Consider the following 144,179-nt stretch of genomic DNA (forward strand, 5'->3'; position numbering starts at 1 on the left):
GTCCTTACCTTCAGCCCTTTTGCAGAGGAGTCCCCTCTGGTCCCAGGGCTCCAGTACAAATGTTCTTGCATTCTCCATTGCTATATGCCTGTATCAGTAGATTTGAAACAGGGAACTTGAACTGTGTGAGTTGTATCTCAGCTTTTACTGCTCCCTAGCATCTGTCAAGACTCATTATGTCTGTAGTGCTAGATGGCTTGACCTAGCAGCTCTTGCTTAAACATTCTCGTTAATACTAATTGGGTAGTCCTTTTTATATTACCAGATTGTGTTGCATCCCTTTTAATGATGCCAGAGTTACACATCTGAGTCTGAAGAAAAAGGTAGGGATCTAGCATAGGCTTTTACCTCTCCATGAGTGTGCACTGAATAAGTGCAGGTTGTTAAGGCTAGTGATGGACAGGCTGCCTTTCAGGTGGTTATGTCTTCATGCTGCAGTGACAAATGGAGCATGAAAGATCATCTCAGGATTGGTGGCACAAAGTCTTTGATTTCTGTGGTTCACTGTGAAAGAGGATGCTATTTAGGATGGAGTTGTATGTCTCTGTGGGAAAGAACCTGATTTTTTTTTTTCACTCCCTGATTTCCCTGGAGAGGTAGGCAGAAAAACAGAGCAAGAGACAGCACTGGAATTCATGTTCTGTCCAGAAGATGAAGGGAATGCCCTCAAAAGCTCCTTTTTATTCCTTTATATTTCTAGTCCAAAGAAGCAGAAAAGGCTTAAAGAAAAACATCATTTGGGTGTTTGTGTGATCTATATGCAGATGCTACTCTGTTTTTATAGAGGAGGGTATTCTTTCCAGGACAAAACTACTGAATCTGAGGGGTTATGGTCTTTAAAAAGCATGTGTGACATGATATGTGTACTTTTTAACCTCCTTCCAAGGCCTGTAAGCAAACAGGAACTAGGTCTCAGTGAGATCCCAGGTAGACTGCAGGGAATTTTTTGTATTGCAACCACACTATCCAGTGACAAAACAAACTACCCAAGATTTTTATCTTTTTCTCCCCTACACATAGCCTTTATTGTGATGGGACAAACAGCCAAGCTCCCTCAGGACCATGTGAACCTGGCTACTTCTGTACAGGAGGTGCCAAAAGTGCTCTTCAGCAGATGGTCATGGAGGGGCATTATTCCTTAACAGGAGCTTTCAGGCCAGAGCCATGTCCCCTTGGCAGCTTCCAGCCTGTAAGTACGTTAGAATTCACTGTAAGATGCTTGTGGGGTCATCACAGCCATTGGCAACTGTACGAGTGTGTAAATAGTCATTTGTGGAGCGTCTGTAAGCAGACAGCTTAAAAAAAGAGGAACTTGGGTTTTCTAGTAAGCAGAGTAATCACCGCCACTGTCTTTGCTTCTGCCCTGCAGGGGAAGAACTCTTGGCAAAACTAGAAAGGTTTGGGACAGGATACCAGATCTATCAGTCTGGCACTCCGCTGTTGCTAATCTGGCAGTTTTCCCTAAATTTTGCATGGTGCACATTTATTAGTGGCCTGAGGAGGCTTTAGCCTAGCACAGGTGAATTAATTGTGCAGCAACACTGCGCATCTGCCAAGTTCTTTGTTATGTCCCTTTTTTAGGGCCGTGGGCAGGCTGTTTACAGGGACTGTCCAGCAGGTACATTCTGCAATGAGACCAGCCTGGCTGAAGCCCAGCCTTGTCCCAAAGGGCATTTCTGCTTGGCTGGAAGTTCCCTGCCTCTCCCATGTCCAGTGGTAAGAATCCTTTACGGCTCTGTTTTTCAAGTAGCACTTTTCAGTAGTTTCCAGTCCCTTGGTGAAGGGCATTCACTACTTCTCTGTCTTTGTGCAGGGAATATACACGGATGTACCCCGGGCCGGTTCATGCAAGCCCTGCCCAGCAGGCACGTACTGCAGCATGGCTGGGCTGACCGAGCCAGAAGGACGTTGCCAGCCAGGACATTTCTGCACTCAGGGGTCCAACAGCTCCTCACCAGTGAGTACTGAACATTGTGCATTGCTGCAGCCCATTCAGCACTACAAAAGCTTTCATAAACCATACTCATCTTATTTCCCTTACTTCAGGTGGGGCTCTCCTTTGGAGATCTTTGCCCACCAGGACATTATTGCCCTGCTGGCACAACGCACCCAAAAGAGATGCCGTGCCCTGCTGGCACCTGGAATGGACAGAGGGGAGCCCAGGATGCCACTTGGTGTCTTCCTTGTGTCCCTGGATTTTTCTGCAGTACGTCTGGCCAAGATGCTCCTGGAGGACCTTGTGCACAAGGTGAGACAAAACCAGAAGTTCTTTAGCTGCTCAGAAATGTCTTTTTTTTGCATGACACAGAGGACCCAAATGCTTTCTGCTTTAAGGCTATTACTGCACGGGAAGGACAAAGACTGCAAAGCCAGAGGATGGTGTCACTGGAAATATCTGTCCTCAAGGACATTTCTGCCCTGCAGGCTCTGCAGCACCTTCTCCCTGCCCCAGTGGAGAATACAGTAATGCAACAGGTCAGGAACTGGATCTCTGCAGCTTCAGTGTGACTTGGGAAAGCTAGATGTGGATTGTATCTCCTGTCTATGTCCAATAATGTCTCAATAGCTGCTGACTGCTATGAGTTGCTCAGTATTTTGCTTGGGACAAAGAAGGGGTTTTCTTTTTTTGTTTTCTTTTGATTTTTTGTTTGTTTGGTTGGTTTTGTTTTCATACTTTTTTGTGTTTTTTGCTTTGTTTTGTTTTTCCTGATGTCACATGGTGGGGGGAAAGGGATTCTTTCACCCCTGCAGCAGGTCAAATAGTAGGATTGCAGCAGTGACAGTGCACAGAAAGCTAGTAAGCAGTTAACCTCATTTCCTTACAGTTCTTCCTGCCACCTACCGGTGAGATGTGGAGGTTACTGTGACTCTGAGTTTGGAGTGGGTTTGTGAAGCTTACTGAATCAGATGCTCTTGGGAGAATGTACATATTTGAAGACCAGTCATTCCAGGAGGGCTTGCAGAATAACTTTATTTCCTCTCCAAGTGGTCCCTGCTGGCCAGGATTCTTCTGCACAGCAGGTATTGAATGGAGCATTCACAAGGACAGAAGAGAAGTGGAAAAGTAGAAAGCTGTGGTCTCGAGGATTTTCTTATACATTCTCTGTGCAGTCTCTCCCTGGATTTTACTGGAGGGTGTGCCAGGATAGCCCCGAGGAATGAAGCTCTGTAATAAGATTATACTTGGTCACAATAGTTTTTTTTCTAGTCAAAACATGCTTTCTGAGGCCAGTAGAAGGACTTAAGAAAATACACAAAAAGTGGACTCAAGGAGTCCTGCTGTGTTCTTCCAATATCAGCTATCAGCAATTCAAGAACATTTTGAGCTAGAGTTTGGATCTAGGACCACCGTGTATAATAGTTGAGTTTTCTTTCAGGTTCTTACCAGTTTCTGTGCTCTCTGCATGGCAGATGTCCTGAATGCTGTAATGAGAACAAGTGCAAATTTAAGATACCATTGGATGCAGTCCAATTTAAAGGAAATGCTTCCAGGCAACTTTTTGTTGTTTGCCACACCTGTGCAGGCAGAACTTGCATTAAAAAGAGGCCTTTTTGTTTCTAACTTTCTGTTTGCCAACTAACACATAAGCCTGGAGACTGCTCTGAAACAGACCTATCAAGTGTGCTGTGATCTGCACTGAGACCCATGCTTGGCAGTGTGGACAACAGCTCTTTGAAATAACTTCATGCTTGCTCTGCATATTCTCACATAAAAAAGCTTCCTGATATAGAAATTACTCTTTAGGCATGGGAGGATGACAGACTGTCCTATATCATTAAGGAAACCTTTGGTCTTTCTTCCTGGTGTAGGAGCAAGTGTCCCAAACCCTAATGGAGCCACAAACATGAGCACTGGTGGCCCATGCCCACCTGGCCACTTCTGCCCAGCTGGCTCAGCAGTGCCCTGTGGGCACTTACTCAGACAGGTGAGCTTCTTGGTTCTGATGGTGCTAATCTGTATTTTCCTTTCCTTTTTATCTTTCTCTTCTACTTCTATCTACTACCTCCTTTGCTTCCCTACAACGTCCTTAAGCTGCAGCCCAGTATGGCTCATTAGACACATCTCTGGATTTATTATAAAAGCCTCATGGTTGTTTGCCCTTGGCCAGGGGTGTAGGCATCAGGGACCTCCTGCTGAACTTGCACACTCGCCAACAGAAAGCTTGCTTCTGTCTCTCTACAGGCTGTACATCGGGCAGGAGTCCAGCTGCACAGCGTGCCCATCTGGCTGTTACTGCCGCTCTGCTGGCCTCACGGCACCCTCAGGACCCTGCTCAGCTGGGTACTACTGCCTCTCTGGAGCTTCCTTGCCATCGCCACCTGGTGAGCTGCCCTGGGTGAATGTCAGTGCCTCCACTTGGTTGTGTCTGATAATTAAGGGTCTTGACAACAGAGAGCTTTGAAAAATGACAATTCTTCCCCCAGTCCTCCTGTCCCTGCCTCTTCTCAGTCGTTTAAATTTTAATATAATTAAACCCTGTATTAATTTTCTTTGGGGTATTCATACGTCTGCATACATAACAAGGATGAAAAAGCAGGCAGTCCCCTATCTGTGTTACTGAATGAGACGCTTGCACTGAACACTAGAAAGTTGTGAGTACCAGCCTGTAATGGAAGTAGCCTGATTCCCCCTTATCATTTTACTGTGTACCAGAAAGAATAACTTCCAGGGGAGAATTCCTGTGGTCATTTAAATATTCTCCAAAATTCTTGTTACATATGAAGCAGAGTATTTAGAAAGCTGATAGGAGAAAAACATGTTCAGTGTGGCTTTGCCTGTGAAGCTAGGAGGAAAAAGACACGGTGACATGGTGTTGAATAACTCCAAAGCTGAGACGATAGTCGTTTTAGATACTGTGTTGTGCCTCCTCATGACCTGTCTTCTGGGATCCCAGAAAACATAATTAAGAAGAGATCCTCATCAGTTCACTCCCTTTGTGGGCACTGACCCTCCCTCATAAGCTGCCTTTGTTGGCTTTGTCTTCTGCTTTTTGTGTCCTAGGTGTGTGGGAAAAAGGAGGCCCTTGTCCTGTGAGCCACTTCTGTCACGAAGGAACCAGCTTTCCCTTAGCGTGCCTTGCAGGGACTTACAACAACCTCACCAGACAAGCTGCATGCTTTTTGCAGACAAGCTGCAAGCTGTCATCTGCTACCAATTCGCCACTTCCCCACGGTTACAAGCAACTTCTCCACTTGATGGCCATCATTTATTTCTAGACCAGCAGTGGCTCTGCACCACGCTATAACAAATGATTGTATTTCAGTATGTATGCTGAAACCTCTATCTTCATGCCTATTTTTTTAATACAGTTGTGTGCTTTTTGTATGTTGTTCTGTTTTATAGGAGACTGTGCTGAGGGATTCTGGTGCAAAAGTGGTGCCCGAGTAAGAAATCCTCAAGATGGAGAATCAGGACTTCCTTGTCCACCTGGTCGTTACTGTCCAAAAGGTAGGGTGCTTTGCTAAAGCACATTTTTTCTTATTTCATGTAAAGCACAAGGTGGCATTTCCTCCCTCTGGTGCCATTCATTTTCCCAGGTGCATCACTTCCCCTAGAGTGCCCTCCTGGCACTTGGTCTGGCAGTGAAGGCAGCAGCAGTTTGCAGCAATGCCTGCCTTGCCCTGGGGGATACTACTGCAATAGCTCTGGACAGAGGGCTCCCACAGGACCCTGCAGCCCAGGGTAAGAGAAGATTGAACACATTTATGTACTCTTTATAAGGAAAGGTGTTCTCCAAGTGGTCTTCTTCACCATCTTGATATAATGACAGTATGCTCCTATACTCGCTGCTGCAGGTATTACTGTGTCACCAGGGCCCGGACCCCAGCACCCACAGACGGCCTCTCGGGAGCTCCATGTCCAGTCAATCACTTTTGTCCTCTTGGATCCAGGAGTCCAACACCATGTCCTGCTGGCTCCTACATGCCACAGACCCATGGAGAGAAGTGCCATGCTTGCCCAGAGGGTGAATACTGTGCCCCTGGGGAGAAGCCAGAGCCATGTCCCCAGGGTGAGTTAGGATTCCCCTTACACGCCTGGTTTGCTGTAGATTTTCTGAAGACTGCTAATGCTGACCTGCTCTTTCTTTTCCAGGGCATTTCTGTCCCAAGGGCACAGCTCTTCCAGTGGCTTGTCCAGCAGGGTCATATAACCCCTCACAAAGGCAATCCAGCTGCCTCCCCTGTCCTGAAGGGTAAGAGTGAGTCCGTGACCTGAGTGTTCCATATACGAGTAAAGGACTATGGGAAATAATGGTTTATCACACCACCTTGGAGCACTGTGCAGTGGAAAAATGACTGACCTTACCACTGGAAAGCACTTAGATCTGACAGGAAGCAGGACAACTATTGAATGCTGTTAACAACACTAGAAAATTGATTGTGGCACCAGGCAAAGTCCTAAACCCAGGTACAACTACTGTGGAAGAGGATTTAGATCAGAAGTCTATTTAAAGCAAGGGAACTATTGGCACCATAAACCTCTTTCATGTCTGAAGTAATAAATGGTTCCCTTGGCAACAGGCTGGCATAGCTGTGATACAGGGGAAGAAGGTCTTGTGTATCACCTGATGCTGAGGCTGGCATTCCCTTAGGGGATTCATCTCCAATTACTAACTGGATTTGACCTTGATTAACTTTTACAAGTTGATGATTCGCAGCCTAGATGTGTTATGACTCAAGTTAAGAAAATTATGTCTCTGTGGCTTTTGCAATTATGCCATCAATTTGGCATACGAGGAAACAACTAAGAATGTGGCAATATACCTAAGTAGGATTCTTTTGTGGTCAGTACAGCACAGTGCAGCAGCCATATTAGACTACCTTCTGCCACCATTAACTCATTATTCAGGTGTCTGTGGATAGAATAGTGCTAGAAATTCCTCCCCTTCCCTCCTTTTTTTAATTGGACCTCCTTTTTTTTTTTTTTTTTTTGCCTCTTTGGACTAGGTTCTTCTGACCCAAAAATTCCTCTTCATTTTTGGAGAATGAGTGTTCAGCTGGCCAATACTGCCCTATCGGTACTGCCGCTGCCACTCAGTTTCTATGTCCCCAGGGAACTTACAACCCACAAAATAGAAGCAGCCTGCTGTCTCACTGTACCCCCTGTGACCCAGGTAAAAGGCGTGTAAACGTATCTCAGGGTAGGACAACTTACAAAAATTTATTTTGTATGTTCTTGAGCTTCACTGGTAGCATTTCCATGGTCCAGTGGATGAATGACAGGCTACAGTGTCTCACACCCAGTGTGTTATGTGGAAATGAAGACAGAGAAATATTCAGCTGCCTGTTGATCCTTAGGGGTTCTAAAGGCATACGCTGAACTGGAGTTGGAAACACTTGGCAATTGTCTTGCTTTTTTCCTTGGTATGACTGGAGTCAAGCACTTCAGAGAACAAGCGGAAAATGAGTTACTCCTTGAATCTAAAATGTACCTTAAAGAGATGTTATATGGAAAAATGTGGGAGAAAAGTACTTGTCCAGGAGACTGTCATCCCCATGTTTCCACAGGTACCTTATGTAATGCTTTATAAACTTAAATAAGGTGATCTGTGGAAAAGAAACCTAGAAGGCAAAATTTCACACTGTGCAGATATACTCAAGTGAGATGAAAACCAGAAGCAATATGACCACAACGTCATGCCCTGCTAAGAATTAGCTTAAATTACCTTGGGCAAAAGATCTTATAAATTGATTATACTATCTGCAGCCTTTGAGACAGTGTTTGTATGCAGCACTGTATTGTTCAATGCAAATACGATTTTAGCATGAGATTTTTTGCCACTTTTAAGTTGGGAATCGAGGTGAATCCCATCAGGTAGGCCATCTGGTCAGGCGAAAAGAGAAAGAGGTCGGATTATTCTTCTAGTATAGACATCTGATTGACGAGGAGGCGATTAATTTAGGCTGCATGCCAAACTTAGAGGTACAAAAAAAAGGAAGAAATACCCTAGTTTTCATTAACCCTGCTGTCGCTAGACATGACCTGCTGGTTGGTTTGTTTTCCTGAATCATGGAAATGAATATCCTTTTGCACTTCACTGTACATGTTTTCATGTTTGTGTAGGCATGTAGCTTGTTCTCTGCAGCAGCTTTCTGATGTTTTCTGCCAGTACTGATGCCAGTGCGTTGCTTTCTCAGGGCACTACTGTGCACTGCCGGGGCAGTCACACGTTACAGGAGCCTGCTGGGCTGGGCTCTACTGCAGTGGAAACGCTTCTAGTCCAACACCTACGGATGGTCTCCTGGGGAACACATGCCCCAAGGGAGCTTACTGCCCTGCGGGCACTGCCTTTCCACAGCCATGTCCTCCTGGTTACTACAGCAACTCAGCTGGGAATACTGGGATCGAGGACTGTCTCCTGTGCGATGCAGGTACAATACTGAAAGGACTAATGAGGTTCCAGCATTTCTAGGGCTCCTGAGAAGCTTTGTGACTGTAGAGCAGGTAATCGTGAACAACAGTGGTCTTGGTGAGAGATGTTAAGTAGAGTATAGAAAGGCTGAATCTGCCACTTTCCTATGTAAGAGGATACTTGCAGTGAGGTGCAAACTTCTGCTATGATCTTCATTTTCCACTCTTTCTCTACATGCTGTCATACGCTGAGATGATGCAGAGTGCAGTTTGTTCAGGCATGTAAACTCTGAACTGCATCTGTTCTCAGTGAAAGTATCTTCAGGAGAACAGAAGTGGGTGACATCAAACATGATGGCTGAGTGATTGTTTCCTAGTTACATACTTGCTGTCGTCTCTCTTGCCTGGCCAATGTCATTATGGTGCTTTTGGGTCCCTTTTTCAGGGTATTTCTGCAATGGGACTGGACTTTTATCTCCAAATGGATTATGCAAAGCTGGATTCTACTATAGTGGAGGAACCATTTCTCCTAAACCTCCCAGGGTAAGCTGTGCTCGTGAAAGGAAAAAGTGGTGCCAGTTTCTAAATAGGCAACCCAACAAGATTTGTTGTGTGCAAAATTCTGATCCGTTGACTTGGAAAAGGATAAGTGTGCAGCCATAAAGACTAAGCGATGAATGCAGACCTTCACATTATTTGAATCCGACATAGTTATTTTGCAAAGCTGTCCTCCGAGTTTGTAAATGGTATGGATTTTTTTTCTTTGTAACAATGGCATTTTTTCTTCAAAGATAACAATCAGTGGAGAAACGTGTCCACCTGGACATTACTGCATGGTGGGGAGCAGCAGAGCCCAGCCTTGCACTGCAGGAAGTTATAACCCATCCTGGAGTATGGCACAATGTTTGGAGTGCCCAGAAGGTTTTTACTGTAAGACTGCTTCCACAAACTACACAGATTGCCCTGCAGGTGGGTCTGATTGCACCTACCCACTCATTCAGAGAAATTTCATTTAAAGGATTAACAGATGCTCTAATAGCGGATTTGTCATTGGACCATGTTGCATGGATCATGAGTCTCTTCCAATGGACAAATCAATGACCTTGGCCAAAACTTACAACCTCTTCATGGTTCAGTTCCTGTGTCTGAATGTGAAAAAAAGAAGTATAACATAAGTATAACATAGCAGAGAGTTTTGGCAGTAGATATTTATAACATACTTCGAGATGTTATTAAAAAACTGGTTGCTGTTAAAACTGTTGCTAATTATCAGCACCGATCAGCTTCATTTTATGGTGCTGATGTGATGAAGGCGTCACCCAGTTATGATAAATTGCGAGATGGCCCCACCATCATAGCTTGGTTTCAGTCCTTCTCAGAAAGAAATGGAGAAAGCTGTGTGTACAAGCTGGGGGTCCTTTCCAGGCTATTACCAGCATCTGTCAGCTTTTATGAAACCCAACTTTTCTTTCCTAGGTCACTACTGCCCCAGGAATACAGAATTTGCCTCGCAGTATCCTTGTCCTCCTGGAACCTACAGCGAAGCTTTAAATATCTGGGATGCTTCCAAGTGCCAGCTGTGTCCTCCTGGAAGGGTCTGTTCCAAGCCAGGCCTACAGAGACCAGATGGACTGTGCACACCTGGATGGTTTTGTCCACCTGGATCCAGTCAAGCAAGACGATGTTTCCTGGAAATCACTCTGGTATGAAGGTCATCCTGAAATGGGCGGGTTCTTTAAGTGATTCTGTAGTATCACCACCTCAATAATAATCATCAAGTGTCGTCGAGGTCACTTCTGTCCTGCAGGAAGTTCCTTTACATCTCCGTGTCCCCCAGGTAGGTCTGCCAGCAGCTGCTGCATACCAGCATTTCTCTTCCCAGTGCTGGGTGAGCTGCTGAGCTCATCTGAGGCTGTGCCATTGTTTTGCAGCCCCTTGTTATTTTGCACTGAAGCATGCCTTTATGTTGCCCAAGGGGCAGCTTCTGTCAGCACGAGAGCTTAGCCTCTAATCCGGTGCTGTTGTATTGGAAGCATCAGCCCTAAATGTGCATTCAGACAGTAATTACACAACAGCCTCAGTCTGTGGCCTTAAGTGCTGCTGTGCAGCGGTGGGGGGGAAGCTCATTCCTGAGCCATCCTGAAGGAAAGGTCACAGAGCCACGGTGAGCTGAGCACATGTAAGTCTCTGCTGCTCTCCCTGCACAGTGAGAGCTGTCCTCCAGCATCACCTTTAATGAGACTGCCAATTAAATTGAATGAGAAAGACTTAGATGTTTGTTTCTTCCTTGGTTAAATCTACAGTTATATTAAGCAAGTGACTGTTCTGCTGTGCCTGGACCAGAAATAAATGGGAGTTGACCTCAGCCAGCACCCATGACCAACCTCTCACAGCCTTTTCTCATAGGAACACCGCCATCTACCTACAGCTGTACACCGTTGCCTTATCTCTTATGGGAGTGCAGGATGATTAGATTTCCTTCCTAGCCAGCATCTTTTTGGCATCTTACATGAGAGGTGGCTGGGGCTAGTGTAGCTGGAAAGCTGATGCATGAAGAACCTGTACTTCTCGCCATAGCCACTTACACCGAGCAGCAGCAAGCCAAAGCCGTGTCCCACTGGCACGTTTCTGCCTCTGTCTGGAATGGTTTACCCTAACGCCTGCCTGCCCTGCCCTGGGGGGAAGTTCTGCCGAGGAGAGGGCCTGACCAGTGTTTCTGGTGTGTATCACGTGTACCTAACACCATTTTGGTTTTAATATTATGCTTAACCCTAATGCTGAATCTTTGCTTTCTTGCAGGATTGTGTTATGCTGGCCATTTCTGTGATACTGGGTCCACACAGCCGGATCATAAGCAGTGCCCCCCGGCTCCTACTGTCCTGAAAGCTCTGAATCCCCAGTCCCTTGCAGCCCTGGGCACTTCAACGCTGACAGTGGAAAATGGCAGTCAAGAGACTGCCAGCTCTGCCCTGCTGGGTATTTCTGTAGTGGTGAGTGTCTGCTGGTGTATTTAAGACCTGGGGTTACACAACGTAGTGAGATGAGTTAAGTACCCACTACAAATTTATCGCCTACAATATTTTCTCAGGTTAATGAAGGTTTCTGCAGGACGTGCACCAGGTATAAATGCCCTAAACCATTCTCTTACAACTTTTCTGTTGGATTCTCCATAGCAGTCGCAGGTCACCCAGACCACTTTGTGCTATTTTACACCTTCTTTGTTCCTTGGCTCAGACACCCTTCCTAGATGTCTTATATATACTCATCCCCTCAGGGAAAGAAAATAACCAGGCAGGCAGGTCCTTGGTACTGGCTAACAGCCAGGGGCTCTGCTCTGAGACAGCTGCTCCTTCTCAGAGGTTCTCCCAATCTGTCTGTGCAATATGTTTATTTGAGGTCACTCTGGTAGTTTAAGTTCACCTGCCCCTTCCATGAGACAGAGAGGCTTTTCCTTTTTCAGGTGGGAAGCAAAAGCAATAGAGAGGAAATGGCTCAACCGAGCTTATACAAGTTTATAGCAGAGCTGGAACCACAACTGAGATTTCCAAAATTAAGATTGAGCATTTTAACTGGAAGCCCATGTTTCCTGCAGGCATATAATTTCCTGCAGGCATATAAATCAGAATTGACTTTCCTGTCTGCTAAGATGTTCTTTGTCTGAGGCTGAACTTCAGAGAATTCTTGCTTTCTGATGCCTGTTAAGGGTATATGCTGAAGGAGCTTGTTCTCTCAGGAGATGAAGGTTTCCTGTTGTCTTTGATCAGTAAAGGATGGTTAAAGACTTTGCTTTTCTGGTTGTAGGACTAGGAAAAATCACTTCCAAATGACCATATTCTGTGGGCTACTACCGTCCACCTGGCTACTAATTCCATTCCCCGTTGCTGCCCATGAGACTTTTATTGTCCCACAACATCTGCCTTTCCTGTACCATGTGGCCACAGGTTCAATCAGTTGCAGGAGAGGGGAAGGACTTGCACAAACTCTACCCAGCTGGACTCTTCTGTGAACAGCCTAACAAATGTGAGGGGGCTGTGTGTTGCGATAAAAAGGGATCCCATGGCACTAAGGGCTGAGTCTTCCTGTGAGACTTAATGGGACAAAAAGGATTTTGAGTGCCATAGCTTCCTTACTTCTGTTAAGGTTCTGCTGAGTGTTAGGTGGATTGGACTGGGCAGGCAGATACATCAGATTCTGCCAAGGACGGAAGCCAAAACAGATTTCTAAGACTCTGAGGCTGTTGTTGAAAGAGTAAGCTGAAGCCAAATCCTTCTCTTCTCTGTGGGGAGAGAAACTCAGTGCCCAGGAAAATACAATGAAGCTATTCCTGTCTGGCAGCTCAAGCATGCAACAAAAAACACAAGAAATATAACTGCACGGGCATGGTTCTACCCCCTAGATGGGATTACTCCAATAAAACTTAAGACCGCTCCTTTGTAGACATCTGAATCTGAGCTAGATTTTTGTCCTCCCTCTGTAGTCAGTGAAAAGAAAGAGGCACATCTGGGGTGCAATTCATCCTTCTTATTTTAGATGTCTGCCTTAGGGTGAGATGAATCGCACTTGAAGCGCAGTTCCTCTGTAAGTGCTGTTTCTCTCCAATTACCGCAACAGGAATCTGAACAACTGCATCAGAATACACATGATGAATCCCATGTCCTGGGCCTGGCTGTACTAAGATAGGAGGAGGAAGACTGAATATGTTGATAGAGAACGACATTGCCTGTCATGTCTTGTAATATTTCCTGAGCAAGATGCTCTCCTTTGTGTCATAGGTTCTGGAGCACGTGCTCCTGAGCTGTGCCCTGCTGGGTACTTCTGTCTGCCAGGTACCAACTTCAGTGCACAGCATCCGTGTCCGAAGGGAACCTTTGGCCCCAGGGCTGGTGCCACTAGTACCTCTGACTGCAAGCCCTGCCCAGCAGGTAAGCAGGGACATGGGAAGAGAAACTCAGGGGGCATACATGGAATACATGGAATAGTTCAGTAAAGTGTGTCTTCTCCCTTCATGTTAATGACTCCTCCACCAGTTTTCTGTGCAGGCCATCTCATGGAGATTGCCTTTGTGTTCGTTTTAGGCATGTATTGCTCAGCACCAGGTCTGTCCCAGCCTTCTGGATTGTGCTACTCGGGTTATCACTGTGCCAGTGGAGCCACCAGCCCAGCGCCCTTCAAACACAGGGTGAGTGAGTGCTGGGCAGCAGCAGAGTAAGCCTAGCTTCCTGGGGACAAGGACTGGACTGTCACAATCTCATAGCTTCTAGTGTAATGTTTTCCAAGTATTACTGCTCTCTAGAGTTACTCTTGCCTGCTACTGCTGCCCTTGAGAGCTCCCCAGGTAGCCTAATGCTCTTAACATCTGCTGGAACGTGGAGCTGCCTGCTAACAACTTCTGGCCAGACCTCCATTTCTGTAGATTGTACTGGAGTGTGCAAAGGTCTCTTCCAAACGATGGCATCAGTGATCAGATAGCCATGGCTCAGCAGCCAACACTTTGAGAGACCTTTTTATGCCAGCTGTGTCTTCAGGAAGTTTCAATGGCAGAAAGCTTGCAGGACTCAGCTCATACACAACCTTTCCAGAACCTATCTCTGTAGTACTTGGTGCCAATTTTAGTTTCAATAATATTCTTTCTTTCTTTCTCTGTTTTCTCTTTTTTTTTTTTTCTTACACAGGTAGAATCTGCTGGCCTAGGTGTGCCTAGTAATGACATCTGTCCTGTTGGGCATTTCTGCCCCAGTGGTACAGGGTATCCCCTGCCCTGTCCTCCTGGATCCTTCTCTGCTGTCACAGGCCTGGAGGCAGAAGAGCAGTGCCAGCCCTGCCCAGCAGGACGGTATTGCAGTGGGGCAGGATTGTTTGATCTGGCTCAGACGTCGCTGTGTAACGCAGGGTGCGGTGAGAAAGTCCCTTGTTAGTGGGAAAATGCAGCTGATGGCGTTACTGTAGGATACAGCAGTCTCTTGTGTGCAAATATTTATACTCAAGATTAATTAACTGCGAAGACTTTGTTCTTAGCCCTCCAGGTTGGCCATACAGCATCTGCTTGTGATCTCACTGAATGGCTTCAAAGCTATTCCTTCTCCCTCTACGTTTGCCTCACATTCTGTCCCAGCCTTACACATGGTCTTTTACTGTTTTTCCCATAGGTTCAGTTTATTACGAAACCCTTATTTAGCCTCATAATTACACTCAATGAGCATTTGAGCTGGGCATCCTTTTCCCTGTTCTGTGTTTTCTCTCTTTTCCCACGAGGTGGTGCAATAACCATTGACAAGCCAGCAGTCCTGGCCTGCATAAGGCAAGCAGAAAAGTGCTGTTAGCAACATTTGTCCATCTCACCAGTACGCCTTGGAGCAGGGGGCTGCAGAAGCTCGGTTCATTTAATCTGCGAAAGAGAAGCTTAGAAATGATTTCAGCGTGGTGTAACGGGATTTAGTAGGAAAAGGTTTGTGATAGCAGACAGCCCTTCGATCTACTAGAGAAAATCATAACGCAGTTTTAATGTAGCTAGAAGCTGAAACTGAACTCAGATTAGAAGTAAGGGCTGCATTTGGAAGAACTGAAATAATTAGCCACAGGAACAAACTTCCTGGGAAAAAGTGGTGTTTACCACATCCTAGTTAAATTTTAAGCCTTCCTGGGAATTCCTTTAACTTCAGGAAGATGTCACCTCCTGGCTGCAACAGTACTGGGGAAGGTTTTCTGGCCTGGGTTATAATGAACATTAAGTGATTACAAACGACCTTTGGCTTACAAAATCTTTGAAGCTCTTGTCCGCCAAGTGGGTACAATTTGTGTTTTGTTCAGGCCTCTTTCCAACACATCATGTAGAGTCCATCAGCTCTCATAGCCTGCTCCTCAGTCTAGTGGGTCTTGCTTGTGGGGAAACAACTGACAGGCAGCTCTGCTGTTCTGCTTAACGCTGTTCCTTTTACACTCAGTCATTGTCTTAAGGACTAGGAATTGTTTCTTCTTTAGAAATTGCATCTGCAGCATACAGTAGGACCATGGCTCTCATTTTCTTGTAGCTTAACTTCTGGAAGCCATAATATTTTTAAAATATTTCCTCATCTTTACTTATTGTGAGCATGTGGCAGAGGAGGGGTAAAGGGAAGAGTCAATGCAGAAATAGATGACATCAAGGCAGAGACCTACAAGAAGATCAAAGATAAGAGGACACTAAGGAAAAACAGCGAGAACTGAACACCTGGGCCCTGTGTTTTGAAATAAAGTAGAAACCTTGATTTTTAAAGTCTTTTTCTTCCAGAATGAGAAGACTTTCCAGACAGCTTAGAAAGAAAACCAAAACCAACCAACCAAACAAAACCTTTTTACTAGGCTTTTCAGGTGGGCAGTAAATTCCAGCTGCAGGGTTGGGGTAGGGGAGGAACAGTTGTTAGCCAAACTGAAATAAAATGTATTTTTAAAGGGATGTTTCTTAGCATTGCAGACCCTTGGTTTCTGGTTAGTGCCTCCCACATCTATGATCTATGAGCAGGGCTGTGAGGCCATTGTTTCAGGACTGAATTCTCTCCTTGTAGGTATGTTTGCCTGGAAGGAAGCTCTGCTCCCTGCCCTTTGGATGGGATTCATGGATACAGATGTCCCAGTGGCTTCTACTGCCCTGTGAGCCTGGCTCGTTCCGCCCTATGCCTGGGGCGAGTGTCTGCCTCCCCTGCCCAGCTGGTATGGCCTGCAGCAGTGCTGCCACCGTGGAACCACTCAGCTGCCCCAGAGGTAAGCAGTGCACGAGTGCAGCAAAACCCCTCTTGTGCAGTCGGAACAATCATGCAAATGGTTAGGGTGCCAAGGTTAGGGTTACAGTTAGGGTTAGGTTTTTAGGGTTAGGGTTAGGGGTTAAGGTTAGGATTGGTGTTAGGGTTGGGGTTAGGGTTAGAGTTATGGTTATGGTTGGGGTAGGGTTAGGGGATTGGGTTAGGTGAATATTTAGAGTTACATATAGGGTTGTTTGGAAAGAGTAAATGTACAGATCCCATGTGCATGTGCGGTTACATAAAGGCTGCCCGAGAGAGTCCAGGTCTAACCAAAGGCTTCTGTTGGGAGGCCTTTTTGATGGGAGAACGTGGCTCTGTACGTGTTTTCTTAGGTCCTACTTAAAATTCATCTCAGTGTTCCAGTAGGGTTACGTTTACGGTTGTTCAGAAAGTGCGAACACAGAGTCCAGTTGCGTGTGGGGTTGCATAAAGTCTCCCCTGGGGAATTAAGGTGTACCCAAAGGCTTCCACTGGGGGCATTTATTTGATGGGAGGAAGTGTCGCCGTACGTGTTTTCTAGGGTCCCACTTGGGGTTTGGCTCATTTCTCTGGGTAGGGTTACGTTTAGGGTTGTTCAGAAAGAGCAAAGACAGAGTCCAGTCGCATGTGCAGTTGCGTAAAGGCTGCCCAGGAGAGTTCAGGTGGGACATTTCTGTAAGGCAGGGTGAGGACATTTGGTTCCAGAGGAGGTTGTGTCCCCTCTGAGGGATATTAAAGGGGCTGGGCCAAAATTTGGCACCTGCAACAATGACATTCAGCTTCAAAGCGCTTTGTGCCCAAAGGTGGATCGCAGCCCCCTCCCACCTCCCGAAATACAATTTAAAGGTGTTGTGTTAGCAAGCTTGTGGGGAGAGACTTCAATTTTTTCTTTGTCTTTGACCCCCATTAAAGCAAATTTATGATCTCACTGCGAGGAGGCAGGTTTGGGACAGCTAATTTATGATCCCTATTAAAAGAATGAAATCTTGTGGCTTGCAACCTCGTGGGTAAAGGGTCAAACCACACGCTGCTGGCCTGCCACGGCTGTATTCCCTGCCTCCAGCTGCCTCGGACAGGGAGGAGAGCTGCAGCCAGACCTGCTGGGTGGCACATCTGCGTTGTGCAGGCAGTCGTGGTTTGATTTTTCGCACCTTTGTCTTTTTCTGTGCTGGGACAAAGGGCTTTTTGTGGTGGCAAAGTAAAATCGAGGTGGATTTCTGCACTGCTTCTGGTGTCTGACACTGACACTGGCTGGGGAGTCCCCGAGGAAGGCAGCAGTGAGGCAGACTGACGCTCAGAAACAGGCCAAGGGAAGTCACGATTCACCACACAACTATTTTTTTCCCCTGCCTGTCTCCTGCAGCAGGATTTAAGGTCTGTTTCAGCTTTGCTCCTGCTTTTTCTGCCTGTTCTGGGGGTTCAGCTGCAAACAGCTCCAAGGGCAGGCAGCCATGGAAGCTGCTCACATCCAGCTAGGGCCCTGCCACATCAGAAGAGGGCACTCCTGCACTTCAACATGATGCTGAGCTGGTTCAAAGCAAATTTACTGGTTTTTTTTTGAAAGGAAATCCAAAAGGACAACGCATCTCCACAGAGGTGATGCTTAAACTTTCCTTGGCTGGGGACTTTTTTCTTGTTCAAAGCTTCCTGTCTTCTTTCCATAGGAAGATGATGTGAAATACTGTGCTCCCAGAGCTGTGGGGCTGTGTCTGGGTGAAGAAGTAGGGGCGAAGGCTGCATGGCACTGCCAGCACACAGGACGTTTCTGTAAGGCAGTGTGAGGATATTTGGTTCCAGAGCAGGCTGTGTCCCCTCTGAGGGATATTGAAGGGACAGGAACAAAATTTGGCACCTGCAACAGTGACAATCAGCTTCAAATGCTAATTGCCCTTCTTGCCCCTTACTTCCTTGCCTTGTCTCTAGTGAACCTGATGCTTCTTTGCTGAGGCCCAGCTGGTAAAAGCTCTTTCCTTTTTACCTGGACTAAGTTCAGAAGTAAGGACAGGCTTGGTATTCAAGCCTAGCTCACATCCAACAGGAGGTATTGACCTGTAGGTTGTGCGTTTGTTTTGTTGCACTACAACCTGGGCTCTGCTCGGTGCTGCTGCGTGCGAGAAACTAAAGGTGGAAGCATGAGGGACAGCCATCAGTGTCCTCAGCTTCTTACCTTGCTTCAGGACAGGCTGTGTGGTTGGCTTTCCCTGGGAGGAGACTTTGGAGCTTGTTTTCCACAGCCCACCCTGCCCCTGCTTCCCAGGAACATGCTCAGGGGACATTCAGGAGCTTTCCAGCAGCTTTATGCAACGCCGTCTGAATCACACAATAAGCAAGTCCAAACCCTATTATTAGACTTTGGAAAATGCTGCCTTAGAGACAGGTTTGCTTATAAATACCCATTATTTTCTCACCGGCTCTTTGCTAGGGAAGCTGGCAAGAAAAAGGGGAGCTTGGCTTCTCCAGAGTCTGCCTGCCCCTGCTGTTGTTGCTCCTTCCTACCTGAGCTCATCCTCCTTCCTGTTCCAGCCTCCCAGGCTCTGTCTGTGCTGAGGGGAGCTCGTACCCCAAAGTGGGATCCAAGTTGGGTTTCAGGGCTGAGCTTGATGGTGGGATGCTCAGGTCACGCTGCGAGGGGTGCAGGAGGGCTCGTGGCTGGAGCTGGCTCCTTCCCTCTGCATCCTTGGTCTCGTCTCCCTCAGGTCAGTGCTTCAGCACTGAAATCTGCCATCGGTGGAGAAGTTTGGAGCACGTGTGTGAGTGTGGGAGGTGGAGGTGCTGTGAATGGGCAGGGAGTGAGGAAATTCTTGATGCTGCCACACCGTGCCGAGAGCTTTCCTGCTCAGGGACTGACGATCATCCCTTTACTTCCTTGCACAAGAGATGCGAAGCAGACCCAGGGCCTTCTGGCAAAGCGAGGCTCTCTATTCCTACAGCAACCCAGGAAGCTGTCCTGCCTAATTGGGATTATTTCTGGATCACAGTTTCCCTAGAGAGTTTACGCACATTGACAGGCAATCCGTGTCGGTAAGGAAAATGAATGATTAATTGCTTCCTTTCAGTTAGGCTCCCTGTCCTCTATCTTGTAGAATTTGCTGACGAACCCATTCTTTCTGGGGGTCCAAAACAAACAGTGAGCCTTGTACAGGGCTGGTGCAGGATCCAAGGCTGTCCTGGTCTTTCCCAGCAAGAGCAGGCCTGGAGGTGGGAGCCCCTGGGCGGGAAGAAGTACAGTCCTCATCCACTTTTGGGGCCATTTCTTGGGGTGCTGTAGGCAGGGATGTGGGCAATCGGATTTCTACATTCTGTGAGGATGGGGAGAGCAAGGCAGAGCTGCTAGCTGGAGGGCTTTTCATTTATTTACTTCTTTTTTTCTTTTTTTTTTTTTTGACATCATGGAAACTCCCTGGGATTTTGGCCACAGCCTATATTTCATAGTACTTGGGCAGGGAGGTATTTTCTTCTGAACACAGGCAAAGAAAAGAAGACAAGGTGTGTGCCAATGGGCTGAGCGTTAATAGGGCTGCCTCTTAAATGTCAGCTGTGGTCTGACATGCCTGCTGCATGTATGATTTATGGGAATAGCAGCGTGTGTGTGTCTGAGCTTTCAGTGTCAGAGCAACTCTGATGTCTGTGAGAGTGGGATGGCACTAGAGCTGTGTTACAACCCCAAAAAGCCACCTTTTTACTCGGTTTCTCTGACAGTCACACCGTAGGGCACTCCAGTTACACCAGTAAAAGGCTGTGCATTTCAGTGTAGCTTGCTGGTGGGCTCACAGATGTGTTTCTGTGGGCTTTGTACCTAGCAGAGGGCTGATGAAAATCACTGATGTGTGTTTGCGCTTGGTCTTCACGCCCCAAATAGCTTTGGGCAGTTCTCCATCAGCTGGCTGAGATGGTGGTGGTGCTCGGGCAGTAACTACCGCCGTGGGAAGCTGGTGCAGGCAAAAACAGAGTGGTTGAACCTCTTGAAGGAAGGAACTCCTTGCAGAAGAAGGCAGACCAGTGGCCAGCGTCTTGCTGGAGGAGCTGGGTTCAGTTTGCAGCTCAGCTGGGGCACTTGCAGCTTCTGGCCTTCTGCTCAAATCCTGCAGCCACCCTTGTTGGCTGGGGCAGCGAGGTGTGCAGGGAACCCAGCCCTCTTAATCCTGATGAATTGCCTGAATGTTTTAGCTTACCCTTTAGAAGTTGCAGACAGTCTTTGGGATGCTTTTGGTCATGAGCAGAGCCCTCGAGCAGCTCAGATCTCCAGCAGCACCTTCCAAAAACATGTGTTACAAAAGGTCTTGCAGTATTTAGTCAGCCCTCTGTGCCTGCTGGCTTTTGAGGGCACCTCCTCTGTGCCAGATCCGCCTCCAGCAACAGGGAGAATGCGCCGACTTTTCCCAGTCAACCAGTCAATATTTGTTCTTCCACACAAGCTGTTAAAACGTTGCTGCTCTCTTGTTTTGGTGTTTGTTTCTCCTGTCTTGCTGGAATACTGCCCCAGAGTCTCCCACGTTGGCAGCCTGTTCGTGTAGCAGTGACACGTGGGCGTTCGTGGGAGGCGAGGCTGGGGGAGCTCCCAGCGGCTGCCAGGTCACGTTGTCATTTTCTGTCGTGTAAGGAGAGTGTCTCAGCCCATCTGCTTCAAGAAAGGCTGGAGTTTGGGAAGAGAAAGCCACAGGAGCATTTATTCAGCCCTAAGGTGAAGTCTTGGTTCCAGTAAGATTCATGCGAAGACTCCTCGTGTCTCTCATGAGTTTCTTTGCACCCTGTGTTCCCAGGATAAGGGCATCCCAGCCTCCTGGGGCCATCATCACCTCCCCAGGTTCCCGTCTGCCTTTCTGTGCTCCATCCCTGCGTCCTACGCCTGCAGTCCTGGTGTTCCCTGTGCCTCCAGGGAAGCGCCCTGTAACAGTAAGTGGACGTACAAGAAAAAGTGAGACGGCATCTGGAGAAAACGTGGGCTCAGCCGGTGTCAGGGGCACCCGGCAGCCTGGTCACCTCTGCCCTTTGCTTCCAGGGATGCTGGAATGTGAGCGGCTTGCACCCTGGGGTGCAGTTTGCTGAGACAGAGGGGTCAGGGCAAATCAGGACCAGGCAGCTCGGCACGTGTACAACGGGGGCACTTCTGGCTGCGTTGCTCTGTCCTCTGCATGTGCAGGGCTCTGGTGAGGACAATCCATGCCTGCATTACGTACTTGCAGCGTAAAGGCATCAATGATGCTCTCTAGCAATAGCTTTTGGGGAATCCTGATAGAAAACCTTGCCCAAAGCCCAGTCCTCATTGATTTTGTGTGTGCATCACTTGGATACAGCTTGCATGTAACGTAAGCTGGAGCTTTGCCACTGCAAGTCCTTGGCCTAGCAGTCCTCTCTCTTTATTTTCAATTATTTCAGTTTCCTCATTATTACAATTTCCTATAATACCAAGCATTTTTTTTTTAAAAGAAGGATGACTTTTGCTGCCATACCTCTCTGTACACTTGCTGTTGCTTTTCTGGTTCTCTAACAAGAAGCCCAAAGATCTTCACTGTGCAAATTACTTTGTCAAAGCATTTGGCTCCATTAAGAAACTTCTCTCCTCTGCTAGCAGGGGAAGGCAGCACGGTCCTTAATTGCGTTCTGCAATGTAGCCAAGTGAAATCTATCTTTATGCCCTCGGAGCTGAAGCCAAAACCATACCCCCACTGGTCCCTCGTGCTTTGCAGCTCCTGACCGAGTGAGCCTGCTTCCAAGAGCTCGTCCCTCCTGGGATTTATAACCAGGGGGTGGTTGGCTCGAGGGGGAACATTTAAAGCTCTTGTTTGTCAGCCCCGCATTGGGTTGAAAGGTGATTTGCGCTGGTTCTCTTGGTTTAGAGTCCAGGCAGGCAAGACTGGAAAGGGAGAAGGGAAGCCTCTACCCTGGGCTGTTCTCCAAACTGTCTCTTGCTGGCCTGCACGTCCATGGAGTTGGCTACGTACAGGTCCCTGGCTTGTGATTAAAGGCAGCGAGCTCACTCAGGTCTAGAGCTTATGATGTGACTTTCCTCCTGTGATACTGGTTTTAAGTATCAACATCATTGCCTTCCTTTTGTCTGGAGCCCCCAGGTTTCTGCCAACCTCCAGGAGCTCCTTGTCCTTTGCCCAGCCTTGTTATCGGTCCCCAGCCACGGTCCCTGGCCTCAGAGCATGAGCTTGGGATGGCTGTGCCTTAATTTGGGGCTTCCAGTCCCGGGGTGGCCCTGCCCCAGTCCTGGGAAAGAAGGAATTCATGGCAAAGGTGTTCACCTGCTGGATTAGTCTCTCTTGGTGGTGGTCATTTGCTCCATTCACACTAGTTTGATTTAGCTGGCCTCTGCTCTTCTCTTCTTTCCACCTGTAACCATTGTGAGAAGTTTATTCAAAATCCCAGTTTGATAATTATTAGAGCACGGAGCCTTTTCAGGTACTGTTTACTCCCTTGCAGGGGAGAGAGGGGCTTAAAGCTCATCCGTCCCCAGAGACAGGCTGTCTTTGGTCTCTCAGTAGAGAAATGGGGAATATCTTTCCCTAAACCCGTCAGGATATTATGGCCCCAGTTAGCCTGAATTTTCAGAACTGGAGGAGGAACATTTGCAGCAGCTATGGGGCAAAGTGAAACAGCCATTGCTGGGGCAGCTGCGGAGTACACAGCTCTCCTCTTGCACAACCACTGCTGCTTTGAATCCTTTATTCCGGAGAGCTTCTATAACACAGCACCAGGAACAGTTTCACAAGTTAGAAAATCAACTTCCAAAGCTTGCTTCCCCAGCAACATGGGGCAGATTGGTTTGGTTGCAGGGGAATGGATTCTCCAGCTCTTGCAGGTGTACAGCGTAAGGCAGAAAGTCACAAACATGGCAGGTTTTGCTTTGGGGTGGTTGCATTCCTTTGGCTGACAGTTTACAAGGAGTACGTGGAATTTTTCAGGTGATTTTTGGCTGACGTGTGGTTAATGAGCAGTTGTGAGCACATAGAAATAATAGCAGAAATAATATAGTATGTATAGATGCTATAATTAAAAACTCTCGGAGTATCTATTCATTTTAAATTACAAATGGCAAAGGTTGCTATGTCATTCTTTGGGACTTGGCTGATATTCCTGGCGGGGAGCAGATCTGGTTAGTAAGTGCAGGCTGTCCAGTGTGGGGTGTTTTATTCAGGCTCTGTGAATTCAGGTTGTTTGTTCTTTTAGCTCCAGGTGGAGAGAAGAGCTCAGGAACTTTTAACCCTGCTAAATTGCTCACTTCATGTGCCAGAAAGGATGGGGCTTGCACTTAGACCCGTGTCTTTGCATCTCATGATCTTGTTCCAAATCCTATTGCTGACAGAAGTGGGAGAGCCGTGTCAAACGGAGGAAATGCTCCCTTTGCAAGGAAGGGTGAAGTAGGATTTGTTCTTGTTTGCAGAGCTCTTTGCGCTGTCAGCTAGAGAGCAGGGGTTCAGTTTCTACCACCAGCTCCTTTTCAGAGGTGGTTTCCAGCACGCTGCCTGGAGGGGAGGCATCTGCTACTTCAACATCAGCAGAAAAACACAGCTCAGATGGGGCCAAATCAGAGTAAATGGAGCCGGGCTTTGTGAGATCTGCCCCCAAATGCTGGCGTGTACCTACTGAGAGCTCCTGGCAGCTCCTGCCTCTGGGAGCCCCGCCAGCAGCGCACTTTGTACGAGACGCAGCACCGGAGACGTGCAGAGGAGCAGCTTTCAGCCAGGTGCTTCCTTCAGCAGCTGGGCCCCCCCAGACACTTAAAAACTTGTTACGGATAAAAGCAGCAGGTAATTGCCTAATCCAGAGGGGAGAACGGGTCAGGAACCAGCGTGAGGAGAGGCTGACGCTGGCTGGAGGAGGGAAGCTGAGCCATGAAAGGCTGCAGCCTCCAGGAAAGGTAGTGGCAAAGCTGAGAAATCAAGTGCAGTCTCCTGAGCCCCAGCTCGGGGCTTTCTTGGACGAGGCCACGGTGAATCCTGCCTTGCAGACGAGTGGCAGCAAGGGGGCTGAGAGCTTGCTCAGGAGTCACCTTCCTGACCCCACCAGCTTAGGTGCCAGGCTGTGTTTGTACGGTGTGCTGCGATCAGGGCAGCAGCACTACAAAGGGCTGGGTGCCAGCAATGATAGGAGTGCCCAGGGGTCAGCACTGGGGCCAGTCTTACCGAACATTTTCATTACCAGTGTCTTTGGTGGTGGTGTTTTACTGCAGCAATAACTTACCCAACAGCAGCCTCTCAGCCAGGGAAGTTACCAGGGGTAAGGGCAGAGCAAGCCGGCTCCCTGCTGTAAGGAAAGGCTGCTGTGTTCAGTAACCACAGTCCACAAAGTAACACAGCAAACATGCTGCTGGGCCCCATCAGATGTTCCTCGGACTTTTTTTCCAGCTTTTTATAGTCAAAAATTACATTCTGAAGGATTAGGCAAGCAAGCAGGGAAGGGAGGGTGAGTGACTGGCATGTTTTCTCTCTTCCCTCGCAAAGCAGCTCCCAAAGTTGACTTAAAGGTCGATGTATGAGTTTGCAAGGAATGGCAAACTCATTCCTGAGGAATCTGACGGCATGAAGGACCAGGCTGAACCAGCCAAAACATGATTCTGGTGGTGCCCTGGTAGCACTGGGCCTGCCCCACAGCTCCCGGGAGGTTTTCTGTTTGCTCTAGTGCATCCTCCCTTAATTTGCTGGGGAGAGAAATGAAAAAGGTGCTTATTTGATTACTGTTACTGCCACATGAGGAATTATTATAGGGCAGATGTTCGGGTTTTGCATACTATGAGGGAAAACTGTTTGGGAAAGACCTAGCCTGGAAGAGGTGCCCGCAGGATTTGCAGACGCCAGCAGGGTGATGTAAACCTCCCAGCAGTGCTTACCGTGACCTGCTTACACAAGTGAAAAGGGCAGCAGCTCTACCTCCAGCAGCAGTTCTGCATGCTTTCAAGGACGCTTCCTCTAACGAGAAGTAACATCAGGGAAAGACTGTGCTGATGAAACAGCTCTGCTTCCAAAGTGTGTACTTCCCTGAAGACAAAGCACAAAATCCTTGAAAACTGCAGCGAAACGGCCTGGCTTCAGTGGACTGCTCCACTGCTGAGGGCTTGAGCTTTTGTTCTGCCTCTTGAGCTGCTGTGATCGCTGATTTAGATGAGAATTTGTATTAGGCACTCAGAGATTTGTACCTGGAAGGTACAACAGGCACAGGTTGGTCAGTGTGAAGGGGAAACGCAGCGGGGTTGTTACAGAGCTGCCGTCGGTGAGTGCTGTTGGCACTGACATCATTCACCCAGCAAGTGCTGCTGAAACAAGGATGGGAACGGACATTCCTTGCAAGCAATACGTTAAAATGAAATTAATCGTGGCTGAAAAATTGTAAGCTTCTCCCTGTCTTTGGGCAGAGCAGGCAGGGAACTTGCTTTCCAGAACTGGAGAATGTGGCTTAGAAGGGTTATCCTTTTGGGTTGCCTGACTCTAGTGATCCTACAGCTCCCTTTTGCAGGTGGGACAATGCTTTTAGACCACTGCAGAGAGGAAACCGTGGTTCAGCAAGCCAAAAGGTATCACCTGTGTGCCCAGGGAAGGCTGGAGTCCCAAGATAATTCTCAAGTGAGCCATTCAGCGTGGGGTACAGCAGCTTCCCGAAATCCCCAGCAGGTGATGTGCCTTCAGCTAGCAGCAGCTTCTGCAGGGAGCTGAGTTCATCCTTCACGGCCCCAGCAGCAGCCCCACAGAGCTGGATCACTGCTAGAGCCAGCGTGGCCAACTACGTGGCTCTCCCTGCTCCGTCTGACCTTCACCTTGCTTCTCCAATAAACGGGGCGACTGCTGGACCTGCTCCAGGGGAACCCTCAGAGATGTGTGGGTACGTCACAGCGAGGTGCTGTGCAGCACCGGGGATCTGACTCGGCTAAATTTACCCACAGGCTCACTTGCTGGGTATTTTTGGGTGACCTTGGAAATACCCGTTGTGCCTGGTGGTAAGCTCGTTGCTAACAACTAATGCCTTATCTTCACGATCTGGTTAGAAAAGTCAGATTATTCCCACTTGGATTTTTAAAACCACTCAAGAGCCGGTGCTAATTTTTTTGGATATTCTGTGTTATAAAATAGGGAGTGTCACTTTTGTCTTAAAAAAAAATTACCTTCCTGAGCCTTTCTAACCCTTGCAGACAGCGGACTTGGTAGCACTGTTTCCAAAATCCCCTCTGACAAGACAAATCCCTCCCAGCAAATGTTTTAGCCTCGCCTGCCGTGTGACTGAGACCTACTTCGGAAAGAGGGAGAAGGGCACAACTGACAACAAAGCGCAGCAGCTGATCCTGGCTGCAACCCCCCCGGGTGCCTGAACTGCCTGTTGGCAGCAGGAGATCAGATGCTACTGGCGTCAGCTGCCTCTCCTCTTAAGAAATGTTTTGGCCATTCTCCTTTCTGTTTAGATACAGCCCGAATTGGTGTGCTGCTCCCTTAACCCCTCACCTGCTGCCTCCCCTCCTGCCCCAGCTCCGTGTTCCTGGAAGGTAGAGGGGGATGCTCTGCACTGCGGGTGGGTGACACCCGGCAGGAGCCAGCTCCTGGGCTCCTTGCTGGTATGGGAAGGTCCCTGCCTAGGATCAGCACCTGTGAGGGCAACACCCTGATGTGTTTCTCTTTTGTGAACCAAACCCTAGATGCCAGCAAGAGCATCCCCACCAAGGGATGCTCGCCACAGACTAGGATATTTGGTCATAAGAGAGAGCCCTTTATGTGCATTACAGCAGCTCGTCCTGCAGCTTTGTGCCTTCCAGAGGTGACATTTGGATCACATCAGCCTCACACCAGTGGTTTTTGCACCGTGAAGCCCGTTAGGACACACACCTCAGGGCAGAAGTGTAGCAGCCAGAGCATGCACAGTCCCCAGACACAGTTCCCTGCCCTGTGGGGCATCACAGCACCAGCTCTGTGCTCCTGGAGCTCCTCTGCCTACTGGGCTGCTGCAAGGAGCCCTGATTGCCACCACCTGGGTGCCAGGAGGGCACTCAAATTGCCACCACCTGGGTGCCACCAAAGACACTCAAATTGCCACCACCTGGGTGCCACTGAGGGCACTCAAAGCTTCTCTGTAGTCCTTCCTAAGGCAGGCAGGGTGTGCGGAGCTCGTGGATAGCTGGAGGTAAGACTGGAGGAGTGAGGGGGGCTTGGAAGTGGGGTGGCACCACACTGGTGGCTCTGTGCAACCCCAGACTGGGGCTCTGGTGCTGTGTTCCTGTGTCCTCTCTATAGCCATCTCTATCGGGCACTGCACTGGTTGTGGGGTCCCTGCCCTCAGTGGCTTCCAGTCTGTCCTAGCACGTAATTCCTGGTCAGCCACCATAGCCACTGCTCCATGCTCAGGGCAGACAGGCTGCCCTTGTTCATGCGTATGGTTGGATTTCAGAGGTGAGGGTTGCTGTGGAAAAGGAGCTGCTAAATATGGTCCTTCTGGTGGCCATTGGCATGGTGTAGCTCTTCCCCTTTGCTCTGAATCTCCATGTCCGAGCTGCTCTGTGACCACAGGAGGTCCCTTGGCTCGCCTCAGAGGTTTCCCCCATCCCCCAGTGACCCAGCTGGGAACAATGGAGGCCACACGGCACCAAAACTGCTGCAATAAAGCTGCCAGGAGCTGACGTTGCTTTCCCCTCTGAGTTTTTCCAGGCTTATTTTTAGGCAATTTACAATTAATTCTCTTGCAGGGAAAAAAAAAAAATGCTGTTGTGGTTTCTAAGAAACTGTTGATATAAAAATCAGCCCTTTTAAAGACTGGTATTCTGGGACAAATACCCCAGGGAAAGACAAAAAATCTGGGTATGTCGTGCCAAGGCTCTAGGCAACGTGTTCAAAATAAAGCAAAAATGCCTGGGTAGGCCTTACACTGGCTGGGGTTTTGTTACCAAAGTCAGGCCCCAGTTCTGAGGTGGGGTGACAACAGATCAGTGAGGTGCTTATGAGCCCCATTTTACGCTCGTGCTGTGCTTGTGTGTTTATCTTGATCTGATTTTGTTATCTGAGCAGGTAAGCAGGGAGCTAGCAGGGCTTCTCTGGGCTCCATGAGTGGTTTCTCAAGGGGCAGACACTTCAGGGGCTCTTTGTAGTATGTTGTGTTGCCTTTCCTTGTGGTGGCTTCCCCAAAATTCCTCTTGTCATTGTGACAGCTTCTGCTGAAAAGAAGTGAATGGCAGTCCAAGAGTTTACCTTCCGAGTCCACCTTGGTGTATAAAGCATTAATTAATTGTCATTCATCGGCATTTGGGCCCAGTTGTGCTGGGGATCTGACAAACATCTGATCTTTTTAGGCCAGCAGCACTGAACCAGAGCTCTGGCCTCTCCCCAAACATGTGATTACTTTAAATAAACATTAATAAAGCAAGGTGAAGTGCTTGGGACCACAAGAGTGTCTGTGGAGCTCAAGGTTAAGGGCCTGGCTGAAACCAGAAGGGCTAAAGGTTAGAGCTGTGTGGCTCCAGGAGGAGGTCATGGCCCTGCTTATTTAGCTGCAACTTGGCACCCGAGTGAGTATGTGGCAAGCTGAGGTACCGGGGGAGAAACAGCCTTCGGGCCTCGTGATACCGTGGTTGAGTTTTGCTTGCTCCTGTTACAGGCTTGCTGAGGAAACAGTACGTGGTTTTGGCTGTTCTGTATGGGAACGGGGTAGGCTTTGCAGGAGCCTGAACCCCTCAGAGCTGGCCCTAGCTCTTCCTTCAGGGGTAATGTGGTCACAGAGGTCATGTTCTTTCTTTCTTTTTTTTTTTTTTTTTTTTTTTCATTTTTTTTTTTCTTCCTTTTCCCTTGACCTTGCAGCATCTTGAGAAGTCAGTCATTCCCTCGGGAGGGGAAATGTGGCAGCTCGTCCTGCCTGTTTCCTCCAGGAGCTCTGCAAAGCAGCTCGCAGCCGTTCTTCTGGGGAAGAGCTTGCTCAGTGCCTCCGAAGGGTTAAAGCGCTTGAGAACCTTCCTTGGCTTTCTGTGCTAAATTACCTTCAACTTTCTCCAAGTAGGACGGCCTAGACAGATGTGTCGACATGGCAACGGCTCCAAGGAAACGCTTGTCAGGAGCGGGGAGCAGCTGGCCTCCGTCACGGCGAGGTGCCGCAGGCCTGCCCCGGCCGTGCCCCCCAAGCTCGCTGTCGGGTGCCCCAATCCCTGTGAATAATTCATCCGTCTCCCGAGCAGCCTCTAATGCAGCTGCCGTGACGTGAGCAGCTCTAACGGGACCCGGCTGCTAATTTGCTGCGTTAATAACAACGTCCTCCTGCTTCTGCTCGCAGCAGATGTGACAGGGAGGGAGGTTAAAGGCAGGCTGGCTGCTCGGTGGGTCTGATCCCTGCTCCCCTCTCTGTCCCACAGGGGCTGAGGTGCTCAGAGCTTGGAGCTTGCAGAGATGGGAAGCTGGGTTGGGAGCTGCCAAGCAGGACCTGAGCCTTCGGCTCCTTTTCAGCCTGTTTGGAAGGCAGCAGACCTTGCTTGCTGGAGAAACCATGTGGCCTAGTGGCATGGGCACCAGGCTGGGCTTTGGGGGATGCTGCGAGCGCAGTGCTCAGCTCTGGCACTGCTGCTGCGAGCAGAGGGGGCAATCTGCTCCCATACGTGTTAAAACAGGTAATTAATTGCCTGTGGTTATCTGCTGTTAGTGTGATTGTTGGGATGTCGTGGTGCCAACCCTGGGCAGTGAGCTCGATGTGCCTGCACGGCCCTAGGATGGAGTTCAGCACCCCAGGGTGTGTGTGTGGCAGCTCCCCGGAGCAGCAGTGAAGTGGCCTCACTGAGTGATTAAAATGGAAGCTGTTAATTGCAAACAGAACAGCCTGTTCTGGAGCGTCCCTCTCTTCTATGGGGTTTTGGCACTTGGTGTGCGTGTCACAGCATGTGGATGATAACTGTGCTTGCAAAGGGAGAGATAACAAGGTCTGAGATGCTGAAATTACCTTTTTTTATTATTTTTTTTTTCCTTTTTTTTTTTGTTTTTTCCGTGGGGGGGTGGTGGTCTTGAAGAATATTTACTGGATCTGCTGTGGTATTTTCCATGCAAGCAGACACCTGGGCTTCCCAGAGCTCTTTGCAGCTCAGCAGGCTCTGTTGAAAGGGTAATGCATACCCAGGTGATTTCAGTGCACAGTATTATTTACCCTATTGACGTCAGCAGCTGCATGCTCTCGGCTTCTCTCCACTATAGCAGCCTGCAGGAGACGAGCTGCAGACAGCTTATGAACTCCCTAAATGCGCCTAACCTTTCCAGAACTCAGCATATAATTCTCGGCTAAGTAAATGTCCATTTGTGAGTATTTTAGGATCAAACCTCCTATTAGCTTTCCAAAGCGTTAACTCATTTTGCTCCTATTCTGCAAACCAACACCGCATGGCTTCTTATCAAAACACTGTAGCCTTTATTTGCTGATAAGTCAGTTCAGCAGGCACTGTTATATAAAACTGTATTATGGCATTTTCCTTGCAGAAAATTACCCCATTAATGTACCTTTTTGAGCACTGAGATCTCTTCTCAAAACCACCATATTTCAAGTTCCCTAACACTGAGTGGCAGCTGTATGGGAAATGGAGCCCTCCCTTTAGGGGTAATGTATTGAATCCTTGCTTGAAAGACCTGAAAAAATGGGCAGGTAAAGCTTTAGAAATAAACTGGGAAGGTAATATCTGGTGTGTGAGTCTCGTTTTCCCTGAATAACATTAATTGATACCGATGCCTGTATGGGAACAAAAACGATTGTCTCATGGTGTGGTTCTGTTTGTTTTTTAGCTGCAGGTTGGGCTCAGACAGAATGTTTCGGGCACCCCAGTGCTGCCATGCAGCGCTGCTAGTGTGCATTTCAGACTCAGCTTTGATGAAAAACATTTGGTTCTAGCAGTTCAGGGTAGAGAAAGCTGCTCTCATGTGAGCTGAGTGTCACTGCAGCAGAGCTGTCTGCCTGGGTTTGCAGATGGCTTTGGAGCATGGTGCTGAGCTGCCCTCCTCGCCTCTAGCTCTGCGTGGCCACGAGGGAGGCAAGAGAGGTTCCTGGTGTGTGCTCCTGTGCTCTGCTGCTGGGGGAAGAGGGAAGATCGCCCACGCAGGCTGAGCTGTTTAGAAAGAGTTGTGGCAGTAGCAAACCACAGAGTGAGATGTTACAGGAGGGGAAAGTGATTTCAGTGTGGAACAAGCCCGACTTGGGTTGCTTACAGCCTTGTACCCACACGCTCACGAGCACGGTGCCATGATGTGCGTACCCGTGATGTCTGTCTGGGTTTCCCTGCAGTGATGCTGAAGACAGGCATCCTGTGTGCAGCTCCTTGGCTGTTCAGAGATTGGTGGTGGCATGTAGGTTTGGATACACCTTCCCAACCCCTTTAGGAGATGACAAGGCTTAGCCTCTGAATTTTACCCCCCACTCCCTGTCTTTAATTTAAATTAGATGTTATGGTGGGCTAGACGTGTCCCGTTCCTGGTTTCAGGTTTTGTGCAGTCCTGGGATTTCTCATTTGGCTTAACCTTAAAGTTCCCGGTCTGTCTGGATGCCTATGCTCCGTTATAATTACCACGTCACACTAATTTTCAACCATTGAGGATCAGAATAACCTGTCCCAATCAGGTCAACACTGCTACTAGTTCTCACGGAGTACATGTATATTCCCGCAGACTTGGAAATCCCAGTCAGTGGCACAGTGCTATTCTTTGCATCCTGAGGTGTAAGAACACACTTTGGCAATCACTTCCTATAACCCTCAAATTTTGCCATTGCCATTAACAGTAGGAGGCATGTCTGTCTCCAGTGAGAGTTTCTTTTGCTTGGCAAAGCTTTCAAATTGGATAATCCTTTTTTTTTTTTTTTTCTTTCCCTTCTCTTCCCTTTTCCCTCCCTGCATTTTTTATCTCTCTACTGATCATCCCGCTCCAGTTCCTTTCTTCTGTTTGACTTTAGCCTTGGCATTTGTAGCCAGCAAATTGTATCTTTTAGGGTGTCAATTTCTGAATATTTAATTCTCCTTCTTCTCATACACAGGTGCTGGAAGGCTCTGAACCCTCTAAGCAGGGAATCACCAGACAGTGTGCATTAGCATGGGCTGGTTTTCACACACCACATCATGCACATCTCAGTTCTGGATCCACTCTTTTGACACCTGTTTCTGCACCATCCCACGCCATTATTTAGTGTGTCTCTGTTTCCAGGTAAAATGTTCCAACATCAATTTATGAATTTCCCCTCTTCCTTTCTGCCTTGGTGCCATTGTGCTGAACTAGCTGCCATTGCTATTTGCTCTGTGCACCCCAGGCTGGCTGCTGCTGGAGTAGCTAAATCTGCAATTTCTCTGCTCAGTATTCCTCTGAGGTTTTTTGTACCTGATTCACAGCTGATTCCCTGTGAGATTCACCCAATTAGACATTTCTTTTCCTCGTATTTAAAACGAGCTTTCTGCTATCTGACCTCCACTTCAACCACGCGATGTAATATTCCCATCAGAAAACAACCTGAATCCGTGCAAATCACAGCACTTCTGTTGTCCTAACGTGCGATTGTCCACGCTGGGCTGACCTGCTTGGCAGTGTTCCTTGTACTTTGTCCCTGGCAGGGTCATGACTGCAGAACCCACTTAGCATTTTCCATTGACGCACTTTGAATGTCAAACAGTGCGTGTGGGGGGGGGGGAATAATTTCTGCTATAATCTTATATTCAGTCTCAAATCTGTTTCAATTTCATGTTTAAGGTGCTCTTAGCAATGGCTGGGCAGTCATTCTCTGCTCCCTTATTAGAAAATACACAAAGGTGGTAATGTAGTCCTGTCTGCTGCTTGCCACATAGCATTGCTCCAGTCTTACTTGAAATACCAGCCATTAATCTCTAAGGATAAGACTGACTGATTGTTGTTTTTTTTTTCCTTAAATATCCCAAAACATCCCTAGCATAAAACCTAGCAAACGTGTTTCCTTTTCGTGTTGTCCAGAAATTAAGTCAGGAGATAGCACGCCTGCACCTTCTTGGGTTAGTGTGGAAAACGCTGGTGTGACGATGTGAGATCTCACAGGGGAGGAAAAGGAGTTTAAATTTAGAATAAAATGGCTCTGACTTGCACTTGTGCCCATGTGCTCACAGCACCAGATGCGTGTATCCGTGTGGTGTGGTTGGGATTTCTTGCAGTGGCACTGGTGGAAGATGGGGCGAAGGCTGTGGTGTCCTGCACACATCTCCTGGGCTGTTCTTCCCAGCAAGGCAGGGACTCCTCTCAGTGCTGTTCCCAGTCCCACATCCCCCTGACGTGACTGAAAGGCGAATCAGTGTTGTGTGCAGGCACTGCATGCAGGTGGTGCTGGACTCAAGCTGGGCAGAAGCAAGGCTGTGACGTGCTGGGTGGCAAGGACTGGGCACCGCTGTGTACTCGGGCCGTGCTGAGCTCTGCAGCCTGCCTGCACTGTGCCAGATAACCCTGGGTTGGTGTCCAAGAGCAGAGCTGGGGACAGATTTAACCTTGAGCTGACCAACCTGTGGGGAATTGGCCAGCTCTGTCCTGCAGCTGGTCCTCTCAGTGCCTGCGTCAGTACGGCCCCAGGTCACTGCAAGCAGCCCCATTCCTCTTTGGTGCTTCTCCCCAGCCCAAGTGGCAGACCTGCCTGCACCTCGAGGAACCAAGATTTGGCTTCTGCCTTGCAGGACCAAAGCTTCCAGCTGCAGCTGTATCGCTCCTCGAGCTTTGCTGGCTCCGTGTCTGTGCTCTGGGCTGCGGGAGCCTTTCCTGCTCTCTACGCACAGAGGATCTGTTTTGCAGCACGTGTGGGTTTTGTCTGTGTCTTTCTTTAGAGTATTTACTGTCTGGGGCTATTGATCTGGGGCTGTCAGCTCCTGCTGCCGTCTCCTGGACATCTCCCTTTGTCTCTCCCTCGTGCAGCCGTTCTTCCACAGGCTCTCCACTCGTTCACCAGCTTATCTCCCTCGCTGCTGCTTTGCTCTCTACCAAAGGACTCAGGGAAGCTGTCCAAAGCTTATCTTAAATACGTTCAGGACACTGGGGGAAGGTAAGAAGCAGCTGAAGCTTGCACCCACACAAGTCTTAGGCACGACCTTCAGACAGAGAGCTCTGAAGATACACCTCACTGTTCAGATTGCCAAAACCCAAACAGCAGGAGTGACGTGTGTGCATTCTGCTCATGCCCCGTGCGTAAGCTGTGCCGTGGTGGGCTGCTGCCCCGTGCGTGTTGTGTTTCCCCCCGGCTGCCCCTGGTCCATCTGCCAGGGACTGAACCGAGCGGTGTCAGCCAGGCAGCGCTGAAAAGGAGAGCGCTGCTGGCCCGCAGCCCGGCAGAGAAATGCTGTGCTCTGCAACTTCGCACGGGGTTTAAAGGCTGTGACCTAGTCTGTAAGTCAGAACTGATCCCAGCGAGGGGGAGGGCTTCCTCCTGGCTCTGCTGGGATAAGGAGGGCTTAGCCTTTGCGTTTCGGGGGCAGAGGGGCTTCCAGGCAGCTCGTAAGGTTGGCTGAGGTAACCCCTCGAGGTGTCACCTTCTCTGGTTTTGCCTTGAGTGCTAGCAGCAAAGGAGTGTGCACGGAAAGCACATCCTAGTTCTGTGCTGCTGGAGGAGTGCCTAACAGCCCCGGTCCCTGCAGCTTGAGTCCTCCTCCTCCTATCTCTGGCTGACATCTCTGGATAAGTGGGGCACGCGGGCACCACACTTCACCCTTCTGGCTTGGATCATCACCCCAGACTCTCTCAGGAGGTTTAGGAGACAGCAGGGGAGCAGAGTAGGTGGGAAAGCAGCCACAAGGGCTGCACCGCACAAATCAACCTTGGGTAGGGTTAAGGCACCGCGTTCTGGTAGCTCGAAGCTGTAGCCTCAGGGCTCCTTGGCACTGGTGTTTGGTGGCAGCGTGGAGGCCGATCAGTCGGTCGGTCAGAACCCGTACAAACAAAAACCCCAGAGCTGGTGCCAAGTGTTTTGTGTCCCCGTGCGTCACACCAAGAACTGCTGCCCTCAGCTGCAGCTGTTCATGGCCGATTGCAGTTGAGGTCGCTGCACAAAGGCAACGGGGACAGCGGGGTTTGTGGGGAGCTAGGTCAATGTGCTGGGCTCTACGCTAATTCTGCTCAGAGTTCCTCTGAGCAACGTGCATTTCTGACTGAGGAAAGCCTGGGGGTCATAAGAGTGATGTTAGTTGTAAAGGACAGAGTTATTGAGATTTTTTCACGTATCCACGCTTGTATGACCTTTCCTGGCATGTAGCTCTTGTTGCAGTCCTACGGCAGAAGCTGTGATGGAATGTTTTGCCTGCTTCAGGTACTTCCCTGTTTCTGATGCTCCCTCCTATAGAGAGCCTGGCATTTTGCTTTCCCCCAGAGCCTCTTTGGGAGCTGCCCATTCTTTCTGTAAATGTGACCTCTCTACCTAAATTATCAGAGAACTGATGTGGTTCCATGTTTTGTTTTACCTCAACAGTGGTGTAGTGCTTCAAGCAGAAGAAAAAGATGATTTTTTCACTGCTGTTGCTGATAGTTCTGGAGTGAAAAAACTTTTCTAAGAGGAAAGTCCCAGATTGTCCTAGGCTAAGTCAAAGTAAGCCTCTTACACCTTAGATCAAGGTGAAAGGCTTCAAGGAAAGTAGCAAACAGGATGCAACTCATAAAGAGCTGTCTTGGATTCTCAGAGTGGAGGCGTACTCCGAAAACACGAGACAGATTTCATGGCAGCGCAGGCAGTAAAGACATGTGGTTATTTTTGGTGAAGCTATTAGAAAGCTTCCTCCATTTGCCTTGAGAAATTTGTGGTGTCAAGTGCCCTGTGTGCATTACAGTGATAGGAAGCCAACTTCAGCGTAGAGAAGCCAGCCTTGGCAGAATTTTCTCTTTGTGATTTGCAGCTCGGTGTGCCAGAGAGGAACGCACAAAGAGGCTGCTGAAGAACACAGAGCTGGGGAGGCTGTGTTAGCTCACTACGTATTTAAAAATGAAATGTACATATTCTTTATTTTGTATTAATACACTGTAATTGCTTTACAGAGTCCAGCGTATCAGTTGCATGTAAATACTACAGATGAACTTGCCAAACTGGAGCTCACAATACTAGTGCATTTATCCCAAAGCAGAGACTAAACCCTCTAACTCCTTAAAAAAATACATTAAAGAACGTACCACACACACACATATATTGCACTTTTCTCCATATGAAATTTTTTTTTACCCCAAATACATCACACCAAAGTCTCTTCAAAGGAGCCTGTAATAGGAGATAATAAAGCTAAGAATTCCTCTAACAGTAGTGTACGCGGTCCTCTAATGTTAGACGCAACAGACTGGAACAAAAGAGCCACTTCCAAGTAGCGTGAACGTGAAGTGGTGCCCAGTGGATCCTCTGCTCTATCAGAAGGCATTAGAAGCCTTTTATTCTAATTGGCTTAAAGGAAATTACGTGTGATGTGACAGAGGCTGTTGGTTGAGGGCAAGAGCCTAAACTACATTCAAAAAATGTCGCTTCCCCCTTCCCAGCACTGCCAAGCTCAGAGGAGCTGAGACGAGTTGGCACGTTCTGATTAAAGAATCAGTTAACTCAGAATTAGTTCTCGTTGTGTCCTGAAATGTAGGTGATGGTGGGGCTGGATGGGGAGGGAGGTGGTCAGGGCAGTAACCCAGCTCCTGGTGCAGAGCTGAGCCCGGCGCTGCAGCTGCGTCCCGGTCGCATTTTGGCTTTGTAGTTCCTCGAGCACTCGTCTGATCTTAGAATCACAGAAAGGGTAAATTGTGTTATCCTGTGGACAAGGAAGTGAAAGGACAGGACTTGTGGTTGCCTCCTTTGCTCTTGTGCAGTAGTGAAATGCCTGGTCTGTGATGCTGCCGTGTGCTTCAGCTAGTCCCCGGCCCTTTGGTAGGCACCTGGGGTGGGGGTGTCTGTGCCACAGCTATTGACACTGCCAGAAAAGGGGATTATTATGGGAATTCCCTTCAAAAGGAAATTGGTCTACATCAGCTCTTTAACCTAGAGCTTTCCAGCCTTCTTTATCTTGCATCTAATAAGCAATCAGTGTGTGGCTGGGATCCCTGCTCTTAAAATTCCTCTTTGCTGATGCCTTGGGAATCGCTCCGCTAGCCGAGGTAGAAGCTGGGCACTCCTGGACTGAATCCAGCTGCACAACTGGACCAGAGCCTGCAATGCTCCTCAAGTCCTCCTGTCCTCCATTTAACTGGGGTCTTATTGCTGTAAATGCTGGCTGATTTTTCACCTTTCTGCCGAAGGAAAAGAGAGCAGCTTTGAGAACTCCTTTAGCTAGGTAAGATCTCTGATTTGACACATGCACAGAAGACCCAATGGATCAGAAGTACCTTCCCCCCCCTCTATTCTGCTACCTGCTCAACCCAGTGCTTTGCTATGGCATCCAGAACACTACAATATTTGTCTATCCATTTTAAGTGACTATGTGTCCTGAACACCCAAACTTTGTGTTTGGTGACTACTCTTTCTTTATTTGTAGTGTCCAGGACCTTAACTCCCCAAACTTAATACTAGAGAAATTTTCCAGCAAATAGTGGTGTTTTCTGTGTATGCTATCAGCACGGTTTCTCCACCATTCTTTGTGCTTTAATGACTCTGTAATTGTGCTTTAAGTTTGCTCAGAAAAGGGTTGAACTGTCTAGCTGGGAGCCTCGTCTTACAGGCTGATAGACAACAGCCCACAAGATCTCAAGACCTGAGACAAAACCCTAATTAGAGATCTAAGCTTTCTGCAGATTCCTGAACAATCCTCCTATGCCTAACGTTTCACGATGGAAAGCTCTGGGGACACAACTGCTTGTTGGGTTTCGTAGTTGGTGAAATGGTTGATACATCAACAGTTCGTGATGCTAAATATTGCTGTAATACTTTCAATGTTATATATACACAAACAATCAAAACACTAACGAAGTTAAACATTATGTTCCACACGGTGGAACGTGCGCTCTGAAGGGACTTTGGCTGTAGCAAGGATATAAATGGGGTATTGTCTACTTTCTTCAGAAAAAAGCATATAGTCTGATAAAGAACCGAAAAAGGCACAGCACTATCACTTCACAGGGGTTTGTTTAAGCTCATTGTTTTTATCCTTAAGTTCTAAAACCCTAAATAATTGTCCAAATATACAAAGCTCAATAAACCACCAGCAACACATACTGCAAACTCAAAACACAGTTTGTTTGCTTGTTTTTCAAATGCCGCAGGACAGATGGATCCTCTCCAGTGATCAGAACTTCTCCCAGACCAAGCCCTCCACGAAGGCCGGTCTGCAAAATGGGTTGATTGCAAACGCCACCCTGGTGGCTTTTTTTTTGATGTCACTGGCTACAGCTGTTGATTTTCTCATGGTACTTCTCTCTCCCCCCCTTCTCTGTTAGCTAATCCTTTATCTTTCAGTTTCCTGAGCCCCACCCCGAGGTCTCTACAAATCACCGTGGTGCCCTGTGTCAGTTCCAGGTATCTTTTGACAAAGTCAGTACGTCACTTAGCAAAGATGCAGAAGCTTCCCTTAGTGAACAATTAAAATTTCCTTGTCGGGCTTGGGAAATAACTGCTCACTGGCTGGCCGGAGGAAGCGCAGGCTCCTGCGATGCCTGCTGCTCTCCAATTTACCGTGGAGGAGTCGCAGCTCAGGAGCTCAACCAGCAATTGGATGCTGAAGTGCAACTTCCCTTGAAATCCACCTTACGCTACTGTTTCAAGGGTATGACAGTTGCCATCAGCTCAGACCCAAAGCTAGTCTGAATTTCAATTAAAACTATTGCTTTTATTGCCAAAAAGTAGAATGCAATATGCATTCCTTCTCCTTCCTCCTAGTGAATGCTGCCAGGCTATCCTTTTTATTTTTTCCTTTTGGAAGGGACCATTTCCTTCCTTTAAAACTCACTTTTTTTCCTCTCTCCTTCTATGCAAACTGGTTCTTTATGGGACCAAACTGCACTGCCTGTTCTCTAGCTCCAACCACTAGCAAGAGGAGCTAGTGGCCAAACCCTTCTAGCCATCTCCTGCTTTTTTTTTTTTTTTTCCCAGTCAGGAGGACTTTTAATTCCCCTGGTGCTTCAAGGGTTGAAAACTTTTGGGTTGGAACAAAAACAAAAATTCACATGCTTCTCCATTTGTCCCGTCTTCCACTCCGATGTTAGACACCCCGGGGTACTAATTCACCAGGACGTAGCCGCTGTGCTGGGGGTCTACAGTCTCCATCATTTCGCAGTCAAAGAGCCCGGGTAATTCTGAGAGGGTTAACGGGTCGTAGTTTGTCTGGGGCTCGTGAGACGCGGAGCTGCTCGGGCTGTCGGGCAGCGCCGCGCTGCTCTGCTGTGCTGGCTCCAGGGAATACTGGCACTGCTCGGGGAAGTCTGGCTCAGAGGAGGTGACAACGGGCAGCTCACAAGTCTGGTAGGAATACGGTAAGGGCTGGGGCGGCTGCTGCACCTGGATGGGTGCCGACAAGCGCGACGAGCTGGTGATCTGGGAGGGCGGCAGCGGCTCCAGCTGCACCTTCGGGTAGTGGCTGAGGAAGGGGTCGTATTGCATTCCTTCCGAGGAAGGCTCCAGCACAGGGCTCAGGGGCTGCTGCAAGCTGAACGGGGCCGGTTGCTGCTGCTGGGCTGGCGGTGGTGGCTGCTGCTCCTCCTGGCACGACAGTGGCATTTGGCTTGCCCGTGGGTAGGAGCTCTCGGCTATCTGCATCTGGTTGAAATAGGCCTGCAGCTGGGACTGCTTATGCAGAAAGAGCCGCTTCTGATGCAACCTGAATCAAGGACACGAACAGCAATTATTTTTGCCCTTTGAAGTGTTAAGGCACTAGCACGAGTGCTGCATGCTAGTCGCTCAAATGGTTCCAGCAGAAAAATTCCTGGGCAGCCTTGCTTGTTTATTGAAATTTACTCTGGGAACCTGAAGAGTTGAGTGTCTGTGGCTAGGAAAGGAAGCAAGCGAAGCCTCCTTCCCCCATACTCCTTTTCTCCTCCCTGTGAAGCTTTATGAAGCTCCATGGTTTTGACCCTTTACAAAGGGAGGATTTCCAACACAATGCCCGGTTACACAGCTACCTTTAACAAATTCCTGCGATATGACAAAGGGGAGGTCTCCCACCAGCCAATTCCCAAAGCATGTAGAAATAGGAAACCGAGTACTGCTGCATGCTGACACCATTCACAAAAGGAATCTGTTCTTTCTCAGCTTATTTCTCTGTGCAGACCTCCTCTTCTTGCAGGACTATACCAAGCTGCTCTGAATGCTGTCAATTGTATCAGCCAAGGTCCTGATTAGAATTAATCATTTTCAGGAGTGGCTGTAAATCAAAGAGTAATTCTAGATTACAGTCAAGTCCTCAGTCTTTTAGTCTTATAAAGCATGTAACTGGGTTGTTATTTTCCTATCTCTTTCTGCGATTCTTCTGCAAAAATCAGGGATAGTAACTGTTTAATATCTATCTTGCTTGCTTGTTTAATGATTACTAAATGATGCATTCATAAGGAGCCAACTGCCCTTTAACTTGGCAATTAAGATCTAGTCTGCTGTAATACAGACAGGTATGAAGGTACACTTGCAATCTATCTGCTGCCTTAAGTTATTTTACTGTGTATTTTTCAAAGAAGCATCATTTCTGATCTTTCAGGGATGAGAAAAGTTTGATTCACTTTTTGTGTTCTTGACAGCAAAATTGATGGATCACGGGAACAAGACAGGAAATTCCTAAATGAGTGCAGGTGGAAAACCATGAGCCACGTTCTGACTTAGCATTAATACTGCAACATGTAATGAGTAGTTGGGATGAGGCGGAAAATGAATACACCAGTATAAGTAGAGTAGCTTTCTCCTATGCTTCCATTTGTCCATTAGCAGTAAACGAAGCGTGCAGGCAGCTGCAGTCTACCTGCACTGTAGCACCATTAGCTGACAAAGAGCCTGTTGCACAGCACTTTGTGAACTCGTGGCAGGGTTCTTGTCCCTCTTTAAGAAAAGAACAGTGACATTACAACTTCCAAAGCGAAGCTTTCCTTCTCAAAGACTTCCTAAATCAAGACTGTCTCAGCTCTTCCATTACTCAGCTGCAGAGTTTGAATGGTTCTTACCTGTGCTCCTGTAACTGCTGTTCCAGACTCCGGGGTAGTTCTTTGCAGTACAGCTCACAAGTATTCTGAGCTTTTGATAGCAGAGTGGGTTTCTGCAAGAAAAGTGGTATTGTTTTAAATTTTATTTGTCTTAATGCGTCGATCCAGAAAGCAACTGAATGACAGTTGCCTCCCCTTATGATGGTTTAAGTGACCACCTCCACTTTCAGAAGCTGTCACTAGAGCTGTCTAAAATCACAGTCCCTACTGCTTACTGACTTCTACTCCTTAGTTGAAGAGGATCTTTACATGAGGGACTTGCACAATACAATCTTTGGTAAGATTTCTTCCCAAGTGAAAGAGAAGCTGTACAGGAAAAAAGTTTGTTCTTAATAAACTCAAGCTATGTGGAAAATGATTTAAAAAAAAAAAAGAAGGGGGGGTAGTGAGGAGAGAAGAGGGAAGAGAAACAGTAAGCCCCAGGGGGTCAGAAGTGGGGCAGATGCTCCTCAGATCCTGATGTATGCCCCTTATGGGGTGCAACACAGATAATATGTATTCACTAGCAGTTACCTCAAATTGCTTTAATAGCACTGTAGAGTAACAGAGTAGGAAAACAGCAGCGATACAGTATGCTTTTTGTATAATTAGGGTCAGCATCTGACAAAAGACAAACGCAGCATAATTTCAAATTCAGCAGTTCTGCTAATTTAGCCTTTGACTGATTATTTTTTTCTCGAGGAGAATAACAGGAGCTGAAGGGCTGGGCTGCCATGTAGCAGCAGCGTCTGGCTTAATGCAGCGGAGGGGAGGCATGGTACCTGGAGCCTGTGCTGTAAGAACTGGGTTTCTAAGCTCTGCCGTCTGGATAATAATGGGGGATGTGCACCACTAGGGAAAGCAGATGCAGCCTCCTGCTGCTGAGATGTTTCCTCCTGCAGAGAGAAGAGGAAGAATTTTCATCCCCAGAAAAAGCTTTTCTGCCTCAAGCCTTTCTTTAAGGATTTTCCCCTGCCAGAGGTTCCACAGCTGCCGTGTGAAGTGGGGCTGTGGCGTCACTCACCGCTTTCCCTCCATGGTGCGGAGCCTAAATTACAAAGCTTTGAACTATCTGTGCTGCATAACGCTACGGGTTTACATCTGTAAGCAAAACATTATATTTATAATGTATTTTGTGACTCGCTTCCCTCTGAAAAACCACCAGTACTGAGTTAGCACTGGCCAACCTCTGCATGTGCTTTTGTGCCGCTGTGGCTTTGCATTCAGTTTAGAAGCTGTGAAAAGCTTTCCAGTGGTGGAAAGAATAAGCACAGAGCAGCTTCTCCAGCAAGAAGGAGTGCTGAAATGGGAGGGGAGTCAACTGTTGTTGAGAGGATACCATGAGCACTTCAGGATGTTTATGGCAAGTGGGAGATTCTCGTGAAAACATCACAACTTCGTGGCTGTCAGGGTGAAGTTTTCCAGCAAACAGAAATGGAGCTGGAGCTGTAAGGACAGCAGCCTTAATCTGGAACATTAGGTGCTTACAGTGCCTGTGTGCTGCTTACTCATTTTATTCATGGGGTCTAACAAAGGCATTATTCCTGCTTCCTGCAACCTGCTCCGTTCCAAACAAGTAATTAGGGAAATGGTAGAAGCTATTTAGCATTTCACTATACAAATCAAGCTAACTGTTATCTCTCAGCTTTTGCACTTCTTAGTTACGGCAGGCTGATTCCAACACAGAAAGGTGTTAGTTTGGCTTTGTTCAATCTAAAACAACATTCAATTAGAAGCAATAACAGACCATTGGACTCCGGGTCCACGAGATAGCCTTGTTAGCTCTCTATGAGGGTACAAAGGCTAACCTGCAAATGCCCAGTCTCCATTCTGCAGGAGGCAGAAAGGAGAGGAGGGAACTTGATCTGTAAAATAGCTCTCCTCAGATCTCCAGAACACCTTATCCTCTCTTTGTCTGTCCCAGAGCATTAGCACCTGAAAGACTGAGCTGATTTCTTTGTGGTTTCAGTACCTGCGGAGGACTGTTGACGAGGTCCTGAAGCTGGGTGGCAGTTGATGTCAGGGAAGGTTCTTCTTCCGATCCCATCTGCTCGTACAGCAGCTGAACTTTGTTCAGTTCCAGGATTCCTTTGGTTCGTGCCAGGTTCTGGAGGTGCTGTCTGAACGCTACAATTCCTGTGCAAGAGTAGAGCAAAACTCCTCGTCAGAAAATCGGTTAACGTGAGATGAGCTGCACAACAGCCAGGGTGCCTCGGTGCCTCCATGCACGCAGCACGTTTGTTACCTTGGGTGAGGGACGTGTCGGAAGCCCTGCGCCCCTCTCGGAAGCTGATGGGAGAGCGGTTGTGGGTCTCTCGCTTTTGGGAGGTGAGGGCCTGCATGGCTGGGTTGGCAGGTCTCAGGCCGATGAACGGCGGCGTCATCCTGGGTGCTGGCTGGGTGGTGAGCACCATTTCCTTCAGGGAAGGGGTGTCCTCCAGGAAGCTGACGTCTCTCTGAATGGAGCCCATGTCATACTCTGCATCAATGCTGCCCAGAGATGAGTTCTCATCCAACGAGTAGACTTTCCCTGTGACAAAAAAAGCACAAAAGGCAGAATAGGAGAGTGCAGCAGTGCTTTAGCAAGGCAGAAGTGACACAGACTTGAGCTACTCCTGCCAATAGTGTCTCCAGTGACTGTCTTGGAAGAAATGAAACAAAAAAAATCAAGTTTCATAAAATAATTGTCATTTAACACATGCTGCACTGGATTATTTTTTTTGAATTTTATGTTTTTACACTATTGCAGCATTAAGACACCATGCAGGTGATGTTTACTGGAGTTAGGAGCCCATTCAGTATTTTTTGTAGGTGATCTTGACAACATTATAGCTTGAGCTGCAAGGCTGGGTCACCTTGCTGGTTTTGGGATACACAAGAATCCAGAGGTTTTTGTTTCCCCCCCCGTTCTCTCCCAGCATGTCTTTAGGGGATGAAGAGTTTGTCTTGTTCTTTCTCACATAACTAAATGTCCCCAGCTTGAAAGACTTCACCAGTTGCTGTCGATACATGGCCATAGCCAGCTGTCTAATTGCAGCTTTGATTTTACACTACCTGTACAGCACATTTGCGTTTTTTTTTTTTCTCCTTTCTAATACAAAGTGAAAAACCCAAGAGACTCTGTCTTGTGCTTGTCACTTTTAAAACCCAGTGTTTTTCCTCCTGGGCTAATTTATTAGATTGAGTAGTGAGAGCAGGAAATGGGCTTTGAGACGTCCGTGCTAACTTCCGTACCTGTGCCTGGCACCATCACCAGCTGGTTGGTAACTTCTGCCAGAGTGTGACGTCTCTTCCCACAGCGAGCTGCTTGGAGGGCTGCAAATGCCTGTGCAGGGTCATCCTCTGACTCGCCTTCTGTCTCTATCCCTTCGTCGATCGACGTTTCCATCATGCTGGTAGGCAGTGACTGGCAGCCCTTCCTCATCACCACGGGAGGTACGGGATCTAGCAGGCAGCCATTTACCTAAATGTCACGAGGAGAAGATGGACAGCTTTCAATTGCTTGCACACAGCATCACCCCCAGGTAGGCTGAAGGCAGCCTGGTCATTTAAATGCATGAACACTTCCCCGTAACCTGCTGAGTTAAGTAGGACTTGCTAAGAATTGCACAAGACAAATGAATCCTTCAGGTGGTATTACCACTGACATTCTCTTGGTACTTGATTCCCTACCTCTAAACACTCTCATTTGCCCAGTAGCTGTGTTCTCCAGGGCTTCTCTTTCTTGTTGAAAACAAAACAACAAACCAACTTTGCCAGCTCAGTCACAAATACGAATATTTACAGAATGTACAACATTATTATTTCCGCTTACTATACTTACCTTCCTCATTTATCTTGCTCAAATGAATATGGAAAGAAGTTGTCTTGCATTTAATTTGCTAGCGTTTTTGCAGAACTGTAGAGATGTGCTCAAGAATAATACAATACGCGCACCCTTTCCAGCAAAAGTCCTTTGGACTTTAACTGCTCTTCCACAAATAGAGAGAGTCTGTGGAATCCCCTTCCTTGGATTCACTCAATTCTGAGCAATGTCACCTAGTTTTGAAGCCCTGTGTTTAGCAAGAGGTTGGATGAGATGGCCTTTAGACGAACCTTTCCTATCTGAAATACTCCAAGAATTTTATTTCTCTATTTACTCTGTTTGTATACTCCTGATTTAGCATAAAACTACACTGCTCCAGGTGATTTTATGTAAAACTGTTCATGAACCATTCCTGGATTTTCTTCAGCCAAGAGCTCTGGTGTTTCCAAGACCGGTGTATTTGGACAAGAAGGTTCACTGCATTAACAGTGGCTGTTAACAAAGGATCCTAGCAGCAGCCTATATTAAAGTATTCTGGGAAAGTATTTAAAGCAGTATTGAGAAATTCTGAGCTTCAGTACAACGATGATACTTGCACAGGAAAATTCTGGATCTGGTGTCTCTATTTTAAAATTAATGTATTTTATCTTTCAGTTTAATTTCTTGCACACTGTCCTTTTCCATTTGTGACTTTCCCATTCAAATGCCTTCTGTTCATATAGCAGCAAAAGCACTGGAACGAATATTTAGTGAACTGCTAAAAGGGAAAGCCGGGTACACGTGCAGCCAGCTCTTTACAGTTTACCATGGCACACGGACCAGAGCTTGGAAATTTTAGCAGCTATGGTCTGTAATCCTCAGACACTGAAATGTTCCCTAGTCAATTCTGATTTGACACCTCGCTGTAGTCACCATTTATTGATTTTACTCTGGACAAACTGAATCTATAAAAGCATGAAAGCAAAGGAGAATAGGAAATAAAGTTTGAAATGTTAAGTTCCAAATCTCTTTGAACCACTTTTTGCTTTCCAGCTGCAAGGGACCACACAAGTTGTTACTTACAACAGTGATGAGATCCAGGGCCATGCTCTTAGTGTCAGAAACTAACCAGTAAATGACAAATAAAACTTTCAAAATGGCAAGCATGAAATCAAAACCCTGTCTGGCAGCAGACAGAATACAACATGCTAGAATTAAAGTTATAATATGATGTGATAGAGAACAATAAAAGTTTCACGGGAATAATACATTTCATAAAAATAGTTCTCGTAAGCAATTTCCCCTTCCTCACAAATGCTCCCGAGTTTTATCCCCGCTGCCAACTCCCACGCATTTCACTCGGTCTCTGCTGCCCTGCAGAGAGTTGTCACCGAGCTCAGAGCTGGATGGCAAAAAGCATCAGCCCGAAGCTCCCTTCGGAGAGCCGCGGCTGTAACCCTACATTTGTACGGCTGCGGAGCCGTCACGTCCCATTAGGTGAGCTCAGCTCGGGCTGGTAGCTGGGAGGTGTGGGAAGCCTACACCAAGTCTTCCCGTCTGATTACAGGAAACAAAACCCATTAGATGGGACTGCAATCTGACGGGTCTCCAGAGGAGACTTTACAGGCAGTCCTAGTTACAGGAACGGCCGAGCTGCGAACCGCGACCGCCTGCTTGAGATGCTGCAGCTCTGATAGTTTCTGACAGCCCGCAGGTCCTGCAGGCTATTTACCATTCAACACAAAAATTAATAAAATGTAACTCCTTTGGCTGGCTTATTATGAAATTGGTAGATAATGACTTTTAAGCGTGGTATTTTAATAGCTCTATTTGGCAAGGGCAGCGCGTGTTCCATTGCATCCCCCTGTTCTCATTTTTCTGAGTTTTAGGAGGAGGAGCTGGGCAGGTTCCTCTTGATTTTGAGCATGAAGAGTGCTGAGGGAGTTAGAGCAGAGGCCAGCCGTCAGTTTTGGAGGATTAGCAGCAGTTTTAAGTTGAAGGAGGGTAGATTTAGATTGGGTATAAAAAGAAATTTTTTTTATGTTGAGGATAGTGAGGCAGCGGAACAGGCTGCCCAGGGCAATCGTGGCTCTTTGGAGGTGTTCAGGGGCAGGCTGGATGGGGGTTTCAGCAACCAGATCCTCTGAAAGACATCCCTGCCCATGGGATGGTGGACTACAAGGTCCCTCGGGAGGTGCCTTCCACCCAAACCTATGGTTAAAAGACACAGGAGGCATACTGAGGTACTGAGGTGAAGGAAGTGACATGAGTTTGGATTAATAAAGGTTCTGGCCTTGACTCCAGCTTTGTGTTAGGATGACCAACGTCATCCTTCCCTGTCAGCAAAGGAAGCGATCTTCCTTTAGGTGTTAACCCAGAGGTATCACCGCTGGCTGGGCTTTTGCTAGGCAGTAATTCAACAAGCAGCAATCTCGTTGTAGTTTGACTAAATTTTCACACAACAGTTGGGTGATTTTATGCTTTTGTGTACCTTTGGCGTCTCAACTCTTTCTTCTTCCATAAACGCTGTCTCTGTCTGGCAGTTGGAGGGAGGGAACGAGAAGGTTTCTGCTCCCGAAGCTGGGGCGAGTCCTGGAGACCGCAGCAACCTCGCATTTTGTGAGCGCAGGTTCACTGGCGGCACCACAGTTTGTGCCTAAAAGATGAAAAACTCCAAAAACTGAACAATTTTAGGTAGAAAACAGCATGCAAAGTCACAAATAAGACAATACCCATCCCATCAGAAACCAGATGTTTGTCCCACACAGAACCCAATCTTCGTACAATAAAGGCCCACCTTCTGGACCTTTTCTCTTCCTCCTTGCTCCTTATCTCTATTCACCTGCTTTTAATACTGTAATTAATAATCTGATTTATTTTTTTTTGTCCTGTGTCTTTGTGCCATTAGAACTACTATCTAAGAAAATAGCTGGTTTAAATCTTTGCCAGCCGGATTGTTCCTGGACTTAGCTTTTTGCAGTTGAAGTGGTTTGGCTTCCATTTCAGCAGAATGCGAAACCAAATAATGCCTTGCTGCCTTAAGCGAAAAAGGAGCAGCATGGTTGCGATTTCTCCTGGAAGCAGAATCCAGGCCCTTGTTCCATGCGGCAGCAATACAGTACCTAAGAGGCTGTGAACTTGGGAGAATATTTACTTGAGCCCACGATAATCTGAGTCATCTTAGGCCAAGTCTTTTGAAGAGGTCAAGTCTTTCATGTTTCCAGTTAGGCATTAAAAGGAATCAAAAGCTGTACAACGTCTGTGTATCTTAATGAAACAAAAGAACGTAAAAAAAAAAAAAATCTGAGAATTATTGGAATAAGACACAATAAACTGTACGTGACCTTTCTTTCTGATGGAAATTACTAGGGAAGAAGCTGGCTGAATAGCCGTAGAGCCTGTGCTGAATCAGTCAGGATAATTAGAGAGGATGCTAAGTGGACAGCCTGCTGCAATGGATGGGCTGGCACCAGATGTAAGGAGCACCCAGAATTGCTCTTGATAAAACACACATGACATCCTTAAGACCTAAATCAATTAGTCGTCGCGATGGCTCCGTGGTCGATGCACACGGAGGTTTTGCAGCCATGCTGTGAGATCTCCTGCAAAATCGGGCTCTTGCTGGGCAGCAGGAGTAAAGTGGTGCAAGTTTTGGCAGAAATGACATTATTTAGGGACATGTCTATAAATCTTGAGTGACTCGGAGTCTCACAGCAGTGATACTCATATTTCCTACACAGATATCACAGTGATATGGCATCTTAACCTGATAGATTGATCCTAATATTTTCTCTTGGGTACCTCTTTCCTATTCCTTGCCATGCTTCATTTCAAGGGAGATAGAAAGTGTATCTAGAGAACAGCAGGGGAGAAAGTGATTTTATTTTCAACAGGTCCCTTTAGGGTACCTATGTTTAATAACACTGAATCGAGCCTGCATGCTTCTAGCCCCATGCTAGCAGAGCTCTCCATAAATTCAACATCTTGTTTGTCGATCACATTAAAGATAGTCCAAGTGTTGTGCAGCCTCCAGAACCTGTATTTCTCTAACACTTCAACCACTGACTTCCCAGCAAAAGTTTTGAAATTCTCAATAACTGAAGTCTGACAGGAACCAAATGCAAAAAAATCTTTCCAAAATGATGCTCAAGTCTACATACTACAGAAATCAGAAAATAACAGCGACTTCTAAGTGAATATAGAAACAATTTCGGGAGAAAATAATGTGTTGCACAGCCTTAAGCCCACCTCTGCTCAGAAAGAGACCTCACCTTGGCTACGGTCTGCTCAGCAATGGTGCTTGGGCGGCGCTGGCGAGCGTCAAGTCTCTGCTCCACAGGGAAGCTACTTCGATGGGATTTGAGTCTCTCCACTAACAAGTAATAGATAGCAGCAAAGTGGTTGTAGCTCTTGTTCTGCAGAGACTGGAAAAGAAAAGCACAAGAGTTTGTGTGTGGCCAAATGCGTGTTACCTTTTCTGTTCTGTGAGACCAGGAATAAGAAAGAGTTGTCAACTAGAAAAAAAAAGATATTTAAGAGGTGTCCAAGTAGGCAAATATTGTTCTGAATTGAGAAATTTCAATCCAGAGTGCCAGGCAACGAAAGGCATCAGCCTTAGTTCAGTGGCCCCTGTAAGTCACCAGAGCTTGTATTTCATGTTCAGGTGCTGTTCTGAGCACCCAAAATCTGAACCTGGAGAAGAGACTGATCTCTGGGACCTCCTGAATATACCTGGCCTTTCCAAATCACTCGAAGCAGCAGGGAACTGAGCCTCTGCAAAGCAGAGAAAGCAGCCTCTGCTGGCAGGAAGTGCTCAAACGTAACCTCCACGCTGGTTAAAAATATCAGCCAGGCCAGAGGAAATGGTTGTTAACTCCACGGGGAGTCTTTCAGCATTTACATTGGGCAAGCAGCACGATTTGGGATTGGAGGGAGACATAGAACTGCTCAGTACTTTTATGCTCCTTTTTGAATTTCATTTCCCAACCTCTTAGAAGCTCAAGATGAATTTAACTTGATTTCTGTTTTTCCCTCCTCTCTCTCCCTTTGACAAGTTCTGGTTTATCCATCCCCACCCAGGAAATCTAAAAGAACAGTACGGAGCCCTGGGATGTGGAAGCAGAACGCATTATTCTCTCCCATGGGTTCTACTTTGGATTCCTGACACAGAGGAGGATCTTGCCTCCCACAGTACTGCCCTTTCAGCAGCATGCTTTCCTGTGGTGGGCAAAGAATGCCTTGGACTGGACTGTGGCTGTTTGTGGCCAGCCAGAGTGAGGCACGCAGGTGAAATTGTCTGGGGGGCCATCACACAACTGGTTTGCCTGCATAACACAGACACCTTTGCCCTGCCAGGGCTGATCTTTAGGAAATTTTCTAGAGGGATGACTCTCCTCTTCCTCACCAGCCTGCTGGCACAGACCAAGACATCAGCAGGACAGGAAGAAAGCAGCAGAGCCTTATAAAATGCTTCGTTTTTCTAGTGTCTGACCTAGAAAATAAACCACCAGTTTTGATTTTTCCAAGTGCTGAAATGAAGAATGCTGTAAGGAACTCAAGTAACAGGTTCCAGCCATTGAAATGGAGCAGGAGCCCTTCTACCAGGGACAGCTAACCCTTGGAGTGTGTTTTACCTCGATGGTTTTCTGCTGGTCTATCCCCAGGCTGTGCATGAGCCGCAGAACTTGCTCGTTGTACTCTCCGATGGAGGGCTCGTTCTCCTGGCCCGGCGGGTAAAGAACGGGTCTCTGGGCAGGAACCTCGACAAGCATCCACTTGTGCTCCTTAATCTGAGCAATCGTCAGCCGTTTGGATGGGTCCAGGACCAACATTCGCCTGATGAGATGCTCGCACTCTGTCGGGCAGAACACCACGTTACCCACCTGCAGAGCTTCACCTGACACCCACCAGTACGGGGCACAACAGGAAGCTGCCGAGCTTCTGCGCTAAAAACATTTCCTGGAGGCTAAAACCATCTTTCAAAACAAGATTAAAAGTCACACCTAAAAGGACAAAAACTCAACTACTTTAAATCCCTGCAGGGCTTCAAGAAAGGTGTAGATGCAGACCTTGGGAGCATGGTTAGGTGGTGGACTCAACAGTTCCAGGGTAAAGGGGGGACTAGGTATCTTAGAAGTCTTTTCCAACCTGAAGGGTCCAGTGATTACCCCTACACAGCCCCCTGCACAAGGGTAATGGTAATATTTAATACCTCTTTGAAGCCACTCATGCTTTTCTAAGTACAGTGCCAACATTGACTGATAAAGCTTCAAAAATCCTCTGTGAATTGTGCACGTGGACTAATTCACACTCTCCCCTATCAGTCTGAAATAGCTTGTCCAGGCTCGTGGAGGAAGGGATTGGCAAAGCTGCACTTCAAATCTGGATTATTATTGTCTTCTGTTTTAATTTTGTTTTAAATTTCCACACCAGTAGTCACAGAAACAAAGGTGAAAGTAACACCTCTGTGGCTTTGAATAGCAGATGGTGACTATGACAGCAGGTTTATCTGTTTTAATTCCAGGACCAAAGCACAATCGGTGCTGTAGGTGGCCAAATAATTCTGAATATCCCAGGCCATTGCTGCTTTCTGACTACTACACATTAGACAGGGTTAAAAACATCTCTTCAGTGCAGTTGCCATGAGTCAGGCCACTCAGGTAGCTATGACGAATAGTTTAGAGAGAGATTTCTGGCTATTTATTCCCATTGACCTCTTTCGGTTTCAATGTTTTGCTACCAGGCACACCCTTCCCCACTCCCTGCAGCGCCGGGTGAGCAGCAAGGGGAGCAGCAAAGCTGGAAGTGAAAGAGCAGATCTGCGCTGCAGGCACCGTGAGGACCGCAGCTTGCACCAAGGTACCTGGATTGAGCTCGTGTACTTATGTCAGCAAAGTCACAGACACAAACACAGCTCAGCACAGGCTGCAAAATGTGCCAGGAAGCTGAAGGCTTGCTGTGGTGCCATAATTGCACTGCTAAAAGCGACCAAGTGCTGAGCTAACTAGCTGAGCTATAGCTACTCTGTAGTGGCTATTTTGAGACGCAGCCAGGAAGAAAAAGGGGAGGAACAGAATGTTTTGCACCACAGAATCCTGAACAACAGGGCTGAAAACTTATTTTTAATACCCTTAAAAAGAAAAAAATAATCTCATAGAAAGTAGTGTACTGAAAGGGGGATTTGATTCAGCAAAGTTGGTATCAAGTACTCAGGTTTTAGACCCTTTAGTATAGGGAAGCTGAAGGACACCATGAAGCCCTGTGCAAAAATGGCCCCATTTGTTCTTGTCTGAACAGGCACGAGGGAGAGTGAAACCCAGCAATTAATCAAGGGAGAGATCTGATAGACTCTTTGTCACGTGTGGGAGTGCCAGATACGTGACTCTGAGAGCCTGGCACATGAATTGGTTGCGCACCTCTTTGCTTCTGTTTAGCAGACACCCAACGCACAGCTTCAGTAGGGCAGCCACACTGCTCCCAGTGGATTTTCTATCCCAATTGAAATGTTTATGGCCTTGCAGAATGAAAGTGAATTGCTACACAAATGCGCCTCTCCCCCTGCACCCCCATATTTCTGGTCACTGTAGGATGAGAGGTCCTTCACCTTCCATTTCAGATCTCTCCTTGCCCTTGGGCAAGCCACACTGTGGTCTCTAGGAAAGATGGGCTGGTTCCCCTACCTAGCAGCAAAGGCATACAACTCACCTAGGCTTACTTGTGTTTCTTAGCAAAATGAAAAACAGTCTGCCATGCTCTAGTCTGGTGGCCAAGTGCACCACCCTTCATTGTATCACAACAGAGATTATTCTAGAATTTATTCAAGGTTTACTTTGATATGAGTAGGAGAGGACAAATGGTTACCTTCTGACATAAAATAAGGTATCCTGAACCTTCCTTCCAGAACTCGTTGCCTCAGGATGGGGAGTGTTGGCCCATCAAAAGGTAATGCTCCACAGACCAAAACATAAAGAACTACACCCATGCTCTGTAAAAAAAGAGAATATTCATTTCATTTGTCAAGCTACCTGCAAGGTTGTTGGGGTTGGTTAGGTAAATCCTATCAGAGGAAAAAAATTAAATTATGTTCTGCAGAAACAGGAAATTTATACAAAAAAATTATATTTCTGGAGATCCCTAGGCATTAGGAACTGTCAGCTCACCTCAAACAGCAAAGGCTGGCAGCACCTCGTGCTGATAAGCAGGTAAAGTGAAGTGTAACAGGTCAGAGAGTGGCTCTAGCAGGATGCTAGAGCCACATGTGACTAAATGATAGCTGCAAAGTGAGCCCCCACCTCAGGTGACAATTAGAGACTATTAATCTGAACTTTGTTCAAACAAAAGCAAACCTCAAACAGCCACCAAAAAATTAGAAATTGTAACTTTTCACATTTACCAGCTTGCAAAACCTGGGTAAGAGGCACGCCAGTAACTTCACCAACAGTGAGCTTCAGGGGAACACCACCTAATGACTCTGCCTTGCTGCATACGGTGCTGAGCACGAGGGATTATGTAAAATGAGCAAAAGGAGACAATTTGGGCAATAGCCCTCATCCAACTGCCAGACTCATTTTTTAAAGTATGCAAGTTAATTGGCACTGCAAGTGGAAATAGTCCTGCAGTATAGGCCAAAAGAAATACAGCGCCACACTAGACGAAATAACCACAGCAGATGAAATAACCACACCAAACCCTCATGCCATCAGCTGGCACAGAGAGTCACAGCACTGGATTCCTCCAGGGAAAAAAGCAAGTATTTAATATTCACCTTAAAACCTTTTAAGTACACAGAGATTTTAAAATCAAATATGTATTTTAAAAAGTCATTTCCTTCCTTGCCCTGACAAAATTTGAACTGGGGATTGCTGCATTCCTCCTGCCAGCTTAGCACTTGCAGCAGACCTATTCTGCAACTGGATGTCGCAAAAGAAATACAGAGTCCCTATCTCAGAAGATAAGTAAAGAAGATAATGGGTTTTATCTCACCTATAAATGCACGTGTGCTTCTCTTTGTAGCACTTTTATTCAGTTCATGATTTAGGATGTAATGCATTTAAAGAAATATTTACCAAAGGTTGGAGGTTCACTTTTGCCATTCACACAGTGCCTGTGCTGCTTAGAAGAATAATGGAGCTGAGGTCTGCTGTAGGTTTATGTGCCAGTTACTACAGGTTTTACATATATATGTGTGTGATATATGATAGACAGATGCATACACACATATGCCCATAGAAGCACAGTGTTTATTTGTTGACTAGAATAACTTAAATGAGGTTAGCAGCTGAAAGGTGACTTATCGTGCACTGTCCTGTTGCGTACCAGGCTCTGACGAAAATGTCAGCATGCGTGTTGTGAAATGTATAACGTTATCACTGCAAGCCTAATGCCAGATCAGAGACTGCCAACTTGCACTGTCTCTGCTTGTTTCAGAATACGAATCTGTCACTGTAAGTACCAGAATACTGAAATAAATTTAAAAAAAAGGAATGCAAAGCAAACTCTGACAATGCACGAAGGGTACAGAGAACCTCTTCAGTTCCTTTCAGTCCCTTTTCCATTGCACAGGAATGTGGTTGCTCTCTCTGTCCTCTTCCACAGAGAACCCATTAACGCACACAGATTCAAAACCGTGCAGCTGCCTGCACTACAAATGTTTGTGGCACAACTGTGGCTGAGGAAAACACTCATCATCTCTACCATGTTTCAGTTGCTCAGAGTCAAGAACTTACCAGCCTTACAGGTTCAATTCAAACTTAATACAGAAGATATTAAATGCACTGAAATAGCAAAGTGCATGCATTCAGTCCAGACAGCTTTTGGAGGAGGTACAGTTTTTCCTCTGCTGTGCTTACGTAGACCTACAACGTACATTTAATAGCTACTTGGATGGGTAACTTCAATTTCATTTAGTGTTACGAAGCATTTTATGACAGTCAAGAAATGAAGCCAAAGAAGAACAGCTTGTCTGCAGCTTAAGAAAACTCAAAGGTAAAACTTTGTTCCAACTTTCCTGAAGTTGACTTGAATCCATATTAAAAAAAAAGAAAAACAATACCCAAATATCCAGCTGGGGTCCCTCATATTGCTGTCCTTCAAAGACTTCTGGGGCTGCGTATGGTGGGCTTCCACACCATGTTGTCAGAGGCTCGCCACTCTTATAGAAATTTCCAAATCCAAAATCTGTGAAGAAATTAAGGGGACAGTCACTCCCATGTCCAGTTGCACAACAAACCTAATAATTATATGCATAGGCTGGACGTGGAAATTCACCGTCATTCACAAAAGGCTCTATCACAGACCTTTTTATCATTACGCCCACTGAAAGCATTTATTAGGATGCCCTATACAGCTATTTTCACAACTTCATGATTATTAAAATACTCTGCAAAACTTCACAACCTGTAGGAACTTCGAGTAAACTTCTACCAGTTTGCTAAATCCCAGTTTAGAAACAGCTATCACTAAAATTCAACGAGCTGACAATCACATCGCATACATATGAGCTTATTTACTTGCCAAGAGATATCTGAGATTCAGCACTGCATCTGAGACTTCTTGAGTTTTCTTTAGGTGCTCTCTAGCCTTGAACCAACAACAAATATTGACAACAAAAGCATCAATCCTGGAGAAGGGAGAAGGGTACTCTGCCAAAAGCAACAGGCATGGGAAAACACGCAGCCTTCTGCTAGGGAGGAAGCTCTGCTCCTTGGATTGTCTACAGCCCCTTCATTCTCCAAGTGAAACTTGCCATTTTACAACTGAGCTGCTCTTTTAAATGGCTTTTTATGGCTTAACATGGAACCAGGCTTTGGGACTTCGGTATTAGTCACAATGGGTAATAATCCAATAGTGAAAAGCGAAATGACAGCCACAACTGAATAGAGAGGTGAATTCAGAAAAGAGTCTGATGCAATTTTTTCAGCTTCACTGCGTGTTTTTTGTTTTTGTTTTTTTTTTTTTTTACCACAACAAAACAGCAACAACGATATTGAGGAAACTGGCTTATCTAAAGCTGATTGTTTTCAAACTGCAGGATTCCAGGTAGGCATTACCATGCCCTGGTGGCCAACCTGTAGCTGTCTTGCCATTCACTTCACCTTTATCTGTGTTTTAGAGATCTTCACAGCCCAGACCTTCCAGTTCTTATACCCTATCCCTCTTGCTCCCTATGCTTTGTTCACACATCATTTGCTTCAGCATTCTTTATTCTTACTGTCTCCTAATAGTTCCTTGTACATCCCTTGCAGATACACATCCTCAACGTGCTCCTTCAGTAACACAACTCAGAATTTTCATACATGGCTCCACTTATTCATGTCTTCTGTAATAAAAGCCACTGAAGTACTTCACGCCATGAACCAAAATCCTGGCTCTGCTCAAGCCTAGCAGTTTTCTCATGGATTTCAGCAAAGCCAGCACCTCTCCCTGTTGCTCCCAGCAGCACTGCTGAGCCCTCTGTTCCACTTCTGCTGTGGCCCACTCTCTGTGCTCTCTGTGACAACAAACACTGTTAATACTAAGGAAACAGATCTGATAACAAGGACAAATGATTTTTGGATTTAAGACTTTCAGGCAAACTTGCTTCAATGCACTGACAAGTCAGCTGCATCTCCAAGGGAACTACAGAGCGGAGCATCAGCGTGTGACATGCAGAGACCCCCAAGCACAGTGACACTGCTGCTGTTCAAGGCTGGTTTGCTCCTGGGTGAAGGCGCTTTAGCTGTTCCCTGCTACTTTTTGCACGCTGGAGCAAAGCATGCAGCTGGTTACAAGTTGCTTTGTGTTTCTTTTCTGAAGTGATAATGCTTTTACCCTTGGAGCTCACCAGGCTCCTGCGGAGTAATGCTGGTGTGACTCGAGGAATCCTGTGAAATTCAGCAGTGCTGATGTACAGCAATCAGGCTGTTGATTTAATGCTATCAACCCCCGAATACCTCAGAGGTATGTTATTACAATGCTGATCAGCAGATAGCAGCGCTGATAACCGCTGTGGTTACCAGACACCGTAGAGGCGCTGCTGGTCCAACCTCTTTTACTGCTGTTTGCACGGGCTGTGTTATGCAGAGGGAAGGGCCTGGCTCCTGTTTTATGTCCTGAGCTATAAACCATGAGACAGCCCTCGGAATCAAAGCAACACAGAGATATTAAACAGAAAAACTTTCTAGGCTTAGATAAAGCTAACCTGTTATTGTTGTGGAGGAGCAGTGTGGAAAGGGAATTGTACCTTCTGTTTAACTTCACAAAGGTATTTGGCTGCTTTTTCCTAACAGAAGGACACGAGCTCCAGCAGTTCATTGAACAGAACTCCTGCAGCGTACATCAAAAAGTGAACACAGGCAGAAGAGGCAGCTTCAGGAACACCAAAACTGCCTTTAAGAGCAATTTTCCTTAGCGTGTACCATGGTATAGGCTCCTTTTGCAACTGCATCCATGGGCAAGACTTATCACCTACTGCCAGAGCACCTACACACGAGCTGCAGGAATGTTTTTGCCCTTTGAGACTTTTACTCTCTGTCGAATTTGGTTACAGCCAAGCAACAGGTTCAAAAGTTATCTGAGTCCCATAAAAAAAAGCATGACCTCACAGGCCTTTTGGCTGTTGTCATTAATTCTTTTAACTATGAGTTCACTAATGATTTCAGCAAGACATCTACACGACTTGGAAGGAGATCCCAAGTCTTTTTGTACCACAGGCTCATTCTTATGACAAAGACTTCCCCTTTAATACCTTCCTCACCTCTGCTTCCTTACCGCATTGCACTGCAAGTCTCCATTGTGTTGCAAAGAACCACTAATCTAAGTAGGATATTTTTAGTTGTCTCTAATGAAATGCACTAATTAGGAAGAATAGAGGAATTATGGAGAGCCAAGACTATGCAACCAACCAGCTCTCAGGATGGAAATCTCTACAGTGGGTAACACACACCATAAGGTAACAGATAACTATTGCATGTAACAGTTATATTCCTGGGGGCACCCGGAATACAAACCAGCCTCCTCTACACACCTTGTGCTGGTGATCCATTTGATTTAGGTAAGCAGCTGGGAACTGCAGATCAGCCACAGCTACACATGCATAATTCATGTCTTTCTGTCCTCCTTGTGTTTCTCCTCTTTCTAAAGCTCACTTGTAGTAATCCTGAAGGAACAGCTCGATACAGCAATGCCATCTAACCTCACCGACACCACTTGTCAGCGTTGTTCTTCCACAGTAAGTGCATCTTCAAAAACGTTCTGCAACAGGTGATCAGATCATCATCAGACAGCCCTGTCAACCTCCATTCAAGACTAGAGCAGTAAGTCTGATCCGACACCAGACCTGCTCAAGCAGTCCTAGGGACAACTAAGGAGCTGCAGCCCAAAGCTTTAGTTTGGAAGAAACAAATCATGAGAATCTGCTGGAAGGAAGATGCTGAGTAGAGTCTTCAGACCTAAGCAAACTGCTTGGATAAAGGGACTCTGGGGCATACATAACTTTGAAACTGCTAGACTTAATGATTTATCTTACCCTGTTTGACTTAGTATCATCTCCTAGGTCAGCAGAGCAGCATTGGGTGGATTGATTACTTTAAAAGTCTAAATAAAAATTTGAAGGATTTCTATAAAGCAAACGCTCGCTCAAATACAAATGATTGAGCTTGCTGGCCGCAGTGATCGATTCAATTCAATCAATTGAATCAATTGATTCAATCAGATCCACAGTCACACCAGCTCCTTAGGGATTTAGGATTTGTGTATCTAATGATCATCATTTTTGTGATGAGGTGGGACAGTCCCATCCCTCAACCATCTTCACATGCTAACAATCAGACTGGACATTTAAAAGACAAATATTTAAGCTCCAAACTCCCATGTAACCCAATGTTAAATTAAAATTAACACTACACTTAACCTTAACATAAAATAGTGTTCCAGAAAATTAACATTTCTTACAAGAGACCATCTTACGCTACTGCAAAGACCTGTTCCAGGTGAAACTCTCAAGAAAGTACAATCTCCAGCGTCAGTCCAAGGTCACTGTACTGGCTCAAAGCCTGAAAATCAGATACCCAGCGTCACAGCAGTGAACTTTTACGACCTGGTCATCATCAGAGAGCCCCAGTGCCTATCCGTGAGAAGGCTCCGATGCCAGAAGCCGTCTGAAGGTCAGACCACACAGGAGATCCATAACAGCGCAGTAACAGAGGGAGCAACAACAGAATCTCCTAAAACAGATAAAATCCCCCAATTGTGTGTCACCTGCCTTCTTCTTATCACAGCCAGACTTTTGTTGTGAGTTTTTTTTATTTTCTTTGAGGAGACTTTTCTTCACACATCATTGGCTTAGCAACCTTGACAATACTTGGGAGACATGAAGCAATTTCTTCTCTCAGAAGCGTTTTGCCGTCTGTATAGGTGTCATTAGATTTGATCTCTCCTTTCACTTATCTCGAGTTTGTCAGGTTTTCAACATCCTCTAAGCACTGCAGATAAATATCAATCTTTATCTCTGAACTGCAGCTCCTACTCAGGAGCCACCCTCCTCAGTCTTTGTACCAGCTTCACAAGTAGGTGTAGGTATATTTGTAAACACAGCTACGGGAAGCATGACCTGCCTGGAAATACATTAAATTTCAGCTCCTAAGAAAGGGAAACTTTTTGCCTATCCAGACTGGATTTAACGTTAGGTTTCTGGTAAATGTGAACATGTCGAAGCCAATTCAGGAAGAAAAATAAACAAATCCAAACAGCAAAAGACAGAACAAAGCCTTCAAGTATGACTGGTCAGTATTAGAGGAGCTGCAGGTTTATGTTATAACTGGGATTTTTGCTTTTTGCTGTTATCTTTACATGCTTAATTTCGTAACACGATAGTTTTCTTTACAATTACCGTAAGCAGCTCAAGAGCAGGGACGTCTTACAACTTACTGGCACTGTCCTTGCAAGGCTGCGACCTTCTGCTCCCTTCCTGAGCCACAAATCACAGAATTTAATGCCATAAAGACAGCGCTTGACTAGTGCAACAGCAGCAGTCTGCTTCCATCTGATGGTCTTGTGATGGCAGAGATGATTAAGTTTTATTAGCCAAATCCATGAATGAAAGGTCTATAAATTGATACTAGAAAAGGCAAGGGTGCACTCTATACAGGCTCCAATAAAACAATACTGGCTGCTGGGGTTCAGGGAAATGAGTACAAGGGCAGCAGGCTGCAAAAAGTGGCCAGCTTTGTGTACTGTCCCGGTCACTGCCAGATGGATCTGAGCCAGGAGGGAATTTCCTCACCAGTCTGTGCACCTTGCCTAGAAGTGTATGTCTTACGACCTGGCAAACGGTTCCTTTACGCTGTCTTTGATCTGCAGCTCTGTAACTTCAATTTCTTCCCCTTTTTCAAGGGCAAAGAATACTACTATCCTTCCGTTTGAAGTTTTTGCTGAAGAAATAGCATGCATCAACAATTAAAAGTACAGTAAAAGCCAGGTATCTATTAATTTGTGCTGTACTTTTTCACATGACATAAAACTTAAAGACACAGTGATGCCTATTTCAGCAATTTGCTCTTATCTTTAGAAATCCAATTACAGTCTATTGTTAGACAAAATAATTACCTGTGCAGGGAGATCAGCATTATTTGCTAGGGTACATAAATTATTACAGTTACCTCCTTGTGTTTCCATCATACTTTCCACACTTGTTTCTTCCAATTATGCTAAACCTTTTTTTTTTAGGACCTCAAGAATTAATAGGATCCATTAAAGCCATTTCAAAGAAGTTAAAGGTCCAGATAGCACACTGGATGCTCGATCCATTGGGCTTCCTCAGTGTTTAATTACTGCACTGTCGGAGTGGTTGTCCCACTTTTTGAAGTGTTAAGAGTAGCCAGGATTCAATTAAGCACAAAACAATCATTAGCCTCTCTTTCTCTCCCCCCTACTTTGTTTCTGCTTTGCAATTGCTGATCTACCGCTATCATTCTGGATCAAAGGTAACCATTTTTAACCTAAGCACGGTGTTACGGTTTCTCATAACAGAGAAACGAATTTTAAGAACATTACTGTCATTTAAAGGAACATGTGCCAGCCCTCCACAAAACACATCCCAACCACGGAAATCTAAAAGGACCGAAATTGGACTTGTTACCAGAGGACTGAGATTATATAATGGAGTGATCTTTATCTTCTTAACATTTGCCTGAATCTGCACGTTAAAAAAATACAGTCATTTATGGCATTGTGTTCAGCTGAATAAACTCCGTGTTTGTGCAATCTGCAAATACTGCCTCTCAACATTTGGGGCATTTTGTTTCTCAATCTCATTACCCTCTTTAGAATAATCTTGAATTTAGAAGGTATAATTTTTTGCACATACATCATTCAAATGGAATCTGTTTTCCCGTTAAAAATGGAAACAGAGTAAGATTTCAGACCAGTTTGCAATTTGAGAAACAGAAGCTCCCTGCCAGAGCCACTGCAACTTCTGCTGTGCATCTAGCAATATGAGGTGGTCTTTAATTTGTACCTCTAAAAACCCTTCAGAAGGGATTCTAGCCTCCGAGCTCTAATTAATCCACTCTTCTTAAATTGCCAAAAGGATTCAATCAGCCTGGCTTCACAGAGCCACATGGATCTTTTGTTACAACAGCAATAGGAGCGAGCAGAGGAGATAATCGGGAGGAGAGGTACTGATAAAGTAAAGGTATGAGTGTGTTAGAAACAAACCTGACCCACTTCATGAACTGAATGCTGATCAGCCAGTTCTGACGTCAATGCATATTTTACTGTCCACCAGCAAGACGAGCCAGCACTACAACCTCCTTCAAAATAACAGTCTCCTACCTGATCGGCTTCACACGCAGCAGCTTTACCACCAGGATGCAATGATTTCTGCAGACACATTTAGAAAGCATCTTAATCTGGCGGTTCTGTGGGGCTGGAAGGACACGGAGAGAACCTCACTATTCCATCCTCAATTCTAAGCTGCACTTTCTGCTCACAGCTGCAGAGGCATCTCTCTGCATAGAAAACGAACAAGTTTTATCTGATGGCAGCAGAGCTTATCAGCAATCAGCCACTGAAATCCAGCCCCTGCGATCCCTTCAGAAACCAGCAAAATGCAAAAGGTACACGAACAAACTGGCTGCCTACAGGCAATAACTTTGAGAAGAACAAAGGAGCTTTACCTCGCCAGTACTAAAACCAAATTTTATGGAGAATGCCTGGTTTGGAAGTCTTCAGCTGTAATTTTCTCACTGGCCATTTTATCCGATTAAGACTATTTTTTACGTTAAATATGCTCAAATTTAAGTTTGAGGCTTTTGCTCCCAACTCCCTAATATCTTCTAGAAAATAACAGTATCAAAGCTCTCATCTCAATTCCTTAATGCGTCCCCTGCTCCTTGCCCAGTTACTAGGGTAGAAATGAAAGATCCTTGGAATTCGATCTATCCTCTTTCTTTTAGAGCAGTATTAACACAAAAGCATTACATCTCAATCCAGCTTACTTGTTTCAACATAAAAGGTGGCAGTCTCATCAGCTTATAGTTTTAGGAATGCTTACTTTCGAGTCTTAGCTGATTCTCCTACTAGCTGAAATAGAGAGATAACTTTACGCGCGTTTCAGTATTTAACTGAAAAAGTTGTATTCTTAAAGATTAAAAGCTTCAGTAAAAGACTTAGAAGCCATCAGAATAAATCAAGAGATCCTGTGGAAGTTAAGAGGAGCCTGGAATGGCCACGAGTATCTATGTGGATTTCGTAGCTGCTTGGAGTGTTCAGCAAGGTCCAGCCCCACACACCGTGCTGGGCCCAATGCAGACACCGATGCTGCAGAGCTTTCTATCAAAATAATTCATCAGTTACTGTGCTGTTTTTAAATTGCCAGATTAATTCTAATTAGAGAGTAATTCTAGCTATCAGAGTTGGGATCCTGGCTGCCCTTTGTTCTTGCACAATTTGATAAATGAACCATGAAGAATATGAGCCACTGGAAGAGACTGTTCTCGGGGATCTGTGCAGTGCTGGCTAACTCCAAAATCTCAGATGAATTGCACAGAATGGTTTATCATCTATCTCCTTTGCAGAGAAAAATAAAATAACTGGTTTGGGACAAATCACGACACGGTTTCTGGCAAGCTTAACTTTTCTCCAGTTACTTTATCACTGCAGCTGGACACGGGAAGTGCTATCAATCTGATAAAGCTCAACAAAGCTACGCCAAAGAAACAGACCATGTGAATCACCACTAGTTAATGTAATCATTTACATACAGACCATCTGTAATTAGCTTTCTGCAATACAGAGGTAGAGCACAAGAGCAGCCAAGAGGAGAGAAGAGACAGCAGCAGCTGATGGAATCTGGTAACAACCATTTATCAGTGCTTTCGGTTATTACCGAGTCTCTGGAGAACCTGTACATCGAAATTCCCCGTGACAGAGCAGTCAACGTCTCTAGCCTTTCCCTGGGTAACAGGTCTCCTGAGATGCCTTTGAGGAAGTATTTTTGGGAGCCTGTGTTATGCTCGCACTGCAGTGTTCATGGAGGCAGGGAATGTGCTTGCCTACAGTGCTAACGAAGAGAGACCACTGATGAGGGCCCCGCTCCGTGACTTATACTTGGGCCACTTTGGCATCAAGTCCAGACATCATCTCTATCCTACACTGTTTCTTTTGTTTTCTTCAGGCATCAAAGGCCCTAAGTCAGAACTCAAACTCATACCAGAACTGCACCTTCCTGCTACAACAGTTGTAAAATCCTTTTGCTTCATATATATTGATTCATAATAGTAACTTTTAATTTCATTACATTCCAACAGTAATGATATTGAAACCCAACAATAGAGTATAGAGAAAATTAAAAGTTAGCCTTAAATAGCTTAATATAAAATCAAATAGAGGCTGCTGCAAAATCTCCGCTATTTATATGAAGCATTAAACAACAAAACCATTTTTACTGCTTTCATGAACCTTCTGTAGAATTCCCACTCTGACATGCTAAAGAGCCATGAAATACAGAGCACTTGTCATCAAAGAGCAGATTACTAGGCTTCCCTTTTTAGCTTCAGAGAATCTGTTTTATGCACCATTCCTTCTGCCAAAACAAAACGCCTGACGTTCAGATTTGACTAACAAAAATTAGTCTAATAATCTATTCAAATCACGGTTCTCCAACGCACATCACAATTTTCCGTAACCTTTCCCTTACTTAACCTTTCTGTAAACTCTTCAGCCATTAGGAAAACATGCTAGAGGTGGGAAGGTGGGGGTACAGGAATGGAGAACGGAATGTTTCCAATGTACAGACAAAAGTAAAGGTCAATACAAAAGCAACAAACACATCCAGGAACTGGGAAAGCTGCCCCTTTGATACACACGCTGGTAAGAAATCCTTCTTAGTCCATCAGAAACATCACATATTATAGCCAACGATAACCCGTTTTGTGAGCAATGGCTACAGGTTAAGAGAAGGATAAAATTTCTTGCTCGAGCAATAGTTTTGATCTCAAAGGTAAAGTGCTCATCGTAAAAGATTGTGTTGATTTCCCATTCTGATAAAGGTGACTTGAAAGAATTTAAAAGATTTTTCCTAAGGAGGAAGTTAATCCCCAGAAATAGATTGAATGCTTAGTCTTCCCAACATCTTCTGTAGTATCACTGAGAAAGGGGTGAACCTTCGTGACAGATGCTAACCAATTAAACAGATGCTAAATTTCCTTCAAAATCTTTCGGGATGCTGTCTTCATACTCCATAGATAAAAAGGAGCACATGTTTTAGAGATCTGCTGGTACATGTAACACTTTTCTGAAGCCTCACCTTTACAGAAGACATTAGAGATCTAGATACATTTTCAGTTCATCCATTTCAGAAATGCCAGAGAGTAAATTCAAGGGTAAAATAATCCAGCCATGATCTATAACTCAGAAATGTTTCATCACTTCATCCTTCTCAGCCAATTGAAAGTCTATTCACACTTCCTTCTCACAACTCACAAGCTTACACCAATACAAACCAGCTTCTTCCAGCAGTTCTTCCTTTCCTGCTCCTGTATTATTGATGATTGAAGTTCAACAGTCCTCCAAATCAAGATGTTATCTAGCCTTGCCGTTTCAAGTGTCTCCAGGCTAAAGTCAGTATGGAAGGATTCGTGGAATTGTAATGAGTTGACAACCGACAAAATGATTTCCATTGCTAGCAACATCTGCTGTGTCTAAATTTATAATTAAAATGAAATCATGCATGCAAAAAGAAAAAAATCAATAAGCTTCCATTTTGAGTTTTTCTAACGTTGAAAGAAGTTATTTGATTAACTCTGTTTTAACCTGAACATCTGGCAGCATTATAGGCATGTTATGACACCCACAAAAAAACAACCATAACTCTAAAAATTATTTCCTTTTTCCTGAAAGTATAATAGAGCTAATCTAGGATTTCTTTGAGCTATGTGCACTGTGATATCCATCGTGCAAAGATATTGTATGCATTACCACTCTGATTTTCTCTGCCTTAAGCACAGCAGGATTTCTTGGGCAGCAGCAAGGGAACTGCTGGAACAACCTGCACAAAAATCAGGTGTGACTGCATAGCATCTGCATTCTGGGTACCTGCTATTTTGATGTTCATGTTGTTGTCGAGCAGAAGATTTTCAGCCTTCAGGTCACGGTGCACAATCTTTCGGCCATGGCAATACTCCACTGCCGAGAGGATCTGCCAGAATTTGCGCCTGGCCTCAGACTCACTCAGACGGCCATGGCTGGCGAGGTAATCTGTTAAAATAAAGTCGGTTTAAACAGATTAGACAGCAAGCAGTAACCCTGGAAATTAAGTGATTTCTGTCAAATATACTCAAATGCATCAACTACTCAAAATTTCAGCCGATCCCAGCTTCCAACACATTATTCTTGCATTCTCCTCTCCTAAAGAGTAGGGACAAAAAAGCTGCTGCCTAGTGGAACTGTGAAACTCAACCTTTTATTCCTTCTTTTATGGCTGACTATTCTGATAAATATTTTCATATAACTCCTGTGGAATGAGGAATACTTGGAATATCTTGCTTCCCCATCACCAGGTGCTTTTCAGCTTCTCATCAATTCCCAGCAGCTTCACGCCACACACCTTCCTGCCCAGCCTCAGCACGCTATGTGGTGGCTAAAAGCATTTTTCCTTTGGAAATTAAAACAAATAACCATAAGGTACCCATCCTGACCTCTCTCTTGTCTTCGTTGCATCACAAGCAGAAAGAACATTTTGTTTTCATATTTGATTATGTTGTAAAACTAATGTTAGCCCTGAAACAAATGATAGCTCTGAAGCTGACGACGTCATTTATCCCCAAGAACAAAAACAAGCGAAGCAGCAGCTGTGCGAGTCTTGACAGAAACAGCTTCTACAGCCAGTTCTTTTCTTGCTCTTACAATGCAGAAAAAGCAAAGAACCAGCCATTAGGATGGGTTCAGAATTGCCTCCTGCATCCCACAAAGAACGTGGTTAATGGCCAAGGTGCAGAAAATGCACATAGGTGTGCTGGGCAGGGATGACGGGCAAAGGCTGGGCGTATCTCACAGAACTGTCTAGCTTGGAAGAGACCTCAAGATCATCGAGTCCAACCTCTGACCTAACACGAACCAATCTCCAGCCAATTGCTGCAGCACAACTAGCACTGAAATTAAACAGCAAAACAGAGAGCAAGAAATGAGCTTATGGGATGAATTATAAGAGTTTGGTTATTTTTTTTCCAAGATTAAAAAAAGCAGATTTTGTTTACAAGATGCACAATAGGTGCCCCTTTCTTTCTGTGAGATGACAGAGGGATGTGAGGCTATGCCATGGCCTCCTGCATCACACAGACACACCTCCCCTTGTACAAGTTGATACAAGCTCAGCTTTTAATTGTGAGGACTATTTACTCGTGTACGTAATGTGATGTTATCAGACATCACATACAGAGGTGTTCTGAATGTGCTAATCACGTAGAATGTCCAGTCACGTAACACAGCCTGTGCATGGATTTTCATCCCTCTCCCCACATCTATCAGAGGGGCTAGGAGGAAAAGAAATGCAGTTGGGAACAGACTAGCTGGACAGGGCAATAACAGCTACCCATGATCTACAATATAATGCACTTAAGTCACACATATGATGATCAATGACCCAATAAGCTTTTGGAAAAGCTTGCCTATGGACTGTTGATTTCTGCTCGGATAAATCAGAAAAGACAAAATTAAATTTATATAATCTAATGTTCCTAAAATAAGTTGGTACTTTGGTTCCTAATAACATTATAATGTTGTTACATTAACTTGCAGTCCCACGTTTCATTTCCATGGCAGGTAAGCTTACTCTGTACTCACAGTGAGGTGATGAAGTACAGCCTTATGAGTTACTGTATGAATATTAACCTTCCAAAACACTAAAGAAGGTGCTTTACTGATATTTGGCAAATAAGCGGGCAGAGGACCAACAGGAATGTGAGACAACCAGAGTTGTGCTTTCAGTTACCTGTAAAGCTATGGAAAATTAGCCAAATTTAGCAGAACTACTTTGGACTCATGTTTGTGCAAGACGACTGGCCTTAGCATACCGCAAAGACATCAACATTCAGCACAAACTAGAAAAAATGCAGAGGAACAGCAGTACGAAGACGTGCAGGAACTGCGTCATGGCGGTGCCATCAGGAGAAGATTTCCTCATCAGCTCTGGATTCCTCAGTTCTGCCACAAATGCTTACGTGACCCCGTGAATACCCCGATGCTGTACGGCACACCACGGAAAGCACCCACGGGGAAGCTGGGCTGTTGTGCACACTGCAACAGGACGTGCAACGGAGTGCCACCGAGCGATACTCAACTACCTAACAATTTTAAATTGGGGATTTAAAAAAAAAACACAACTGTGTATCTTTTGTTTCAGCAATTTCACTGTGCTGTCAGCAGTTCTCCTGTGCCATTTCAGCTCTACATCAGAGCGCTGAGCTGTTTGATTTGTTTTGGCAAAGCCAAAGCCTTTCAGATTAGGCAAGCAAAACTTTTTTTATATTTTTTTTATTTACAGTAACAATTTAAAACCAGCTTATCATTAGTTTAAGAATACACTAATGGCATCTGAGCAACATGAAAAAGTATATCAGCAGTGAAACTAGAGCTAATAATTAACATTAAAAAAAACTGATTGCAATATCTAGGAGATACAGAATAAAACATAGCAATGCAGTGATGACTTGAAGATCGTATCTCACTGCATCACAGAACACCAGCTAACAAATTCCACTTGAATACAGCTAGTGGAGGCACGAAACACTGTCCTTCCCTACTGGCATTACCAGCCAGATCACTGGAAGATTTCACCAGCCTGCAGGTACACGCAGGATGAAGGCAGTACCCTGAAAATGTGGAAGACTACAGCTCAAGTCCCTGGTCTCTCACTGCCTTCCTTCAGCATGGAGTCCTGTCTTGAAATGCTCTTTCAAAGCTAAGGAATACGTGAGGAAAAAACAAACAAACAGCAACAAAAAAAAAACCCACTGCTTAATACGTTCAAATTCAATGACGCAAAACTAGGAAATTTATGAAATAAGTCTTAAAATAACTGTTTGAGCTGCCACCAGTCCCTTCTAATTATCATTTACGCAAAGGTCCCACGAACAAGACTCATCATTTAGAGACCAGCTGGCACAACCATTTCAGTCTGAATTCAGTTAGCAGGTTAAAACAGCTGCTTCTGCAAGCAGGAAAAAGAACACAACGGAACGGAGGTTTTCGGTCTACCTCTGTTTACTTACAAGGATCTGTGACAAAATCCCTAAGTAAATGATTAATCAGCTCTTCCAAGCTAGTTACGTAACCTCAATGACCCAAAAAGGATCATCGTGCCCAACACGATGCCAAAGCAGCAAGGTAACACAGAATACCTGTTTTTGTTAGGTTGTGTGGTTCGTTTGCTTGTTTTTTTAAACTAACATCATATTGTTTATGGGCGTTATAGGTGCTCGTGATGTTTTCATTTAAGCTGTTCTGCTTTCTCTGTGATACACAGCTCGTATCAAGCACACTAAAACCAGAAAGTAAATTTCCAGTAAAACTTCACAGAAGGTGAATGTCAGCCTTGTTGTTACTAGAAGAAAAGACAAAGGAAGAAATATGCTGTTCAGGGGAAGGGGGCACAAACCATGAGAATTCTTGCAGAAATTAATAAAAACATGAAAAAAATATTGTCGTTGGATCATGTAAGACCAGCAACCTCACTGACCTCGTGCTCTTGTACATGACAAGTTCTTTGCTGCTACTTGGGCAACGAGGCAATGCTGCTACTGCGTGGAGTATTGATAATTGAAGAATTGATAGTTCTGAATTACATCGTCACTCATATGGTTTAAATAACCATTGCAATCATTCACCATCCTGTTAATATACTCAGTAAAACAGGCTTGTTTCAAAGATGTTTTCTTGGGGGATCTCAGTTGGAGTGCAACAAGAGAGACCTCAGCTGCAGTACAATCGTTTCAGCAACCCTCACAAACATTTTTAAGCACTTTGTTCGATCTGATCTACAAAAGCTGCAGATCTAAAAACTCTCCTCAGAGCTTCTAACCTGCTTGGGTCTTAATGCCTTTTCAGCTGGTTTAACTTGGCAAAGCACGAGAACAAACAAAAGCCTGGCAGCAAGGGGAGATCATAATATTTGCAAGCAAAATATCACTCAGTCACAGAGTGACTGACAAATCACATGATGGCAAGGTGAAGTCAGATATCAAAGACACAAACTAAATCACACTGAATGCAAGCCAGCCCTGTAAGCTGTTAATCCATCCTTTGTTAGCAATGCAGCAAATACGTTAATGGACCTAAACTGTCATTTGCTTTCACAGCTTTAGCCTGTCAGAGCTCATTTAGAGCTTCCAAACCGCCTTTAGCAGTAGTCTTGGCCTTGCACTTTCCACCAAGTCTAGCAGCCTGTGTGGAATGGGTAATTTATTCTGAAATACGCTACTTTATCTCCTGGTGAAGTAGAATATGCCATGATCTCTCTAAACAGGTGAAGCTGGTGCACGCAAGGATACTGTTTGTACATTAACTAGTTTCAAATAGGACAGGCCGGGACACAGGCATGGCGCCAGCTCCTGGCTTTCAGCAAGGACTTTAAGGCAGCTGAAATTTGCTCGAGACATCCTGCCATCACAGCTCAAGGCTCGACGCTGGTTGCACACTCACGTGTAGTTCTGGAGCTAGCACCCAAGAGTAACTTAGGTGAAGAGCAAAGCACCCCCTTGTCATGTGCAACTATAGAAATGACAAAGCCTTTATGTGCCTTTATAAACATAGTTTGGTGAATCTCATCCTCACTTCATACCCTTCATCTACAAGCTTTAAGTTGTTTTTTTGGTCCATTTTTCTGTAGTGAGATAGAAACCAGAAGTCATCTTAGATTCAGCTGGATCCACAGGAGGCAGAAGCAGGACTTTTGCTCAAAAGCAGCTTCCTGTCCGACCTTTTCAGTACCACAGAGTACATCTGTTTACTGGGTAAGTGAAACATGAAGATGGCATCCACTTCAAAACATGACTCAGAGCCATTGTCAAGCACTGGCCAGTGCTTTTCACTCCAATTACTGTCCTTCAGCTAGGTGAACAACTGCGTATGTTTTTTTACTATGTTCTCTCTGCTAGGGAGACAGGGACAGGCTGGAGAGAGCACAGTGAAGCACAATGAGGATGGTTAAAGGACTGGAGTGCCCATCACACGATGGGAGGCTGAGAGAGTGGAGGGCAGTCAGCCTGAAGACCACGTTCAGAAGGGAATTGTATAGCTGTGTATAAATACTTGACAGGAGGAAAAAAAAGTCACTTTTATTACCAATAACCAGTGAAAGGACAAGAGGAACAAACTGAAACAAGGTAATCCCATTTAAACATATTTTTTTTCTTCCCTCTGTGCATGTTGTCAAATGCTAGAACAGGTTGGCCACAGAGACTGTAGAGTATTCACCCGTGATCCTGCGCAACCTGCTCTGGTTGACCCTGCTCTAAGCCACAGGGCTGGACTAGACATTCCTTACACATCCCTTCCAGCCTCAACTATTTGGTGATTTGGGTTCAGCGTAAGACAGGCAAGACATCACTCACACAGTTCAAGCTTAGTAAAAGAATGACTATTTGCATATTAGGGGGACACACTGCATTTCCAGTCTTATGAATGCCTATTAACACGAGTGATAATAATGGGTTAGAACTTCAAGCAAGGAAATCCAGATGATCCACGAGGAAGAATAATTATTAAACTAAAAAAAAAAAAAAAATCAGATCCTGTATATTCTTGTCTAACAAGGTTACAATATCCCTCTTTCTAGAGACAGATGATCCTGTGCCAAGGCTAGGACAAAACTGAGAGCTGCTCAAGCCTATTCCAGTCCAGCTTTCCAACTCTGCCCAAAAACAAATGAAATTGTCCAGGACAAACCGCTAGGTAAGGCTAGGATCTTACAGATACAGACATAATTATTAATACTCTAACAAACGAAAGACATGCCTGAATGTCTCCTTTATGGAGAAGTGTTTCTGGAGAGACTGCAAGGTTATTGTTCACTGAAACAGGAACAACATTCTGAGAAGCTGAAAATGTAAGTACAGAGGTTTATAGTCTCAAATGCCTCCCTAAGGATTAATATTTATGCTGAAATAGTCTAGAGTAGTTGGAAGACGCTGTTGTCTTTATCTACTGAGCAAGGATACTGCAATATTGTAAAGTACTAGTTACAAGGGGAATCATTATCTCTCTGTACTATGGGCACAAGAGTACAGCCTGGCACTAGCCCTCTGTTCCCTGCAGCTTCTCTAAAAGGCTGCAAGGTCCTCAGTATCTACTGCCCAGTTGCAAAACAAGCTGAAGGTTGTAAGGAACACCTAAACACATTAGGAAAGTCAGCTGTGAGATGAAAGATAACAGAAGTGAGTAGGCAAATATAGTTAAGCTGTTCTTCCAAGGACCATAGCTGGTAATTGAAATGCCTCTTATTTATGCTTTAGTCTCTTTCTCCTTCACATTTCCAGGATGTAGTAGAAAAAAAGTGTACCAGAAAAGTACATACATGGGTACAGTCACCCTCAGAAAACTGAAGGACAAGATCAAATGAATTTTTCTTAAATGTCAGCCAAAAGTAGCAAATTCCTTTAAATAGTTAAAAGGTAAACCAGACAAAAGTCACACAAGCTGTTAGTCTTGAACTCTTTTGGGTTTTGGTCATGTTTACTGCTTTAAAAATACACCTGTAGTGAGCATGCCAGACAGCAGGCAAGAGGGGGTGAACTACTTTCACAGTAGTAGGAAAAAAAAAACTAACCCAAGCCTTGGATATTCATTTTCCCCTTGCTGAACAGTTGGGTTATTTTTAGGCTTAATAGTCAGCTTCACCCTCCACAGTCTGGATTTTTGTAATATAAAGAAACCCAATGGTCACTAATGAAAAACTAGAGAATTAGCCCTTCAGAATAGGTTGACTGTAATTAGTTTAGCTAACAGTTAATCTGTGTCTCAGCTGTTTAAGAGGTTTCAGGTGAGTGATGTTGAAGGTTACAAGGTGGTGGCTGTAAAGATACTTCAAAAAAATAATCAGCAGAAACAGTGAGTTTAAAACTTTGTAGATCTGTAAAGTAGAATAAGCACAACTGAAACCTTTTTTCAAATATTTTATTAAGTCCAAGGACTTGTTCTTTTTTTTAAAAAAAAGAAAAATGTAACCACATTTGAAGTGCCTAGACTAAAAACAATATTTACTGCAACAATATTAGCTGGCAAAAGGTAAAATTCACAACTGCTGAGTGCAGAAAACGTTACTGTAGCTATGAAGACAGCAAAGAATATCGGTGTAGGGGATAAAAGTAATCCTGTCCAGGAACCACCAGTCAGCACTATGAACTGATGGGTTAGCAGAACTGAAAAGCCTCAGTGAGGTTAGCACCAGGCTACTCACAGTGATCCTGAAAGTGTGACAAGGCATTAAGGGAACATTCGCCAGTCACAATCTCCCGAGACCCATCCTGAAGAGCACGCTGTGCCCTTTACAGCACCTCCTGCAAGGGGAAGGTCGGAAGGGACAACTTTATACTCTCAAAAAATTTCTAAATCATTGAGTTTCTCGGAGGAGTGACCACAAAGGCCAACTTCAACTTACTGGGTCTACTCTCTCAGCTCCTTCTGCAGTCAGAAAAGGAGAGGCTCCTGTGGAGGGAGAGTCGAAGCTCTGTAAGGCCTTGCTCCGAACCAGACCCCCGAGAGGCCTCTCACTCCCAGCGGGTAACAGAGGGATCAGCTTTTCAGGTAAAAACTTAAATCTTGTCACAAACCTAGAGATTTTGTTGTTGTTGTTGTTTTAAATCCTCCTCCAGTGCAGTCACAGGTCAGTCAAAGAACAAACCTGAGCACAATAGTTAAATGATGCCAGGAGGCCGATTAACTGAAGTAACAGCAGGTTCCACAGGTTTCTAATCATCTTGCTTTAGGAGAGAAAAAGTAAAAACTTCCAGACCACAAAGACACACAGCAAAACGTTAAAAACTTCAAAGACACTTGGGTACAGAACTGCAGAGGACCATCCCACTGTCTGCGCTGTTTGAAAACTAATGGTGGAAAAGTGAGACTATTTCATACCCCATTAGTCTGGAAATGACAAATTCAGCACACCCAATGAATGATCAAGATGGGAAAAAGGAAAACATGGTGCAGCTTGAGTCTCCTTTCTACTTCTGTTTATATTTATTTAAATATTTATTTTTTATAAATACTACCCCAGATTTTCTCTACTTCCAAGTTATGTTGAAATTGCCGCGGACGTGATATCCTGCTTATTACAAACAGTCCAAAGATAAGGACCTAAAGGTGGAAAAAAAAAAAAAAAAAAAAAAAAAAGAGATAACCCAGAAAACAAAGAAGGGACTTTGAACATTTGATTTGTTTCCATGAAATCCACCCCCGTCCCCCAGTGCAAAAAATGAAAATCAGTCACGCTCCACCTCTTCTGCTCTCCAATCACTAGGGCCCTCCAGGGGGCCCTGGCGGCATTTGTAAGGCAAACAACACACCAGTATTTCAATCTCTTATCCTGTTTTCATTGCATATTATCTCCACCTCTCACAAGTTATGGGAAGATGCTACATGAAGTCTGAATCACACATCAGCATGATTGCCTTTCCGTAACAGTAACTGCACAATTTTTCCAAATCAACAAGAACATTAGTACTGCCTCAGACATCTGAGTTCCTCCAGGAATCTCTTTAGATTCCTGTAGGTTTACTCTACAAACAACACATAACAGTTCATGAGCAGCATGCATCTTAACAGTGCTCTTTCCAACTTCCAGCTTTCCTAGACCTACACTCAAATATTGCTAACAAATCATGTGGCCAAACAAGCTCTAACAGAATGGGACCAACATCTTCAGGATGAGTTGTACTGGTATTACGTTGTCCAAGCAAGAAGACGTACCTGGAAGCACTATTTCTACAGACAGGTCTCACCGCCTCGTTCACACAAGCCCAAGGGTCACCAGCCTCCAGCTCCTCTCTCTCTGAGTATAATCCCTTCATTGCTTTGTTAAACCCTCAGCTGGTAACGGCACGATGGAGTTTGATCATCAATAGATGATCATACACGGTCGTTAGTCTCCCACTGCGCTGATATGATAAATCTATTTGCATATTGCTACGTTTTGTTAAATTATGCTAAGCCTAAATAGGCTCACATGACAAATATCCATCTTGTTTCCATCTTGGATGAAAAATTAACTCAGTGTTAAGAAAGACAGGAAAAAGTGAGTCAACTGTACTGTGCGCATGCTATGTTGCATTGTGAAATAAAAATCCATGAGTTTTTTTCCAATTCCAACAAACTCTCAGGTCAAAACCCACTGTCTCACTGTAGTAAGTTACTACCCCAGTCACTTTACCTTTGCATCACTCCTGGAAACATAATTCTTGCTATTAAATAGTACTTTAACACTTCTATCTAGCACCACAAAAGACAGGTCACTCCACTCAGTAGGTGCCCAACAAAACCTGACTAATAGCCATTTTAACTCCATCTCTCCCCATGCAAATTCATATTTCATCATCTCTTTTGTCATTTTTCAACTCACATTTTGAAGGTGAGACACAACAATATATGTTCCAGATCACGAGCATATTAATTCCAACTGTACAGCAGCTAAGTTGCCTTACAGCAAAAATTTATGTTGGAAACTCAAACTGTAATGGTTTTTCCTAAAGTTTTTAGAACTAAAAAGAGCAGCAGTGCCAGTTATCACGCGTTTTTCTAGACAGAGAAAAGAAAATTACATGCTAAAATAAAAATGAATTCTTGGGCAAAATAAATACAGTTTTCAAATTGCTGAAGTTAAAGCACTGAACTTAACATTTGAAACATTCTCTTGCTTACCAAAAATTTCTCCATTTTTGGCAAATTCTGTCACAAGGTACAGCATGCTTTTGGTCTCCATCACCTGTTGATGGAGAAATTGTACGTTAAGTAAGTTGTAGGAAGAGCAAAAAGCAAACAAAGCCACAAGACTACTTATTTTCATAGTATTCTCTTGGTAAAGAGGTGAAAGTCTGTCTTGGACATCCAATTATCACAATTTTTCAATTTGTTTCTGCAAGTTACCTCAGCAATTTCAAGGGGAATGTTCACACAGCAGAAACAAACCTACTGAATGACTAGTTATCTGTCTTCTAGTAAACGTACTTCAAGATAAAGTCTTTGGGTACCTCTTGCTTGGTACGTGCATTTACACCACAAACACATTTGCAGAGTCTGGATTGACACATCCTCATATCTTATCCAAAGATAAGAAAAGCTTCAAGTACCCCTCAGCTTGCTCTCTCAGCCACAGCTCGACCAAAGAAAACCATGACATTCTCCGCAGCGATCCTTCTAGCTCGTGCTCGTTGTAGACATCACGTTGAATATTCCCACCCTGCTCTAGCTTACATCGTACCTTTTCTAATTACACACATCAAAGTTTCATCACCAGGTATCTCAAACTCAGCTCTTTCACTAACATCACATTTACAGCTTTCTGGGTATTTCATGCAGATTTCAGATACTTTTCAGTATCTAACAAGGGCAGCCTAGTTGCTACAGTAGAATGAACAAGACCACAACCGATGTGCTTTCAAAAATGTTAAACACCCATCCAATGCAAATCAATTCCAGAATAGCTGAGCTTGTCTTGGACTGCTAATCTACAAGAAGACAACAGTGCAAACTCTTGAAACAGGAGCAGAGAGGACAAGAAAGGAAAAGACACTGCTAACCGTACCTGGTAGAGCTTTATAATGTGTGGGTGATCGAGCATCTTCATTATCTGCACCTCTCGGTAGATCTTCTCCAGATTCACAGCATCCAGCTGAGATTTGTCAATGATTTTTATTGCCACCTGCAGCCAAATAGCAAAAGTGAGATTAAAACTCTCCCCCAGATTTATCAGCAGCAGGTGGGAACAACTGAGGACACACAGAAGTGTTTTAAAAACAAAAAACTTTACAGGAAGCCTAATGATACCCATTTCTGGGGCCAAGGTAGTCCATTTGAATTCCACAGATGCAAAAGTGGTATTTGCAAAGAAAAACTGATGGCTCAACACAAAGAATCAAAACATAGCGGATCCGGGTATTTTCAACTGTTATATGCTTGTTTTAATTTCAATTAATATGCTATTATAAAGGGACAACTGCAATTCATCCATTCAGGGAAAAACCTCTACGGATATGTCTGTCAGTCAAACCTCGTCTCAATTAGTTCAGGAACAGATCAGGGTCCTACTGACTATTTTTAGTCAATATCTGCAAAGTGAATTGCAGAGAGTGACAGCTGGTTAGGAGACCAAACATTTTAAACAGGAAAGAGTAAGAAACGAAACGATTTTTTTTACACCAAGAAGGAGCAAAAATATAGCTGCTAAAAATCACACAAAGGATTACAATACTAAGTATTAAATATAAAATAGTGTTTATTCACCCTGAATATCACATTATTAATGCTGAAGCAGGAGCAAACAATGCAAATCACACAAATGCTTCCAATTATAACTGCATTTCACAAGGTATTGAACTATAGGAGACAGCTGTTATGCAGGAGACAAAATCCACAGGAGGTGAACCTCATTATCTCCAGCAAGGCTGATTATGGACCCACCTGAATTCAGAATTAACTGTTTACTGACTTCATTTCAGTATGCTTTTCCTTGACAGCCTCCTCAGAGGTCTACTTGTCTAACCAAACCACCAGAAAAATAAGATTCTGCTATGAGCAAGTAAACTGATCTAGCCTTATAGTCAATGAAGAATGCTTGGTTTTAAGATGCAGGATGCACTCCTACTTAGATGAGACAGCACAAGGTTCAGCTTTTCAAATCAAATATTTTTAATGGATTTGTTTTTAAACGATGTTTGATTAATGCAGAACTCACTGCCACTCAGTGAACTTTTTCATCAAAAACAATATGCTTTTTAATGACGCATTAAAGATAAAGCAAAGAAACCTAAAGTTCCATATCCCTCATCATTAAACACTCAACTACCTCCAGGGCCTTTATTTATCAAAGTTTAGCAGTGGACACCTGGGAAGAAAGCACTGAAAATGCTTTTCAAGCACTCCCTAGTGACCTCCACCTCCCCAGCTCTCACCTTCCATCCCCGCATGACATGCGCCAACTTAGAGGATCCTGATGCCTGATCTTGTCAAAACACGTTTTCCCTTCAAAAAATGTCTCGGAAATGTCTTTGTCTTCTTTCAAAACACGCTCCTGCCAGCTACCTGTATTTGCAGCACCTCCCCTGCCTGTTCCCACATGCTGTTACAGTGTGCACTGAGAACTGCTCAGGAACTGTATTGCCCACAACAGGTCCTAAGAGATTTTGCATCTCCTGTTCGAAGTTGGTCTTTTCACTCAGAAGAGAACACCTTTAAAGCACGCAGGTAAACACAGATAACCTGCTTCTGTTCTGACCCGTTACCCTACCGTCCTGCTCCCCTTCCTTCCAGCTACACCACCTATTTGCTGTCTGATGCTCAGTGCACGCGTAAATCTGGATAATAAATGCCTGACTTCACCCCCGCAAAGAAACAGGACAGGAGAGGAAGCAGAACAGCGTGCATCAGACGGGGCTGTCCCAACACAGCTCCAGGCTCGCGCTGAGCCTGCTCCCCAGCAGCTCCTCTCCCTGCAGGTCCCTGCGCTGGCCCAGGCAGAGCAGCAAACTGCTTCCTTTTTTGGCCTGACTTCATGCCGTGTGGCAGCAGAGGATGCAAAGCCTCGTTCCTACAGCTTACAGAAAACCCACCACACCCCCCCCTTTAAATCTCCCTAGCCTAACGTAAGATCACACCTAATAAACTGACTGTTTTTTTCCGGGCAGAATTTATTAGCCCGAAGAAATCCCTTTGCTAGAAAGTTGCAAAATATCAAAGAAATCAAAGCAAACCACTGAAGCCAGACCAAGTTCTTAAACATACATCAGGAAATATTTATTAAAAAACAAACCACGTGTCTCATTTCCCCACTTCCTCTAATTTATTTTCTGCTGCCTCTCTGGAAACAACCAGAGACACAAGACAGTTTCTTATTCCTTCTCCACATCTGCCCTGGTTTACACCTGTTATTTGGGTGACCTCCAAAATTAAAAGAAATGGAAACCACTCTTTCTCATTTACAAACCAATGAAAAGATCAATCTGGGGCAATCTTGCATTCCCATCACAAACCAGTAACACATCTTTTAGTCAAGCAACAAGCTCTCTCCCATCTTAGGTAGATCTGGTGTTCTGGACAGTCCAAACGCCTTCTTCATCGACCTAGTGTAATGCAATAAAATCTTGCTGCCTTGTTCGGTATTTAAACTTTACTGGCACCCTAATTAGTGATTTACACAGCGTCAGTCTTGCTAACTTGAGGCATTCACAGCAGCTTCTTTCTTCACCTCCAGGAGCTGGACTCGGTGATCCTTGTGATCCCTTCCAGCTCGGATATTCTGTTCCTATGATTCTTCACACAAACAGCACGGTGCAGAAACCTTGCCTAAAACCCACAGCACTTAATTTCTGGACTCCCCCGGCTCCGGTCCATTTAATTTCTCCTTCTTGTCACTGAGCATTTTCATTTACGAAACTCTCTTAAAAAGCAAGCAAAAAAAAAAAAGGTAACTTAGAGTAACTTTCTCTTATTTACTCTTCTTGCACATCGGAATGCATGCAGTGCAGAGAAGCTAATAAAAGCAAACCTATACAGAACTTCAAATAAAAGGGGCTTGGTCTACCGTGGAAGAGAAAAAAAAAACAACAGCGAGACTGCAAAGTAATAAATTAGAGAGTTTTTTGGGCAATTTGAAGCAAGTAACAGCAGCCCACCCTCTGTGGCTCTTGCTGAACAGAGGAGGCTGTGGGGGGCTGTGCAGCTTACAGTTTGCTGTTGCCACTTTTTCCATCGAAGCTCGACTCCCATCACCTCACCCTATTGAAGCAATCTAGCTTTGCAAGTACACAGACTCTTGGCGTTTCTTCCAGTATAGTTTGGCACTTCCACAGTTTGCTCTTAAATTTTAAGTATTCCTTTTACTGAAAGTATAAATATTTCAAATACAGCCTGTTACCACTTCCAAGCCGGTCTCCCGATGGCTGTTGCCAGCTTTCTCCAGATACCACGCACAACTCGGAGCGCTGCAGCTCCCAGCTCCTAACGTCCGCAAGGAGTTCCAAGCAGCTTTTAACTTTGCTGGCCCAGATTACAAAAGTATCTATTGCCCCAGAAAAAAAATAGATAAAACTCACTTCTCCTTCTTCACTTTTAAAGATTGAATACTTCCACTGGATGGCTCTCTATACATAAAGGCTTAGATGTGTTGTTTATCCACCTTAGTTCAACCTCAAGTATCTGAAATAATCCCAAGCACAGTTCTCCCCTAATCAGGAATATGTTATTTGAGATGCAAGAGGAAGTCAAGCAAAATAATGAAGAGTAAGCCATACTTGCACTTGAAATAGGGTTTTAATTAAAACAAAAAACACATTAGAGCAAACCGCATTTTGCCTTATAACGTGGAATTATTTGGTACTATTAAGCAGTTGTTTTTTGAACACACAGTAAAAGCGTGTGGCTACTTGAAGGAAAAAAAAGGTATTTGCAATCCTGGTACAACTCTCAATGTGCATATTATGTACATGCACACAGCAGCAGGCTTCTATGTGAAAAGAAGCACAGGAGCAGCTGGCACCGCTGCTTCTGCAGTCAAATGCAGATGAGATATCTCAGCCTATTCTCAATCTTCAGCTCTCACGCATCTCGTCAGGTCCCTAGGAGGTTTAGAGAAAAAGCACTTGGAAATACTTAAAATCCAGCCACTTCTTCACAACGCCACGGGAAGGAACAGTGCATTCAGCAGCAGCAGCTCATTTTTGTCCGTAATCTCAGCTGTGTCACGATGACAGGAAAAGGGGAAGTAATTCTTAGAGGTGGAGAAGCTGCTTCAGGATGGGGAAGAGTTTCCTCAATGAAAAGTGTGTTTTCTTCCTGAATATACATCTTGCTAACAACTACCAGCGTCTTAGAGATGCTGTGGCATCACTTTGATCTTCTGAAAGCAGAGACTGCACACAGCAATGAATTCTCATTTCTCTACTATGCTCAATCATTACCTCAACACGAATAAGCCAACTTAGCACATGCCAGATTAAGGACTGTTACACAGATTCTGTGATTCTAGCATTTATTTTTATTTATTTTTTAAATAAAAGTGATCATATCTCCTAAAAAGAAAACAAAAAAGTACAACCAAACATGACATATGAATATGTACTCCAAGACAACTTCAAGGTCACTATGAAAATGAGAAAAGCAGAAATTCTGCTAGGCTGTTCCTTCCCTTCTCTTCCCCCCTTGCCCATTTTTGCTGCTTAAAAACTTACGAACGCTGCAAAGACATGCTTGAACATTATTTATTTTTAATTTAGAAAAAAAAAATATTAGGAATAGCACACACTTCCTTCCCTCTTTTGCTAGAGAGCTAGTGAACTGGAGTTTGCTCAACCCTCATCTGGCATCTGGGAACTGAAACTGTCAAGCAGCAAAGCTGCAAGGCTTGTTAGAAGAAAGTTGCTCTGTCCTTCAGCTGCTCCAGGTTTCAATTTCCGTTGGTTTCACATCATCCATTTAACTCTCTAACCAGTCTTTCCAAGAACATCCCCCTAACGTGGCCTGACAAGTTAACAGACAAAGTTTGTCCACATCAGCGTAAGCTTTAAGGTTCACCCAGGTTAGAGAAATTCAGACTTGAGTTGCTAACCCAATGCATCAGAGAAGTAAGAGGCATTGGAATTAGCAAGTGTCCTTCTGCAATCTGGAGCAACTCCAGTTTGCAACAGCCAAGGGTTTGGCTACCAGGGCTTTGTGTAGCAAAACACCGGAGCTGCAGCCCAGTGTACCTGCAGGGCTGCTCTGCTCTGCCTGCACAAACGCTTTCCTCCTGTGCCCCTTGCAACACATCCACAGAGCCCACGGCTGCAAACAGATCCGCACCCGGAGTCTTTTTTGGCAATGGCTTCATTTTCCCACCGAATTACTCCACTAAGCCAAACCGCTGGCTGCACAGCTCAGGGAGCTGCTCACTCTACTTTGTCACTCCCTTTTACACGTTCCTCAGTGCAGGCACTCGCACGTAAACCAGCCTCCTGTCTCCTACCAGGAGCTGGGATTTCTCAGAGAACAGCATGAATCACCCGAAACGTAACATAGCTAAAAGCATCACTGTGCCCCGCGAGGAACTATCAGTCGGAAGGGTTTAATTTTCATTTGAGAGGCAGCGGCCAGCACTCTCCTGGGGGTGACAAACCCCAGGGGATGTTAAGTGCAGAGCTCACGGGTGGAAGTGACGTAGTTCTCCCATGCAGATCATTCTCAAAGACTTGCCATCATCTTTCAAGTGCGTTGCTTTTTGCTACCCTCACCTATTTGCAACAGCAAGCAAAAGTCTCTTGCTACCATTCATATTTCACACCTCATCATATTTCACTAGCAGCAAACACACACCTTCCTCAACTTTATGTTTCCGATCATTTATGTTGTCTTTTCTTAGTCTCTCCTCCTTCCAAGGGGGAAAAAAAAAAAAAAGTTGCTTATTTGTGCATGCTTCGTTAACAAAAGTTACTCTGAGATCACAGGATTTCTTGGCAACGTGATAAATAAGCATGGCAGGAAAACACGTGTCATTAACTTAAATGGCAACAAACACAAACAGGCAGCAAAGCAAAGGTCACATTCAGCCACGCAGTCCCCTCCGAAGCACCCGGCATGGTCTGTCATTAAGGAGGGTCACTATAAACATGTATTCAATCCCCCCACTTTTGTCAACTTTCACCCTTCTGTTTGACTATTTAATCATGCAGTTTCATTGTTGCATGAATGTAGGATTCAACCTGCAGTTTTTGAGATTGTATGCACACAAGACAGGGTAGGAGATGGGGTATCTTTTCCTTCAGGCCTGGTTTCTTTTTATTTTGACCTATGTTTTGCTTAGATTTCCCATAAAGAGGATGGATTCTTTACACACTGCCTAAATTATGATCTTTCAAGATAGTAAATGCCATCTTTTCTTTTAATCTGACAGTTACTGGCTAGTCAGAGTTATGTAAAAAACCAAGCAAATATATTTTCATATGTCAAAGCCACCTAAACACGGTTTCCAAGTACCTACAGTAAAAAGGCCAAACAACAAACAGGCTTGGGATTCGGGCAGTTCAAACAGGAACATTCAGGAGGACCTCAGACAGTGGAAGAGCTTCTTTTAAGGACTTTCTGAGCAGGTCTCAGAGCAGCACACTGCAGATCTTCCTGCAGTACAGACCTGAGAGTGAGTTCGTGCCAGAACCTAAGCAGCTGCATATTATTCTACTGGAACTTTAATAGAGGCTGTCCTACTCTGCACACAGATGAACTGAAAAGTTAGCAACTCAAGAAACATAAACTACAGCTTAGAACAAGCCTGGAATAAGAACAGTCTTCCACCAAAAACAGCTTTAGCAGGACTTGTACTTTCCTACGTGTGCAGTCAGCTAACACTAAATTAAGTGAGGTTGGCCCAACCTTGAAGCACTTATTTGAAGTAGTTCTTGGCTGGAATAAGTTTCCCCTGACATCACCAGAAGTGCTCTTGATAGGGTTCCTCTTCCTCAAAGACCGTGTGAATACTTCCAGCAACTACCTCGGCTAAGCTCCAGGCTTGCACCTCCGGCTGCAGAAAGTCAACGTAGCTGTACTGAGGAAAAGAAGACCTGGATGCAGACCCCTAACACGGGCAAACCTGCTGTGAAAACGGTGCAGAAAAAGCCGCAGACCAGAGCCCTGGCTCCTCAATAAAGGAAAGCTGGTTGACAACACTCAAGCTCGCACTGATTGGGATGCACGGGAATTTAGTGGTCTGTTAAGGTGCAGGTGGGGAAGTCAAACTGGACTGGGGACCTGTTAATCGCCAACAAGCAGATGTTCTAAAATGACAACTCAGACTCGGGATTGAAGTTTTTATGCCCATCGCACAGCCTGCCCGGGGGCCGCAGAGCAAACAGCCACCCCCAGCCTGCAAGCCAAGCCCTTGGAAGTTGGGCATGTGGCAGCCAACTCGGCACGGAGCGCCCCAACGCCGCCAGGTCTTTGCTCAACTCCCGAGGAAGGATTTAGGGGCGATTACCGTGGCGTTGGGCAAGCGGAGGAACGAGAAACTCAATATTTGGGATGCGAGGCTCGGCCGCCGCGGCAGGGCGAGAACAACGTGTTTGTTTTTGTTAGAAGTCCAAACCAGGGGCGTTTTTTTATCGCTGCAAGGAGCAAGCTTACCACCTCAGCGCCCGGTAACCGGCTGGTTAAGGGTGTTTTCCCATTATTGACCTCAAAAAAACGGGATTTTGGGGTTTTGGTTGCTCCCCAACCCCTTCCCCACGGTGCAGGGCACTGCGGGCAGCCCTTCCCAGCACAGCACCGGGGCCGGGGGGCGACCCCAGCCGCTGCCCCTCGTGTCCCCCCCGGGCTCCGGGGGTCGCACAACGGCACCGGAGGGGACCGAGCCCCACGGGGGGCACCGAGCCCGGGGGGCACCGAGCCCGGGACCACCCGGAGCCCCCTCCCCAGGCCGCGGGGCTGCAGGCCGCGGGGGATACGGCGGCGACCCGTCCCCGTGGGGCACCGTAAGGGGACCGGGAGCACCGTGAGGGGACCGAGGGGACACCGAGAGGGGCACCGGGGAGACACCGGGGGGGGTCTCCGCTCACCTCGCTGCGCGTGATGCGGTGCCTCGCCAGCTTGACCACGGCGAAGTTGCCTTTGCCCAGCGTGCCCTCGATGTCGTAGAAGCCCACTCGGACTGCCCCGGCCCCGGCCACGGCCCCGCGGGGCAGCGGCAGCAGCGCAGGGGGCGGCCGCCGGGGCTCGGCCATCACCATGCTGGGAGCGGCGGCGGCGGCGGCTCCTGCCCGGCTCCGGCTCCGGCTGCGGCCCCGCGGCCCCGCCCCGCCCGGGCCCGCCCCCCTCAACCCCCGGCCCCGCTCCCGCCCCTCTCGTCACGGCCCGCGTCAGCCCGGGCGCGGCGTCGCCGTGGCAACCGGGACAAAATGGCGCCGGGGGGGGGGACAGGAGGGGAAAAGGGGGAATGGGGGAATTTGGCCTCATGTGGGGTCCTTCCTGCAGTGTGCCTCGCCATGGTGTCGCTGCTGTGTGAAAGCACCGTGGGGTTGCCGCCCCGCTCAGCCCCCACATGAAGCCCTGGTGGGGATTGAGGGGGGTTAGTCAGCCATCCACCCTTCCTGGTGGTGATGGATGGGGACGTGAGCAAGCTCCCAGTAATCAAGCTCCCCATAATCAAGCTCCCCGTAATCCTGCGTGCACCGAGCATGATGCAAGCCCGGGCTGCTGCTTGTGAAACTTCCCTCCTGCTCACCTACCTGACAACGCCTTGTGGCGGTTCCAGATACCCCAGCCACCAGTCATTCAGTCATGCTAGCACAATGAAGCTCACGATGCTAAAAGTAGCTTTTTTATTCTAAATCCCTACATCGTGCTGCTCTGTACCACCGAAAGAAGGACAAAATATTGCCTGGTTCCTGTTCGCAGTCACATATCTATACAAAATCTTACTAGTCAAAAGTTAACTTTATCGCCGCCCGCTCTAATCCATGTAAAACTTGACAACGTTGGCCCAGTATCAATTATAAAATGTTTTTCATTTGCAACAGAAAACTTTGTTTGCAGAAACTTTCTCATGCCACACAGCGTAATGTCATTTCTGGCCCGAAAATTCGGGTTGCAAAAGCATTTCTTCATGCCGCTGCTGGAGGAATGGCAGTCACAAAACCACTCTTTGTCCAGAGCCACTAATGGCTTTTGCTGTGCTTCAAAGAAGGTAATTCAAGTGCTCCTCGGAACAAAATATTTTTTTTCTTGGACAAAATAAGAGGAGCACGTCCAGGCAATTATCAACAGCCGACTGACAGCAACTTTAAAGCACATTTGCCCTCTAGTGGCCGCTGCTTCTGCCACATAACACTGCAGCTATGGTGCTCTGCTAAACCCAGATGTCAAAGATCAGAAAATTACCTTTTCCTCACCCAGGTATCGCATTAGAACAAAAGCACTGCAGATGGATAAGCGAAGGAACGCACACTTCACTGCCCGGTAACATTTTATAGTATGAGGGGAAACAAAACGATAAAGGTCTGAGATAAATCTCCAGGGGGGATTAAGCACATAACCCAACACTACCCTTCAAAGTTAAGTTTAAATTCTCTTAGCTGGTTTATCCTTGGTGTGATTTTAGGAGTGGATTTCAGCAGTGAGAATGAGAGTTTAATAGAATAGATTTAAACAGAGAAGCAGTTTCCTTGTATATCCTACTAAGGCTGTTTCATGGGAGATTTTCCTTTTATCAGGATTACAGTTGTAAACACAACTCACATTCTTGCAGACCCAACACTAGCAAACACTCAATGCCAAAGAAATGATACCACCTATCTGAATTTCTACAGACAGATGCTTTTAATTTCTTGTTTTCCTTTGTGCACAAGGTTACGTGCCTAACAGAGGTTAGAGTGGCCTGTGGTATATGGAAACAAAGCCAGGTTAAGAACCAGCACTGCCATCAATACCTAAAGTGGTGGATTAGATGCATGCATTCTTACTTTCTCCTAATTCCAGTTCGGTCACTGGGTGGCATCACTTCTGGCAGAGTCTGTAACCTTGGGCCACCTTTCCGGTCTGTAAAATGGGGATAAGACACAATGCTAAAGTATTCCATTTTCTCTCTAGGGCCAAACTGGTACAAGACATTGTTCATCAGCAATGAAACTCCAGTGTGTTAGAACGCTGAATAACCTCCACAGTGACTCAGTGGAAAAGCCATTTCTTGGTGCTTAAAATAAGCATAAGAATGTTTCACCATCAGTAAGACATGTTCCAGGCAAACAAACTGCTGGGAGAATGTCATGTGCATGTTGAAGAATTTATAAGAAGAGAAATCAGGGAGACAGACTTCTCTGGTAAGTTACAAGTGCTGGAGTATCCAGCAGCCGATCTTTAAAGTGTTCTTGTTTTGTATGTTAATTTCAGTGTCAATTTTCCTTGGTACCAATAGCGGGCTGTGTAGGGGATTAAGCCACTGACAATAATAAGAGTTGCATTCAAGGAACTGCAGTTTATTACAAGCTGCTTCGTAACAGATTAGGGCAAAATTGTTCCAGATGGGAAAAGTAAAGCTGGCCAGAAAAGTTTATGGCACCATGTAAAGCAGAGAGAAAATTTCTCCCTATGATAACTCAAAAGCTATGCAGTTTCCAAGTACGAAAGCACACTTTCTCAAGAAGTTACTATGAATGCATTTCAAAAAGAGACAAATATTACAGTTAACTCAATTTATCAAATTTTAGAGGCACTGGCAAGAGCTAATTTTTGGAGGAATGTTAAGTTTTGCATATCTGTCACTCCCTAGCCATCTCTTTCCACAAGATCTGTTTCGTGGTACAATCTGGCCACAGTTGTGTAAAAAACAATATCCCCAGAGAAACAGCAATGGGACATGGGTATTTCAAAGAATTTCAATTACCCTCATTTCAAAAAGAACTTCTTTTTTCTCATCACAATCAGCTGTTCTGCACAGAAGATAGATATTTTATTTATTTATTTATTTATTTACAGTTAATTCAGGTAGGAGGGAAAACACTCATACTTCTGCTTACCTTTCTAATCTCAAAATCAGACAAGATCCCTGAGGTGAGAAAAATAGTGACTGTGATTGGACGCCATGGACGTTAACTTCCAGCGCAACACAATTTAAAAACCCTCTGAAATGTAAACTGCGTGCACAAAATAAGAAAAGGACATAAATAGCCTTACTCGGCCCCATTACTAATAAAACACTAATTTGGGTCACTTATGCATGACTTAATACCTACTTAATCTATCTCTGCAGCGAAGTAGCTGGCCTGACTTCAGAGACACTGAGCACATGCAGCTGAGTTTGCCTGACTTCAGTAAGTCAGCAGCTCAAAGACTAGGGCACACATTTAGTTGCCAAAATACGGCTTTACATGTTTACACACCTAAGCTCCAACATCTGGCTTGAGGTTTTTTCTCTCATTTCCTGTTTTTCAATGCCTAAAAGATGCTTAGAGCCTGCCAAAAGGGGGGAGGGGTGGGGAGAGACAAAACACCGAGGCTGCTGGACTAGAAGTGGATACACACTCAATTGCTTAATAAAAAACACTGATCACTGCTTTAGAAAATCTGAAGATTGGTAGCACCTGGCAACTCCCCTCCACCAGGATTTTGCTGCCCAGGAGACATGGTTAACTGGATATCATTTTCAAAACATGCAGAAGACTTTTTTTTTTTTTTTTTTAAGAATTATTTCTTTGTTTCAAGGCTTGATGCTGTACCACTGCCCGCTGAAGGAGCAGCTTCAGATTGGCACACACACCGTTACGCTGCAGGTATGCAGGAAAAGTGTTGTGCACAAAACCCTTGCCTATAACATTCAGGAAGTGGGAGAAGCAGTTGTGGCAAATGACCGAAGTATTTCCACGCTTGCAATACACAGCAATAGCACACAGTCCCAAAAATGTCTTCCTGAGTATTTGTATTGGCAGAGCATGCTCACAGCCACGTCCTGCACTCAGTTCTGCTGTTGTTTCAGTCCCGCAGAACACTTTCTGCCAAAGCTTTTGGCACATCTTTGCTTCCTGGTGGCCTGTGCAAATTGGTTTTGCTTCATTTTCCTATTTATTTCCATGCAATGAGGAGCAAACTTTGAGCAAACTCTGTCAAGAGCTAAGATCATTTCAGATGCTTCACTGTTTGTAAGCAAAACCGCACTATCAAAGTTGGGAATATTCACCTGCAGAGCAATAGCTGGATAATATTTGTGTTCCTACTTGGCATGCCTTATTTGCTTGGTCATTCGCCCTCCATTACCTTGTGTCTAATGAAAGAAAACAGAAGACTGATCCAAAACCTGGAGTTCAGAAAGTCCTTCAAATTTCTTGATGTAAAGCAAGACAAAGCAGCTACAATATTCTATGATCTATATGTTCTGAATAGTTTTGGCCTCGGTAACCATTTCATAGCATCAAGACTGCCTCCATCTGCTCCTTTCTTTTACCTCTGCATTATATTCTTTATGCCCTCAGATGGAACTCACCCAGTAGAAGCCTGGCACCTCACCACATCAGATCTACTGTCTGTCACTGTGTACACAAGGTATCCCAGACAAGGGAAATAGTCTTAATTAAAACATTCAACCAGGAAAAAAAAAGGTTAATGGAAATCTTTCCTTGCCACACTATTTCAGGCTGTTAAATAGGAGTGTTTGGCTGAGAAATGACCAAGAATTACATGACAATCTTCACAACTGCTTAAGACCCCACTCGATAACTCTGAACTAAAGATTTAACAGGGCTATAAAGCTTGAAAATTTCCCTAAAATCATAACACTAAGGATAAACTTCAGTGACTAGTAGTTCCTACTGCAGTAAATACTGTGTTCAGAAGTTGTATTCTTGAGATCTATAGACAAAAGTTTTGTTGAAAAGCTGATAATTGCAACCAATACTGAACAGCAGATTTTTTTTAATTTTTTTTTTAGTCTGGTTAGGTAAATGGGAATTTACTATTTTTATTTAGCTTATGAGAAGGTTGAACATGATCCAACAGAATAAAAACATGAATTGCTATACATAGGGTCAGGTACCAGAACTGTTCAATCAAACCATGTTTTTAATCCAAAGTTTTTAATACCTAATGACTTAGTGCAGACACGCTTCAAAATTGCTCCACAGATCTGCTGGACAAGAAAAATTAAAATTCTGGCAATTATAAGGCCTTATTACTGTAGTCTCAAAATCAGTTTGGAGTCACTAATTTTCCAATTCCAAGCATTCCTGAAAGCCTGTGAAATGCTGTTATTTTCATTTTCCGCATGGAACCAAGGCACTGGGTGGCTAAGATCAGAGACAGTATAGAACTGAATCCAAGTGGCCCCAAATACATCAGAACGTCCTAACTGCTTTTTCTTCAATGCAGATGTCCAGCTTCCCAGTGTTTGACATGGTTGTGTGACACTCCCACTTCTCTCTCAGTCCAATGGGATACACTCAAATGAAAACACCAGTTAAGAAACATCTCCATTGCTGGAGTAATTGAAAACAGAATAAGCGCAGACAAAGCAAAATGAGCTGCTTTACTCAAAGCTGAACATATTTGCCTTCAGAATATATTAAAGATGTATGAAACAGCTGAGACATCAGAACAGACAGAACAGAAATGTTAATGGCCTAACCTCACAAAGCTTTCTACACACACAGCTATGAGCATGCAAAGATTTCCAGCAAAAATCTGTGCAGCTCTGAACGCAAGCCTCCAAGCATATTCCTGACTTCAGTATTAACAGCTGGACTCAATTCACATAAGAAACTCAGGCTAGTTTTGTACTTTTAAAAAATAATAATAATCCAGAGGCCATACTGCTATCAGTATAGCATGGCCACTGACTTGGCCTCAAAGTCTGCAGAACTTGTGCTCCAAATCCCACACATTCATTTAGCACCTGTGTGTTCAGGTAAGGACAAACCTCTTTAAAAAGCAGAAGAGCAAAACAACACTGTGTTGCCTGTCTATAGCCTGGAGCAACTGGGGAGCAGAGGAATGGACCGTGCCTTTTTGTTTCAGTGGGGCAGTCTTAGTGTATTTTCAGTTTTGCAAGCCTCATACCAACATCAAACATCTTACAGAAAATAGTCCTTTATGCAACTAGTGTGCTCATTTGATACATCTCAATTTCCTTCCCATTCTTTCCAAAAACCTTGAAATTTACACATACTTCCAGCTTCCCACAAGCTAACTTTTACAGTTGTATTCAGCTAAAGAAAGGCCATATCCAGCAGCACATGGGATTTTGCCTTGAATATATTCAGCTCAATACATTGAGTTGAATTTATGTTTTTATCCAAACTCCTCTGCTACTTCACTGCACTGACAAATGACTTTGCCACAGGAGTTCGCTGCAAGTTCCTATAGAGATTGTTGTAATAAGGCCTTACTTCTGAGACACAAACATTGATCTGATCGTGTCTCGTGAACAAAACACGTCAGAAAGACCTCAACAAAAACAAGTTAATTATGACCCCAGGTTGTCAGCACTGCTTCTGAGCCCCCATTCAGTCTTTCTTCTCGAACATATACTGTGATGCTCTTTACTACGTGGCATCACAAATTAAAAGCCTGTATGGGAGATGCTGCTGTGTCCTCTTCCTAATGCACTGAAAATGAATCTTTGGAAATTTTTGAACTTTTTTCAGGAAAATTCTCATTGCACCTGAGTTTATATTTAGTTATGACAGCTATAGCATCTTATCATTCATTTCTACTCCTTCAAATGTGTGGAAAATACATGTAGATACCTAATTTGGGTTCAAAATAATGCCTTTAAAACTACGTTAAAATACCATTTCTTCTCCCACTTCATGTGGAAATTTCATGAACCATCTCCTCAGTACTTCCCCTTGATACTTTTTTAATCTACATACTGGAATACATTAAGCCCCTGTAAATAGACAAGAGTTTATTATAACTGATTAGCACAATACTGTAGTTTGCCTATCAAAAATACTACTTTTAATCCAGTTCCGTGTTCACCTACCTCTTGAAAAACTATTTGTATGGAGACTAACACCAGGATGTCAGTCTTTGGGGAACTCAGTATAGGTCTCAGGCCCAAGGCAGCAAAAAACCCTCCAACTGGCTATTCCTTTTACAAGAAAGGAACTGCTATTTGTCACTTAGGTCAGATTAGCACATCTCTAGACAGCTAAGTAGACTGCAGTAGTTTCCAATAACAATTTCCAAGACCAGAAAGCTTTGGAGTACTCCACGCTCTTCCTTGAGCTTTGGAGTGAAGTCCCCTGTTGCTTGCTTGGCAATTCCTTCTTCCAGAAAGATTAAGTGAGGGGACAACTTAGCCTTGCACTTACTGAGATTCTTTAAAAACCAACTTAAAGGTGCAAGTAACACAGTTCTGTGCTATGACTCATACACGCTACCTTGGCAGTAAGAACTAGGAGGAAAAGCAGTAGAAACCACAGTACTCCCCTAGTGAAGTGCCTGCCAGGGTCATATGGAAGCCACGCAGCTGGGACAGGCTGGCATAGGAAGAATGACCACCCTGCAACCACAGCAGCTCCCTTTAGGACACCTAGGAAAAAAGCAAGGTGTGCCCAGTGATTGACTTTTGACTTTCAGTGCCTCTGAAGATGTGCGGGTCAGTTTAAATAAATAGGTATTTTGTATTGTTCTTTAATTTCAAGGACATTAATACTTTCTTCTTTGGAGTGCAAGAAGTATCAAGACTGGAGCTACTGCTGGGGCAAAATGGGGGGTTGATGCAGAGCAAGATATATAAATACTTTCCAGTTTGGATCTTTAAAACCCATATTCTTCCAGATAAAAAGAAGAATACAGGGATGGTGCAAAATCTGCGTACCTCCCATATGCTATCTCTCAAACAAGTGCATGGGGAGGGCAGGTTAACTTGTGTTGACATTCACTTTGTCATCCACATCTCAGGCTCTTTTGTCCGTTTCCTTAATATCCATAAATCTCATTCTCCACCCAGGCTGATTCCTTGCTCCTCCCCACACGATCTCCACACAGTTCATAGATATCATTGGTCACAAAGCCACTTTCAGTACTAGCCAACGTCACAAAGCCACTCGACGTGTTCATTGCCACATCATCATAATCCCTGGAGAGGCTGTCGAGCACCTTCTCTTCTTGTGTGCGGAAGGAAGAGTTCTTAATGTCAGGCCTGGTTCCAGCCAGATCTGCTTCAGATTGCTTCTTGATTACTTTGTAAATCTCCAGATTTGGACTGTTCCTCCTGTGGTTAGAGAGCCAGGCATCTTCCTCCTTGGGGCTTGCTTCCATTTGTTCCCTTCTCCTGAGGGATAGAGAAAAGAGGACAAGTCTAACATGTTCTTTTACAGAGGCAAACAAAACTATACCACACCTCTCTTAAAATAATCTAAAGATGACCCTTCAGGAAAGCTGACATTCAGAGCCTGGACTCAGGATGACATTCGTTACTAGAGTTCCAGGTTAGTGGCACACTGAGAGCTCAAGGCTGACACCCCCAACACCACAACCACCATCCCCACCAAAGGGACTATGCACCCAGGGAAAGCAAGAAGAAATTGATCAATATTATTTGCTCCAACCACACACATCCTCCTATTTCTATTAGGTTTTCACTTTTGAAGGGGATCTTCTGGTATTTCAGATCTCTTCTTTATTAAAGAAGCTTAAAGCAAAGTGATTTTGAAGGGTTAGCATTTACATTATTCCCTAATTACTATCTGTGAATAGAATAAAATAACACTTTTTTTTTTAATCTAAAATGTTATTCATAAGTAACTTGGCCTGGAGAATCCATGCTACTTTTTTTTTTTTTTTTTTTTTTTTTTTGACTGAAAGCAGTCAGCTCCAGAGCATCTGACAGAAGTCTGTAGCTAGCTGTAAAATTATTGCCAGGACAAGATATCACAGGTTCACTTACTACAGAACAATGTCACTTGCCTCTTTGCAAAAATCCAAAAACAGAAGATGGCTGTAATGACCATCAGGAGAAGCAGCACAGGAATGCTGGGAATGAGGATGTAGGCAAGACTCTGAACAGGTTCTGGGGTAAAAATGAGATTCCAGCTTTTATTCACTTCTAGTTGCATTTCACACACACAGAACTACATAGAAAAATTAAATTATACAAGGCAGCACCATCACACCTCAATGGCTTTCTAGTCTTGTTCATAATCTAGCACTTTCCACACCCTTGCAAAGCCAGCAACTCCAATAGACTGATCATCTCGTAACACAGGTTAAAATAAAATAAGCTCAAAACCACATGATGAGAAACTAACCCTTATTCTGTCTCACTGTGACAAGGCAACAGCAGTGCAAGTTAGGGATATGCTGTCTTCTGAAAACTTACAAAGCAGAAGTTTCCAGAGACTGGAGTGTTATGATCTGTCAATTTGGAGGGGAAAGTCAGCACGGCAAGAACGAATAGGAAGTTTTTAATAGATAATATTAAGCTTACTAACAAAAATATTAACAATTCTGACCTTCAAGAGTGATTCAATAAATTTAAAGTATCTTTTTCAGACCTTAGGTACTTTGCTGTAGACTGGGAACATTTTGGTAGTGAAAGCAATCATTGAAGGTTTGTACTGGAAGAGAGCTGCAGGAAGGTGTCCCGTTCCCCCTTGAGATGCAGTTGCCTAAATTCAGGCTTCTACATTTAAGGTCAAACACTTCAAACTGAAGTGCTGAGCGTTCGCAGCCACACGTGAGATGTGGGCCTGCAGAGATAGAGAGAGGCCAGGCCAGGTGTTGAATGAGCAGCATACCTTTGGCTTCTTTAACTGTTACATTAGCATCTTGCTTATGGTGTTCTTCTGGGAATAGTGCATTGAAAGGCTCTGTTGTGACATCTGGAAAGAAGCGTCTTAGTTAATATTGCAGGTGTTATTTGCAAGTGCTTAAGAAACATAAAAGATGAGGGTGAGAGAGGATGGGAGAGACTGCCAGCTGCCAAGAGGTGTAAGGTCTACTGGTGCCCTTCTGCTGAGCTTTCTGCAGCGTGTCCAGTAGCCCCAGGTACTGCAGCAACAGCAGGACCACGCTTCTGCAGGCTGGGTTACAGAACGGTTGGAGGGACATGCAAACCACAAGGATGCCTCTTGCTCATGGGGCATGCAGTCCGTGAGGGTCCTTGACAATGAACGTTAACGAAGGATTTCTACTCAAAGTTAGTACAGTGTTAAAAAAAAGCCCTAAGCAAGTATCTGTAACTGACCTCTTGGAGAGTTCTCAATTGGAGCAGTTGTTGGCTTCTCTAGAAGAAAAAAAAAAGATAAGTTTCTTGTAAGTTTGAGTAGGGAGACCAAGTGTACAGAATATTGTCCAAGCAAGCACCCTTTTTATGTTCTCTCCCTCTCGGGCTCCATTTGAAATCTCAAATATTTTATAAAAATCTCAGAATTCATAAGTCACAAGGCAAGTACCTACAGATATTAGATACTGAGATTGTTTTTACATCGATACCGTAATCTCCTCATACCTCCTCTTGGGAACTGGGAGCAGGTTGTTTTTTAAAACAGAATGACTCATTACCAAGAGAATATTTGCAAATGAAGTTATTTTTCATGTTGCATCTGTCGTCATTCCATTGAAACATGTAAGGACCTCCAACACCTGGTGGGGCAGATGGCTGGTGGTACATCACAACACAGATTTCACTCCCACAGGATGGCTCATCTACATACCAGTTCCTAAGAAAACACAACAAACATATCAAGTAAGACCTGAAGTCTCTTTCCATGATACTGCAGAAGCCCTGCGAGGCTGAGGAAAACTCAGAACTTTGACTTTCAGTGCACACTGTCAAAATAATTTTACTTTCTGGCATCAGTGCCCAATGCCTACAAAACTGACATGCAGTTAATAAGAAAATGAAATAGGTAAGACAGAATCTTACCTAAAACTAGGAAACTGCTAACATAAAATGAAGATTTTTTTAAAGATAGGTTGTAAGAAACTTCACCACTGGAAAACTTGGAAGGCCTTTCCACATGGGATGTAGGAAGTAGGCTTCACTATCTAACACTCTATAATATAATCATTACTGAAAAGGCATTTTATGCATCTCTAAGAAGCACTTCTAAGATGATATATCCTGATTTTGAAAAATGTTCAATACCCACTAATTTTGGAACAAGCAATATTCTGCATGCCAAGCACTTCTTGGAAGCTGATCCTATAACGTAGAAATACTTCCAGATATGCCAAGTATTCAATCATCATATCCCTGTACTCCCTTTCCTCCCAACACAACCCTACCACCACCCTACTTCTCCCTCTCAAGAAAACTCATCTTCTCTTTGGCTCAGTTATTCAGTTTTATTCAGTTCTGCCCACCGCAACTAACATCTCTTATGGGTTCCCATAGCAGTTAGGCGACAAGTTGCTATAAAATATTTAATAACATTTGGGTTACTTCATTAAATCCATGGTTCAATGACTAAATACAGCATGAAATTCACAATGATTAGTGAACGTTGTATAGGTACGTTAGTTTGTTTTTCCAAGACTAATTACGGGTTTGATAGTAAACATCTACCAGGCAAAATTCTTGAGCCTGAAGTTCACTGTGGAGCTGGCACCTTATTGCCAAGGCTTTCCTCAACCCATCAATATTTAGAGCAGATTCTCGTCTATTTTGATACCACCAAGGCAGACCTTACATGCATGAATTTAAGAGTATCTTTTTCTAGAAATGGTGACTTATGCTTGAAATTAAATCATAACTTGAGGCTAAACAAATTGGGGTTCAGTGACAAAGTGTGAAAGCAGTGAGGACAGCTCCAGCAAACTTGGATTAATTATTGAATCATCTGGATAGGATGAACTGCTCTCTGGAGATACAACCACTCTTCAGTGACTACAGGAGGAACATACATGACAGCTGGGACAAAATCACTTGATTCTTTTGAAAGAACCCTTCTTAATTGCTAAAGGCGAGTGACAATCCCTGACCAAGATGCTGCCCAGTCAGTCGCACTCCCCGGTACCTACCGGAACTTGGATGAGCTGCCATCAGACCAGGAATAGAGGTTCTGACAGTCTGTGCTGTTGTCTACCTCTGCCTTTTTCCTTCTAAGCCCTATCCAAAAATCTCCATCAGAAGCCATGAGACTCTCAATAAATTTTTGAATCAATCCTTGCTCCGCTTCTGTTTCAATACTGACTAAGTGTCCACCATCAGCTCTGCAGTAAAAGTGCGCTTCTTCATAGGTGACCCTGCGTGAAGCATCGTGAAAATAAACCGTTTTGTAGCACGGCCGCTGCGTTCCACCCCGGCAAACTGTCTGTCCTGCAGAAATGGAAAGAAACCCGTTACAGAAATCATACCTACTAATACCGAAAGTGGACACTACTGCTTTTATTTGGTTGAGCTTTGCACTTTCTGACTGTTCACATGGAGAATACAACAGAGGTAAAAAGCCTCTTGTGTAATTTGAATGACTACTGGTATCTTCAAACTTTTCTTTCTGGATGTAGCAGTTTTGGTAATGCTGCACAACAGTGCTCATGTCCTGCACACCTCAATTTCCCTGACTTTTCTGCAGTTTGAAGACTCCAGGATTTCCTTACAAAGAAGTAACATGCCAGAGAACAAGCTGACCTATGAAGCCTTTTAAAGAGACTTCCTTTACAAGAGTTCAAGAATGCATCTCCCTCTCTACCCTTCCAAAAAGGGGCTTCAAATCATTAAGATTAGAGACCCCCTAAGATTAGAGACATGCAGACCTAACAATCATTTAGCTTATGGGGTCTAATAGTTCCATGGAGCGTACTGCAGTGTATCAAGGTGCATTCAGGCAGTCCGATTTGTAGGCAGCACCCTGCTTTGCAATGTTACTGACTGCCCAGTGCCTGTTTCGTACTGTCATACAGCAAGGACACTCGTGCATGAAGCAGCACGTCTTATGTTGATTATACGGAAAATAAAGATCAAAGCGAGAAGATACATAATCTAAAAATTATACACTTCTGTTTCTCAACACAAGAGTCCCAATATTTAGGCTACGGAAACAAACAGTTTTGTTTTGCTTAGTAAATATTTATTTTCAAACACACCACAGACACAATCTGCTAACCTCCATGCTTTTACAGAATAAAACTGTTTAGGGATTACAAGAGAAAAGCAATTTATCATGTACTCAAGAACATGCACAGACAGGTCATTATAAACCCATCCACAGGATTTATGTTGGCTTTTCTTTACTCTTCCACATCCTACCATGGCTACTCTGAGACTGGAACTTCCAACACCTTTCAAAGTGGAGCTTTTAAACAGTTAAGTACTCACAGAGTCTGCTAACATCTTATACAGAAATTAAAGCTGGCTGTACTGCAAAAACAGCATTTAAAAATACATCTTTAGGCAGAACCTGTGTTTCTCTTGGTCATTTAACACTCATGCACGCGTGGTGAAAAAGGCAAGAACCCTTACCTCTTCTGAGGGATGCATCCACTGCTATTGTGAAAGCCAGGAGGAAAGCAGAGATGGCACATTGTTACTATAGATCTGCAGCAAGCCTCCAGAAATAGTGTCACAAACTACAGTTGGGCTCTTTTCTGATACACAAACACTTTTTTTTTTTTTCCATTAACTGGCAGAACATCTGTGTTTTATTAGCCAAACTCGCCATTGCTTTCAAATAAGGAAAAAATTCATGCAGTTGATCACTGTCCAGATTTCATTGCTGGTTAACTTTCCAAACACAGATTAGGATACGCAGCCCTAACCAGTGCTAAAAGTGTCCCTCACATTTTCTCCTTACCTCCTCGTTGCTAACACGGGACCTGCCTCCATGCCTGCTGGCTCCAGGACTAGGAAAGGCTCAGTTACATCAAAAGCAAGAGCTCGTGGAAAGAAAAAATACATCGCCAGCCTCAGAGCTCACTGCCCCAGAAGTCTTGCTGCAGCCAAGGACAGGGCAGAATTTTAAAAGAATATTTCTAGGTGTGAGTTGCTTTACGTGGGACTAAGGGAGCATCTCAGTGCTGACAGCGGCCAGGCTTCGGGCATCCCCCAGCACCCCAATCCCACGCTCTGCAGGCAGCTGACACCACCCGGGGGGGAAACACAGCCCCAAATCCTGCTGGTCACCCCGAGCTGCCATCCCAGAAGAGGCGACCGAGCTAAAGACATGACTGCTGAGAGATGAGACGAGTTGGCAGAGGAGCAGTCCCACATCCCAGCGCAGCCTGGACGCAGCGCAAGGAAACCCCCGGAGTGCGGAGCCCTCTGCGGGCAGGACGGGCGGCTCGGGGGGGGGAAAGCTCCGTGCCGGGGAGCACCCACCCGCCCCCTACCCCTTGTTACCCCCTGCCCCTTGTCACCCCTTGCCCCTTGTCGCCCCCAGCCTTACCGCCGGGCAGCCGGGTCCCCGTCGCCCAGCCCAGCGCCGCCAAGCCCAGCGCCGCAGCCGCCAGCATCGCCCTGGCTCCCCGCAGCGCCCGGCCGCGGCTGGAGCAGGGGTGGGATGGGGAGGAGCCTTCTTCTCCTCCTCCTCCTCCTCCTGGGCTCGCAGTTCACCCCTTGCAGCCGCCCGGCCCCCGGCAAGGTGTGCGCGGCGCTGGCACCGCCACCCGCAGTGGGGAAGCGGCAGGAGCTCCCCCTGCAGCCCCTCCGCCGGCTGCTTTTTCAGAAACCGTCTGAAGACCGAAAACGGGAGAAAACTTGGCTTCCAGCAGCGGAGAATAACTGCTGAGCCGGCATTTCCCCCGCCTGGTTCCTGCTGGCGAGGAAACCGGTGCGCGCCTCTTTCCGGCATCCCTGGCTGTCTCCAGCTGAAGTTGTGCTCGGAGCCTTCTGCAGGCTGCGGGAAGGGGGAGAGCAGCAAGGAGACACCAAACAGGAGCTCCAGGGGCTACAGATTCCACTCAGACACTGATGTCAATAATTTAAGAATTTAATCGTTTTATAACAATTCAAACCTATACCAACTCTTCACAATACAGTTGGAGAAACGATTTCTGGAATGAGTACCTTAAACAGAAAAAGGTCCTTCAAAAAGCCATGCAGATATTCCCCCTCCAGGTCACCAGGACTCGGAAAGTTCCTGGATATGAACTGAGGCCATGGCTTTGCAGTCTGTCATGCCTCTGAAACAGAGCAGTGGTTATCCAGGGCATACTTTTTGCAATTCCAAAATCCTTGGTGATTACAAGCATAGTTTAGTAAATACTTAAGCACTTTAGCAACTTTACAAATAGGAGCAATTCTTCCCCAATTTACATGGAAGAACTGAACAGCTCAACTGGCAGTAGCCTGGGTTTAAGACTGAATTCACACCTTTACCAGCCAAAGCTTCATCATCTTAAAGCTCTGCCAGTGCATGAGGTCTTTAAAGAATGCTTAGCACAAAGGACATCCTGTTTAGAGAGCTTTTTCTTGTTTCACAGAAAATAAGCAACGTACTCAGAAATAATTAGTGTTCCTGGAGACTAAACAAACTCTTTACAGCTGCAGGTATTGGCATAACAAAGCTTAAGCCCCCTGGCTCATCATTTTAGAAGTCTATCCTTTTTCTAGCATATATGCATACTAAATTCATTGGAAAACATTTCTGTAATGGCTCTGAAGGAAAACAAACAAACAAACATTGATATATATGCATGACAAGTAGTGGCAGCATTATAAACATTTTTTCTTGAATTAATGGTAAGTATTCTGCCACATGGCATTAGTTTCTTCTAGTCTGTCCCACATCAAGAGCAGAACTGGTGAACACAGTACCACAGAACCCCAAAGTGATTACCAAAGCCCTCGCTCTTTTCAGCAGGAAAGTGCAGTAGCTGACAGAAGCCTTGTTGATCTTTTTCTTAAAAGAGGTCAACTCCAACCACTCGAACACTACAGACACTTGATAACAAAGCTTGCTGTGTTTATTGTATAATCCTAACACTGTTACTAGCCACAGACTCTTCCTTTTGACCTCTTTTGTACTTTTAAAGAGCAATTTCACAAAGGTAAAACACTTGCTCTCCATTTATAATTTTGGAGAATTGAGCACACAAAATGAATATATTCAATATAACAACCCTTCAGATCATAGAAGTGTACTATTTGAATGCTGACCAGTAAAGTACATGAGACTTCAAAGCTCACAAGTCAAAAATCCCAGGACCACTCTAGTCCATGGAAAACAATTTACTAGATGTTTGTTATGCCATCCCTTTGAATTACCTTAGGCAGCAGCTTGGACAAGGACTTGGACAAGATTGACAAACAGCTACTCGCATACATTGTTTACTGCTGTAGTGCCAAGACAACAGAAAAATGTGAGGACAAACAGCACTTCCCAAGCCACTACCATCAAATTAGGACCTAACAGTTTAGTAAGTAAAGCAATTAAGTATTTATTTCAACTTCAGCAAAACAAAGAAAATGATGGATAGGTTGCTGCAAGCCTATCACAGCCTTTGTCCATCATGTTATGTCTCAGTATGAGCAACTAGAAATGTAGTCAAATTAGAAACGTACATTTATCAAAGTCCAGAGCAGCACAGTTTTGATAACAATTACTTTTTTTTTTTTTTTCCTGGAACAGAGAAACTTTTCATTGTCTTCATCAGAGTTTAGCTGAACTATTTGAGGGCCTTCACCGCTTCTTGATCCTGATGGTCTGCTTCAAACACCTTCTGCCTGCTGGAAATAACAGAACCTTGTCAGAAAGTAATCTGTTGATGAGGAAAGTGCAGCTAATGTACAACAAGGAATAGTGCAAGACAGCTGCCAGGGTGCAGAGCTCTTTAACCCATTCTGTGTCATAATATCACATCCTTATATGTGTATCCCTAAAGAGGGATGCCTTGTAAATGCCTAACTACATGTAGAAAATAGATTTACAGAACACAAGTTCGGAGAATCCACACAAAGGAATACCCATATAAATACCAAAAGTTACAGAGAAGTCTATTAAGAAAAATCAAGCTAACAGGAAAACCACATTCTGTCAGGTCCACTACTGCACAGGATTCATATCCCATTCTGATTTTTTTCTTGTCAAACTGAGGAGTTCTATTAAAATTGTAAGCACAAGAAAACAGTACCCAAGCCTCACATGGAGCAGACTGCTCTGAAGATTTCACAGCTTTGATGGAACTTGACAGCCAAAAGTTTGACAGTACTGGTGGTGAGAGGAGTTCCCAAACACTGATGGGAAAAAAAAGAGGAACTAAGAGGAAATTAGCTAGCAAGAAGCTGAGGTTTTGCCACACACTTAAATAAGTGGTGAGGCACATACTACTCGTTTCTCATAGGCAGGAAAAGAATCAAGTCTAGACCAAGGGGAAATAGACAGTTGATGTACAAAGGCAACGGGAACAGCCTACTCTAAGCAATTCTGCTTCCTTCATTGTACAAATCAGTGCAGTTGAACCTGAATGATCACATCTTCCCAAACACCTACAATGGCATAGCACCCTGAATCTGAGCTGGAGGACCACAGCAGGCAAAACCTTCTCTGACCTACACCAAAACAATACCAAATGTGACTTGTCAGACATGCTCACAGAAGACTATAAATACAGGGCTAAGAATATCACAGCCTCACTTTGCAGCCCTCAGTACTTTCTATATTCAGGTTGGATTAAAAGCTTTCAACACACATTACATTTACGTGAGTTTATCGCTACAGATATATAGTTTACTGGGATTTCTTTTTAAAACAATTCCAATATTATTCGAAATAGGGTTGCAGTTATATATGTGTCAGTATAGAGGTGCCTTATACTAGCTTAATGCCTTTCTCCATGGATTTTTTCTTCTTTTTATCAGTACATACAACTTTCCATTGATAGACCTGTATCCACTTGAGAGGACTAATTAAATTGTACATTTCAAGCAACACAAATTCAGTACAAAATCCCCAAGCTGCTAGTTAAACAAAGCCAAAAGAGCCAAACCACTGAATGATTTAGGCAATTTCCCCTGAACACTAGAAAAGAAGAAATCAGTATTTCTATTTTTAAACACTTGGAAAGTGAAGGTCTATGAAAACACATGCACAAATCACGAGCCCGCTGAAATCAGGAATGGGACGAGAAATTACAAAAGAGAAGCTACTGAAGGAAGAAACAAACAGGAAGAGTCCATTTTCTGTGAAACATTTTGACAAATGTAGCTCTTTTAGAAATCATATTTTCTCAGCTATTCATTGAGTTGCCTCTGGAAACAGGAATCATCCTGGTCAATACAGGCTATAAATCTCTTACAAGACATTAGTAAAATTGGTATGATCATATTTCCCAGTAATGAGTGCTAACAGACCATTACAAAAACACAATTATTCTAATTAAATACAGCAATAATCAATACCCTGTGCTCTGGGTGACTTTGCTTCAGTAAATAGTGATACTTACTTTCCAAACATTAAAACGTTTAAATGAAAAAAAGATATAACAGGATAATAAGCCAGAGTAGCTTTCTTCACAGGCCATAAGCTTCTATCTAAAACGTGAACCTCAACCCTACACCCGTACAAACAAGTATTGCTTAGGTAAAGAGCTCCAACAGCTGTCCTTGGCACAGGTTCAAGACAGCTTTGCCTTTTAGTACGTATCCTATGATGGTTGGAAGATTTGTGTGGACGTTTCCTTATGCCTACTCCCACAGCTGCTCACCTCAGCAGACATTGACCTTCAGCCTTTTCACCTGTTCCAGATACTTCTATTTTTCCTTTATAGCTAGCTCCAGAGGTAATAGTCTTGCTAAAAATTAATTCTGTCTAATGCCCAGTGTTTTCCTGAGGCATTTGCTTTCAAAATGAATTGCTGACAGTCGTTTCTCGGCTTTCATATCCATATGGTAAGTTGGAAGGAAGATCTAAGCTGCAGATTCATTGCTTAGCCTTTAAGTTGTGGACGTTCAATGACACCACCTTGCTTTAACTGGTGCCAGTGCGAGAAAAATGGCCTCACTTATATTATATAAATGCCATTCATTAAAAGGAAGAAATTGCTAAATCAAGGGCTGTGAGGTACCTTGTCAGCATTTTCAAAGATGAGATGGTTTTAAGAACAAAGAGCAACTTCTTAAAAAAAAAAAAAAAAAAAAAAGCTACACTTTTTAAATACTTACCACTGTACGAGACCCAAATGCATATTTAAAACTGACTTCACAGGTCCCACCTGACTGACCCAACTATGGATGGGACAGTGAAAGCAAAAGTAACTGCCTCAGCTTCAGAATTCAGAGCAGAAAGTATTAGTGATAAATGTGAAAAGAATCAACTAGCCAGTAGTGGAAAAAGCAAACCACTAACCCTGCCCTTCTGAAACTGAGAAGCAACTTGTTAAGACCAGTTAAACCACCCTTTAATCTGAAACAGAGATCCCTTTTATGAAGGCAACATAAAGGGGAAGCAACTGCAACACTGGCAGTAGACAAAACATGCTGTTGTAGTTCTGCTGGGGCAGTTTTCCAATCCTTCTCACTCCCAGACTAACAGTAACAGCAGATGACCTTAAACTTGAGTTTCTGCTTGCATAGTACCCACCTGACAGTTGCAGGGATCCTGTTTATTTTAACAGATAGCTTTTGACACTGGAAAATAACAGTATTTACATCATCCAGGAGGCCACAGGCAAGTGCCAAAAAGGAAACTGTCTGACCTAACATAAACAGACTGTCAGCAACCTCACGCCTAATGTTTACTGGAAGTTAAAAGAATCTTTCACCACCTGGTTTAGCAACTGTCACATCTACATCACTGGCCTCAAACAATTCGTGCATTAAGGCTGACTTTCTCTGTTCCAGATCCTTTCCAGACTCATCTTCCACAGCATGACATGCTGATGTAACATGCTATTATGGTGATCTTTCTTTGGATCTATAGCAGGGAAATAAACAAGGAGACTTGTTTATTAAAATGTGCAAAGTATAACCAAAGAAAGCATCCATACAGTGTGATGCGACTGACAAGGTCACACTCATGCTTTCTCTCATTCAGACAAGATAGGCACTGGAAATAAACAGGCTTTATGATATTTCCTGACCCTTTCAAAAATATAGAAGCCACTGACAACTGATCTTTTTCCTGACTTCTGCAATTGAACCAGAATAGCAAAATTGAACTCTTCATGACTTTAAAAAAAAAAAAAAAAATGTCTGAGCTTCCACTTCCTTCCTCAACCCCTATCTAAAAATAAATGGAACACATAGAGAGTAAAGAAGTACAGAACAATAGCAGTAGTCGGCCGTTCAGCCTTGCCTTTTCTAATTTTCATAATAGGTATTAATACAGGATAAAACAAACTTATTTTCAAAATAATAAGAGTAATTAAAACAGAGCATCTTTTCTCCCCAGATAGATCCTGACTATTTAGACAGAGGAAAACTTATTTTTGAGTATTTTCATTACCTTACTTCATCAGCTTTGATCTTCGGTTTATGTGGACGAGAAATCAGTTCTTTCTAGAAAGAAAAAGACTCAATGATTATCACTAGCTCATCCTAAACTTACTGCTTATCCCGGAAGACAGCTGTATACAAACACTGAAAGATTATTCTAGCAATAGTATGGGCGGTTTTTATGTGCTAATATGGTACCTGAGTAATCAGGAATAAAAAATTTGTATGAGTTATTGTATAAGAAGAACAGAGTCTCGTGTTCTGTTTCAGGCCTAGCTTTAATGCATGGAATTTGGATAAAGCAGATATACTTGGGTCAGCATTTTAATGAACTTTGAGAAAAGCAAATATTAAATATTTACCAGTTTAAAAGCTTAAATGAAAAAAAGAATGCTTTTATGTCCAAAATGAACACGTCATTTCTGGAAGTATCCTTTGAAATCTTGTTTTCCAAGTCACTTTTCAAATCACTACACTTATCAGCTTAAAAATGTCAGTTCTACTCTCTTCTATCGAGTGTAATTAAATTGTATTAATCAGGATATGTAGTTTCTTCAAAAGAACAGATGTTTAACCTTATATGGGGCAAAACCTCATCTATCTCTGCTTTGTATCTTGTGAATTACAACTGAAAAAAAGGATTGCCTAATATAATACAGACCTCTTATTCTTCAATCTTCTTTTCCTGATAAACATCCGTCCATGCCACAGAAAAACATTATAAATCAGTAAATCTAGCATTCACTACTGATAGTAATAATAAAAATCCCTAATTGGAGTTCTTCCTTTTAATGCTCAAATTCAGTTTAAGAAAGCTTTTTAGGGAGCAGAGCATGCCAAACCTACAGCCCATTTTATAGCTCTATTCTAAACCAAGTTTTAGCGTTTCAGTGGAAAAAAGCTTGAGACAACAACGGAAAAACAATCTAAGCAATAACATTTACAATGAACAGTCCATAAAGATTCTTTTGACAAGTTAAACTAAAAAAATAGCCACTTAAACATAACTGTATTAAAGATGGTGTAATTTAAATAGCTAAAGTCCTGTCATAATGCATCTGTAAGTCCATTTCCTCACCACCATTCTGACAGCACTAGCTACTGCTTCTGCTGTATTTCTCAGTCCCATGTTGTTCTAGCATTTTTCCTTTCTCCTACCTGCCTCCACCAGTGAGGTCAGCTTCAGTTCCCAGCTGCTTCTCCCAAAAGCATCTCCTCATTTTCTGTGGAAATTCTGATGTTCATAGTTGTTCCTTTGAGATAGCTTGTCTTGCAAGACCATGCACAAGCTGGTCTCAAAGACTCTTCTATTTTGTTGTCTTGGCAAAAGGCCATCATGTTGCAGCTGACTATATTACACATGTACCCATACATAAAGCAGCATGGAAACAGTTATCTCCAAGCACTGTAAGATATTTATAATATCAACATCTTGCCACTTGAGGTTTTTCAGATTGTGGATAGCCATAATAACTAGATTCAGCTGCCTTGAACTTCTTCTAGCTTCCACACCTATTGCTTCCTACTGCCTGGCCTAACACCTTCATGATCACACAGCTTACAGGATCCTCCTTGCTTTAGCAGTTCATAAAATGTAGCCAACTTTTCTTCATGCTTAATCAGTTCAAACCGAGGTGTTTTTGCTATGCAAGACTGCTGTAATGGTACATCTTGCAACACGCCATAAACCCTCATACATTGAATCATTGTCCTTGCAACGCTGTCCATCTTGTAAGGATGCACAAACCTTGAGATGCATCTAGAGCATAATCAGAAGAAAAACTTACTGCAATCCTTTCTTCTCTCTGCTTCCTCAGCAAAGCTAGTATATCTTCTCTTTTCTTGGCCTGAAAAGAAACATCTACTACAATGAGCTCAGAAAAATGAATAAAAAGCTTGTGCTTCATGGTAAACTTGAAAATCCTTACCAACCTAAAAACTAGCATGAGCATCTAGAGGTTATAAGATGGGGTTAATTCAAGGACTTCCATCTGCATGATGACTCATTACAAAACCTTTTTTATCTGAAAGGTGCAACCAGAGATAACTTGTCATCACTATACAGTTTTGGATTAAGCCAGTCTCTGGTATTGTGTAGAAGTGCTATAAAATAGTGATAATTTTAACATTTAACGATTCCTTTCAATCGGTGGTCCAGGCTCTCCTCTCTACAAGAAAAGCACACATCCCAGAACTTGTTAAAGATCTTCCCTTTATACAGTTGAAGGAAAGAATGAATTTCTAAGGAACAATGCTTCAGTTCCTACTGAGAGTTTTTAGCATTCTGATTTCCAGACACTTCAGCACACCCATACATTGTTCTTTATGGAAGTGAACAGCTTTCAGATACAGTGAGACATTCCTATTGAAGCTGAGTAAAAGTACATTACAGCATTTTCAAAAATTCCTGGTAAAAAAAATTATGAAACAGACACTCCAAGGAAGAGTTGGACAACCCTACCAAGAAAGAGTTGGACAACCCTACCAAGAAAGAGCTGCAAACATACCTACCCACTAACTCAGGAAAGAGAGTCTAGGGCTGAGCTTACATGAGCTCTTGCCATGGGTGAAGAAGATCCCAAGGGAAGATGCTCATGCCCATTAAGGGCTATTAATACCCTCAGGCCCCTGCTGAGCACACCCAAAACACCTGATGATAAAATGAGCATTAGCACTTACTAGCTAAAGACAGGCAAATAAGACCAATATCAAAAGGAGTGGCCAGAGTGGATAACCATCTAGTAATAATACACAGATCTAGTCGGATAAGTTAGGCGTTCCTATTTTAAATGGATTACATTGATTATTCAGATTTACAGCATTTATAGTTTTGAAATCTTTATTAATCATGAAGTACCTTGTAAAGCCTGTGAGAATTAAACTGCAGACTAGCCCAATGTTCTAAAAGACAACAGCTATTTTGCCATGTGCTTCAGTCCTATTTCAGATGAAATTAGCTAATTAAAATAAGCATTTCTGATAAAAAAATATCTGTCAGTTTGTAAAATAAGTGTTAATGCAGTAAACATTTCCTTCTAAAAAAACCCTGACCCTGTTCTACTGTGGAGCCAAAATTCACTTCCTGGACCCACACAACAGGGTTTCCAGGTTTTGCTCACCTAGGGGCCATGCTGCAGGAACAGAATGCCCAAATCAAGTCTGAAAACTGGGCTTGAACAGTAAATGACACCTATGCCTGATAATAACATGTACATTATTCTTATTTCATTCAGTGCATTAATTTTCGTTTTCTTAGAATATTTGAGGCTTATAGCATGTCCTGTAGTTCTAGAAAGTAATTTACTTACTGAAATTAATCAGCCATCCGTATAGCTGCCAGATGCCCAAAGCTGCAAAACCTTGCTATCATCTATTGTTACTGAATTTAAAAAAAATGAACGGAATAATCAGGGAACTGTTGCTGGCTTTAGCCAGAATTTAGAAAGAAGGCTAATTGACGATAATGGATGAGATGCATTATGGTGTTATTAATTAGAAAAGGAGGATTGCTGAGTTGCAGGAAAGACTTGCAGACCTCAGCGCCTTTCTGCACCTCTTGCAGATTGCTCTCATCTGGCCTGCTTCCCGAATATAGGCTAGAGGCTTTTCAGTAAAAATGTGGAACATTTTGCTAAAATTAAAAAAATATAGTATCATTACAGAGTCAGGCTGACAAAGTTATCATATATTTATTACTAGTTTTTTTAGTTTCCACTACTTATGTGAATTGTACTCATGATATATATGTGGAACATCAATTCATGATTTAGATTAATGGTGACTTCAGGAAAAGTTTTTATCTACAGACTACATCAGTGCCTTGAAAGCAAGCACAACTGTTGTCTGCATCTTACAGCAAAGCAGTAGGAGAAACCCCAAGCTCTATATACAGTCCAACCCCACTGTTTTGGAGGAGATGAACATTGAAGATCTGAATACCATGTCACTTCTTTTGCTTTTTTTCATAGTCAATTTAATGCTTGAGCAAACTTTTAAACATGAATCCTACCAATCTGGTGTAAATGGAGAGTGCATTTTATGAACACAAATATTGAATATCTACAGGAACCAATAACTAAAGTGCTGACTGGGTGGTGCCATGGCAGATTGATGTTTGCTTATGTAAAACCCCACTGAATTCAGCAGCAGTCTGCAGCCCAGAAGAGTCCAGCCTGAAAGGCTCTACAATATCCCAGTTGCACCTTCATTTGGAAAGGCAGTGTCATCTATAAATGCAATTTTGATGTTACTTGCTAAAATCTAGTTTGTTCTGCAGCTGAGTAGTTTCTAGAAAACTTGTAATGGCTTGGTCAAGCAGCACATGAATTATACCAATAAAAATATCACCTAAACCTGTCCCGGAGTGACAGGACAAGGCAGAAGCAGTCCTGTGGAAGCTGATTTAATAACCACTCACTACCAAGTTTCCCGCATCTCACACTCAATGAACTCTTGGCACTAGCTGCTGCTGGGCACAGAGTAATGGAGATCTATTAATAACTAAGGCGACTAAGAAATTAACCTAACCTGTGAGCTGTGCTTCAACGTCTGTATGCCAGGATTTTTTGTGTGAAAGTGCATGCAGCAGTAGATTTCCCCCCTCCCCACCCCCAAATTATCCACTTTTGGATCTGGGAACTCTCAATTGGCTTCTATTAGATATTAAATCAGACCAGACATTATGTGCTTACTAGGAAGAAATTAACTATGCAGCCTACTCCTTTCAGCCCTGTCCCAAGCAAACTTGTTCCCAACTGGGAATAAATTTAAGCTGAACATCAAAAAATGGGCTGCATCATGCAAAGCTAACTGTGGGCCAGGGCCAGGCCATTTTTATTACTGTTCGTAACTGCATTTCCAAAACTGCAGAATTCCACCAAATGGCATACAAAGAGTGAACGGGAATATTTATGAGAAAAGAGTTGGGGTTACTGGCTTTTACCTGCTGAAGATATTTTTCTTTTACTTTAGTTTTCTGCACATCTTGAGCTTCGGAGATTCTCTCTTTCTCACTGCTTTGCTCACTTTCTAATTAGGACAAATGAGAGGCAAATGACCAAGTGCTCCTGCTACCACTGTCCTTTGCAGAGGGCAACTGAACTGTAGCAGGCTGTGGGGCTGTTTAGAAAGTGTCTGGCTCCCCAGACAGCAAGTATCAGCTGAAATATCTGTCAAGCAGGAGCTGTGGCTCTTCTGTCACCCACAGCTTATTGGCATGACTTATTAATTCCTCTGAATTAATTCCTCACAGAAATGTAGGCAACTAAGGTTTCATGAGCTGGGGGCATACAGTAGCCATACTTACTGCGAGGGAGCAGCAGGCCCTGGAGAGCACTACTTCTCCCTGGAAAGAAAAAGGACATTAAGGGCACTTGGAAAGGTGGTGGGTGGTGGTACAGGGAGGGTGGGGGTCCTAAGGAAGGTTTCGGGGACCCTGCGGTGAGCATGGGGTCCTAGGGTAGGTGTGTGGGGCAGGGTGTTTGTGTATAGGGCTGGAAAAGGCACAGACCCAGGGCATGGGGGCTGCAGGCAGGGCCCCCTCATGGGGCTGGGTCCCTCATGGGGCTGGGTCCTTCATGGGGTTGGGTCCCACAAAGGGGCAAGGTTCCCCCATAGGGGGGGCAGGTCCCCCTCAGGGGAAGGTTTCCCTCACATCGAAGGGTGGCAGGGCCTAGAGAGGACTCGAGCGGCGGCGGGAGCGTGGCTGAGTTCCAGAAGATACGGGCATGTTCCACATCAGCTGGGCTCGAGCCAGCAAAGACGAGGAGCCCATCGGGCGCTGTGGGGCAGTGCCCAGGCTCTGTGCCCATGGCACCACTTGGGGCTGCAGCCTGGTGTCTCCTCTCCATCAGGTGGCCGTGATCAGCTTGACCTGCCCGCTCCTGGCCCGTGGCCCCAAGGAAGGGAGAGGACAGCTGGACCCTGGTGCTGCCCACGCTGCTGACATGTTCCTGTCACCGTCACCCGCTGTGGTAGGTACCCGTCACCCCTCTGCTGGGGACCTTCCCTTTTCACGGGCATTTGGGTGGCAGGAGGGGACACTGCAGCCATCTCAGGGGAACACAGCACCACAGATGTGCCCAGGGAGCCTGGGTCCAGCTGTGTGACACTGCCTGTCACAGTAAGCATGAGACACCAGAAGGCTGGCAGCTTTGCACATCTCATTTCAAGTGTCTTCAAGCCATCTTTCACTTACACCTAGACACAGGCTTCTGTGGGACAGGGAATGCCTGTCACCACCCTCCCTCTAGTTCATCAGCTTCAGGTAGCCAGTTGCCCTCAAACCTGGTGGTCTCGAAACATTCCACTAAAGTACTTTTTCCCAGGATGCTTATTCCAGACTAGTGAATTTCTGGTTTAAAAACTTTATTTGCAAACATCAGGTGAAGTCACAACTTCCTTCTGTATTTCCGTGGCTGATGTTATTAAAGCTCTTATGTAAAAGGGGAACGTGGAACTGGAAGCCAGTGAATTTACAAGTCCCATCCATGGAACTCTTTTCAGTCTGTACTTGTAGAGTGTCTAGCATAGAGCGATCCACTGACTAAAACAACATTTGTTTTCATTAAAAAATCGCAAAGCTGAATTTTATTTATTCAGCAAGAGTAAATGGAAGTGAATTTTGGCCACAGTGGCATTAGGCAAGTGTAAGGCTGAGATGAGCACAATCAGAACTGGAGCTGATGTCTACACATTTTAAAAAGAATAAAACTTCCAATTTGCTCTCATGTTTTTTGAGTGTCCTGTAGGCAAAACAATTGTGAATGAAATGTAACACACATTCAGGTGCATATAAACAGTTGTGCAACACTGCCTTGATAAATGCACTGAGGTCTCTTCCATGTGTGACAGGCAGTCCAGAACATCGCATTTGTTTTATTCCACTGCCCTGCATGTCTGTTAGACCAATGCTTCTTAGATGCTTCTTCAAAGAGGTCAGTCTGCCTGCCTTCTGCAGTCAAAATTCCTGTGCGTCTAATTTCCACTGAGATATCTTCCAAGCCTTTTTACCTGGCTGTGTGGTTAGTGATTGTTACTTTTGGCAATCAGCTAACTACACTGCCTAGTAACTAGGCTGATCTAAGAGACAGTTCCCTTCCAATTCCAACTTTTATGAAGACTGATTTTTTTGTTAAAAAACAAACAAACAAAACGCACAAAACCTATTATAACAGATTCTAACACTATGAAGGCTGTATTTTTCCCATTATTAAAACTATTGGACATTAAGCAAAGTGATCATAGTAAAAAGCATTTATAGTATTCAGGGAGTTTAATATTTAATCATTGATTAGAAACTCCTTAACTTACTAGCTTGTTAAATAAGACATGAAAGCTAAATGAGAATTACTTTCCTTATACATGACTGATAAACTAAATGGCAGAACAGAACAAATTCTTAGCCCATTCCTGGTGCATAAACTATTAAGTATACTAAAAGTCTTAATGTGGCTAAACGATTTAAACACAACAGACAGTATTCTTGCTCTAAGGATTTTAGCACCAATTCAGGAAATCTCAGATTTCACTTGATATTGGCAACATATAACACACACTTCTCTTGGACAGCTAGCATTTCTGGAAATAAAGCCATAAACAAATAAACATTATTAATATTTTTGCACTAGGAATAAAGATATTGTAAGGCACGCAGCTTTCTGTAGCGAGGCTGTAGCAAGGAATCCTGTGCATTGTTTTGATGGCAGTGAATTTAGTGATTGTGAAGCAATCGATACAATCAGCTAACTACACTGCCTGCAAACCAAGCACCACTCTTGTGATGGTGTCATGGCATTCAAACCTGGAAAAAAAAGAAAGCACTTTGATAATTTATATTAATTTAGTCTACCACATGACATGTTCTTATAGTGACAATCAATTGATAATAATGGAAAACATTGCTCATACCATCCTTAGTGTTACTCCACTAAATCCTGAGTCTTTATAGCATAAATTAATTATTCTAAATAATTAAAAAGTGCAGTGGATGCATAACACAGATCATGTCAGGAATAGAAACAATAAAATATCACCTTTTAAATGATTACAGTGTGCCACAATGGAAAAAGGAAATGAGAAAAGCCTGGGCATGCAGTCCTAGCTGCATGAATGCAGACTAAGTGGTAGCTCTGGTCAGAGCTGGATGTGCAAATACAGCTGCCAATTTTGGCTGAGACGAGATGTTCAACAAGACCAGTAAACTACACGATTTACAGCATGTCAGATGTCAATGGTTATGGCACAGTGGTCCAACTTATTGTTGCATTCTAGGTTTCGTACAATTTTCATTTCAAGATTTTCAGAAGAAACTGCATGTAACTACAGCAGAAGTAAGAGTGGTAGCCTTTCACTGCTTCCCTGGCCTACAGAGAGCTCTCCCTCCTTTTCCCCCGTGGTGCAGGAACCCCGTCTGTGCTGGCCGTCAGATGTCAGGCTGCTCAGACAGTTTGTGCTAGTCTGTGGTAGCTAAAGAAGTTAGCAAACCTGTTCTACAGAACAAAACTGGGTATGTACAAGGAGTTATAAGTAATTATGCCTTGTGCCTAATATATGCGTATGCAATTAATAATTTGATAAAAACATTTTATGTAGATGTATCAGGCCATTCCTAATTCAGCAGTGAGACAGAGCCTGTGAAGTTACAAGAATGACTTTGCCTTCAAATTATTTTTTTTTTTTTTTTTTGGCTAGCTTTCATTCATAACTGCCTTATTCCTAAAATGCAGAAAAAATAATTAAGAAGCTTACCTTGTAAAAATCCTGATAAGGATTGAATTTATGATAAAATGCTTAAGAAGATTTAAAGGAATAAGAAAAAAATGGATGTCTTCCCTCCTCGTTTCCTTCCTTTTTCCATCCACTGAGCACCCAGCAGGCTTTCACAGGCAGATGTGTCTGTGGGGCTGGACCCGAAGGTGGCACCGGGGTGCCCCACATCTCCCCCTCGCACTACTGGGCTGGAGTGTCCCCAGGTTGGGCCGTGGGTCAGCCCCACGGCTGTGCCCTGTGTGTACGCTCTGTCGTCATGGTCACTTGGGGCTGGCGCAGGGAGGAAGGGCCACTGCTTCGAGCCATCGGGATGGCTCTTGCCATAGAAAGCTTTGTTGCAAAAGAGGTTTCTATGGGCAGAGTCAATACAGAGCATGCACAGAGTTTCTGCCCTTCTCCTGGGGATGAATGGCTGCAGGTTGTGCCGCAGCCACGGGGGGATCCAGGTTTTGGTGTTATGTGTGGCAGTCTAGGCTGCTACCTAGACTGTACAGCTCCGTACCAGGAGCCTAGGTTCCATGGAAGGAGGGCCCCAAAAGACAGACAAACGGGTCTAGAAACAAATGTCTTGTGCTCCTGGCACTGGGTTCCAGTGGGAGACACATGCTGCACATCTTCACCCACGGGTGTCCAGACCACCTCTCTCCCCATTCCCTGGGGGCCTAGCCGGCCATTTCTGTATGCTTGCTCTTGACCAGTTCAGCTCACTGCAGACTTCTCACTCCCTTGCACTTCAGGTCATGTTTCCCTGCTTAATTCTTTGCTCATTTCTTCCTGACAACCTACACCAACATGACCTCAGCCTGTGACAACTGACACAGGGAGCGGCAGGAGGCAGGTAGATAAGCCCATATGGACTGTGCGCACTGCAGGATCTCCTTTGCTCTACACTGGAGGAGGAGAAAACTGTTCTGCATTGCTCTTAGTTGCGTGGGAGGTGGAAATGCAAGAGTAAAACAGCATGGTCCTCCCTGCTGCTTTAGCAAGACACGATGCTTAGCTGGTGATGTGATCCACACGTGCGGCATGGGTAGGAGTGTCTAGAGATTTGGGGTATCTGATTTTAGAGGAATGACCTGAGATGCTTTCAAAGAGCTTGTCCTTTAGCAATTTCGGTGCACCTCACCCCCTTTGAGAACTGCCTACCTCTAACAGGCCCATGTAAATTGTGTGGGTTAGGCCCCTCCTAATCAGTGTAATTAGCGCGGTCATATGTCCTATGTGCTTTGCATAATAAAATACAGTACTCGTGGTAAAGTGTTTATGCAGAAAAATTATCTGTAAGTACCTGTCACTTAGGTGTTTACAGAATACCCACTGAGTTACTAAGCAATTAAGTAAAGATGAAAGCCTTAATCAGAACGTGATTCATTTCTTAAATAAATATTCTTAAGCTCTCTCATCAGGCCCAGAAAGCTTCTATTTATAAAAGGAAAAAAATTGTGAGCCATCAACATATTAAAAGTGCAGTTTGTGGCTTTGATCGGAATCACTGTGTTGTTCCATCCAAAAATAAATCTTTGCACAGAGACTGCATGATGTGAATAAACATCACGCTTCCAGATACACGGCTTCATCTGCCCTCCAACATAACAGAGCCAGCTGAATTGCTGCTGTGCTCCTGCAGCACTGCTGGTGCTCATACGTTGCTCTGGTGGTGCTTATGAATGAGATCAGGGCAGGACCTAGCCTGACAAAAGAAAAGTGGAGTCTTTTTCTCTAAGAACGCTGTCATCTGGGATGTTTTCCCATACAGAAACAGTTCGCGCTTACTGCTCTTACATCAATAGTTAGGACTTCAGCTGCTTACCTGGAGAAGGCGTCTGGCACCGAGCATACACAAAACCCAAATGGCTTTTAGAAGGAAGATTCCCGCTAACAAGCTGTGTGTTGTTTTGTTGGCTCCACGAACTCAATCCTGAAAAACAAGAAATCTGAAAAAAAAATCTTCAGGGGTAACTGTTGCTGGTAGTGTGTTTAGGGAAACTGCTCGCTCTTGGTTTGGCCCACAGTTACTAGAGAAACTGTGTCTGACTCTTTTCCCTTTGTAGTTCATGCCTAGGCTTGCCTGGTGACCCAGGAGACCCATAATTTAATCTAGCTAAGAATGCTTGTGCTGAGTTAGGGGCCTGATCTGAATCCCACTGAAGTCTTTGGACAGATTTCCATTGATTTTACAGAGCTCTGGATATCACCCATGGATATCCAGGCACAGCAATGCACTGTTTTTTAGTGTTTTTTGTTTTGTTTTGTTTTGTTTCCTAATAATGTTTAAAAAAACCAGCAGCACCCTTTAGCAAAAGGCATAAATGTCTGCTCATTTATCTCATGCATCTTGCCGATCAGCACACTTGGCTGTTCGTCGTGGTCTTTGCAGAAGCTGCTGGGTTGCTAACAATTTCTGTCAGGATGCAACAGGGAACAAGTGGGAGCACAGTTTGCTGAATTGCTAATGGGTCTCACGTTGGGATGGACTGCTCACATTTTCTTTCTGACGCTTTGTTTCCCAGCTATTTGTTATCCAAATAGGGTACCCAAGGCTGCCTTTTCTTCAGGTCCGTGACAAGTGCCAGAATTACGAAGGATTTGTGTTCAGTGAATCTACCTGATGTAAAGAGACAGCTTTTCTTGTCAGTGAAATGGGAGGCCAGAAGTACTCTGCTGTATCTGCCTTTAGCAGAAATACTTCTGAATTCCTGCATATTAAAAATACTAAATTAAAAAGTTCTCACTGCCTTATTTCAGTGGCAATCTTTATAATTAGAGCCAACTGGATGGGTTGCCAGGATCTTTTCTTAAATTTCCCTTTTTTTGTTGTTGTTTTTTCCCTGTCCGATGCAGAAGTTGGTATGGTGTGTAGTTCAGCCTCTTAACTTCCAAGAAATACACCTTATTGCATGACTGATTGCACTGCTTCATCGGGTTTCTCAGGTGAGCAGTTTGTTTACAGCTGACCTGTGCTTTATATGTTAGCTATGGGAACAACTAACTCAACAAAAGGAGGCATTGTAGGGATTCAGACTTCTCTTTGACTGTCCTTTGTGGAATCTGGTCCCTTCTTTTGTCACAGAATTTCCTAACTCACAGGGCCTGCCTGGGCAAGTTAGAGTTGGAGAAAGTAGGAAGGCAGCAGACCCTGCAACTGACCCAAACCAGCTTAGCATTTACTGAAGGAAAGACAACAATGGGATGATTCCTGAGACCTTACTGCGTCCGATCCCACATGGAAACTGAAAAAATTAGGGACTTCAGTGGCAGGGGATGCCTGCTGCTGTTCTGCAGTGGGACTGTTATTTTAGCCCTGGTTGTTTAAGAATAAAAGGAAAACAAGGTTTATAGGTAAAAGTCATTTCTTTTATTAGATTGTAATACGATAATGTGAAAAAATGACATGAAGACAAAGAAAGCAGACGAAGCTTTGGCAAGAAAGACATCATCCCTAGAGGATTCACAGTCTGTAGGTCTGTGAATGTGCATGAAGCCTTGAGTGGACTAAACTGTTATTTGGAAGAACTTGAACTAAAATTATGTGCATTATCCATCATTTTTAGGAGTTAGATCTTGCTCTTATTTAATATTTTCCTGGACACCACTTTGTCAGCAGAGCTGAAGAATCCAGGTCTGTGGTAGCTGTTCCCAGCTGCATCCTCAGGGTTTACATGAGAATCAGAAAGAGAGACCCATCAATTGCCTGGCATTTTTAAAGCAAGTTTACTCTGTAAAATAACATTCCAGCCTCAGGCGTAAAAATCCAGTTTGCTTGCTCCAGCATTCTCACCTGTTACCCGGAGCTAATTTTGGTGTGCAGGCAGCAGACAGTCCGTGGCATGTCAAAATCTTCATAGGCTGCACGGAAAGGGGCGAACAACTCCTGAGAAGACCTTGTATGGGAATTCTTTACAGCAATGCCCAACAGAGATTTCCTGTTGTCCCCCAACTTTCTCCAGAAGCATAAAACAGGTTACCATTGCCTTCTTCTGCTGCGTATGTAAGGGAAGGAATAACTCATGGCTTGCATATGGAACAAAGTCCTTATTTGTTGTAACAAGAAACTGAACGCAGTGCAGAGCACACGAGGGACTGTCTTGTGGTCAAAACACTGGTGTATGACATTAAATCTCAACTCCTGGCACCGTTGTATGCTTTTCCTGAAGATTCATTATCTCGGCCTTTGATTTTCCTCTCATTTGAGTGGTTACTGGAGGGTTCCTGTTGCTTGAGGAAGTATTTTGATATGTCAAAAAAGGAAGGGGAAGACACTGTTTTTTTCCCTTTTATTACACATTCTCTAAAGCCAGAATTTCTCCTAAATGGCTTGGTAAGTCTGTTTTGTGATACTGAACAAAACTGTAAAGAGAAAGGAAGTAACTGTGTGGGCGGAGGAGAAGGGGAGTCCAGAAATAGCCAGAAATGTGTGGATTGTGGTACACTTCTGCAAAGATGTGTACTTCTGCGATGTTGTGTCCTCATGCTTCATTTTGCTTATCCGGTGTATTGTATCACAATCTATTCACAAAACCAAAATGTAAGCACTTGAATTGCTTGGCTGCAACATCTACAATCAAATCAAGAGCCGGTTTAAATACTCAGCTCTTTTTACCTTAATTTGTAATTTTGTCTTGACAGTTCCTGATATCTGACACTGGTGGCACAACTTCCTGAGACAGCAAAAGGAAAAAAAGAACACATCAGCTTTTCTCTGAATGTTCCCCCCTAATTATTGCCTGAAGTCTTAAACAGTGAAGCATTCATATTTGAGAAACTGCCTTTGTAAAAACCCTTTAACAGAGCCATTTCCACTCTCTATAGAACGCCTCAAAAATTAAATGAAATTTTACTAATAACATGAACGTTTATACAGATCACTAGGAAGATTAATGTATGATAAATACGGAGTCATACAATTTTCAAAATGAAGAGTACCAAATGTGAGGGCTTCATAGGGAAAGTAATAGCTGTGCAAAGTCAGCTAGCAGCAGTCAAGTCCAATTTTAAAAATTTATTAATAAGCCTGGTACTATTTTTCTCATGGTGAATATTTAACTTAAATATTAAACTGATGTTTATCTGATGGGCTCATGGACACAACAGCACACAGTGCTGATTTAAATACACCTTAAAAGATGATGCTGATATTGGGATAACACCAAATAGCTTGGCAATACCTTTGAAACCAGCATGTTGATAAGTGTAATGGTGCACACCTGAATATCGTTAAATTTCACAGAGCCCCTTGATTTTTCCTCTTCTATATAAACCCCTAAGCAAGGTGTATTGTTTAGAAGAGGGGGAGAGAAATTGGGTGTTTGTGGGGTTTCTGTTAGGAAAAAAACAAGCTAACAACTACATAGGTTCTTGTAGTATTAAATCTGTTTCCTTGGTGACTATTTGGAGTTGTATATAAGGTATATCTTAGATTTTCAACAGCTTTGGTCTGAGAAGGTAATATTTTTCATTTTCATTGTAAGTAAAAGAACTATGTAATTGTAAGTAAGTACTGCTGGTTCATTATTGGAATGTGTGTGTGATGTGTAATAAGGAATAATATTTTCTACACTCATACTTTAACAAGTGTAGTAGTATGGGAGTCTTCTGGCACTATGTCAAGCTGGTGTCAGTGTCCTGAACTGAGGTGACTGGTTGTTTAGCATCTGGGCTTATCTAGGCTTTATCTCATGCGGCTTATGTAGGTTTTGTAATATCTATCCTTGGAATTTGATACTGCCTTAGCGCTACCAAACTTATTTAGTGTAGTGTCTCATTTCTACTGATGGCTCTCCAACAGCCAAAGCACTTTGTGCACTTCATTTAAAATGAAAGATGAAATTGCTGCCACGGTCTTCTTCATCACAAGGCTGGTGAAAAGGGAAGACAAGCTGAGTAAGCATAAAATTGAGAAATTTGCAGCTAAGTTGACAACAATACTGTTTGAGAAGTACAAGAATCACTGGTACTTGGACAATCCATCCAGAGGACAAGCCTTCAGGTAAGAGGATTCTTAGCAGAAGAGGAGGCAGACTGGAGTCTTTGCACAACATTGAAGATACAGCAAATGTAACTAAATGAAAGCTAGCTGTTAACTGGTAAAAAAAAAAAAAAAAAAAAAAAAAAGAAAAAATGAGAACTCTTAAAGTAGTTCCCCGGGATGTGTCTGGAGTTATCTAGAGAGCCAGGGTAGAAAACCAAAGGCAATGTGCACTGTGTCTTGACTACCCCTATGACTTCTTGAGCACAGAACTTAAGTGGCCTTAATGACTCTGAATTGTAACAACTTAGTCTCCAAAAATGACCATTGAAGTGAGTTGCTGCATAATGTCTTAAAATGAACAAGTAACAGAGGCCTTGTTTAGGCATACAAGTCAGCTAGTTATGTTAACTTGCTTCTTCAAGTTGTGACAACTTCCATCAACAAGCTGCGTTAAATAAACTGTAGGGAACCTGATTGTATTTCTGTATGAGCAGAACTTGCAAAGCTGCATCGGGAATTCAATGTTCTACCTGCCCTTGTATTCTTAACTAGGTGTATAAGGATAAACAAACATCAGACAAGAGATCCGCTGCTGGAGCAAGCTTGTGTGGAGAGTGATGTAGAATTCAGCAATCTTGGTTTGCCAAAAGAGATGACGCTATGGGTTGATCCATTTGAGGTATGTTGCAGGTGAGTTGAGAACCTGTGACTAACATCACGCTGCGTGTTCTGTACTGACTTGATCCTTGCCAAACTTACCAATAGAAACTGTCTGAAGGTATACTTCTGTATTAGTGTCAGGTGAGTAGTAGCAAATGTCTGTACTGCTTGTGCAGAACTGTGTGATCCAAATACAGTTTCTTCCAGGTATGGTGAGAAGAACCGGCCGTTCACAATTGCCCATTTTGAGGGAGAGGAGAACCCAGAGCTCCCTCAGCAGATCAGCTATGCTGTTGACAGAGCAGCTCTAGACTATCAGTCTGGCACTTCTTCTGATGAGGAGAGCTTCATCAAGGAACCAAAAGCTATCCCTACTGTCAGTAACCCTAACAGTATCTACCAGGTAAATATGGTCATGGTATGTAGCTTTTGGTCAGAGCTATCAGCTGCCCTGCAGGTTCTGTTGTGGAGGAGTATGGTAAACTAACAGCTGATGGCCAGACTAGTCTCCCCTCTCTTATCCAGAAACATTTTAACTTCATCTCATTTCTTGTTGTTTAGTTTAGTGACTACTGCAAGCCACCCATGCAGCCCTGGTCGCAGTACCTTCATAGGAAGACATACATGACTGATGGCTCATACTATGCCCAGCACAGGGGTTACAAAGCCTACAGGCCAACAGCTGCTTTCATAGGACCACGTGTTGATAGATACCACTGGATCAATACCAAGCGGTAGATCTGTGGCTGCACATGTTAGAGGCTGTTGAAGCACTGAGCTATGGTATGGGATGAAGGCTGGCACTACAAAGCTTCATAAAAACAGAAAGCACTTACTGTCTGTTCCCTATCTCTTACTCTGTATATCTGGAACTTTGGGGTTTTATTATGTAACTTTTTAATGTTTTATTAATGTTAACATAAGACTGAAAATTAATGTGACTCTACTTGTAAGATAAAAAGGAAATGCATATATCAATAAATCTAATCATGTTCTTTTAAAAGCTGTCTGATCTGCTATCAGTGTCCTGAAGGCAGTTAAAGCTTTTCAGTGAAGTCACAAGCAAGTCAAGGAAGATTTTAAAAAAAAGTGACTAGCCTTGAAAGGTAATCTGCGTCCTCCTGGCAAAAGTAGCAAGAGCAGAAGCATACTCTGTAGTTGCACATCTACACATCGCAAGTGGTTGAGTGAAGCTTTGCGATATGCAGCTGTGAAAGACTGCCTTGTGGCTCCAGCTGGGCTTCTGCTTCTTAGCCTGGAGCTTACCTGTCAGAAGAACACAACTTCGTGGACAGGAGAAGGATGAATACATGGCATTGTAGCTTTCCACAGCTGTAAGTTAGCATAAGCTTGCCTGTATGCAGTACGGTGTCCCCTGGGAAGCTTTTCCTGTAGCTGTGGGACAACTTGAATCACTTGAGCTGTTTTTTCAACTAGTCTACAACACTGGACACATGGAGTCTACACTCCCAGTAGGAAAGATACTGGAGTCCTAAACTGTGTTCTAGGATACTGCTTGAGACACCCTTTTTTTTTTTTTTTTACTCAGTGCTGGTACTAATTACATTAAACACCTGCTTTTGTATTGATTTGCAGTATCTCTTCATACTGACTCAATGTGTCTCCTATTCCACCCATCTGCTTATTAAACAGGGATGTGAGGGTAACAGAAGCCATATCAATAGCTTGTCTTGCTGGCTAATCTGTTGAAAATGCTCAACAAACTTGTGTGTCAAAAATCAGTAGCTTGTGTAAATACATGGCTACTTCAGCTATTTCTACTTGCTCTACTCTACCTCTTGATACCTAATAAATAATGATGGAAACAACTAAAAAGCAGTCCTGAAAGAGACACTGTGAAAGCAGAAAGCTAGAGCCACTTCAAGAGCTGGAGGGCTGCCTGTGTAAGTGAAGCCAAACAAAAAAGTATTAAAGATAGCATGTAAATTTCAAGAAATCTCATAGTGTAAAAGATAATACTTGTATTAAGTTTTATTGTATAAAGTCACAGGTGCTCAAACTGTATCTTAGTTACCTTTTTATTATAATGTACATATGGATGGGGGATAATTAGGAGGCCAATTCTTGTAATACTGTTCCACAATGAGGTGCTCTCAGTCATGCTTCACCATGACTTAGTCTGTATTTCTTAAGAACAAACCCACACTACTGAGTCACATGTACTTTTGCACAAGACTTCTTGCAATAAACTTTGTCAATAGGATTCAGTAGATCACTCATACAAAAAAATCAGTCCTACACTGCCTGTAAGTATAGAGAATTTCTTTCTTAAAATACTTCTTTTTGAGGTCTGCTCTTTGTGTGAATGCTGTAATCTGTGTGATGTTGCATAAGCTAAATAAATGAGATGATGTAAGGTGGGAGGCTTCTTCATTACTGTGAGTCAGAATCAGTGTTTCCAACTAATTCTTACAGCTCTGATAATAGAGCTTACACTTGAACAATTTGATCCATTTATTGTTATCAGTAGAGTGTTTTACCTAGCGAGGTCCAAGTAGGCATCTTTATATAGGGTGAAAGCGTGTATATTTGACTTCTCAATTCTGACAGAATAGAATGAGTGTGCAATTTTTAAAGTTCTAATAGTCTAGCCACTTCTTAGTGTTGAATATTTGATGTTTAATGAGGTAACCGCATTAGTATGAAGTTATTGATTGGGTCATGAAATAACTTAAGGTTCTTGCTCTGTGCTTTCATGAATTGTTGTACTGATGGGGTGAGAAAGAACTCATGTGACTTGTTACCTAAACTAGAGGCTGTGGTGGGCAGGTGCTTCATTTACTATTGGATGTCAAGTTCCCCGTGCCTTTCAGGGCTTTGCTCTTGAATTTGGGAGGAGGAAAGTCTGTGTCTCTAAGATTAAGAGTGGCGCTAGTCTTTGACAGCGTAGGGCTTGCATTCCTTTATGGTTGGTACTACAGAGCAGTTGATGCATGGTGACATCAGGAAGAGTGAAGGTTGTCCAGACTGGGCAAGCTGCTTTTGGTGGTGGATGTTTTATTTTCTGTTCCCATTGTGCGATTGTATGAGTAGAGTTACTTGGGCTGATTACGTCTATAGCTTTCTTTGTCTTAAAGTCTGAAGCGTCAGTGTCAGCTGATGTCTGTAGAAGCTTCAAAACATGTAGCAAAATGATACTTGAGTTTAAAATATATATACTTAATGAGACTTAAATACTGTTTCTAAATTTTGCTTCTGTTCCTGAAAGCTGGGGGTTTGGTGAGCTTTTACAACAGTGTTTGTCATTTCACTACTTGGATGTAGTAATGTAGGCTAAAATCTTGTCACTTAAATTACTGTATTGCTTTCTCTTTCAATTTAATGAGCCTTTGGTATGAAGAGGAAAAACATAGTCTCATAAAATGAAAACACAAGATTTATTTTGATGTAAAGCCTGAAGACAAAAGCAGAGGACCAATTTAGAACCAATTCATGAAGTCTTCTGAATATCATTAAAACTTTTTACCTAGGGCTATCTTCTCTTCTAATGCCTGTATTTGTTGTACCAAATGGTCTTTTTCCAAACTTGTTAATTCAAGGTGGTCAAAAAGCAAGTCTTCACTGCCTTTACTGTTCAAAAAGCGGCGTTCACCTTCTATGATATCCACCAGCTCTTCAGTTAATGTGTCCGCTTTATCCTCAAGTTCTGAAGAGGTCAAGTAAGTGCAGCTCTCCTCTGCTGAGCTAAAGAAATGGAATGCTTAAAATCAGACAAAGTGACACTGATGGTGCTATCTGTAGACTTCTCACAAGACCAAGCCAGAAAGATCAATTTCACAGAAATTTAACTTCTGTTACTCAAAAGATGATAGCTCAGAGGGAAGCAATTAGTCTTTGTAACAATCAGGCAACACATTCAGCCTGTCCTTTATACAGTGTCAGTAGACGTAGCAGGTTGTGGAAATCGGTTTTGTAGTGTAGAGTGAGGTCATAATGAAGAGGTGTCATGATTTGCTTCGTTTACAACCCCCCAGATTTTTCATTGTTGATATCTTAATACAAGAGTTCATAATACATCCTCTCAAATCGTTCTTACCGTGTCCTCCATCCCAAACTGCCCTTTTCATAGCTGCTTAATGCATGAAGGAAATGTTCTTTCCTCTTCACAAACAACTTGCCATTTAGTGGTTCCTCAAATGTGTCATACAATAAGCACAGAAGTGGAGAGAGCAAATCAGTGTTAATTTTAAAAACCATTTATAGACTCTTTAAATAAATTTTTTCATGGTGCTATGATTTATACTGTCCTAGTGATTGGCATGAGGCCCAAAATCTCTTTCAGTAAGTTTTTTTCAGATAAAAATAACAGCCTCTGATATTATTTGTGTGGCTTTTAGATTCAAACAGTCACACACTTGTCCGGACACCTATAAGCAGGTTTGAGTTGCGATTTTGCAATGAAATCAGAATAAGGATGGTGAGTTTTCAACCAGACCAGGACTCATGACCTTTTTTATTACCTTCTCAAAGGCTTCCATCCCTGTGAAGCTTTTTGCTTTTACCTCAAAAAGTTGTGAGATCAGAGTTATTTCTTCCTTGGAGAATGGTTCTTCCTTTAGTAACATCTGAGATATCCCAGAGGATTTTTCACCCTGGAGAACTGTTGACAGCTGGAGTCTAAGAGAGAACATTTCACCAAGGCAAGTCTTTAGTGCCTAGAAAAAGAGAATACAGTTTATGGTAGATTTTTGTTGTTGTTGTCTTGCTGTCTTACAGCTGAGGTGAAGCTGCATTATTTAGATGTTGAATGTGAACCATTCTGTGAACAACCTTTGTGCAACAGCGATGGCAGTTCAGATAACAGCCTTTAACCATCTATTTTTTCGCCTTTGATTTTTGTTTTTAGAAGTTGTACAAAACTGTTAAAAAAACTTCTTTTAAAAATGGTGCTTTTTGTCCTGACACTGCTGTGATGTAATTACATTTGGAACATATTGATGTACCTGATAAAAAAGCCTCAGAAAGATCGGGTTGGTGTCTTGGTTGAAGTCAGCGGCAGTGATATGAGCTAAACAGTGCACGAGGAGCAGGAGGAAGCTTCCAGCAGAACCCAGGCAATCCCTTAGAATGAACAGCTTGTTCTCTGAATTCTGAGAAAAAACAAATATCCAGAGTTGAGATAAGAGCACAGCAGCAGTCAGCTCAGCTGATGCAACTCCTCCAAGGGTTGGTCTCAATTTTACAGAAGTTAAAAGACTCAAACTAGAGAATGTTGGTTGGTGAATATCCATATACTAAAGAAAGCAGCATTGTCATAAGGCTTTCTGTTTTCCTTTGTGTGAAATCTAGCATATTCTCACATGAGGTGTTTCTAGAGTTTTATTTTTGTATTGTGCGCTTTAGCGCTTTAGAAAACTCCCTCAATGTCTTGGAATTTTAGAAATATAGAATCTGACTATTTAGTATTAATTAATTATAGCATGTAAAATGCTGATCAGCTGTTGACTTCTATGAAGGTGACCTGTACATTATTTGGTGTAACTTGAATATGAGAGACTAGGTAACCACAGCTTGTTTAATAAAGCATGCTTTGAGTATGACCCTCATACAAAACATTTCTTAAATCTCTGTATCCTGGAGTGCTCTATTAAGTTTACATTCAGAGATATCAATATAATGTCAATGGTATGCTTCAGATATTTTCCTAGAAAGCATCAAACATACCCTGACTTAAAAATATGAACCGTTTCTGCAATTTCCTCCCTAGTTCTCTAATTTAATGGATATGAAAATATTACACATACTGGTTAGACGTGAAGTTGACACACCTGATAAAAGTAGCAGTTTCTGAAGGCGTTGCCTGTGGCGTTACAGAGAGGTATGCTGGAGGCAACACACAGGTTAATTTCTGGAGCCTGCAAAGGGAAGGCAAATTGCTTCTGTAAAAAGTATGTATGCACATTAGATCTGCAAAGTAAGAGGGATTAATGGGTTATAAATTCATTTAAATGTCAGCTTTGATTTGCAGTCAGTACACAGAGCCAACAAATACCACAAGGAAATGGAGACTGTTTAAAAAACCCTTGCATATCACAGCAGTTCATCTTGCCAGTTCTCTAATTAAATAAATGAAAGTGTACTCTTGCCCTGGAGCTCTGACTGTAGTCACCATTATTTTTATTATTATTTATTTGATATTTTTATGAAAGACCCTGCAGAGTCTACCTTGACTGCAGCCATAATGTGCGAAGAACAGTAAAAGGAAAATGAGACTCCTTGCTCCAAATTACTAAAAACGAAAAGCTTTATCCTAATATTAGGCAGTACTAGTATTATGCATATGCAGCAATTAGGTAATGCAAGAATTAAGTGATGTGCTCAAGAAAGATGGCACGACAAATAAAAGAATGGACCATGGATCTTGTGGGACAGAGACTTGACTTCAAAACCGTCCTGTACCGTTGTGGAGAAAACAAATGGATTGCACTTCCTGATGCTCTCACACTAGTTATTCTCTGCTTGATCTTACTTGATAGTTGGTGAAAGGTTTTTTGGATACCTGTATTCTTTTGAAAGCACTGATCACTGAACACCAGTATCTTAAAAACTTACATCAATGTGAAGTCTGAGAAATTGCAGGATGGAGATGCCGTACTGATATATGACAAACTCCCTTGTAGAAAGAGTTGCAGAATCAACTACTATTAGTTCTCCTTCTTGATCCATCAAGGTATCTTGTACACCCTGATAAGAATTTGCTGTTTCTACAAAGAACAATAACATTTTGTTAAACTAAATAGTTGTTGGTTTTTTTTTTTTTTTCATTTTGTTTGTCCAAGAGGGAACATTGCAACACAAGCATGTAATATGCTGCATTTCTCACCTTATAACACTTTGTCATTATTCATTATAAAATTAAGCCCTTCTGATGCATTAGAAGATTTTTCAAGAGTCAATCCATGCTTTATTCTCATGCAACCCCCAAAACTTTGCTCTTCCTTCTGAAATTTCAGATAAGGTCTAAAATAGCGAGATGACTTGTGTGCCTCTGATTTCATCAGCAGCAACGTCTGAGTGATTCTGGGTCTGTCTTCCACTGCTACAGCACTTTCTTCAGAGGACAGTAAATCTAAGTTGCCTGTCCAGTAAAATCTTATCACAATAAAAACAACGAAATGAATGATGAAACCCAAATCATTACATTACGTTCACCTTCTGACATTTCTTGTAAGAACGAGCAGAGATGAGGTTTACTTTTGTCCAGCTTTTGGCTTTGTACTAATCCAGTTGCTGCTGCATGACTTTGGAGCTCATCATTGACATCTTTCAGAAGACCAAGAAGAAAAGAGGTTTCTAGATACTTAGTTTTATTACCACCTGTGTAAAGAAATACAGAAATGCTGCTTTCTTAAACAATCTATTTCTAAACCATCATTCCAAAAAGGAGTTATATAAGCAAGGTGAGATGGGTAAATAGTTTTGCTGTTTGGAGCACAATATTGAAGTCTGGGCAAAGACATGTCAACATTTCAGAGAAAATCTCTCTTTCAAAAACACTTTATAGTATTCAGTTGGCTAGTTCTCTCTCTTTTTTTTTTTTCATATACCTCAAATAATATATGGAAGTCTTTCTTTACACAAGAAGATGGTACTCTCAACATCAAAACAAGCAAAAATTCAAAATCCTGCCCTCCCACACCAAAAAAAGAAAACAAAAAAAAAACATCAAAACAAGACCGAAACCTAAGTGCTTCTTATTCCCACAGATTTTGGTTGGGCTTCTTACAGAATACTCCTGGCAATTTTTCCTAACAGTGTTGTGTTTGTTTCCAGTGTGTTTTTCTTGATGAAAAAACAGATGATCTGCCTTTGAGTCTATAAATAATGACTTTCTATTGCATATCTCACCTAATTGGTAGGATTTATTTTTTAACTAATTAATGCAACATTGATTGCAAAATGATTTAAACTTTTTACCGTACAGAGGAGGTGTCGTGAACTGTGGATTCAGAAGAATAATTCTGGATGCCATCAGGTGTTCTGCCTGCTTCAGCACCTTGATGTCTGTGAGAGTAGTATACACTAGTTAATAATTGCAAATAATTCCAGATGTTCCTAGCCATTCCTCTTGTTCCATAAGCTAGCCTTGTTTTCTTTTGGTTTATTTCTTTGTGTTTAGTTGAATTCCAGGATTGTGTTACATACTGCTTCATCGAGATAAGGGGTAAATAAATAGCTGTTTGCTTCATAGGGAAGGTGCTGGAAAACCTAAAGACTAAGCAATTGATCACAAGTGAAGTTCACCTACTCCCAATAACTTTTTTTTTTTTTTTTTGGTCCAAAAAGGAGGAAATTCTGTTGCTTATCAAAGAGCTGCTGATGTTTCAAGAGAATCCCTGGACACGTGCTTAACGCTAAGGATAAAAGAAATTCAGCTCTGAAGATGTATAAAGATTATCTAGGTGAGAATTATATTCTTGCCAGAAAAAGCAATCACCCAGGTAAGTATCCAGATTTATACTTAAATTTCAATAATATCCATTAATTGAGAGGACGCTAATATAGTCCTAGCTGTAAAATGCCTTTTTAATGTAAACTCTTCACGCTGGCTCTTTTTCTAGGATGGTTAGTTGGGAGAAAGATGTTTTCTTTTCAGAAACACATAAAGCCTTCTTCATCTTATACTGTTAACTATTGTCTGAGTTCCACCCCACCTCTTCCCTATTCTTCCCATTTCCAAAGCATTAATGCCCTCCAGGAAATATACGAACATCAAAAAGGAATGATAAGTCACTTGAGTTTCTTATGACAAACTGAGCTTACTCTCAGTCAAGAACTCTAAGAGTTCATCATCTGCCTTATGATGTGTCCCTGGAATCCAGAAAGACTTGGTGATGGACAACGGAGGACTGTTGGTTTGCTGCATCTTTCTTTCCTCTTCAGATCTCATTCTCAGCTTTTCCAGATCTGGATGAAAATCCTTCCCTTTTGTTTCACTGCATATATTCATCAAGTTCTACAAAGAAAGGTAAGGAGATGTAAAAGTGCCTATAAAATTCATAATGATAATTAGTTTTCTTTATTTTTAACTACTTCTCTGGCATAAATTTAGGCTTTGTGTATTAAAAACTTATGTTCTCTCACACTGTTAGTGGCAAGAAAAGAAATATTAAGAAGCAAATACAGAGACATCCAGCAGGCTTTCACCTTAAGGAGCTAATTTTTCAGGCTGTATATGCTTTGCTTAGGGCAGACACGAGTTGCTTAGCTTGCCTTCTGCTGTTAAACTTCTCAGACTGTACAGTGATTAGTACTTTGGACTACATATGGCATTTCTGGGTTCCAGTCCTCAGTCTCTAAATAACTGAAAAATCAGGAAAAAAAAGCAACAAACAAACAAAAACAGCAGCCAAATGATGCCCAGAACAAACACAAAAGCACTGCGGGGTGGAGTGGAGCGGTTATGTGAAGTGATGTGGTCAGGGAGTACATGTACCCTCCTATCATGCTGCTCAGGGTGTGCTGTTGAATCAAACCCCATGTGCTTCATCCTCCTTTTCAGCTCTCCACACAGCAGGTGATTCTGCATCTTTGCTCTTTCATCAGGTACTTGCCATATGTGAGATTCTCTGAGGTCCAGATACTTCTCTTGAAAGTCTGCTAGAGACCTTTTTTTCTTTTTTCTTTTTTTTCTTTTTTTTCCCTGATGTTTCTTTTGTTTTCAAGGTAGCTATTTTCTTCTCTTAAGAAGAAAATTGTTAACCTCTTTCTTCCCTTATGCTTTCACTTGGGAGGATAGCTACTTTTAAAAGCTGTGTTTTTCCTGTCCCTTTCAAGCTTCTTCAAGTTTTGTATTGCTAATCTCTACATTCAACCAATGTCTTCATACATCTGTTGTGATTATCATAGTACAGAACATAATCCACACTACTAGCTGCATTCACAGTCTCTTTATCATTACACCATTAATCTTATATATTGTGCATGTGATGCAGCCTGTTCAATTGGAAAACTTTTGGGATTTAAGATTTTCTAACCTGCAATGGATCAAAGTTACTTGAAATATTCTTCATTCTTTTATTTCCCAGGAAGAGTTTCAGTTGATCCTTCAGCCTTCTAATTTTCTGTTCTCTGAAGTTTTTCAGTTCATTGGTTATGTTGTTAGCTTCATTCAAAAACTACAGATCATACATAAGGGAAAAAAACAAATAAACACGAAAAAAGACGATAAGATCCTGGTATTGTTCTGGAAAGGGTGATACTTGCAGAACAGAGTCCTCTACAGAGTAACAGTAGCAATGCAAATTAGCATTTTCTGAATAAAATCAACAGGTAACAGATTTTCAGTTTTACCTTCTCCTGGAGGTAGCCTTTTAGGCTTCTGCCTATTTCCTTAAACTGTGCTTCCCTCAGCTGTAATAATCTTACAGCTTGTATATATTCAAGCACTAACAACGTATACTCGGTGTTGTTCTTCAGCAGATGCAACATGCCCCACAGGTCATCATCGATTGATAACTCCTGAAAGGTAAAATGGTGATGTGAAATATAGTGTGATTCTGATCACATACCGTGCTATTTGGTTATCTTACTTTTTGTACATTTCATTGAGAACAGACAGATTTAAGAGTCAGAGTTTTTGAAAATGATGTCAAAGGCGGTGGAAAATGGATAACAGTATTTTTCAGTCCCATGCACCCTGAATTTTTGTTATTTAAAAATAAATAAATAAATAAACTGCCAAAAGTAAGTTTAAGATCATCAAAGGAGCCTTAAGTAAATTTCTGTTAAGAAATGAATTTGAAGTGTCTGATCTTTAGTAGCTAAACCCATGATATTTTCAATTTCTTCATATACACAACTGTTGCAGATTACAGTATGTTGTTATTATTATTATTATTATTATTATTTAAATCTGGAGCAAGCTGTCCATTTGCTATAAACAGAAACAATTCCTCAGGAGACATTTATAAACTTTAAAGCTTTGTAACAACACACTGGAGGAGTTCCAAATTCTAAACCGAAGTATCAGGAGAATATTACTTCTACAGCAAGCTGTTCCAGGCCAGTGCCCTCCCTTTGGGACCTCAGTGTAGCCTTCTGGAGCCTGTAGCAATCTTGTAGCATTACGACTGTTTGCCGCAGGTGTCTCTGAGATAGGATGAAATATGCCACCAAATTCCCTAATTCTTCTCCTTTGGTCCCTTGGATCACTTGCATTTCTTTGGCTTGTATCTGTGAAGAAAGCGTTACAAAATCATATAGATTCTGTTACTGGCAGAGTTGTGAAAGTGTGGAAATATTCCAATTCTCAATGCAGGTTTGCAAATAGGAGTCCAGGGAAAAAATAGAGAACTACCCTGAAGAATAATGGAACACATCAAATTAAAATGGGACTTCAGAAAGATTCCCAAAGCATGTCCTGCTAGAGCTGGAAAATCCTTTCTTGCATAATGACTTGAATAGTTGTGAACCACATAAAACACTTCTGAACCTAAAATAACCAGAAATTTTACTGAAGCCTCATCCCACCACATACCTCTGTTAGCAAATGAAAATACAAACGCTTCAGCTGATGTACCTTTTCTTCCGTCTGTGTGTGAAGTTCCAGTCTAAATTCTGCCTGCATGTTTCTCAGCACAGCTTCTGACTCTTCCTTTAAACCAACAAGCAAATCCCCTTCCTGATGATGCTTCTGGAGGAAAGCCAGAGCTCTCGCCATTTGCTGTTTCTCTTTACTCTGAGCAACCTCTTGAGCTACTCTTTCACCATTAGTTTTGTAGTCAAAGCTGTTCAGGATCCTTGTCACGCTTTCTGGCCAAGTCAGAATCTGAAGAAGGGAAGTACAGTGCTATGAGCAAATGAATTTTGTGTACAGAAGTGAACTTGCTCTTGCATTGGGGTTGTAGTGGGTACAACTGGTAAGGCTTTGGCTGTGGGGATGTCCTGTTTAGGACGTTCCTGTAACTGCACTGTAGGTCAGGGTGGGCAGCTGCAAGCTTACAGGTTTTCTGAATTACCATGAGGCTTTTGCAGGTGAGGGGAACTGCCTCTACCTGAAGGTTGTTGTAGAGATCCAGGACTCTGTACAGACATGCTTGCCTCAGAGCTTCCAGCTTTACTATCTTCACTGCAGAAGCTTGTAGTATTTGAGTTAGGGAGTCTGGAGAAAGCTTGACTTCCTGACAATGTGGTTTCTGTTAAGTGAAAGAGGGAGAGAAAAAAAAAAAAAGAAAAAAGGATTTTCTACACCAACAAATAGCACCATAGTTACCAGAACTAGTGAAGCCTGAGAAGCCTGATTTCCTATGGACTTGTGGTGGGAAATGTGGTTCAGTTTGGAGTAGTCTAAGTTAGTAGTCTAAGTAGATTTATTTCCTCCAAGTTTATAGGGGCTCCAAGGGAAACTTTATCCATATAGGTCTTTGCTGGATGAGTGTTTTGGTACCTAGTAAGGCATGAAGTCACACTGCAGTTTTGCCTCAGAGAGGTATGTAAATTCTCTGTTTCTCCTCTGCTTGTCTGTTTGTTTTCATAAAATTTACAGGTGCTTTATTTCCTGAGCCCTTTATGCCCCAGCAAAGTTAGATGAAATCAGACAATGGATCAAGAAGTTTGTCGTTAGCGTAATGTGAGGCAGACATCTGCTCTCAGAACAGATTTATATGGTCTAACTGGAGAATGACTCTGCCATATTAAAACCCATGTGTATAAACAAGGTCATCTCAAAGGTGGAGCTTACCCACAACAGAAGCCCTATGCCTAAGTTACCTGACCATTTTTTAAGCTATCTCTCCAGTGTTTTCCTGTCAGACCATAGCATGAAGTCTGTGGTTATGTAGACTCATAAAAGCTAAAAGAAGAGCACCATCGGTGGGCACTGAGACAGCAGAAATGGCAGTGGCCCCTTCTACAACGTGTACAAGTGTAAAGGAGATGTTAGCTCAAAGTATTTTGAGGAAATATTGTTATTATAACAGGGAACTTTTCTACTTTCAAATCCTCAATTGTTGTCTACTAGTGATACTCTCCTAGCAAAGCCCAGGGCGCACTAGAGGAAAACCAGCATGTTGTAATTGTAGATGCATTCAGTGTTATAAAATCCTAAGATACTGGAGGATGGAACAAGGACCATTAAAGCAGCATGAAGAAAAAAAGAAAAACTACATTCATACATGTGAGCAAGGGAAAAACAAACTCAGGCAGTAAACTGGCTTAGAAAGAAAAAGGAAAGAAAAAAGCTTTGTGCTGGTAATGTCACTATTTTTTCCTGTGTAATGATAATTTAAAATTTAGATGACTTAACCTATACTTAAGCAATAAAAATATGTAGTAAAAAAATGTACTGAGGCAGTAAAATATGTAGTGCAATACAAGGAGACCCAAACACTCAAGTAGTGCATGTAGCTGCTCTGATAATACAGCCCCCTATGTAATGCCTAAAGCTGATGTGTATGCCTATACCTTCCAGTGAAGGTTGCATTCATCCTTCAAAGCAGTGAAGCGACAATAGTAGGAGTAGCATAAGCAAAATGCATTGAACTTACTTCTTGTTCAGTGAAGTCAGAGTCTGGGATCTGAAAACCAGCACCACAAATTGACAACTGGTCTGGAATTTCTTCCAGAAAATGTAAGGTCTGATGGGGTGCTGGTAAACGGGAGCTGAGGCCAGAATGTTTGATTTCTTCCCGATGTTTCTGATAGAGGACTTGTTCAGTACGGTGGTGGTGTTCTGACAGTTCTTTCAGGAGTGAGTCCTTGGCGATGACTGCTTCTGTTCTTCTACTGGTCTTTCCCTGAAAACATAGACAGCCCAACTGCAACATCTTCATGATCAGGAGCATCAGAGGGATGAGAAATGAGTCACACTGAGCTTTAAAAATAGCCAGAAACCAGATCTCCAAGTTCATTTAAGTAACGTAAGTAGACTGATTTACTGTAGGATTATGTTTTTGTTCTGCTTTGCAGGAGTCAGAACAGAAGGTTCCTTTAACAAACTCCTTTTTGCTTTTATTTACTTTTCTGAAGTGATGTGGGATAATTGAAAGGAATTCAAAAAGAAAACAGAAAACTTTATTTTCTTGTGTATCAGCTGAGTGCTTTAAGTTGATATGGTACCAACCTTACCCCATTTCCTTTATGGTATTCATCTTCCTTAGTCTTGGATGATTCATAAAAAAATGCACTTATTTCTTCCATCATTAAAGACAGTTCCAGGTGTAACAGTTCAGAAGCGTGCTTCTCTAATAGAAACCTGTGACCAGACATGCATGAAACAGGACTGAAGATTCCTACTTTGTATACTGTGTATACTTCCTCATTACTACGTGGCACTTGTCATGGTTGTGTGTATATTGCCTGAGAACAAACAGTGGGCTGTAACAGGTACCTTATGTTGAGCCACCCATAAAACCCAAATGTAAGCCTTTTGGGGGCAGGGGAAATACCTCTAAGCTCATGTAGAATATATATTTTATAAGTAATAATACAGAGGCAATTAAACGAGGCACAATAACCATTCTATGATTCTATGAATAAGGTTCTCTTACTTTGTCTGGATTTCTTGTTGTACAAGGCTGATCTTTTGTGAATGTGAAGTGGGCAGAAGAGCTGATACTGTGGAAGCCGAAGCAGTTTCCTGACTTGCTTCAGTCCTTAATGCCTCTGAATGAGCAGCAGATGCTTTTAAAGTACTTCTTGATGAGTACCCTGTAGAAGAAATCAGGGAATATATTTACTGCTGAACCATTATTTTTGGAGTATGGTTAAGCCCTCTTGCACCGTTAGAATTTTTTCCCTTTAATTCTACAGTATGCAGTAGTAAAAGTAGCAGTGTTCCTGGCTGGAAGGAAACCAAATGGCCTTTCAGAAGGTCACTCATCAGTCCATTCTAGTTACATTTCTGCAAAAGAGCATTTTACCAAAATAGATACATTTATCAAAAGCATAGCTTATCAATAATTCCTATACGGTTGCCTTGAATTGGACACAAGAATCCTGAAAGTCTGTATTGCTTATTGAGAAAGGAAACTGCTTATATCACATACTTCCAATTAACTGTATGGTAATTTGCATACCGATATCTCTTCAGCAGCTGAACAACTTGCATTTTATATCTCTATTTGCTCATACTTAGCAGGTAGACCTAAAAGCCTCGTCACAATGTAATTGAAAATTTGCATGTTCTCAGCAGGGGAAGTAAAAGCTTTGCTATTGATTTCTAGTTTTTGAACCATGTTTTCAGATGTCAAACTGAGGTTAGGTTTTCTGGCCTGCAGGAGTTGCTGGACTAAAAACACGGAGCCAACTCAGGTTCATGAACACAATGAATTTTTTTTGATTTCCAAAGATTAAATCATCTTAATTAGGTTTTCCAGGTAAGCCAGCTGTGTTCCAATGCATAAAAAATGTACAAAATCAGATAGTACCACCATTTTCTCAGTCTTCCCTTTTAATGTTAACTGACTTTCAGTTTATAACAAGTTAGTCTAATGAAATCACTGTTATTCTTATGGGAACTCTATACGTGGGCAGAAAGAGATGGATTGTTTTGCAACATATGCATTAATTTTTGTGAGGCCTGGAAAGAGAACCATTAAGCTTTGGTTTCAGGCCTGATCCCACCTGGCAGCAAGTGTACACAGATGATAAAGGGTTTAAGTCCCAGGAGATTTTTAGTACTTACAAAATGGAGCTGAAGTCTGGTTTCCAGCTGTCAGATGGTAATATCTCTTCTAGGATTTCAAAGTTGAAAGGTTCCAATATGTCTTTAAAGACCAGAGTAAAATAAGATAACTGAGAGTGCCAATACTTCCCCTCTTACCGGGTGTCTCAGGTGATGCACTGCTTCTGCTATCTTCTTCCAGCATCTGAACCACAGACTTGAGCAGAGGGATCAGATTTTGATGGATGTCCTTGCATGGACTGTATGAGATCCTACTACTGCCATAAAATCTGGTTGTCTCATAGTTTTCAAAGCATTGTTGTGAACCAGAGAAAAGCACCTGAAATAGCACAAAGCAGACAAAAGACAATACACACAACTTGTGTTTCATGTCTGTCAAAAAGCCCATAGGAAAAGCATCCCGGTGATCTTTGCCTTCTCATGAAAACCTTACACAGTTGGTTTGTAGCCATCCTATGCAAACTGGTGACCCAGTAAGATGCTACCGCAAGCTTGTCTCAGCAGTTCAAAAGCCTTTTGCAATGGTTATGGTCCCACAGCACCCAACTCTGATTTTTCTGCATCCTTCAAGCTGATCTGGATGTTATAAGACAAATGATTTGAACTGCGTTACTTGTGTTTAATGTCCTGTGTTTCTCTGGAATCCATTTGTAAGTGCTGTACATCTGATAAAATGTTTTCTGTTCAACATTGTGGTCTAATAATCCTGCCTCATTTAGACTAATAAGCTGAAATTCAGTTAATAGTTAATGTCTCATGGGAATGGAAGAGCAGAAGAGGAAGACAGAGATAGCTCCAAGGGAGCTTTAAAGGAAGGACTGTGAAGAAAAAGGAAGAAGATTAGAAAAATGTGTTAATTTGAAGCTATTTTTATGCAAGTAGTCCAAAATAGAATACAGAAGCCAACTGATATAAGTATCAGGTCCTGAGTCTATTGAATTGATGGAAAGATGCTCATGTTAAGAGGATTCAGGCCTACAGTACTTTAGACATTATAGGGGATGGGATTTGAAATGTCCCTTGAACACAGAGGCAATTATGATCCTTTGCACTCAAGCATTTTTGAAAATCACTTTTGCATCCTTGGGGGAAAAAAAATCACAGTAATTATGGAGTGTCCAATCTCTTGCTTCTTCCCTAGGAAGGAAAGAGCTTCAGGTGTCCAGGTGTTTAAAATCTTCATGAAAATAGAGAAGCTGAGAACTTTTTTCTAACCCTGCCGTGGGAAAAACTGCCTTTGAAATTAAATTTTATTTACCTTTAAATGTACTTTATAAATGAAATTCTCATTTAAGTTTTCGGTTATTTTACAGGACTCTGATTTCTTGTGGAAGTGTTCTCGAGGATTATTCTCAGAATCTGGCAACTGTTCGTGCTTTTGTTAGAAAGTAAGTAACTTGACCAATTTTTTTGTGCCTGAGGGTGAAGTCAGTACCTTTGCCTGCTGGATCTGGATATTTGACACGTCCCTCAAAAAATCCAGTTTGGTGTATGCAGTGTCCACACCAGCTTGTTGTTTCAGTATGCATTCCTGAAACTCAGAGGCTAGGGCAAATATGACCTGGAAGAAATGATACAAGATATAAGGGTACTTCAAGTCCCACCTTTCATTTTTATTCTTAGACATAATATGGCAGGTCACTAGCTACAAAGCTGGCATGACTGTATAATGGTTATAGAGCACTGGTATATGGGTATACGCTAAAGAACAGAAGAACAGTCATGAAAAATGCAAATGATGTAAAGAAGGGCCAAAAAAAAAAAAAAAAAAAGGCAGTGATCTCACCTGTCTGAACATCAGGTTTGTTGCTGCCTCAGTACTTGACACGTGGCTCCTTTGCTTCTCTCTCTCAGTCATCTGCATGTACATTCGTTTTTCTTCTAGTTGCATCTTTTTAATGAAGTGCATCAAGTTTTCCATTGCCTTTCTGATCTCTGACAGAACCTGTATTTCCTGGTCCTTTTCATCTCTGTCAGCTGTAGACAGCAAATATTAGCAGTAGTACCCATCTGATAATCTAGTGGAAATTCACAGAGCAAATCTGAAATGAAACGCCTTCTAAATGTACTTCACCACATCTCTGTTCTTTATCTTTTAGAACAGCCCAGTTAACCAGATCCTACCTCTCTATTGTCTTGCTTCAGGAGGACATGAGGAGTTTCTAAGGTTTAAGCTAACCTGTTGGAGGGAGCAAGCATCACAGAAAATGATGCACAACCCTGCTTCCCTCTCTTCTGTTTGTAGTTAACCTTTTGTACCTTTGAATAGTAAGGGCAGTTCAGTGCCCAGCTGGCTGCTGAAATATTTTGATGCTCTTCTCTCAGCTTCCTGCAGAGAGGATCCTTCAAGAAAATGGCACATTTCCTCAATGTCATTCATTTCCTCTTTGTATTTTATCTGTAAGAAATGGAGGAGTGTTTCAGATAATGCTGCAAACTTGTGCGATGGTGACTTCTTGTGTTGCTCTTCCTCTGACAGATGAGAGCAAGAGGTTGTCTAATTTGGCTGTAGCTTCTGCCTAGCCTTTTAATTATTATTATTTTAATTTTTTTTGCATAGAAATTGATTGCAATTCCCCCATTTCTGATACTACTATGAATTGTGTTGTCCTTGGATGTATAGGCACATTCTGAGTTGGAACTGGTGGTTATTCTGTTATGAGACTAGACACCAGTTAAGGTGGGAAAGGCTACAGTGAAATAGAAACACCTCGTTTCACATTCTAAGATTGCACTTTACTGGAGAGGGAAGTCAGACCAGCACCAACCTGGGTGCAGCATCAAATATCTCTTCATTTGATACATGTGGGCAAGACTTTTTAAAGAACTTTACTAAAGCCGGTTGCAAAAGGAATGCACCATACCTTCTGGGCCTTTCCCTCTTTTGCATCATGAATGACATGAAGAAATAGAGAGCTCAGTTCTTTAAGAAGCCATTCTTCCTTTTTTATTCTTCCATGCCAGTATTTTTGCCTTGAATTTATTTCCTTTTCTAGAAGGTCCAGCTGAAAGGCAATGATAGAAATAATAGCTCAGATTTTGCAGGAAGGTGAAGGTAGATTATAAACTCCATTGAAGCTAGTGATGAAATCTCCATTCAGTGCTTTCAACAACAGAATATGTATCCAACTTGGTTGCCATGGGGGGTGAGTGCTTTGCAGTGCTAGGTCTGTGCATAATTCATGTTCAAAGTTATAACACAATGTGTACTTCGGGATAGGATATAAAAGAGAAGGTACAAAAAGCAGCAGCAGAAGATACAGATGGAAGGGAGAGAAAAAGGGATAATGACAAAAGGAGATAAGTGAAATGACATACATATATTTCAATTCATCTTGTACTGAAAGAAAATATTATTTGTGGGGCATAGGAAGAGGTGAAATTGCCTCACAGTAGTGGAAAAACATACATGTAACAGCAAAAAGTTTCCCAAAGCTATCAGACCTGGTTTTCTGAAGTAGTAATTACCAGATCTGGATCTGCAGCTCTTCTTGGTAAAGCTCTGAAGGACTGGACAACAGGAATTACATTGTGTGTCCAGGGGTGGGTTTGAGCACCTATAACAGGTCCAAATTCACCTGTAACTGGACTTATGGCTCTGGCACCAATTGTGATAGGGACAAGGCCTGTGGACAAAGAAAAATTAAATATAATCCTTAGAATTTACATCATGATTAAAACTGTTCCAGCGGCATATCTAGTCACCAGCTTTTTTTCCCATTAAACTTAAAATAATAATAATAATGATTTCCAGTTTCCTAATGAAAACTGAGTTTTCCTGAGTTGTAAATGCTATTTACCAAATGCAGGAGAATAGGACCAAGGACCTTCCCTTTGAGACAACGTCTATTTACAGCTCACTCACTGAAAAGAACTTCTGAGTAGTTCTCTTGAAGAGTACAGTAGAGTTTTGAATGGCTGAAAGGCACAGTGTGATTTCATCTCAGTCCTAGCTCTCCTTCACCGTTTTTATAGTTTTGCTTGTTTTGAATATAAACACCATGTAAATTAATATTTTCCATTCAGTGTTGATGCAGTAACTAATCTGCATTCATAGGGTGATTTCCTGGGTCTGAAAATAACGTGAATATTGGTGGGGATAGAGCAGTCCCTGCCTCTTTATTGTTTACATTATTAAATTGAATTTCCTGCCTTACCTTTTCCATTTCCATCTTCCATGGTTCCTGCAAGTGGGGAAGGCTGTCTTGTGTTCCTGTCACAGTCTATTCCCAGAATTGGCACCATCAGACTGGACCCACCAGGATCTGGGATTTTCATCCCAAACACTGCAGGGATCCACATCTCTGTGTTGGGGTATTTGACCATACCTAGTTTGCACAAAGAAACAAACAAACAAAACAAAACAAAAATGATATTTTGTGATTAAAAGAGGCTGGAAAATGCTGGGTGAATGCTCTTATTTCTGCTACAGCTTCCAACTAATACCTGGTTGAGTTCAACATAGGATTTGCTTAGGAATGGCTATTTTGACCAAAGCCAAGTTGTAACCTGCTTTTTTTTTTTTTTTTTTCCCAAATTCTGTGATGGAATTGGGTTCATTGCTGCAGCTATGAATGTAATGACACCCCTTTACTCTTTAAAATGGACTGTTTTATACCTACCCAGATTACCACCGTTACTCTTGAGGTTTGAAGCTATTTCTTGTTTTTTCTTGAGGCTTTGCAAGCAATACATTGCATGATATAACCTAGTGGTGGAAGACTTCTTCATATCTTCTACTGAAGCCTTTAGTGCTGCCAATCTGTCTGCTGCTAGACGGGTATCTTCCAAAACTGATGCCCTAAACAGTTTTAGGGCATTCACCACATGGGTTTGTGATTGCAGGCAGCCAGCTTCCAGCACCGCTTGGTAACTGCGACCGTGGGGCAGCACCTTGCCTCGCAGGAGATGAGCTCCATGTACCCGAGCAGTTTTCCCACTGAGGGGTTCAGTGAAGTAATCCCCAAGAAGCATTAGGTTTCCAGAAGGATCCACCAGCCCACCTACAGGTATAGCTTCTCCTGCAGTCAATAAATGGGAAATAAGAGTCAGAATATCACCAGACAGCTGCTCATTATGCTCGGGTCCTTCCCATAAAGAAGGCACAATGATCAAAGGCACGTTGGAAGCAGAAATCGGTCTAATGAGACACGTGAAAATAAAACACAAACATTTATGATGCTGGTTGTAAAATGAGTTTGGCTTACAAAATGCTTTTAAATGAAGTCTCCTAGTTTCTACTTCAGAAGATTAAGGCTCCCACTCCTTTTTCTGGGTGTTATGTATCTTCGAAAGCAAATTATAAAGAATGTAAGTATGTGAAAATGCTTTCTGAAAATCTAGAACTTCACCCCCACCCAATAATGTATTTCTTGCTACTTTTTTTTTTTTTTTTTAATTTTAATAGAGCAATTGGACCATCTTCAAAAGTCAAATCAACTTCAGTCATTTGTGTCATAGCTATATTCATTAATGAAGCACCTCAGATGTCTCTTATGGTTTCATTAGATAGTTTTATTGACTGTTAAAGTGATAAATTGTAAAGTAAAGTTACAGAAAAGTGAAGGAGTTCTGTCAGTAAAAGCTAAGTTGGGCAGTTGGCTCGACCAGACAAGGCAAAGGTAGAAGGTGAAAGAGAAGGCTTTAGGCTTGTTCTGCTCTGTGCCTACAGTCAGGGTGTTAGGGGCAGGTAAAATGAACAGCGTGTCCCACATTTACCAGTTCATGAAGCATTCACCTACCAGTGCTGCTGTCCAAACCGACGCCGAGTATTGGAACAATCTTGCCTCCTTCTGGCTCAGTCATAGGCCCCCCAATCTCCAGGGGTGTCAACATGCCAGTGATGGGGTTGAGGTACGTCCCTCCGACACTCAGCTTTTGCCCGGTGTGAGGATGGATCGTAACCCCCAGCACGGGTACTTCTATTTCTGTCACTGGATCTAGCATGAGTCCTCCCAGGGCAAACACTTTTTCAGGACACAGGACTGGAAGTTTTGTCTTCACGGGGAGGCCAGTGTCAGGACAAACCGGGTAAGGAATGTAGGGAAATACGGGCACTTCAGGCCTGTGACGCTCACCTGCAGGTAGAACCAGAAGAAATTTAACGTGGTTACGTGCACTAATGCCGATGGCAGGGAGGCATAGGAGCTCAGAATGAAGGCCATGGAGCTTTCAGAGAGTGCTCGTACTAAAGGCTTGTCATCTTCAGGTCCAGAATTGAATGAATGATTGTAAGTCCTCTGTTCTAGTTGTATGGTTAGGTTTTTAACTTCATTCTCGCTTTGCCTTTCCCTTAGAATGACAACCTTCTTGGCATATAATAGTTTTTATAATTTAATGGGCAGATGGGCAGAAATAGGTCAGAAAAAAAAGGAATTTTTCTAATACTTCTTATTCACAGTAAGTCTCGGATTTAGCTAAAGAGAAGTATCTTCTAGTGCCCATGCTAATGAGAAGCTTTCTCAGATTTCCTTTAGTTTTATTTTTTTTGTTAAGTTTAAAATTACATAGGTGTTGGGTTTTTTTCTTTTACACCAGTGACCTTACCTGAAGCAGAATCAACAGTACAGACCAGCCTACACCTGGTGGGATCATAGCCGACGTTCCCAGTTACGTGAAGTACCTTTCCAGTCTCTGGATGCAGGAAATGATTGCTCGGTACTGGCCCAGAGCTCTGGCTGGTCAGCAGCATGGTGCTCTGCGGGTTGGGAATTAGCAGTCCAGTGACAGGATCCACAGAGACAACCTCAGGTGCTCGGGCAGTGCCATTTGAGTCTAAAAGCAGTAGGGGGGAAAAAGCAGCAGTCTGTAATCCTTGCAGAAATCCACTTATCCACGAGGCTCATGGAGAAGGGTTGTTAGTTTATCAGAAATCGTATTTGAGGGCAGAGGTGGGGTGAGAATAAAGAAACTGATCTTTCTACTGCCTTTTACAGATGTTGTCCATGGGGCACATGGGGACTTGAGCCTCTCTGAGCCATGTCTGCATAAGTTTCATAACAGTAAAGAGAATGATGTTTCATTAATGTGCTTTCAGGATTTTATATTTTATTGCCTTAGTCTACAGCATTCATTTAAACATGCGAAGTCTTTTTTTTCCCTGTTCCTTATAGAAGGGTTAAAGAAAGATGCCTCTCAGTGCTAGGGCACCTCTTACATTTTATTGTCTCAAAACACATGCAGCAATATTATAAAGGAGACAAACACATAGGAAAAACTTTAACTCATTGAGACTCAGCTACAGACTATTCACTCCCTTGTTGTGTTGCTAGGGGATGGTTAGTAAGTACCTGAAGATCTTGATGAGCTTTGACATTCTTTTTGAGAAACAACATAGAAAAAAGTTCTACTGATGACTATGCTTTTGTTAGCAGCTCCTCTATTTATGAGTTGTTGCTGGGATCTCAATGAGGACTTCTTTTTTTAAGTGCATTCTTTCTTCACTTTGCTATCGGTTCTTTTGTGACCTATTTACAAAAGCATCAATAGCAGCATACCTGCTCGTGCCTGCCTATACTTCCTTACATGCTAACATCATTTTGAAATGAATTTCTAGAGGTTGTAGTTACCCACGAGTTCCTGCTTGGTAAGGATCTTGGTTTTAGCTTTGTTCAGAAGCTGAGCTCCTGTTCCTTCACCCAGCACTCCCCATGCTTTGAGGCGGTGACTCTCTGTTATTATCATGCTTGACATCCTGCTGCTTGCAGCATCTATTTGGGCTAACAGGCTGGAATTCAAGAGATAAAGATGGTTACTTGCCATCTGAAGATAAGGTAAAATAATTTCAAGGAAGCAGTGTAAGAAGAACTTTGAAGGACATATAAATGATCTCTGCACTTTGGCAAATAGAGAGCTTGATGAGTATTTGCTTTGGCTACTGCAGTAAAAAATGCCACTTTCTCTTTTCTCTGTTTTCTTGTTAATCACATAATTCTGATTCTGACCACTGTAAGACCTGCCAGAACATGGATGGCACACCATCTATAGCTGGCATGACATCCCAGAGACAAATCACTTGGTAGCAGAAGAAAACAACCTCAAAATACACTTGTCCCCTATTTTCTGATGGGAGTGTCTTCAATTTACAGCTGTTCAAGATTTTCTAGCCTTCCTTTACAGAAATGTGAATATTATGAACTGCATTGTCTGATCTTCTGCATGAAGAATCAACTTTCACCTTCTGGATACAAGTGCTGCCAAACACAAGCCACCCAATCGCTTGCCACAATGCTTTCTAGCTAGCAAATGGAAAGTTGCAGCAGAGTTTTTCAGCATGTTTATTACCTTGTACAGTCTAGTTGAGACAACATTGTTTGGCTTCCTCTACAAGCCACCTCATTTGTCAGCATCTCTGCTAGTCTCACTGCCTCTCTCAGCGCAGAATTGAACGTGACATAATGCTCTTCCTGACATTTCAGGTCATGCTGCAGTAAGTGCATCTGTTTGTTCATACTTTCCTCGTATTCAGCAGCCAGCTGTTTCCTCTGCTTTATCTGTTCTTCTGCCTAAGTGGGATATAAGATCCAAATGTCATCTTTTGTTTTATCTAAATATAAACAGAAATTGCAACTTTTTCTCCCTTTATTAAAAATGACAAAGATTTGAAATAAAATAAAATCTTGATCTGTTTATTAGAATTTGAGCGTGCATGTGCTGATGACTCTAATATGCTGAGTTGCAGTTACCTAGGTTGTAAGTAATAAGCATGT

The 144,179-nt window shown here is 43.5% G+C and overlaps 4 protein-coding genes and 2 long non-coding RNA genes across 6 annotated transcripts; 3 read left to right on the forward strand and 3 right to left on the reverse strand.

Moving 5' to 3' along the window:
• The first annotated feature begins 20,594 nt into the window (after window positions 1–20,594).
• On the forward strand, window positions 20,595–56,435 carry LOC311218684. Its single transcript, XR_014619120.1, has 3 exons — window positions 20,595–21,000; window positions 51,662–51,777; window positions 56,163–56,435. It is a non-coding gene; the product is annotated as an uncharacterized lncRNA (long non-coding RNA).
• On the reverse strand, window positions 35,991–84,416 carry SIK2 (salt inducible kinase 2). The gene is made up of 15 exons (XM_084301467.1): window positions 84,180–84,416; window positions 76,190–76,306; window positions 75,307–75,370; window positions 65,491–65,652; window positions 54,971–55,095; window positions 52,780–52,903; window positions 50,553–50,773; window positions 49,191–49,343; window positions 47,411–47,575; window positions 44,370–44,598; window positions 43,381–43,665; window positions 43,108–43,271; window positions 41,918–42,031; window positions 41,118–41,209; window positions 35,991–39,790 (listed from the first exon to the last, which is right to left on the reverse strand). Exons 1-15 carry the CDS (start codon window positions 84,348–84,350, stop codon window positions 39,193–39,195), a joined length of 2,784 nt encoding a protein of 927 aa, XP_084157593.1. The 5' UTR covers window positions 84,351–84,416; the 3' UTR covers window positions 35,991–39,192.
• On the forward strand, window positions 70,279–75,045 carry LOC311218685. The gene is made up of 5 exons (XR_014619121.1): window positions 70,279–70,403; window positions 70,548–70,775; window positions 71,228–71,343; window positions 73,066–73,194; window positions 74,234–75,045. It is a non-coding gene; the product is annotated as an uncharacterized lncRNA (long non-coding RNA).
• A 7,615-nt stretch (window positions 84,417–92,031) lies between the features above and the next one.
• Window positions 92,032–98,508, reverse strand: LAYN (layilin; the record flags this gene model as incomplete). The annotated part of the gene is made up of 8 exons (XM_084301391.1): window positions 92,032–92,386; window positions 93,022–93,124; window positions 93,852–93,935; window positions 94,301–94,339; window positions 94,618–94,775; window positions 96,079–96,376; window positions 97,520–97,543; window positions 98,442–98,508. 8 exons carry the CDS (start codon window positions 98,506–98,508, stop codon window positions 92,032–92,034), a joined length of 1,128 nt encoding a protein of 375 aa, XP_084157517.1.
• Window positions 98,509–100,662: 2,154 nt separating this feature from the next.
• Window positions 100,663–110,238, reverse strand: HOATZ (HOATZ cilia and flagella associated protein; the record flags this gene model as incomplete). The annotated part of the gene is made up of 6 exons (XM_084301625.1): window positions 100,663–100,723; window positions 104,439–104,491; window positions 106,216–106,275; window positions 109,371–109,456; window positions 109,734–109,772; window positions 110,082–110,238. The coding sequence occupies 6 exons, from the start codon at window positions 110,236–110,238 to the stop codon at window positions 100,663–100,665; spliced, it is 456 nt and encodes a 151-aa protein (XP_084157751.1).
• Window positions 110,239–119,010: 8,772 nt separating this feature from the next.
• BTG4 (BTG anti-proliferation factor 4) lies at window positions 119,011–120,563 on the forward strand (the record flags this gene model as incomplete). The annotated part of the gene is made up of 4 exons (XM_084301505.1): window positions 119,011–119,183; window positions 119,718–119,855; window positions 120,033–120,228; window positions 120,387–120,563. 4 exons carry the CDS (start codon window positions 119,011–119,013, stop codon window positions 120,561–120,563), a joined length of 684 nt encoding a protein of 227 aa, XP_084157631.1.
• Between the last annotated feature and the right edge of the window lie 23,616 nt (window positions 120,564–144,179).

Source organism: Netta rufina (genome assembly GCF_964035555.1).
Source record: "Netta rufina genome assembly, chromosome: 25".
Taxonomy (NCBI): Eukaryota; Metazoa; Chordata; class Aves; order Anseriformes; family Anatidae; genus Netta; species Netta rufina.

What these genes read in the sequence shown, in the direction of transcription:
- SIK2 (XM_084301467.1), bottom strand. Translation starts at nt 84,350, where the DNA reads ATGGTGATGGCCGAGCCCCGGCGGCCGCCCCCTGCGCTGCTGCCGCTG. An exon ending in ACCGCATCACGCGCAGCGAG is followed by an intron (nt 76,307 to 84,179) that starts GTGAGCGGAGAC and finishes ATTTGGCTGCAG; the next exon opens with GTGGCAATAAAAATCATTGA. An exon ending in CGACACGTCCCTCACCCAAG is followed by an intron (nt 43,272 to 43,380) that starts GTAACAAACGTG and finishes ACTCTTGCACAG; the next exon opens with GAATTGTAGCGTTCAGACAG.